The 112,868-nt window shown below is 56.9% G+C and overlaps 34 protein-coding genes and 2 non-coding genes across 36 annotated transcripts; 18 read left to right on the top strand and 18 right to left on the bottom strand.

Moving 5' to 3' along the window:
- Window positions 1-2,745: 2,745 nt before the first annotated feature.
- MYCTH_2054998 (uncharacterized protein) lies at window positions 2,746-4,243 on the top strand (the record flags this gene model as incomplete). Its single annotated transcript, XM_003660356.1, has 3 exons — window positions 2,746-2,821; window positions 3,023-3,685; window positions 3,807-4,243. The coding sequence occupies 3 exons, from the start codon at window positions 2,746-2,748 to the stop codon at window positions 4,241-4,243; spliced, it is 1,176 nt and encodes a 391-aa protein (XP_003660404.1).
- A 627-nt stretch (window positions 4,244-4,870) lies between these two features.
- MYCTH_2298688 (uncharacterized protein) lies at window positions 4,871-6,813 on the top strand. Its single transcript, XM_003660355.1, has 3 exons — window positions 4,871-5,343; window positions 5,469-6,390; window positions 6,577-6,813. Exons 1-2 carry the CDS (start codon window positions 5,055-5,057, stop codon window positions 6,386-6,388), a joined length of 1,209 nt encoding a protein of 402 aa, XP_003660403.1. The 5' UTR covers window positions 4,871-5,054; the 3' UTR covers window positions 6,389-6,390; window positions 6,577-6,813.
- A 1,085-nt stretch (window positions 6,814-7,898) lies between these two features.
- Window positions 7,899-10,841, top strand: MYCTH_2107828 (uncharacterized protein; the record flags this gene model as incomplete). The annotated part of the gene is made up of 5 exons (XM_003660354.1): window positions 7,899-7,958; window positions 8,049-10,266; window positions 10,462-10,576; window positions 10,760-10,774; window positions 10,826-10,841. The coding sequence occupies 5 exons, from the start codon at window positions 7,899-7,901 to the stop codon at window positions 10,839-10,841; spliced, it is 2,424 nt and encodes an 807-aa protein (XP_003660402.1).
- Window positions 10,842-16,575: 5,734 nt separating this feature from the next.
- MYCTH_2124094 (uncharacterized protein) lies at window positions 16,576-17,271 on the top strand (the record flags this gene model as incomplete). The annotated part of the gene is made up of 2 exons (XM_003660353.1): window positions 16,576-16,645; window positions 17,189-17,271. The coding sequence occupies 2 exons, from the start codon at window positions 16,576-16,578 to the stop codon at window positions 17,269-17,271; spliced, it is 153 nt and encodes a 50-aa protein (XP_003660401.1).
- Window positions 17,272-20,954: 3,683 nt separating this feature from the next.
- MYCTH_2298680 (uncharacterized protein) lies at window positions 20,955-23,241 on the bottom strand. The gene is made up of 2 exons (XM_003660352.1): window positions 22,966-23,241; window positions 20,955-22,892 (listed from the first exon to the last, which is right to left on the bottom strand). Exons 1-2 carry the CDS (start codon window positions 23,174-23,176, stop codon window positions 21,160-21,162), a joined length of 1,944 nt encoding a protein of 647 aa, XP_003660400.1. The 5' UTR covers window positions 23,177-23,241; the 3' UTR covers window positions 20,955-21,159.
- Window positions 23,242-23,936: 695 nt separating this feature from the next.
- MYCTH_2055700 (uncharacterized protein) lies at window positions 23,937-25,514 on the bottom strand (the record flags this gene model as incomplete). The annotated part of the gene is made up of 4 exons (XM_003660351.1): window positions 23,937-24,384; window positions 24,450-24,703; window positions 24,755-25,101; window positions 25,154-25,514. 4 exons carry the CDS (start codon window positions 25,512-25,514, stop codon window positions 23,937-23,939), a joined length of 1,410 nt encoding a protein of 469 aa, XP_003660399.1.
- A 3,521-nt stretch (window positions 25,515-29,035) lies between these two features.
- On the top strand, window positions 29,036-31,979 carry MYCTH_2298672 (uncharacterized protein). Its single transcript, XM_003660350.1, has 2 exons — window positions 29,036-29,195; window positions 29,307-31,979. The coding sequence occupies exons 1-2, from the start codon at window positions 29,120-29,122 to the stop codon at window positions 31,970-31,972; spliced, it is 2,742 nt and encodes a 913-aa protein (XP_003660398.1). The 5' UTR covers window positions 29,036-29,119; the 3' UTR covers window positions 31,973-31,979.
- A 615-nt stretch (window positions 31,980-32,594) lies between these two features.
- Window positions 32,595-34,471, bottom strand: MYCTH_2298669 (uncharacterized protein). Its single transcript, XM_003660349.1, has 2 exons — window positions 34,187-34,471; window positions 32,595-33,977 (listed from the first exon to the last, which is right to left on the bottom strand). The coding sequence occupies exons 1-2, from the start codon at window positions 34,338-34,340 to the stop codon at window positions 32,737-32,739; spliced, it is 1,395 nt and encodes a 464-aa protein (XP_003660397.1). The 5' UTR covers window positions 34,341-34,471; the 3' UTR covers window positions 32,595-32,736.
- Window positions 34,472-35,115: 644 nt separating this feature from the next.
- Window positions 35,116-37,623, top strand: MYCTH_2298666 (uncharacterized protein). Its single transcript, XM_003660348.1, has 4 exons — window positions 35,116-35,479; window positions 35,587-36,186; window positions 36,246-36,771; window positions 36,864-37,623. Exons 1-4 carry the CDS (start codon window positions 35,436-35,438, stop codon window positions 37,311-37,313), a joined length of 1,620 nt encoding a protein of 539 aa, XP_003660396.1. The 5' UTR covers window positions 35,116-35,435; the 3' UTR covers window positions 37,314-37,623.
- Window positions 37,624-37,932: 309 nt separating this feature from the next.
- On the top strand, window positions 37,933-38,029 carry MYCTH_t33. Its single transcript has one exon. It is a non-coding gene; the product is annotated as a tRNA-Leu (tRNA).
- Window positions 38,030-38,684: 655 nt separating this feature from the next.
- On the bottom strand, window positions 38,685-41,135 carry MYCTH_74056 (SWI/SNF complex-like protein; the record flags this gene model as incomplete). The annotated part of the gene is made up of 3 exons (XM_003660347.1): window positions 40,833-41,135; window positions 40,223-40,752; window positions 38,685-40,127 (listed from the first exon to the last, which is right to left on the bottom strand). The coding sequence occupies exons 1-3, from the start codon at window positions 40,939-40,941 to the stop codon at window positions 38,685-38,687; spliced, it is 2,082 nt and encodes a 693-aa protein (XP_003660395.1). The 5' UTR covers window positions 40,942-41,135.
- Window positions 41,136-41,422: 287 nt separating this feature from the next.
- Window positions 41,423-42,861, top strand: MYCTH_2298663 (uncharacterized protein). The gene has a single exon (XM_003660346.1). It carries the CDS (start codon window positions 41,661-41,663, stop codon window positions 42,717-42,719), a length of 1,059 nt encoding a protein of 352 aa, XP_003660394.1. The 5' UTR covers window positions 41,423-41,660; the 3' UTR covers window positions 42,720-42,861.
- On the bottom strand, window positions 42,861-44,900 carry MYCTH_2298661 (uncharacterized protein). The gene is made up of 2 exons (XM_003660345.1): window positions 44,422-44,900; window positions 42,861-44,322 (listed from the first exon to the last, which is right to left on the bottom strand). The coding sequence occupies exons 1-2, from the start codon at window positions 44,737-44,739 to the stop codon at window positions 43,003-43,005; spliced, it is 1,638 nt and encodes a 545-aa protein (XP_003660393.1). The 5' UTR covers window positions 44,740-44,900; the 3' UTR covers window positions 42,861-43,002.
- Window positions 44,901-45,657: 757 nt separating this feature from the next.
- MYCTH_2124085 (uncharacterized protein) lies at window positions 45,658-47,760 on the top strand (the record flags this gene model as incomplete). Its single annotated transcript, XM_003660344.1, has 3 exons — window positions 45,658-45,824; window positions 45,923-46,103; window positions 46,213-47,760. 3 exons carry the CDS (start codon window positions 45,658-45,660, stop codon window positions 47,758-47,760), a joined length of 1,896 nt encoding a protein of 631 aa, XP_003660392.1.
- Window positions 47,761-48,091: 331 nt separating this feature from the next.
- MYCTH_2298657 (uncharacterized protein) lies at window positions 48,092-51,904 on the bottom strand. The gene is made up of 3 exons (XM_003660343.1): window positions 51,682-51,904; window positions 51,518-51,614; window positions 48,092-51,438 (listed from the first exon to the last, which is right to left on the bottom strand). The coding sequence occupies exons 1-3, from the start codon at window positions 51,721-51,723 to the stop codon at window positions 48,248-48,250; spliced, it is 3,330 nt and encodes a 1,109-aa protein (XP_003660391.1). The 5' UTR covers window positions 51,724-51,904; the 3' UTR covers window positions 48,092-48,247.
- Window positions 51,905-52,871: 967 nt separating this feature from the next.
- MYCTH_2298656 (uncharacterized protein) lies at window positions 52,872-56,750 on the top strand. Its single transcript, XM_003660342.1, has 2 exons — window positions 52,872-53,811; window positions 53,872-56,750. Exons 1-2 carry the CDS (start codon window positions 53,209-53,211, stop codon window positions 56,713-56,715), a joined length of 3,447 nt encoding a protein of 1,148 aa, XP_003660390.1. The 5' UTR covers window positions 52,872-53,208; the 3' UTR covers window positions 56,716-56,750.
- A 999-nt stretch (window positions 56,751-57,749) lies between these two features.
- MYCTH_2298655 (uncharacterized protein) lies at window positions 57,750-59,731 on the bottom strand. Its single transcript, XM_003660341.1, has 3 exons — window positions 58,730-59,731; window positions 58,237-58,665; window positions 57,750-58,117 (listed from the first exon to the last, which is right to left on the bottom strand). Exons 1-3 carry the CDS (start codon window positions 59,574-59,576, stop codon window positions 57,909-57,911), a joined length of 1,485 nt encoding a protein of 494 aa, XP_003660389.1. The 5' UTR covers window positions 59,577-59,731; the 3' UTR covers window positions 57,750-57,908.
- Window positions 59,732-59,925: 194 nt separating this feature from the next.
- MYCTH_2298652 (uncharacterized protein) lies at window positions 59,926-61,569 on the top strand. The gene is made up of 3 exons (XM_003660340.1): window positions 59,926-60,172; window positions 60,242-60,891; window positions 60,943-61,569. The coding sequence occupies exons 1-3, from the start codon at window positions 60,116-60,118 to the stop codon at window positions 61,478-61,480; spliced, it is 1,245 nt and encodes a 414-aa protein (XP_003660388.1). The 5' UTR covers window positions 59,926-60,115; the 3' UTR covers window positions 61,481-61,569.
- Window positions 61,570-62,267: 698 nt separating this feature from the next.
- MYCTH_2314136 (uncharacterized protein) lies at window positions 62,268-64,588 on the top strand. Its single transcript, XM_003660339.1, has 2 exons — window positions 62,268-63,721; window positions 63,809-64,588. Exons 1-2 carry the CDS (start codon window positions 62,468-62,470, stop codon window positions 63,896-63,898), a joined length of 1,344 nt encoding a protein of 447 aa, XP_003660387.1. The 5' UTR covers window positions 62,268-62,467; the 3' UTR covers window positions 63,899-64,588.
- Window positions 64,589-67,301: 2,713 nt separating this feature from the next.
- Window positions 67,302-69,377, bottom strand: MYCTH_2298645 (uncharacterized protein). The gene is made up of 3 exons (XM_003660338.1): window positions 69,053-69,377; window positions 68,892-68,971; window positions 67,302-68,804 (listed from the first exon to the last, which is right to left on the bottom strand). The coding sequence occupies exons 1-3, from the start codon at window positions 69,101-69,103 to the stop codon at window positions 67,472-67,474; spliced, it is 1,464 nt and encodes a 487-aa protein (XP_003660386.1). The 5' UTR covers window positions 69,104-69,377; the 3' UTR covers window positions 67,302-67,471.
- Window positions 69,378-69,687: 310 nt separating this feature from the next.
- On the top strand, window positions 69,688-72,198 carry MYCTH_2298641 (uncharacterized protein). The gene is made up of 3 exons (XM_003660337.1): window positions 69,688-71,143; window positions 71,231-71,364; window positions 71,461-72,198. Exons 1-3 carry the CDS (start codon window positions 70,083-70,085, stop codon window positions 71,940-71,942), a joined length of 1,677 nt encoding a protein of 558 aa, XP_003660385.1. The 5' UTR covers window positions 69,688-70,082; the 3' UTR covers window positions 71,943-72,198.
- Window positions 72,199-72,536: 338 nt separating this feature from the next.
- Window positions 72,537-73,180, top strand: MYCTH_2054491 (uncharacterized protein; the record flags this gene model as incomplete). The annotated part of the gene is made up of 3 exons (XM_003660336.1): window positions 72,537-72,568; window positions 72,627-72,696; window positions 72,851-73,180. The coding sequence occupies 3 exons, from the start codon at window positions 72,537-72,539 to the stop codon at window positions 73,178-73,180; spliced, it is 432 nt and encodes a 143-aa protein (XP_003660384.1).
- A 1,197-nt stretch (window positions 73,181-74,377) lies between these two features.
- On the bottom strand, window positions 74,378-76,597 carry MYCTH_2107812 (uncharacterized protein; the record flags this gene model as incomplete). Its single annotated transcript, XM_003660335.1, has 2 exons — window positions 74,378-75,747; window positions 75,799-76,597. The coding sequence occupies 2 exons, from the start codon at window positions 76,595-76,597 to the stop codon at window positions 74,378-74,380; spliced, it is 2,169 nt and encodes a 722-aa protein (XP_003660383.1).
- A 558-nt stretch (window positions 76,598-77,155) lies between these two features.
- Window positions 77,156-78,823, bottom strand: MYCTH_2298637 (uncharacterized protein). Its single transcript, XM_003660334.1, has 2 exons — window positions 78,558-78,823; window positions 77,156-78,439 (listed from the first exon to the last, which is right to left on the bottom strand). Exons 1-2 carry the CDS (start codon window positions 78,582-78,584, stop codon window positions 77,525-77,527), a joined length of 942 nt encoding a protein of 313 aa, XP_003660382.1. The 5' UTR covers window positions 78,585-78,823; the 3' UTR covers window positions 77,156-77,524.
- Window positions 78,824-78,892: 69 nt separating this feature from the next.
- On the bottom strand, window positions 78,893-80,282 carry MYCTH_2298636 (SPT3-like protein). The gene is made up of 2 exons (XM_003660333.1): window positions 80,118-80,282; window positions 78,893-80,046 (listed from the first exon to the last, which is right to left on the bottom strand). Exons 1-2 carry the CDS (start codon window positions 80,235-80,237, stop codon window positions 79,225-79,227), a joined length of 942 nt encoding a protein of 313 aa, XP_003660381.1. The 5' UTR covers window positions 80,238-80,282; the 3' UTR covers window positions 78,893-79,224.
- A 1,938-nt stretch (window positions 80,283-82,220) lies between these two features.
- On the bottom strand, window positions 82,221-83,702 carry MYCTH_2298631 (uncharacterized protein). The gene has a single exon (XM_003660332.1). The coding sequence runs from the start codon at window positions 83,523-83,525 to the stop codon at window positions 82,371-82,373; it is 1,155 nt and encodes a 384-aa protein (XP_003660380.1). The 5' UTR covers window positions 83,526-83,702; the 3' UTR covers window positions 82,221-82,370.
- Window positions 83,703-84,325: 623 nt separating this feature from the next.
- On the bottom strand, window positions 84,326-85,832 carry MYCTH_2298626 (uncharacterized protein). Its single transcript, XM_003660331.1, has 3 exons — window positions 85,315-85,832; window positions 84,411-85,216; window positions 84,326-84,355 (listed from the first exon to the last, which is right to left on the bottom strand). The coding sequence occupies exons 1-2, from the start codon at window positions 85,523-85,525 to the stop codon at window positions 84,615-84,617; spliced, it is 813 nt and encodes a 270-aa protein (XP_003660379.1). The 5' UTR covers window positions 85,526-85,832; the 3' UTR covers window positions 84,326-84,355; window positions 84,411-84,614.
- Window positions 85,833-86,351: 519 nt separating this feature from the next.
- Window positions 86,352-87,911, top strand: MYCTH_2314130 (uncharacterized protein). The gene is made up of 2 exons (XM_003660330.1): window positions 86,352-86,631; window positions 86,696-87,911. Exons 1-2 carry the CDS (start codon window positions 86,494-86,496, stop codon window positions 87,620-87,622), a joined length of 1,065 nt encoding a protein of 354 aa, XP_003660378.1. The 5' UTR covers window positions 86,352-86,493; the 3' UTR covers window positions 87,623-87,911.
- Window positions 87,912-88,076: 165 nt separating this feature from the next.
- On the bottom strand, window positions 88,077-91,442 carry MYCTH_2298622 (uncharacterized protein). Its single transcript, XM_003660329.1, has 2 exons — window positions 88,717-91,442; window positions 88,077-88,646 (listed from the first exon to the last, which is right to left on the bottom strand). The coding sequence occupies exons 1-2, from the start codon at window positions 91,215-91,217 to the stop codon at window positions 88,418-88,420; spliced, it is 2,730 nt and encodes a 909-aa protein (XP_003660377.1). The 5' UTR covers window positions 91,218-91,442; the 3' UTR covers window positions 88,077-88,417.
- A 707-nt stretch (window positions 91,443-92,149) lies between these two features.
- On the bottom strand, window positions 92,150-93,360 carry MYCTH_2073656 (uncharacterized protein). The gene is made up of 4 exons (XM_003660328.1): window positions 93,225-93,360; window positions 93,093-93,157; window positions 92,801-93,025; window positions 92,150-92,734 (listed from the first exon to the last, which is right to left on the bottom strand). Exons 1-4 carry the CDS (start codon window positions 93,264-93,266, stop codon window positions 92,611-92,613), a joined length of 456 nt encoding a protein of 151 aa, XP_003660376.1. The 5' UTR covers window positions 93,267-93,360; the 3' UTR covers window positions 92,150-92,610.
- Window positions 93,361-93,878: 518 nt separating this feature from the next.
- Window positions 93,879-95,651, top strand: MYCTH_2298614 (acetyl-CoA C-acetyltransferase). Its single transcript, XM_003660327.1, has 3 exons — window positions 93,879-94,217; window positions 94,277-95,221; window positions 95,281-95,651. Exons 1-3 carry the CDS (start codon window positions 94,074-94,076, stop codon window positions 95,476-95,478), a joined length of 1,287 nt encoding a protein of 428 aa, XP_003660375.1. The 5' UTR covers window positions 93,879-94,073; the 3' UTR covers window positions 95,479-95,651.
- A 30-nt stretch (window positions 95,652-95,681) lies between these two features.
- Window positions 95,682-97,827, top strand: MYCTH_2298612 (uncharacterized protein). The gene is made up of 3 exons (XM_003660326.1): window positions 95,682-96,264; window positions 96,323-96,638; window positions 96,697-97,827. The coding sequence occupies exons 1-3, from the start codon at window positions 95,933-95,935 to the stop codon at window positions 97,735-97,737; spliced, it is 1,689 nt and encodes a 562-aa protein (XP_003660374.1). The 5' UTR covers window positions 95,682-95,932; the 3' UTR covers window positions 97,738-97,827.
- Window positions 97,828-98,706: 879 nt separating this feature from the next.
- MYCTH_37110 (SUN family-like protein) lies at window positions 98,707-100,291 on the bottom strand (the record flags this gene model as incomplete). Its single annotated transcript, XM_003660325.1, has 3 exons — window positions 98,707-99,562; window positions 99,625-99,854; window positions 99,920-100,291. The coding sequence occupies 3 exons, from the start codon at window positions 100,289-100,291 to the stop codon at window positions 98,707-98,709; spliced, it is 1,458 nt and encodes a 485-aa protein (XP_003660373.1).
- A 1,851-nt stretch (window positions 100,292-102,142) lies between these two features.
- Window positions 102,143-102,245, bottom strand: MYCTH_t16. The gene has a single exon. It is a non-coding gene; the product is annotated as a tRNA-Leu (tRNA).
- A 600-nt stretch (window positions 102,246-102,845) lies between these two features.
- MYCTH_2298606 (uncharacterized protein) lies at window positions 102,846-104,901 on the top strand. The gene is made up of 2 exons (XM_003660324.1): window positions 102,846-103,181; window positions 103,234-104,901. The coding sequence occupies exons 1-2, from the start codon at window positions 102,983-102,985 to the stop codon at window positions 104,781-104,783; spliced, it is 1,749 nt and encodes a 582-aa protein (XP_003660372.1). The 5' UTR covers window positions 102,846-102,982; the 3' UTR covers window positions 104,784-104,901.
- Window positions 104,902-107,441: 2,540 nt separating this feature from the next.
- Window positions 107,442-110,066, bottom strand: MYCTH_2086248 (uncharacterized protein). Its single transcript, XM_003660323.1, has 3 exons — window positions 109,454-110,066; window positions 108,759-109,322; window positions 107,442-108,691 (listed from the first exon to the last, which is right to left on the bottom strand). The coding sequence occupies exons 1-3, from the start codon at window positions 109,648-109,650 to the stop codon at window positions 108,451-108,453; spliced, it is 1,002 nt and encodes a 333-aa protein (XP_003660371.1). The 5' UTR covers window positions 109,651-110,066; the 3' UTR covers window positions 107,442-108,450.
- Between the last annotated feature and the right edge of the window lie 2,802 nt (window positions 110,067-112,868).

The following is a 112,868-nucleotide window of genomic DNA, read 5'->3' as shown; positions in this document are numbered from 1 at the left end:
CAATCCCTCTTCTTCGCTTCTCGCGCTCAAGTTTTTCTTGCCTTGTGCCTTTTCCAGCCAGTGGTCGATTGCCCTAACGAAACTCGGATTTTTGTTGGCCGAGCACAATCTAGTATTTATCTGGCTATCAATCTCACCAAGGCGGCGTGGCCTTGCGTTTGAAATATTAATATTCCAAAACTCTTGAAGGAGAGAACTCGCATACCTCCGAAGCTTTGTCCAAATAACCACGTACCTTCACAATGATTATTAGAGCCGGAAATTTCGTAGCAAGCAACATCTAACATCGTATCGACATAAGATGGTACCTTATCTGACAGACTAGACCCAGTATAGTGGCCAACACGTAACGGCATGGAACCGACGCATTGCTCTCACTCCCGCGCCGATGCCAGAGACGGGCTGTAACTCGGGTCCTCAGGTTAGCAGGAAAAACCGACTACGTAACGGTAGCGACGGCAAACAGCAACAGCCTAGTTATTGATTGAGTCGATGCCGTTGGCGCAAGGAAGCCGACCGCCCTGGCGTCAGGGAGTAACTAATCGAGGCGGCGTTCCGACATGGTTGGGTTGCGCTGTGCATTTTCACAATGAGAAGGAAAACAAATCGATCTACAACACGCTAACCGGTTCGAATCTCGGTTCCGCCGAGGAACCACTCCGTTTTCGCCCATGCTCACCGGTCCCTCCGACCATCGCTTCGGGAATGGCCGGTGAAAACACTTGCACGGAAGGCGGCTTGGAGACGCGCATTGCTGGCGAATTTGCAGCACCGCGGCCCCTGGAGAGTCCGAGACGGTTCTTGAACTCCCCAGTGAATTAATACCTGCGACGGCCGACATATAAAACGTAACCAGCTCTGCCGCAGATCGGTCGCGCTCTATAGTACACTAAACAAGAGCATCCGTCCTTGACAACCGAGATGAAGAGCAGAGGCGGCATGCTTTAGTGACCACAGAATACTTCATTCTCCTTCCTACGACGGAATGGTTAGGAGGAACGGACGCAGTATATATGTACTGTATATATCCCTGGACAGACGCCAAGCAGCTGATAATAATAATAAAGTCTCAGGTCATGGCCCACGCCCTCAGCGGCCACGGTGGAAATATGGGGCCCCGTCCAAGTAGGCGCATTCGGCATCCTACCAAGAAGATGATCGGTTTGATCGGCCAAATTCCTAGGGCAGATTACATACATAGTATGTACAAGTGCGAAGTCTTACCGAATACTGTGTATGTACTGTACTGTACCGCAAGCTAAAGAGTTAGTGTCGGAAGCTGTGGAGCTTCCAAGCGTATTAGCCACGCGTTTGCCACAGCTGTATGAGGCTGTTCAACGCATTGGCCAGTCCCTTTGTCTATAAATACCACTCGTTTTTGTCTCCTTTGTAGATAGCTTCAACAAGGCACTGTCTCCTTCGTACAGCCACCTACTGCAGACTGCTTTCAACGCTCCCGGAGCTTCCACTGCGTTCGGCAGTTAGTGTCCTAACCATACTGAATATGTCTATAGAAGGACCTCTTTTGGAATGGCGGATCATCCATTGTAGTGTAAAAACGTGATCCCTGCCACCGATGAGGCCTTCGGGGATGACTCCATGTGCCACGCTAACTACACTACACAGGGAAACACATCCGAATCCTGAGAGGAGGTGAACTCCACCGGGTCAGCGTACGAAATCTAAGTACATACATACATACTCTCCTTGGTACATCGACACACGTCCATACCTACCGTACCTACTACATTTGACCCACTGATAGCACATGTACTAGTATTGTATGTACATACGTATACATACTTGGACGCTGGTACTGCGCGGACGATCTCAGTGTAGAACTGCGCGTCGGGCCCAGCGATGAAACCTTTTGGCGACCCGGCAATGCGAAGGATTAGTTGTGGTGTACTAGTATGTCCAGGACGGAGTAATTAGTCCGCATACCTAGACTAATTAGGTATGTACCTAGTTTCAAGTTCGCTGCTCGAGCACGACAACGGTAGTGCTAGCCGCCCTTCCCCCAGTCATTCTGCAAGACAAAGTAACATGGCTGCGTGGGACGATCCACACGGCAGATGGTGAATTTCGCAAGAATTTTCTGATTCTGTGCTCGCGGCAGCCGTCCGTGCACTACACTACACCAGTGTGTAATTTAGTGCGGACCAGCCCGGCAGTTCCTGGATATGCCGTCTCTGGGCCGTGGGGGGCGGCGAAGGGAAAGGGCTACTGTGTACGGACTAATTATACCAAGTGGGCGCGCTAGAAGGAACCCGGTTCAGACCCGAGCCAGTGGTTGCGATGCTCCATTGTTGGGGACGCTCGGCAGCATACACAGTACGAAGTAGTCCGAAATAATAACGCAGACAATGTTTCATCTGCTGCTCAGAGTCTTACTGTGTACGGACCGTACACAGCAGAGGATTCCTCCCCTTCCGGGGACAGTGGCCAAACATCATTGGAGTGGTGTAGATAGTCCTTTGTCTCTCTCTCTCTCTCTCTCTCTCACTCATTCACTCTCTTTCTCTCTTAAAGCTCCGGATTAATTACCCAGTCCATATATCCAGTTCATTCGTTTTTCCCGAGTTCAACAAGCTTGCTTCCTGCCGCGTTTTTTCTTGTTCAATTTGTTCGATGTCAAGCAGCGCGGCATAACGAACGAACTGTGTAACGGCCGTTCGTCGACAAGACAAACGACGCAGACTCGGTTGGCCCTGGCCTGGATGGACTGACTGCTCGATAGTCACGATGGGCTTGTGGGAGGTCGAGGACTACGGCAAGGTTGCCGACCGGGCGTGCTGGGCGATGTTTGCCGTCTTGACAGGTACGTCAGTTGCGCGGGCGACGGGGACGAAGAAAAAGGATGAGCAGAGGAGAGAAGAAAAAAAGAAGAAACATTGTAGGAGGAAAGAGGGAAGGGAAGAGGAGGAGATAAAAAGGGGAGGAAGGGGTGGAGGGGAGGTCCGGTGCGTTCTAGGAACCCGTGGTTTGCAAGAACTAACTCAAAAAACTGCTATCTGATCAGTGGTCGTCTCGCTCCGCGTCTTCACCCGAGTCTATTACACGAGAGCGAGAGGGGGCGGGCTGGGCATCGACGACTACATCACGCTCGGCTGTCTCGTCGTCTTCCTGGTTACCTGCATCTTCATCACCATCGGGTCGCGCCACGGCCTCGGCAGGCACTACACGACGCTGGCGCCCGAGGACGCGACGGAGGCGCTCAAGTGGAACGTCATCGTCAGCGCCGTGCTGATCTGGTCCTTCTCGCTGCCCAAGTTCGCCATGATCTCGACCCTGCAGCGGATCCTCAGCCCCGGCACCAAGACCAAGGTCGTCTTCTGGGCGCTCGCCCTCTCCTCGCAGGCCTGCATCCTGGCCACGTCGGTCTGGTGGTTCAAGCAGTGCGACCCGGTCGAGTACGGATGGGACCGCACCATCCCGGGCGGCTCCTGCGCCCCCGTCAGTGTCATGGCGAACCTGGGCTACTTCACCTCGGCCTACTCGGCCTTCCTCGACGTCTTCTTCGCCCTCTACCCCATCCCCTTCATCATGCGCCTCAACATGCCGCTCAAGACGCGCATCGCCGTCGCCGTCGCCCTGGGGCTGAGCGTCCTGGCCTGTGTCGTCTCCATCTACAAGCTCGCCATCTTTGGCCAGATCTTTGAGATTCTGGCCAAGGATCCGACCTGTGAGTTCCGACCTTCTTTTCTTCGTTAGCATTTTTATTTTTTCCCCCCCTTTTTATTACTTTTACTTTTAATCGTCCAATCCAAAGATTGACTAATTAATAACCCCGGTTTCCCTCCCAGATTCGGTACCGTACCTGGACATCCTCGGCGTGGCAGAGGGGACCATTCTTATCGTGTGCGCGTCCCTCCCGACGCTGGGACCGCTATACAAGGCGGCCAGGGGGCGGATCAGCAGCGCCACCGGCGGGGGCAGCGGCGGCGGGAGCAGCAGCAAGCAGCTCTCGGGGAGGCAGCTCGGGGGCAGCCAGGCCACGTCGGTCCGGGGCGGTGGCGGTGGCGGCGGCGGCGGCAGCAGGAACCGCGACTGGGACGGCGTCAGGGGCCACAAGCTCGAGTCGGACGCCGAGGAGTCGTCGAGCCTGCACCTCCGCCCCAGCTTCGACGCCATCCCGCTCGTCACCACCGCCCAGGCCAGAGGCATGACGGACGATCCGGAAGGCGGCGGGATCCACAGGACCTTGGAGGTCTCGGTATCGTCGGAAACGAAGAGCTATTGATTAGATACGGAAACAACTCGGGATGGGGCGCACGCCACATTGTTTTTTTTTTTTTTTTTTTGGTTTGTTATCTATAATTTGCAATACTGATATTACAGTAAGGAGTATGGCGTATAATTATAGGGAGGTACACTGCCCAAGGTAGATTTGGACATACGTACATACATATATAATTATATACTATATCATACAGTGCATATCGATCTGTTTGCTGGGCGATAAATATGCGAGCATGCTTCGATTGTGTTTGTTTTCATTCTCGTCGACATAATACACAAAGAATCGGAAGAGCTGGTTAAAAAGGAAAATAAATAAAAAAAGAAAAAGAGCGAGAGAGAGAGACAGTAGAGACAAACGTTCACGGATCAAGGTTGTGCCCTGTTCGACCCCACGGGCCGGCGCGTCCCCCGAACGACGGGAGTCCCCCTTCAAGTCAGTGGGGGCCACGGCGGGGCGCCGTGTTCCGATCCCAGGCTTACTCCACCCGATGAGGAGGCGCAAACGAGAGGACTGGACCCGTGAAGCAGTGGAGAGGAAGAGGGGTGAGAGGGGGTTGGCGCGAACCCAAGTATGCAAATCGCCGGATATCTTACCGAGTATGTAAGGCACTTAAAGTAACGAGGTGAACTAACGGGCATATCACGGCTTCCGTCCCCCCTAATTAAGTAATAAAAACACCCGGGCCTCCCTTAGCTTTGCTTTTTTGTTTTTGTTTTCCCGACTCTTCTTAGCGCCTTTTCCTTATTCCACAGCCACGAAGCGTTACTTCTCGTCAACTTATCACTTATTAATACTCAGCCACTCCTCCGCCATGGCATCAGCCGACCAGCTCATCGCCAGCCTCCAGGGGATCGACGCCAAGTCGTTTTCCAGCGAGGCCGAGCGAATCCGCGCCCGAGATGCCGTGTTCGAGGCGCTCCGGAGGATCCAGTCGCCGTGGGACATCGCCTGGGACCACTGTTGGGTCAGCGGTGCCATCAACGCCGCCGTCAAGACCCTCATCGACGCCGGCGTCTTTAGGAAATGGGCCGAGGCGGGAGGTAAACCCATCACCAGCACTAAGCTGGCCGAGCTCACGGGGGCCGATGTTTTGCTGATTCGTATGTTTTTTTTTTTGTCTTTTTTTTTTTTTTTTTTGTTTAATTACTTTCTTCGTGACCACAGATGAAACCAAAAAAAACCGAACGCTGAAGACTGAGGAAATCAAAACAAATAAAAACCGCAGAACGAATGATGCGTGCCATCTCCGGACAGCACCTCGTAATCGAGGTCGGCCTGGACACGTACGCGCGCACTCCCTGGGCGGCGGCTCTGGCCGAGGATCCCTCGTTTGCGAGCATCTACGGGGGCTTCTACCACGAGCTCAACAACCCGATGTTCCGGACGCTGCCGGCCTTCCTCAAGGAGACCGGGTTCCGGAACCCGACGGACGTCAGCCGGTGCAACCTGCAGTACTGGCTCGGCAGGGACATCACCCTGTTCCAGTACATCGGCACCAACGCCAAGCTGACGTCCGACTTCAACGACGCCATGGAGTGCCACTCCAAGTACAACCTGACCCCCTGGGTCGACATCTACCCGACCGAGACGGTCGTCGAGGCGGCCAAGGAGGGCCGCCCCCTCGTCGTCGACGTCGGCGGCGGCAAGGGCCACGACCTGAAAAAGTTCCTCGCCCGGCACCGCGACCGCGTGCCCCCCGGCAGCCTGGTGCTCGAGGACCTGCCCGAGATCCTCAAGGACGTCGTGGTCGACGACGACCTGTCGTCATCGCCGGGGCCGATCGCGGTCCGGCCGCACGACTTCTTCACGCCGCAGCCCGAGGGCGCCCGGGGCGCGCGCGTCTACTTCATGCACAACGTGCTGCACGACTGGCCCGACGAGGCGGCCCGGCGGATCCTGCGCACGCTGGCCCCGGCCATGGAGAAGGGCTACTCGCGCCTGCTGATCCACGAGAGCCTCGTCAGCGCCGAGCGGCCCCTCGCCCGCGTCACCGTCTCCGACATCACCATGATGGCCTGCCTGGCCGCCGCCGAGCGCTCCGAGGATCAGTGGCGCGACCTCATCGCCAGCGCCGGCCTGCGTATCGTCAAGATCTGGCGCCCCGTCCAGTCGGTCGAGAGCATCATCGAGGTCGAGGTCGCTTGACGGTACGACGTCTTTTTGTTCCCCCTCTTTTCCTTTTTTTCTCTTCTCCGTTCTTTTAGGGTTTGATTGTTTTTCTAGAATTTATTGCTACGATACTAATTAGTCGGCTTTAATAATCAAAAGCGTTTATAAAAAGATACTCTTTGCAAAACTGATTAACAGTAGTTTCGCGATGAGAATAATCATAGATGAAACAAGAAAAAACGATGAGGGAAAGAGAGAAGAAGAGGGACAATCAGGTTGGGTTACTAATACCTTAGCGACGCAGGTAATTAAGGGACAAAACAAGAACTTGTGGCCGCTGCAAGTGTCGTAACGAGTGCCGGCAGGTTTTATGGGCCTTCTGCCCTGGGATGAGATCTTTGAACTCTACCTATCAGATGTGTTTTTGTAATCCTAATTATGTGATGAATTGACTAAACTCGAAGCTGATGTGAAGGTGTGAAGCAGGTAAGTCGGACCACCCCCCAATGGACCACCCCCGCCTATGGACCACTCCAGCTTTAACCCTCAGGGTTATATATAGAAAAATACTCTCCCTCAACAAAACAACAACTAGATATTCAATATATAAAATAATAACAGGAAATTGTTCCTTAAACATTTCTTATTAAGATTTAGTTCAGTTTTTCTTATTATTTCTTATATTATGTTGATATTTAAAATGTAAAAGATGTTAAGAAACCTTAGTATTTTATTAGTAGCTACTAACAATATTTTCAGATCTTATTCCTAATTCTGATAGCTATTCTAAATAAATAAAATAGTAGTTTCTTGGTATATTTTCTATATTACTATCCGCCTCTAAAGATTGAAGTCTATTGTACTATTGTGGGATGTATAATGTAGGATTGAAAAGTATGAGTTTTGTATGAGTTTGTATGGGAATGGGCGGTCCACAGGTAGGGGTGGTCCACTAGGGGGGGGGGTCCGACTTACCACCTGACCTTACCAGTACTATAATTATATTATGACTACGCCTAATAGAATACCAATTCGAGTCTCGGTGTCGATGGACCGAGTGGCCCAGCCTTGAATACCGATCCCTTTTTCCGCACCGGAGGGCCTGTGGGGAATGAAGCAAGGCGTTCACGCTAGCGCTGAGGCTGGTTTTGGAAGAGTTTGGAGAATGCACACACCTGAGAACCGCTTCGCAAGGGCGATAAGGCTACCTGCCGCCTAGCGGTGTCAGCACATCGGTGTCGAGCTAGGCAAGGTACAGTCTAATTAGTCGAGGTTGACATGTGGGCTGATTCTCATTCGCTATTAATGATACCTCTAAACAGATACTCAACCTGAGCACGAGCATAGCCACAACAATGACGATGGTTATAAAAAGGGAGAGCCGCGATCGAGCGATCAGAGATGGGTGGAAAGGAGGAGTAATTAATTACACACACAACTTCGAATCTCGAGCGCAGTCTATCAGGGAGGAAAATCAAGTTTTGAATTCCCGCCATCCACAAACGAAGCGAATGAGTAATTACTTACCTTACCTAGTTACGGAGACATGCCAGAGGTCAAAGTCGGGTTTCCAGTTGCCGAGGAGTTTTCGGTGGCGCGCATCACGGTAAGCAGCCGTTAATCTTCCTAACCCGGGTCCTGTAATTACCTAAATTTATTCGAGCATCGTGCTGACCAAATATCACACTCGTTTTAGGACCACGTATGGCTTCTCCGCAGATTCCGCGCCCTGTTCAACCACGTCGAATCGCCGGGGCGCCACGATTCCAACTATTATCCCGAGCCGCCCCCAGGCAATGAGGTGTCGTCTCGGAACGCCGCGGGCCAGTGGAGGGTCCAGGCGTTCTTGATGAACGCCGAGGTGCGGTATTCGTTCTACCTCCGCCTGTTGCGGGAGTGGGTCGTCAAGGACGACGCCGACAAGCCGGACACCCACGACGACAGCTCCGACGGCGACAACCGGGAGGATGACGGCTGGGCTGCCAGCTGGCCGCTGCCCCCCTGGGACGTGGCCCTCGTGTTCTACATCCACATGCTCTCCCCGGAGCGGTTCCGGAAGGACATGGCGGCCGAGTACCCCCCTCTCTGGCACGCCCGCCTCTCTTTCCCGCTCGCCAGGCTCAGGCAGCACCCACGCGGCCACGAGGCCTCGCAGCGCAAGTGGGAGACCATGTTCCCCGACATCCCATACCGGCTCTTCGAGTTCGAGCCCGACGGCGAGACCCCGCGCCTTTCGACCAGCATCGGGCGCCCCCTCGACGTCCGCGGCTACAAGTGCGGCTCCGACGACTGCACCGCCAACACGCGGAGGAACAGGTGTCGGATCATCATCCCCATGGCCGAGTGGTCCGCCTACCGGCTGGGCAAGCGACGCTCCCCAACGTGCCCCTCGTGCAGGATGGCCTTCTCGTCGCAGCGGGCGGGGTACAACTCGGCCTTTGCGCGCTTCTGCGAGGCCGTCTTTGGCCAGCACGTCTTGGGGCTCTGGGATGCTCCGCTCCGCCAGATGGCGTTTGTAGATCGGATCCTGGCCGAAACCACGACGGCGACGGCGACAACGACCAACACGGCCGCCGGCGGCAGCTCCACCACCATCACGTTCTCCCCGGCCCAGGTGCCCGCCTGGCAGGCCCGCTACCTCAAGTTCCTCGGCCTCATCAAGGCCCACCGGTCCACCACCTTCGTCCCGACCCTCGACATCGACCTCGTCTGGCACACGCACCAGCTCGCCCCGGCCGCCTACGACGCCTACTGCCGCGCCCACGTCGGCCACCCGGTCAACCACGACGACACCATCCCCGCCGCCGGCCGCTCCACCGCCCTCGACGACACCAAGCGCCTGTGGACCCTAGCGTACCGCGAGCTCTACCTCGATCCGGACTCGGGCGACGGCGACGGCGGCGGCGGCGGCGGCGGTGGCCCGGGGGCGCAGGCGGAGGAGGAGAAGAAGAAAGAGGAGAGCGGAGCGGCGGCAACTCGAAACGGGGAGGGGAAGAAGGGCGGGGAATGGACGACAACACAGCGGATGGCGAACGTGCGCGCGTTGCTGCTGCTGGAGAGGGTGGCGGAGTTGGAGACTTGCCTCGCCGACAGAGAGCGGCGGTTGGCCGCGTTCGACGGCGCGGGGACGATCGAGACGCGGCGCGCCGACGCGGAGCGGAACCGGCGGCGGCGGCTGGTCGAGCACAACCGGTGGACTCGGCTGCGGGACGAGCACAGCACGCTGGCCGGCGCGCTGCGGGGGGCGAAGAAGGCGCGGGACGGCGTCCGGCCGCTGCTCCGGGTCGGACGGTGGTGGCGGTGGTACCCGCGCTCGCGGCGCGAGGAGCTGGCGAGGCGGGAAGCCGCCGTGCGCGAGGTCGAGGCCCGGGCGCGGGCTAAGCTCGACGAGGTCGAGCGGCAGCGAGAGGTCGCCGACGAGGCGGCGGAGCAGTCCCGGCTGGCTGACGAGCGCCTGCGCCGGGCGGAGGCCGACCGCGTCCGGCTCGAGGTCGAGCTCGACGGGCGCGTGATCGCGGCCGAGAAGAAACTCGTGCGCGACTGCATCCGCCGCGCCGACCAGCTGAGGGGCGACCCCCTCGGCGAGGGGATGCTGAGCGTCGTGCCCTCCGAGGCCCAGATCAGGCCCGCCCCGCTGGTCGGGAACTGGGACCGCGAGACGACGACCGAGCGGGCGTGGCCGGTGAGGTGTTGGGGAACCCGGCCCGGGGCCGGGACCGCTGCTTCAACGTACCACTCCACCTGGAGGCCGGACCGCGAAGGGGGAGGCTCCTTCGGCGGGTTGGCCTTTGGATCCGACGTTTACGGCAGTTATGAAGGGTGCGGCGGTGACGGATGGGGCGGGTCCGGCGGTGGTGGTGATGGTGGTGGTGGTGGGGGTTCTAGCGGTGGTGGATGCGGCGGTGGCGGCGGTGGTAGCAGTGGCGGGGGAGGCGGAGGAGGAGGAGGAGGCGGTTGCGGAGGAGGAGGAGGGGGAGGGGGCTGTGGAGGGGGCTGTGGCGGGTGGCTGCTGAGGATGATGAGAGTCTCGATTGTTTCCGTTAATAGTTTCCCAAGTTATTTGTCTTATAACCTTTTTTTCCCATTCTGTCATGCAATTAATTAATTAGGCGCTTCTGAGCCGCTCAAATTCCCGAGTTGTTTTGGCCTTCTACTCATGTTCTTCAGCCTCCGACACCACACCCCTGAGAAGAATATTCAGGGTGACCTGAAAGGGCGGTTCATGTCAGTATCTCCCTGCCCTACAAGTCAAACGTCGGAACGCAGTCCATTGCCGTTTCGGGCCATCATCGCGAGTCGGGGGCGGACATAATTACATGATTGGTGCTTTGTAGCGCGCTCTGCGATGTACCGTCAAAGCAAGCTTCTTAAGAGTAACGATAATCAATATATAACTGCCAATCATAGAACGTCACATCCCGGGTAAGCTTGACCTTTAGTTCCGAAGAACTTGTGGTGGTGTGGTGTTGACAGAGCGTTCGGTAATTAGTCTGGGTTGTTTGTAATTTAGTGTCGAAAGCAGCGGCAAGCTCGAATAAGCATTTGAGAGAGCTTTATAGTAGGTAGCTTAAAGGCTAAAAGGTGCCTAATTAAATTATCTATAATGAAGGAGAAAAAAACGAGTGATATTTATAGACAAAGGAAATGGTCAAAGTGTTCGCGAGTATACTATACGCTGTGCTAGCGCGTGGCTAGTACTTCAGAAGCTCTAGCGCTTCTGACATTTAGTTAACTAGACTAGAACCATTTAATAAAACAAGTCTAAAGAGGGAATGGGTACGTTTGTATGGTATATGGGTACGTTATTTATTATCAGTGAATTAGTCCGAAAATGTTAGACCTGCTAGAGCTGTCTTCTCTGTGGTCCTGATTCCCCTTCTGAGACTGACTTGGGAGTTGGTAGTGGAAACGGATGAGTTTGTTTCGTGAGGCAATGGATTCTCAACACGTGTTCCCGGGTCTGAAAATTGCAGTCAAGGTTGCGAGGCCTGGGAAGAAAGGAAACTACCGGTGCCTGCTTAGCGTTTGCAGGTTGTTGTCATGCGTTACGGAATTACTCTAATCGAGCGGCGAGATATTCTAATATTCGTGGCCACGACAATAGTAGCGTCGAGGAGGTGTGCGTGATTGAGTTTACAAAGGAGTGTAACGTCGGTTGGGTTGGCCTCTCGTGGCAAACAGTAGCGGAGGGTGAGAATGTTCTCGTCCGCAGGGATATCATATTTGCTGTACATCCCCGTGGCACTGTGCTCGTGCTCATCGTAAGCCTCCTTGCAGGCGTTCTTAATTCTTTGTATGTACCTTCCTGTTGTGTTGCGTATGATTTCTGCCCCTGACGCGTGCTATTAGTTAATAAATTCACCTTACCCTTTCTTCTTTTACGCTTATCCATTTGGCCTAGCCAGAGAAGGGGGGCTCAGGCTTGACCGGTCTTTAGACCTTGTCACTAGCGTCCAGCGCCAGATAGCTAGTATCGTTCACTTCCGACGACTTGGTAAGCAAAGAGACAGGGATTGGCTGTCCTGCATATCGCATCCATTCCCTCGGGTCACGGCCCACACCCCCTTTCTCCCCTCTCTCTTCCCCTCCTCTCACCCGCTCTCTCCTATACAATCCTATGCTCACCGCTTGACGGCACGGTTCAGAGGTTCAGATCCGGGGCTGCCTTGCGTACGATCAGAGAAAAAGAGGGAGGTATGCGCAGTAACCCGTGCATGCGCATGACCCGTCAGCCACGTGCAAATCAAAGGTGCCTACTCGGTACACACAGACCTCCCTACCCGTCCTGCCTGCGATGTCGGACCGGGGTTCGGCATATTGGATCTCGAGCCTGAGACCGGTTTGTGAATACCGCCGAGTGCCCCCCCAACAAGCCGGCATTTTGATAGGTTCCCCCGAGCAAAACTTGGTGGAAGAGCACCCCCACGTAGAGGACCATACTCGGGGGCTTACGGCAGAGACAACCCGTATGTATTGTACATTCGTATGCCGTCCTGTGCTCTTTCATTTCGTTCTACTCTTCTCTTCCACCCCACCCGGGATTCTTGGAATATTGACTCGCCGGTTCTGGATGACGTGAGCCAGGTCCGAAGCTTCGCTACAGACCGGTAGATCCCCAGACGGTGCGTGTATGCAACCAATGTTGCTTGTCGTCATTGGCGATCCCGGTGTTTCGAATCCGTTCAGATGATTTGAATGAGTACCTACATACCACCGGGATGGCTCCAATGACGTTTCTGCTGCAGGCGCCCGCGGGACTGGTGTGATGACCTGAACTAGGGCACCTCGATGAGAGCGAAAGCTCCTATTCGACGGCGGACAGACAAGCGGGCCGTTGGGCCTTGGGGGCTGTCGTTTTCTGCAGGGTATCAGCAGATCGCGCCCCCCGCCCTCTCTCCTTTCCCCCCTTCTCTCGTACGAGAGCCAAGGGTCATGTCAATTCGAGGGTCTCAGTGTAAGGATCCGTACTCCGTACTGCACTACGATTGGGCTAAGGTGTCGGCATGTTTTCTGGAAACCTTCTCTCCCCCCAGCATGCGCCGATCCCACACGATGGCAAACGCAGGGCAACGCAGGACAACACAGGGCAACAATGCCCCATTCATGTCCAACGCTTGTGTGCCAACCGTAGACTATGCTGTTCCTACTTTGACACGGTACGCGGACTTCCAGGTTGGTGTACGGATTACTTGCACTCGGTAGCCCTCTTGCGATATTAGCCGAGTCCTTTGAGTGGGGGGGCCGCTGGGCATGGTCCAGCTACACCGACAGATTGGGCGGCGGGCTGGGTGCCGAAACGATCACCAACGAATAACGGAGCTCCAGCACGATAGGGGTGACCTGCCTTGCCATGCAGCGCAGTCCTTCAGCATCTGCACATGTCAGGATGCCTTGCGTCGGCATCATATCTGTAGACGATGACTTACATGAGGTACCTATGTATGTGCATATCCCTCGGGAGGTAAACCGCCGGAGTGGTGACTTGGCGCATGTATCGTGCATGCCTAATCGGGAACTTCGCGAGCCCCATTTGGCGTGGCCGCCGTGAACAACGAGACAAAGCCGACATCAGGCCGAGTCGTCGTCGGTTGGTCAAGCACCTCAGGCTCCCATTGTCGTTTGATGGCTTCATCCGCTGTGTCGAAGCGGGCAAACAAGCCAGCTTCGATCGGCGTGCGTACATGCAACCTTGGTTTTTATGCCTCGCGTGGGGGACAAGACGGAAGCTTCATCAAGACCGCTTTCCCCCCCCCCCTCCCCCGCTCGCATCCCATCTTACCGCCCGAGTGAGAAACACTGGATCGGTGCGCCCCGTCGGATGCGCGAGGACCCACGGCACCGTGTCAAACCCTCTTGTCAGCATTGTTCTGCACGAATGTCCGAAATATATATATATATATATATATGCATATATACTGTATCGGGTATGCTTGGTGTATTGTCTCTTATTGAGTCCTTGAAATCCTTGCCTTTGGCTGGGAAATGGGCTGTTTCTCTTTGGCGGGGCTGCTGGAGGAATTGGGCAGCCGACGTCACTCAAGCAGGGGTCTGCGGGGTACACCGGCGCCAACAGGGACGAGCCGCCCGTGGGCAGGCACCGAGGCACTGATGGTAACGGGGCCTGAGCAGTTCGGGTCCAGTGGAGGGTTAGTAGTAGGTTGGTGGTCTGACACGCATCTTCCCGCCTCGTTGCTGACATTGGGCCGAATTACGTTAACCAGGTGCTTCCGAGATCACCCAGCACCTCAGCCTGCCAGCTCCGGGACCTCTTCTCTTCCGTGGCCCTCGGGAGTCTCTCTGTGATCCCCCCCAACCCCCCGGGGCGGGTCTGTCGGCACCTGCTCAATGACCTTGCGACCATCCGACGGCGTGTCGTGATTTGCGGCTGGCTCTCCTGGATTTCTGCCGCACACCGCCCTCGTTGATCAAGGGCCAAGACACCCGACAAAACCGTCGTGCGAGCCCGGGAGCGACTGAAGGGGGGGTTTCACCTTACCCGATGAGATGCGCGAATTCGGTATGTAGGACAAGATGTAGTGCTCAGTAATCCGTACACTACACTACTAGCAGGCGCTCCCTGGGTCGTCAGGTGGGGCGCGGTCGATTTAGATTGCGGGGAGACCCGGCCGGGTGAGGGGTAAACCGCTTACAGTGCACCACACACCTCGAGCCACCTACTGCTGTAAATGGATACTACGAGCATCGCGACCTTGCTAGTGAATGCGCAGTCTAGGTAGGTTCGCTTACCACATCCAGCTTCTCGCGTCGACAGGCAATTACCACGAGTATATTGCACCACCATATTGCTAAGGTGCCTTCCTGATTGCGTTTCCTACCTTGGCGGATACGACAATGCGAAGTGACCTTCCTCTCATCTGCACGACTCTGCGCGAGGTCGAGGTATCATCAGCCTCACTTGCTTGGGGCCTTGCTCTGCACCATCGACTGTGCAGGATTGCCAAGCACTGCGCTTTCCGGTCAGGAGAGAACCTTATGGGTTGGGCGTTGCAGACTCGTCAATCACACCCTTCCTCTGTCCTAAAGTGCGCCGCACGATGGAGACTCGTTGATCAGACACTGATCATCCTAATGCTGGGGTAATACCCTCCACTGTCATCCTTATTCTGGTCTTGGCAGAGCCAACTACAGTTTACTTGTAGTTGCTGTAGGTAGGGCCCTTGCACAGAGGCGGTGCTCTACGTAGGCCTACATACAGAGTAGTACTAGCCTGAGTAGTGTATTGGCGTTGTATGCAATAGTAGGTATGTACCTTGCCTTGGGTACCTGAGGTACGGATGATTATTGCGCTCAAGGTAAGGCCAGGAAGGTACGGATCTGTACGGATGTCGCTACCAAAAGAACTGGCTCACCGCCTTTGTACACGGACCATACAAGGTCGCTAAAGTTTTAGAAGGCAGCTTCACTAACAATCGGCCACAGTGCCTAGGCTTTAGTGGCTATAGTGCTTTGCCCCACTGTACTTTATGTTGCTTTTAGCGGATTCATTCTGCCGGTCAAATTTGGTGGTGAGCCAGTTCTTTTGGTAGCGACATCCGTACTGCATGCTTTCTGCTTAGTGCTTGGCTGACTACCTGATTACCTTTAGTCTCAAACAGAACAAAGCCACCAACAAACGCGCTGCTCGGATGTGACAGGGCGACACTGAAATGGAATCGCGGAGGTCAGGGGCCTCGTCACCGAGCATCGACAAATTGAAGAGCCCGTTTGACGGCCCTCGTGACCCCAACGGTTGGAGAAACCATGCCACACCGCTGCGTTATTATCCACGCACCTCAACCCCGGTTGCCCGGTTGTCCTGCACGAGGGTAACTAGCCCTGTTCGTTGGTGTCTCGGGCTTCGTCTTGGCTCTCCCAGCCGCCGTTCCTCTCCTGGGGTATGGGCTGTATGGCTCTTGGCAGGGTGCTGGTTTTCCCACAATTTATTGGGCGGGGCGCACACATCCCATTGACCGTTAACTAACCGGATACTCCGTAAAATTTCCTCTTTTTTTGTATATTTTATTCTTTTTTTATCCATTTTTTTCCTGCCCACTTCCTGGCGATAGTAGGTGTACCCTACCCTAGCTACCTGGCTAACACGGTGACGCATTTCTCAAGATGCGCCCCGCCGGTCCAAGCCGAGGAACTCCCTACCCACAGACTGTAGACAGGGGACGCGACGACCTGGGAGGTACTTGAGGTATTACTTACCCAAGCAGTTCCGTTCGTTTGAGGCAGCAACGGGGAAGAACATGTGCCCAAGGTATCTCTCAAGTCTCGATCACCAAGCAACACCCCCACCATGCTCTTTCCCTTCCTCCATGTCATCGTCAGTCGACTTCCCTTTCTGGGAGTTGGGCGTCAAAGACCTCCCGGAGGGGCCGCTGCCTGCGCCTGCGCCGCCTTCTTCCTCAACGCCATAGCACGCCTCTACCTTGTATAAAGCCTGCTTCGCTCCCCCTTCTTCGTTCACCCAGGCTTCCGCAAGAAAGCTCGTCTCGCGACACATTGAAGACACGCTCACATCTTCCCCTCCAAAGACGTCTACTTTCTTCACTCGTCTCCCTCTCACAGCGGACTATCAAACACAACTCAAGCCGAGTAAAACCAACACCCCCACCTCTCGCGGAGCGAATCGTGACTTGGGACTCTCAGTTCCCTCATCTTCCCTGTTAACTAGCAACAACGCCAACGCAACAAGGCCAACATCAACACCAATCATCATGGCCGTCAAGGAGTACCAGGAACTCGTCGACCACTGCTGCTCCTTCTGCTGCAAGGCTGTCGACTTTGGTACCCACGACTACTGCCCTGAGAGCTCGCACTGCGCCTCCTGCCCCTATTGAGAGCCGTACCATGATCAAGCATACATTCTGCAGCAAGACGGCCAGTTCCGCCCGACAGTGTGAACGGCAGGCATGCGGGGCCGCGCCGTCACGCAGCCCTTGATGTCCTCACCACTTTCATGACGGAGCACAAAACTCTGTGTCGTTCATCGTGTTCGATCGTTTTTTTTTGTTTCCCTGTCTCGGCTCACTTCGGATTCGGCACCCGGCCAACGGATTCTTGTTAAAACACAAAACGCCTACCGGACGCCTTTGCCTAGTCCTTGACGGCACAGGTCTCAAACACGCCCCACTCATCTTTACATTCCGATTATGGGCTCTGGGGAGGTCAAAGAACATTTCGGTATTCCCTGGATATCGACATACCTTGCGCGATCTATCCTCTCTCCCGGATCGTCGGGGGCTAAAGCTTAGGAGAGCGGACCAGCTCGCTTCGCACCGCTCGCGCTCCCTCATGCCGCCCCATCCCAATGCTACCACAAGCATGCAGAGGCCGTAACCCGCCCGGCCCCTCCGTGGGGAGTGGACATCGACCCGGCGCTGCGAGCTAGTTGGAAGCGAGAGCGGTATTGAACGGGGTGCTTGAGTCGAGCATTTGGGGTTCCGGGAGGTCCTGAAATCTGGACCTCATGTGCTGCAACTGGTCCAAATTGCAACCCTCCCCATTTCCTACTCTCTGTCCCGTTCACCTTGGTGGCTCTTTTTGCTTCCTTCCCATTTGGAGGTCTTTTGTTCTTCTTGCTCACGACTCTCTTTCACCTCGGTCATGGCCATGTCACCTAAGCACACTTGCACGGAGTTTGGAACACGGCATCGGGATCTTGAGGGATAGGCGTTCTCATTGTTTTTTTTTTTTTTTTTTTTTTTTGGTGCGGCATTATCATTTTACGGGCTTCTCTGGCGCTTCTAGCGATCGCATTTCCTGATACCTCTCGTCACATGGGTTTTTTCAGTCGGCTGGCTTACTTCAGGGATCATCGGGCTTGTCCATCGATCAGTGACGGGGGATAGGTATGAAGTACGGAGTAGCGTAGGTGATTACCGGGCAATGGGCGAAGGACAAGCAGGCAAGGCTCTGGATCGACATTTACCAGACCTGTCGTTATTGCTCGCGACGCGCACGAGATAGGAAATTCAGAATATCAAGTCTGACACGACTCACGCCCCCATCTGATGCCAAATTGATATCACCATGCGAGATACGAAGGGCTCGACCGTCTATTCGTCATTTCTCATCCTTCTCGAGACACGTTCAGCAAGCCACCTCTGCGAAGAGCCACCCCCCTCTCAACGTTTTTTTGACACTTTTTGACCCCTGCCTCCCGCCTCTTTCCCCCCCTGCCGGCGCCCGCCGTTTGCGAACCCCGGCAACACGCACCCACGAACACCAACCCCCCTGGCGATGCCATGCAGACGGCAGGATGCGCGCTCGGCTGTCCCTGTACATACATACGCTAACGACGTCCACTGCTGCAGCTGTCCGAAAAAGATGAATATGCTGGGTCCTGGCTTCGGCGCATGAACGGGGTCTCTCACTGGAGTCGGCATTGCTGGCGTTGATAATAACCCCGGGCATCATTTCGATTCATTCTCGTTCTCCAACCCGTGGTTTTGTTGGCAATGGATGGAGGACTCGAAAACGAACCATCCCTATCTTGTGTTCGGTATCTACATGCATGGTTGATTCCCTTGGCCATCAGGGCTGCTGCGCGAAATGCGGCCTCACTCCCAATTGCCCCGCGGCGGCAGGAGAACAGCACGTAGCAGCAGCAGGAGGAGCAGCCAGCAGAGTGAAGCAAGCAATGGAGGACCTTCTCTGAGGGCAGCGGGTCCACAGACCCTCAGATGCCTTCAAAGGGGAAAGAAACACCATGCCCAAACATGGGCAAATTTCCTGACTTTGTGTCACCAGGGCAAATAATACTGTACGTGATCCGCGCATGCCTATACAATCGATATTTACGAATGATGATTCAAGCATGTAGCAACCCCAACAACCCCCCGTCGAACCAACAACAAGTCTGACGTGGCCGGGGAGATATATGGAGTGGACGTACAGTACATATCTACTCTACACTACAACTTACGCCCTATATCTGTAGTGTATAGTGCCCTTGTGTGTGTAACTACTGCGTACGTACATACATATGAGAGAGAAGAAGCTTGTATGGGCGAAAACAAAGAGAACCCTGCCCTACCTTGCTCCCTCACCCCTGTCCCTCCCTCCCTCCCCCCCCTCCGGGGGGTCTGGACGACATGGGGCGCACCAAACCGATCGACCCTCCCCAGCGTCGGGTGTGGGTGTGGAAATAGTTGGCGTATCCGTAGTGTGTTTGTATACTGTACTGCGCACTACCCCCTACACTCCACCACGGAGCGTGGAGGCGCTAAGTAACTACCACTTACTCGAGTGTACGGAGTAGTAACCAAGCTAACGCTACAACTACAGCACGCACGCGCGTTTGCCCAGAGAGAGGAAGAGGAATCCTGAAATTGTGAGTCTTGTGTTTTCCTCTCTTGCCTGAGCCTGGCCTCTACGACTGCGGAGGGACAGAGGAAGAGTGGAAAGAGGGAAAGAAGGTGTCGAGAAGGGGGGGGGTTCTGTTTCCAAGGGCAGGCAGGGAAAAACCAGGGGGGCTGCGACGGCTGGTACGTATAGTATGTGTGTGTATGGACATCCATACATTCACGCGTACGCTACCACGTCCACTATTAGTCCCTCACGTAGTTACGCTTGCCATATAACTACTCACTTACACAGGTGGTTACATACTGTCTGTATGCACACCCCCATTACATGACGTGTGATGGGTGCATGCACATGGTCGTAAACGGCAAGACGATCACGATAGCTACACGACACTTCTCGCCACGATGACTACCCCCCGGCGGGCAACCGTGTCGTTTATGTAGCCCAAGCTATCCACATATATATATATACAAGTATGTATGCACATACATACGTACTGTACATCCACGCAAGGACTCTTGGGCCCTACGCTTACTAGTCTAACTCGGTAGCGATGATACATAGTTTCGTGCGATTCGCTAGTGTACGCATAACTAACTACTGTAAACCTCAGACGAGGGCAGGGGTGTTGGCTCCCCTCGCATTCAAAGGAAGCAGTGAGCATACACAGTAGTGTAGTTAGTGAAAGCTTCTCCGGATCGTCCGGAGACATGAGACACACACACTCTCTCACTCGCTCACACAAACCGGGAAAGAGAAGTCACTGACAGCCACAACGATAGTTAGAAAGGGACAATACGGGGAGGCGGGACAGCCCGGGCCGCTCATGATCTGCGCCAGAAACGGAGCGGACGGAGGCGAGGCCGGGGAAGGGGAGGGATGGAGGGGGAAACGGAAAAGGGGGTACACTAGTGTAGGGGCGACATTGTCGCAAGCAAGCGAACCGACCTGCTGGGAAGGATGCGAGGGGCGGGCAAGGGTCCTGTGTAGTGTATATGTATGTACGGATTATTCCACGGTGTATGTACATACATACATACAGTCAACTAGCGTAGGAGGCCGCGGAACCAGATGCCCCAGAGGAGCGGTCGTCAGCCTGCGATGCGACACCAGTCTCCCGCCGCCGAGAAGAGGAGGGTAGTTAATGACGGGTGCTGCACCCTCAGACAACTTCGTTATGGTGACCTAAGAGCTGCGCTAGCTGACCTGGCGCGTCCCGGCACCCTCGGCAAGACAGAGCCCAGCCCATCATCCCTGACCGCGTGTTGGGGTTGGGTCTGCCTGCTCATCGAGTCGTATTGTGTCCGAATCATACAATGTCTCATGTTGAACCCAAGCTGGCTGATATTCTCCAATATTGTACACAGTGTTAGTGTACATAAATACATTATCGATGCATACGTTCATGTCGTTCATGCAGAACGCGCTGCTGCCCCCCCTTCCCCATTTTGGTATCGAAAGCCGTTCAGCGGCTTATGTGCTTCGTCTGGATGGATTCGTCACTCGCTAGCCGGACTTTGGCCAAGCAAAGCCGTCGATGATCATGCGTGTCAAGCAGAAGAAAAAAAAAAGGAAAGATAGACGGGATATCAGCGAAGCAGAAAGAGGGAAAATAAGACCTAGCAACTCCAACCTGCCACCCATCACGCCTCCAAATATTAACAACTCCACCATCGCCGATTGAACGAAAGAGAGTAGCGTCCCGAGGCCCCCGGCCACTGACTCCACTATCACCGAAAAAGGGTGCGTCCCACTCCTCGGTCCGGGCCTTGATGCCCATCATCTCCCTTCGGCAGTCGCGGGGTCTAGATTTCAGTCCAGGAACCAAACAACTAGTCACGGCGGGACCATCCATCCTTCCCGAATAGCTGACTAAAACACAAGGGTGGTATGATATCGTCACGCATCACCCGTCGCCCGGGGCACCTCCGCGCAACAATAATTAACAACCCCCATGTCGTGATGGCCAAGCCAGCCAGGACGACGACAAATCAGTAGAGGGTCTGGAAGACGGCGGCGAAGGCCGACTTGTCGTACTTGACGTACTTGCCCTTACCTTTGTCGACCTCGTGGTAGCGGTCCCAGAAGCGGTTGTAGAGCGGCTCAATCATGGTCTGCATGTCCTTGGCGAACATCTGGCGGACCTCGCGCTCCATGGTGTAGCCCTTGTGGCGGAGCACCATGTCGTCGAACGACGCGTTGAAGGCGGCAAACTTGTTCTTGATGCTCTCCTTGTCCTTGGACGACAGGCTCTTGAGGATCGACGCTGAGTCCACCATGGCGCCGCCCTGGCCCGACGTCGGCCGCCCACCGCCCCCGCCCCCGCCGCTGCGGCTCGTGTGGATCACGTCGAACAGGTGCATGCTGACGTCTTTACATGTGTCGGCGTAGAGGCTGGCGGCCTTCTTACGCCACGTCTCGAGCACGCCGGCGCGATTCTGGAGCAAACCGGCGAGCTCCGAGGTTTGGATCATGCGCTCAATGATGACTACGCTGTTGGCCAGGAAGACCCCCATAACGGGCTTCTTCTGGAGGAGCAGCCGGGCGCGGGCCTCGAGCCCCATCATGAGCGCCTCGATGGTGTCAGTGCAGTAGTGTGCAAAGATTTCCTTGCCATCGGCGCCAATGTCAAAGGACGCAAGGCTGGGAATGGCGTCGCTGGCTCCGCCCCGTGATGAGACGGCCGACTTCCAGCCCCCGTCTCCCAGTGAAACCATGATGCTCGAGATGGGGCGAAGGAAGTCCACCATGGTCTGCAACCGCTGCATCGTCTCGGACACGATCGGCATCGGCGCGCCATCCAACGGAAGGGACTGTAAACTGTTGATTCTCCTCTTGGTGTCCTCTAGGAGCTCGGCGAGCGAGGACTTGGCTGTATCCCGGACCGGCTTGAGGGATGCCGCCAGCGAGCTCTTGAGTTCGCCCGTCCTCCTCTCGAGATTGTTCGACAGCTGCGAAATGATCTCGACGATCTCGTACGCTAGGTAGCAGTCGGTCGTCAGGTGTGCCTTGATGTGGCTATTGAGCTCCCGCAGTGTCCTCCCAAACTCCACCAGCGACGATTGACACGTCGCCTCCAACACTGGGCCCCAGTCTTCCCTTGTGAAAATGTTGCAGATATTCTCGTACTCGGCGACGAACAAACCTTCCATCGCCTGGGCGTACGTCCCAATCCCATTCGTCCCGGCCCGGTAAATTGCGTCTGGGTTCTTTTTCTTGGCTGTGCTCGTGCTCGCCGTCGCGAGGTTTACCAATGCAGACGAAAGGTACTGTGACCGGATTTCAATGTATATCTTTGCTATTGGCGAGTCCTGGGGCGCTCCGGCGGGATTACTCTGCCGATACACCCCGGCGACAAATGAGTTCATCAGGCCCAGCCTCGCAAGCTTATCCTGCGTCAGTACGGGGAATGGCTTGTTCTTAGTGATGAAGTGCAACGGCTCAAGCGCCCGGGGGGTCTCGTTCCGGAGAAGTTTGTCGAACGAGTTTTCGAGTTGGGTATTTCCTAGCTTAACTAGCCGCTGGAGTTCGGCAACCGTCTGTTGTGTCGACCGGAGATTCGAGGCCTTCATGTCGCTGAGGGCCTTGTTCAGGCGCTTTATGGAGGCCAGGTAGTTAGGGAGGCCAGCCTTGTCGGGGCCCATACGGATAATTTGTTCCTCATCGTTTTTGCTGTCGGCGGGCTGCCGCAAGCGTTCGATGGCTGTTAGCACTGCTTCGATGTCTGTTGGCGTTGGCAGGGTTGGTTAGCGTTGCGCGTGCGCCAGAATCATGTGTCCAGGACGGCGGCCACCCACTGCTTCCAAGGACTTGAAGCTTCTTGGTCTCCCCGCTCAACGGGCCCGCCACATCGCGTACACTCTTCCCTGTCGCCTCGAGCCTGCCGAGACACGCCTGGATCTTTTTGGTCAATTGCGTTGTCTTCTCTAGACGCGAGTTGAGAACGTCCACTTCGGCCCGAGCCTCCTCGTCGGCAGCTTGCCGAACGCTGGTGACCCCGACGGCCATCGCTGTTGGGCCCCAGATACGACCGGTGGTGATGGAGTTGTTGGTGGTTGTAATCTTCAGGTTTTAGCATGGATGGAGGGGAAGTCGCTTGAAGGTGCAAGCAGCCGGCCTCCCCCTTGTGAAACACACCGTTGCACCAATCACGTCACAGCAGCTTAGAGCAGGCCCACCTGTCTTACTTCATGTCACAGGCACTTTAGAGCGCCCCCCCCCCCCCCCTGCTACTTCAGACATGCAGTTCGTATCTGCCTCTCCATTATTACTTCGCATACTCGGGAAAGAAACGAAGACGGAGTACGAAGACCGACGCTGCCTACAGTACGTAGGTAAGTAGGTAGGCAGGTAGCTCCCTATTGTGGGCACTAGTAACGACAGGAGCACTTCCTCGATATGGATTGGGCCGGTTCGGGCCTACAAATGCAACTCACCAAGATGACTGAGTTCAAGGAAACACAAATTGGCCGGTGCTAGCAACATACCTACCTGCAGCCCGGACCACATGGTTGGCTCGTCTGCTTGTAAACCAAGGACCAATCAGGTATGGAATGTATGAAGGTAGGTTTGTGGTGTAAGTGAGGTGAAGTCTGATTTCGGTCACGGTGCTCGCGTGATTGCCTTGAACTTGTGCCTGCCATTACAGAAAGAGATGCCCTTCCCACGCACGCGCTGCTCCCTTCCTCCCTTCCTCCCCCTGCCGCTCGGAGAATGTAGGGGATTTTGGAAAGAGCTCCAGAGTTGGCAGAACCATGGCCGCAACCGGCTACGCGGACCCAAAGAAATCGTCGACGAGGCGCCCAAGGGTGTCCACGATCCACTCAATCTCGTCCTTGTGCACATTGTACGCGGGCGAGACGATAATGTGATCGCCGCGTATACCGTCGGCCGATCCAGTGCCCGGATAGACACTAATGGAATATTCCTTGGTCAGGCCGCGCTCGCAGATTGCCGCGGCGACATGATTCTCGACAGGAAACGGCTCCATCGTGGCCTTATCAGCAACGAACTCGATTCCCCAGAAGAGGCCGCGTCCCCGGATATTGCCCACGTTGGGGTGCGCACCCAACCGCTCCTGCAGCCGCCCGGAGAGGAGCTCGCCCATTTTCCGGACGTTTTCCAAAAGGTTCTCTTCGCGAATGATCCGCTGGACTTCGAGCGCCCCAGCACAACCAGCTGGGTGGCCTTGATACGTGTGGCCGTGAACGAAAACGCTGGGAACGGCCCCTGTGAGCACTGCGCCGACCAGAAACCCCGGCCCTCAGTTTGGGAGACTTACGAGCTACCTCTTTCCAACACGCCCACCACTTCCCGACTCGCCAGCACTCCTGCGACCGGCTGGTAGCCGCCACCGAGAGCTTTACCAAATGTCTGAATGTCTGGCGCCACTCCCTCTTGCTCCCAGGCGTGCAGAGTTCCCGTCCGCCCCATGCCGCACATTACCTCGTCGAGGATGAGGAGCGCTCCGTACTTCCGACAGACCGCTTGCACCGCCTTGAAGTATCCGGGAACTGAGGGGACGCACCCCAGGGCCTGCGAAGTGGTTAGCAAGGCACTATGAGGGCCGGCTCAGGGGATACCTACAGCTCCTACAACAGGCTCGGCAATGAAGGCGCAGACCGTCTCCGGGCCGACGGCTTGGAACTCGTCATCGAGTTCCTTGGCCAGTCGGTCGACATACTCCTGATCTGTCTCACCTGGGTTCTTGCCGCGATATGGATTACATGGCGACACTTTAGACACGTTCTTCATAAGAATCGGCTCGAACTTTGCCCGCCGGTATTGATGGCCCCCAACTGCCAAGGCGCCCAAGGTGATACCATGATACGACTGTCTCCGGGAGATAAACCGGGTTCTGTTGTTCTGCGACGGACTGAGCTCGAGAAAGTACTGCCTGGCCAGTTTGACAGCCGCCTCCATGGCTTCGGATCCTGAGAGCCGGTTAGTCGCGATTGAGAACCGGTGATTAACGGAGCATCTGACCCGAGTTGACGATATATGCGCGTCCCATGTGCCCGTGGGTCGACTCGACCAAGAAGCGACAAAGCTCCTCCTGTGCCCTGGTCGTGTAGAAGACGGTCGAGCAGTACGGGATCGCCATGAGCTGCTTCATGACGGCGCGGGCCACTCTTTCATTGCCCCAGCCGAGACACCCGACAGAAGCTCCTCCTGAGGCATCGAATATCCTACGCCCATCCTCAAGTACAAGGTAGTTGCCCTCGCCTTGTGAGAGAGAAAGGAAGTCATAACTGAGGTCCCTATGCAACACAGCAGAGCTCCGCGCTGCCTGCTTGTGGTCGCCGCCACCTTCCTCGCGCGTGGTGTCCAGCTCTCTCAGAACCATGTTGGACATCGTAAGCTCGCAGGACGGCCAAGGTTGGGAAAAGTGAGACGGGGAATAGACTCGGGAACAGGACGAGCACTTCGGCGATTCTATTTGTAGGAGAGCTATAGACGGCCGCCAGGTACAGAGCTGCTAGACCCCTGTCGCGGAAACAGGCGACTAATGCGGCATGGCATGGAAGACTCACGTATCCGTCCCATACGAAGAACGTCAGCGGTACCCGCAGGGCAGCCCTTCGCCATGCTCGTCATCTTCCACCCGATTAGCCACGCAGAGTACTCTACTTCGGGCTGTCTGTCTGAGCCGAGCAACTGTGGACCTTCGGTTGCTGGCATGATTCGCCGGTTCGCGGGGGGCAACGCTACCTTGCCCACTAGCTTACCAGCGACCCCCGTGACAATGGTTATTGGGTGCCGGATTCGAGCGCACAGGGGCCAGAGGTTCGGGCTGGAAGGAACCAAAACCCCATGATACTATCTGGATAAAGAACAACGATAAAAACCAAAGAAGGTATCTTTGACTCGTGTCGTTAGGGGGGGGCGATGTGGAAACGGCAAGCCTACATGTATGTACCACGTGCAACGAACCGCCTGCGCTTACCCGTTCGCAAACGCCACAAGCTTTCAACGGTGTTGTGCAACCTCCACTTCTTGGAACCTCTCGGCCCCAGCTTGAGTGAGGGGTAAACGGCCAACAGCTTCCATTCGGCATCCCGAGTTCGGTTCTTCTATGGTCGGTTACCCTCTGCGGTACCCTTGCTCACAGGTGGCATAAAGACCCTCTGAGGACAGGGATGTCCCTAAAGAGTCACCGACGCCTCCCGCGACTTACGAGGATTGCCGTGATGTTCCATAAACAAGCCGCTATCGGTAGGCTCGCTTAGAGGTCCCGGGCCGGAGGGTGGCAGATCCCGGCCCGATACTGTCGGTCTCTTCGGCTCTCGATGCCAAGCCAGGTATGTTACCGGACTGCCACCCATATTCCGATCCGGAAGCCTCCCGTGTTCCGTTCTGTTTTCTCGAGGATACGCGTTGAATCACCGCATGGGCGCTGCGTCGAATTGGGTTAAACCCATGTTTTTTTTATCCCTGATCACTTCTTCTCTGGGACGGGGCTGGATGACGGGGCGCTCCGACGCAGGCAAACTTCCGAGGATTAAGCACCCCGTCGATAAGATAGGCCTGCTCCTGTTTCGGCACGGGGTGACATCGGACGTGCCTTGAATCAAGCATACCTATCTGTAGGCGGTATACCCCGAAGTTCCAGACATTCCCCGCACCTAATCCCAGAACAATTTGCCATTGATAGCGTCATTGGCATCACTCTTGGTCCGATTCGCCCCTGCTCTACGGAGTACGGATACTTGATCACACGCACATTGTGCCAATTGCAGCTTTGCCAACTGGTACAGTACCACCACTCGAACGTCCCTCTGTAGGTTGAGGCTTTCTATCCTCGTTAGCCTCGTGTTCACGCGCGTTGCCGTGCCTCTGAAGAGTGCCGGATCGTGGCGTTTGGTGTCGACAACATCTCTACCCGTTTAGCGACTTCCCATTGGCCTTTGCAACTTGCAAGTTCCCGTCCGTTTCTGCAAGTCGGGCGGATCTGCATGGTGGCTCTGCACTCTTTTTTTCCCCGACAGGGAGGCAAAATTCACGAATGCCCAACCTTGCCGGCTGTACGAGGCCATGCAATCGGGGTCATACTGAATATCATCAGGTGGCAGTGGCTCGAGTTGGACCAAGGGCTGACACGACAGGAATGAGGGTCTCGGGATGGTCATGGATTGCTTGTCCCGATTTCCCAGCTTCTGATCAGTGACTAAAAGAAGCATGAGAGCTACAAGCACGGATTCACAAGTACTCTGTAAAGTACATACATACGGAACTCGTACCTAGTGCAGGGCTAGAAGACAGACTCTCACTCGTTGCCCAGCAGTCTGGTAACCAATCGAATTGCCTAGTAAGCAAATGTAGGGGGAGGCCCACACGATCTTTGAGAACAGCACCGGCAAGTCGAATGCAAGACACTTCGCAGCGAGTCAGCTATATGCTCGGTCCTGTTGGTGGCCATCTTGTCGCGGTGAGCAGAGAGCGGCCAGGCTCCTCCTTTTCACTTTCGCTGCCGCCTGTGAACAGACTGTACGTACGACTTGGGAAATCGACTCGAACAAGCGAGCGCAGCGAACTAGGAAAGCAGCCACGCAACATCGGGAGAACTACATTCACACGCACCATTAAAAAAAAAAAAGAAAAAACTGCTACCACCAGTGCGGGGTGTCAAGCGTTGAGGACGGCTCAGTATAATGAATAGAAGAATGTTTAAGGCCTTTGTTTGCTGTTGTTTGACTTTTGATCGCTGCCGGAGAACCCCAGAAATGCCCGCCAACAAGCATAAGGAGACACAAGGCACTGACTTTCAAGGGACGAGCAGCTGTCACCCAGTTTCCATAGTAGCTCGAGTGAGTTGGCGGCGGCGCTAGAATGCTTTCCCGGCTGTCAGCATAACTGACGGCGGTGCCAGACCAGCATGCCAGAGTCTGGTCATCCGCGTTGGAGACTGCAGATCACAGACGAACCACTGCAGAAGAGCGGGTTCACGCACCCTGCAACGCATGTCTTACCGTACAGTAACTGCTTGTGTTGCGCGTGTTGCGCGTGTTGGGCCTGGTTTCCTTCGGCTGACTCCGACTTGTGCCCGTGGCTATCACGTCAACCACCGGCTTGCCTCCTTGGGCAACGGCGAGCCGCCCAAAACGAGTCGACACGTCAGCGAGCAGGGAGAGTGGTCCACTGCAGATATCCAGCAATGCAGACATTTCGCCGAGAGGTTTGGCATCACGAGGAGTCCTCTATAGTACAGCACCCTCGGCATGCGGCCGAGTTCATTCTCGAACCCCTTGGAACACGAAGAAGGTCGGAATGGCCTGACAGTTAATCGGCAGCTCCCTAGATCGGCCAAGAGGACGAAAATGTTGGGGGCACTGGTGACGGGATAGAAAGTAAGGCGTGTCGAGGCTGCTCAGGGTACATTTGCCGTTGGGCGGAAGGTTCCGCCGTCGCACTCATCGCCCCGATGCCGGGGCCGGGGTCCAGAGCGCTTTCTGGAGGTTTCAAGGGTGGCTCCGTTTCTTGAGCTTCCATTGAACACGGGCGAACATGCCCAAAGCGCAAGGTGCAAGTGCGAGCGTTCTGCCACATTTTGGACGGCGGCAGGACGGCATCTGTAAAATTAATGGTTTCTCGATACATTTCTGTGTACGGATTATAAGTGTCCATACGTGCCCCAAATACACCCCTCCCTCAGAAAATACGGAAGGCACCAGCTGCCGGTAACAGGCGTTCAGCTGCCAAGACAGTTGGATACAGGGCGGTGAGCCGGTTGGTACTGATTCTGCCGGCCAACGTAGGAAGCTTGGGCCTGCAATCAATTAAACACATGTCCAGGGGTCGCGCGCTAAAGACGCGCCTTCGCGCGTTGGGGTCGCGTTTTCGCAGCTTCCCCCCCACATTCGTAACAATCTCAGCCAGACAGAGCCCGACGCTCTCCGCCCGATCCAAACCAACACCCTCAACTTCCATACCCCGTCGCTGAAGGACAGCATCATGGACACGTTGATGCTTCAGAGAGACGAGGCCACGCGCGATCGCGTGCGCCAGGCCTTGGAGTTCCTCGATCCCCGTACGACTTCTTTTTTATTTTTGTTGTTGTTGTTTTTCTCCTGCCTTCCCTCCCCCTCCGTCTATCTCTTGAGAATCGAGTAGCCGGTGCTGACCAAGATCCGGGTGGCAGATGATCAACATGCGCGGAGCTACAGGCCAGACATCATTTTGATGCTACAAAAGAACCAACGCAGACTTGTCGTTAACATCGACCATGTCCGCGACCACAATGCCGAAATGGCCGAGGGCCTGCTCTACAACCCCTTCGACTGGACCCTGGCCTTCGATCACGCGCTCAAGGAGATTGTCAAGACAATACCCCAGGCACGACCCGACCAGGTGGACCCCGACGTCCTGTACTACTGCGCCTGGGCCGGCAGCTTTGGCCTCAATGCCTGCAATCCGCGGACGCTGTCTTCGCAGCACCTCAACAGCATGGTCTCGATTGAGGGCATCGTCACGCGCTGCTCGCTGATCCGGCCCAAGATTGTCAAGAGCGTACACTATGCCGAGGCTACCCAGAAGTGGCACTTCAAGGAGTACCGCGACCAGACCATGACCAAGGGCGTGACCACGACCAGCGTGTACCCCACCGAGGACCCAGAAGGCAACCCCCTAATGACCGAGTACGGCTTGTGCACGTACCGGGACCACCAGACCATCTCGATCCAGGAGATGCCCGAGCGGGCGCCTGCCGGCCAGCTGCCCCGAGGTGTCGACGTGATCCTCGACGACGACCTCGTCGACCGGGTCAAGCCCGGCGACCGTGTCCAGCTGGTGGGCATCTACCGGACCCTGGGTAACAGGAATACGAACCACAACAGCGCCGTCTTCAAGACGGTTCTCCTGGCCAACAACGTCGTGCTGCTCTCTACCAAGTCGGGCGGCGGCGTCGCGACGGCCACCATCACCGATACCGACATCAGGAATATCAACAAGATCGCCAAGAAGCCCAAGCTGTTCGACCTGCTGTCCCAGTCCCTTGCCCCCAGCATCTATGGGCACGAGTACATCAAGAAGGCCATCCTCCTGATGCTCCTCGGAGGCATGGAGAAGAACCTGGAGAACGGCACCCATCTGAGGGGCGACATCAATATCCTCATGGTCGGCGACCCCTCGACCGCCAAGTCCCAGCTGCTTCGCTTCGTCCTCAACACCGCCCCGCTGGCCATCGCAACCACCGGTCGCGGCTCTTCGGGCGTCGGTCTCACCGCGGCCGTGACTACCGACAAGGAGACGGGCGAGCGGCGGCTCGAGGCCGGCGCCATGGTCATGGCTGACCGTGGCGTCGTGTGCATCGACGAGTTCGACAAGATGTCGGATATTGACCGGGTGGCCATCCACGAAGTCATGGAGCAGCAGACGGTCACCATCGCCAAGGCCGGCATTCACACCTCTCTGAACGCTCGCTGCAGCGTCATCGCGGCAGCCAACCCCATCTTCGGCCAGTACGACACCCACAAGGACCCGCACAAGAACATCGCCCTCCCCGACTCCCTGCTGTCCCGTTTCGACCTTCTCTTCGTCGTCACGGACGACATCGAGGACACAAGGGACCGGCAGGTCTCGGAACACGTCCTGCGCATGCACAGGTACCGGCAACCAGGCACGGAAGAGGGCGAGCCGGTACGGGAGAACTCGGGCCAGGCGCTGAATGTGGCGCTCAACAACCAAGCCGATTCGCAGCGGCCGACAGAGGTGTACGAGAAGTACGACGCGATGCTGCACGCGGGTGTCAAGGGGACAGGACGGGGTGCCAACAAGAAGCCCGAGGTCCTGAGCATCCCCTTCATGAAGAAGTACATCCAATACGCAAAGACGCGCATCAAGCCGGTCCTGACGCAGGAGGCGGCCGACCGCATCGCCGACATCTACGTCGGCCTCCGCAACGACGACATGGAGAGCAACCAGCGCAAGACCAGCCCGATGACGGTGCGTACGCTCGAGACCCTCATCCGTCTCGCCACCGCGCACGCCAAGTCCCGGCTGTCGAACCGCGTCGAGGAGCAAGACGCCGCCGCGGCCGAGTCCATCCTCCGCTTCGCGCTCTTCAAGGAAGTCGTTGAAGACGAATCCCGCAGGAAACGGCGTAAGACACGCCCTCTCGAAGACGAAGACGACTCCAGCTCCTCCTCCGACGACGGCAATTCCGACTCGGACGGCGACGAACCGAACGGCACCGCCCGTGGCAGCACCGCGCGCTCCACACGTACCTCCCAACGCCCCGACAACAACAACACCAACGGCCGTCGCCGCCCAGCCGGCCGTAGGAGACAGGGCGCCTCGTCCGACGACGCGGACGGCGCCACGCCCGCGGAAAACGACGAGGACGAGACCGAAGACCTGTACAACGCCACCCCGCGCCGCTCGACGCGCACCACCCGCACGTCCGCCGCCGCCGCCGCCTCTTCCTCCTCCCAACCTTCCTTTGCCTCCTCCATCCCGGCCTCTCAGCTCCGCAGCCAGTCCCAGCGCGACGACGGCGCCGACGCCGACGAATCCCTCGCCTCGGGTACCGCCAACCTGACCGTCTCCGACGCCAATGGCGGCGGCGACGAGGACGAGGACGAGGACGAAGAAGACCAGGACGAGCGGATCAGCGAGGCCCGCCTCGAGGTGTTCCGCCGCGCGCTGGGCCAGCTCCTCAACACGAGCCTGTTCGAGGAGGACGACTCGGCGGGCGTCGACGAGCTCATCGAGGCTGTCAACGCAAAGGTCGGCCGGCAGCAGCGGTTTACGCGAGAGGAGGCGGTCAAGGCGCTGAGGGAGATGGATGCCAGGAATCAGATCATGTGAGTTGCCCGCACCCCCTCCCCTTTTTTTTTTCACATAGCGTTTTTCCCTTTTTTTATTATATTTTGCCAGGTGGCGCGTGTGTGTCACTACTGTTTCGGAAGCGAAGCATGCTAACGAGAGGAATCTCAGGTATACCGATGGCGAGCTGGTGTATAAGATCTGATAGGGTGGGTTAATCGGGCCAACTGGCTGTGGGATTGATTGAATGTGGGATTGGGTAAACCAGACCGGGCTGGGACTTGAACTTTTCTAGTCCCTCTTTCTTTCTTGTGTTTGTCATTGTCAAAGATGGTTGGGAGAGGCGTTACTTGATGGCATCGCATGGGCATGATGAATGTAGACGGGTACTTTATGAAATAGTCGCGTATGATCTTCTTGTCTCTTTCGTATTACAGCCACGGTGCCGGTTTTCCGGCGGATTGTTTTGGATGAAAAAAACTTAAAAAGGGGCAAAGGGGAATATGTCTTTCCGCTTGCAGGATTGCGAGTTACGATGGAGATCATCTCTAGGGCTCCATAGGTCGTTTGTTCGCCCTTCACACGCCTCCTGAGGCCCTAATCTGAAATACGCGTGCAAGTCTTCCACCTTGTCGCCCTCAGCACAATTTACTCACCATATTTGGTGGCCAGCTCGGTCATATTTCCATGCTCGGACTATATAGTTCAAAACGCAAAGTCGATATGGGCACTTTGTCTATTTGATTATCATCCAGGCCGCTCTCTCTATACCTGTTGCCTTGAGAACCAAGGTGACCCTCCGCAAGTCAAAGCCGCTCCTGAAACTCCCGCAACCTGTCTTCCACGCGAACGCCGTTCCACGTCTCCCGTCCTTGCTCGTCCACGCCCAGCACCGGGAAGCCGACCTGTTCAATCGCGAAACTGGCCGCTACGTGGCCCCACGCGCAGGCCTCCTCGATCGATTTCCCTCTCGCCAAGGCGACCGACAGGCCGCCGAGGAAGGTATTACCCCCGCCCGTCGGATCGACGACCTTCTCCCTCGCATCTCCCTTCCCGTAGCCGTCGCCGTAGTAAGCGGGGATCCACTTCTCGAGACCCGGGTCGATCTCGATCTCCTCCCGCGCGACCCGGCCCTCTTCGTCCTGCATCAGGCCGGCAAATAGCGCCTCCATGTCCATGTCCGGGGTGAGACCGCCGCGGATGTATTCCTTCTTCTTCTTGGGCTTGGACGCCGCCTGGTCTCCGCCCGCACCACCACCACCGCTGCCGCCGCCGCCGCCGCCGCCGGCGATCACCTTCTTCTTCCTGCCGCCGTTGCGGGCGACGAAGCAGCCCTTGTCGCCGGCGCGGACCACGAGGGTGTAGCTCTGGAGCGGCATGCTGGCGAGCAGCTGCTCGCAGGCGCTCTCGACGGCGGCGGTGCTGACGGCGCCCGTCTCCGGGTCCAGCCCGTCGCCGCCCAGGAAGCCGGCCAGCTCGGCGTGGTTAGGCGAGCAGATGTCCACCATCGGCAGGGTATTGGTGCAGTTGAGCAGCTCGGACGGCACGCAGAGGTCCGGCACGGGCTCCCAGATGATGAGCGGGCGGGTGTACCCTTCGCCGCGGGGGTCGTGAGGAGGCAGGGAGGAGGAGAAGTAGGCGGCCTTGCGCCGGGCGAGGATGTCGGTTACGAGCTCCTGACACCGCCGGGGGCTGCAGATCAGGTGGATCGCCTTGGCCTGGAGCAGGGGAGGGGTGAGGTCCTCGGCCACGAGGCGCTTCTTGGGCGTGGTGTAGCGGAACGCGCGGCGCTCCGAAGCGTCGGTGTAGCCGTTCCAGCCGCGGGTGGTGAGGCGGGACGGATCGTAGCGGAACAGGGCCGAGGTCTGCCAGCTGTCGATCTGGGACTTGATCCAAGGGGGAAAATCAGAGCCTTGGTCGACTATCCAGCCGACCGTCTTGGAGGACGGGGGCGGAGAGAAGAGGCGGGCGCCGAGGGCTGAGTAGGAGCCGGCGCCGCCGAGGACGTCGCGGGCTGGGGGCTTCTGTGGGAGAAACTCAATCTCGTCTGGGCAATGTGTCAGCGACGGTCGACTATCCTAGAGGGGACGAAATCCCATTTATTTGCTAACTCTAAGACCTCATTGGGGTGGAGGCTTGAGCGATAGACACGAATGGTGAAGGGACGAGGCAGTGGCGTGATAAGTGTCGCACACCGCACTGAACCCCCCCCCCCTTTTTTTTTCCGTGGTCGGTAACTCGCTGTGCATGACATACCGATGATAAACATGCCCAATGTGACAAAGTCAATCTCCTGAGTTTCTGGGATGTCCTGGACGACCCCGACCGGCCCCGTCTCATTCGGGTCCCGGTCTCCGGAGCCCCTGTCCGGGTTGACCTCCGGATCCGAGGGCCGGGGTGCAAGAACCATGCTGATCGCAGCACCCGGCTTGGCGCGGTGCCGCAGGAGAGAGAGAATTGGATTGTATTCTGGGTATGAGCAAGTCGGACGCCTCGGAGAGCGAAGAGTGCCGGAAACTTGGGGATTTTTGTTTGTTGATCGAAGGTCTGGATGAGAGCGACTGTTACAAAAGATCTATAAGAGAGGGAAGCACCAAAGAAGAGAAAAAAATTATTAAAATAAATAAATCACATCAGGACGTTGTCCATTCAGGGCTGGCTGAGACACGAAGGTTAGACCGTCAGTGGCTGCGATTCACTTGCGAGAGATAGTAGGGAAAGTACGGATTGAGCGCTTTGCATGACATGTGCAGCTCTCGAGGCTCGCAGCATGAGCATACGGGGTCTGCGGTGCTCAAGCGATTGATGGCCTCGACTGGCAGAACAGGAAAGAGCCGTTCGATGGATTGTGCTGCTTTCCGATGCAATGCGGCTGCACTGCCGATGCCAGAACCCGTCCTAGTTTGTTCAAAAAATTGGTGGGATTGCATTCTACATCTAACTTTTCTTACTTGTAATGCATTCGCTTGCACGTGGGAGATGCCCGGCAGGAGCTCCTTTCACTCCATCTTCTTATCTCTATAATCCGTACATACTGCGTTAAGAAGGGCACAAAACTCGCTTCAGGTCCAGCGAGAGGGGCGCGCAGCATGACGGTGATTGGACGGCCCCGGGCGTTGCGGGGACCCCTTCGACCCCTGTCGTAGCTTCTGGAGCTCTTGCCCGTCAGGGGGTGTGTGTCAACTGTTTGGGAGCCGCGCCAACTCGTGCTCTTTGAATCCCTAATAATCCCGTCACCTACCTGATTCTGCCTGCCATCTCGAGACGGGAGCGCGCAACCATTGCAGGCGGTGCTCTTCTCTTCCTACATCTAGTCTGGTCGCCGGCACACGATAAAGAACCTCGACCCGTCATCCTCCCCGGGGACTGAGCGCCCCGTGTGCCGCTACCCCTCTCCGCGAAGGCGAGGTGTCTACTTCATACTCCGTATCTCGTTCCTGCCTCGATCCAAACCGACTTCGACACTGTCTGTCTGCTCACGCTGCCTTGTCGCACCTCGCCCAACATGGCGACCAATCCCATGCACAACCTGACAACCCTGATTAAGAGGTGCGCAACGCGGCCGCCCTCTCCCCCCCTTTCTCCTGCGGCCGAGGCCGTGCTGTGTCCCTTTGGGGCGCAAACGCCGCTTCATGACGCTGACCGAGAAACACCAGGCTCGAGGCTGCCACGTCTCGCCTCGAGGACATCGCACAGGCATCCTTCGAACAATACAACTCTACACCCACCCCCCCTCAGCACGCAGGCGTCGCTGCCGGCCCTCCTGCCCCTGCATCCCCCGCCCCGCCCCAACCCGCGACAGCGCCTAGTCCGCCCGCCGCCGCCCCCGAGCCCCTCCCCGAGTTTATCGAAGAATTTGACAACCTCGTCGACCAGTCGCTTGCCAAATGGCTCAAGATTAGCAACGATGTGGGCGGCGTAGTTGCCGAGCAGGCCGTCAAGGTTGTCGAGGCGTTCAAGGAAGAGCGCAAGTTCCTGCTCATCACGACCAAGGCGAAGAAGCCCGATCTCCAGGGCGCCGACATGGCTGTTTTCCAGGACCTCGTGAAGCCGATCGGCGCCCTCATGACGGCTGTCGGGAACATCAAGGACCTGAACCGCGGCGACAAGCACTACAATAACCTCTGCACCGTGGCCGAGAGCATCATGGGTTTGGCCTGGGTGACGATCGACGTCAAGCCGTTCAAGCACATCGAGGGAAGCCTTGCCGCCGCCGAGTTCTGGGGCAACAAGATCCTGACGGCCAACAAGAACAAGTGAGCCACTTCCTTCTGGAAACATCTGCGCGGTCCAAACTTCCTAACGCGTGTGATAGGGACGAGCAGCAGATCGAATGGGTCAAGGCATTCTACCAGGTCTTCCGCGACCTCACCGACTATGTTAAGAACTACTTCCCCAACGGCATTCCCTGGAACCCGAAGGGCGTGCCGGCGGCCGAGGCCGCCAAGGCCGTCAACTCGGCATCCCCTGCCCCGGCAGCTCCCTCACCTAGCGGTGCTCCCGCTCCCGCTCCCGGCCCCCCTCCTCCGCCGCCTCCGCCGGGCCCGCCCCCCGTCCTTAAGATCAACGAGCAAAAGTCGGAGCCGAGCCCGGCAAGCGGCTTCAGCGCCGTCTTCTCGGAACTGAACAAGGGTGAGGCGGTCACCAAGGGTTTGAGAAAGGTGGACAAGTCCGAAATGACACACAAGAACCCATCTCTGCGCGCCGGGTCGACCGTTCCCGACCACGGTTCCTCGGTTCGCGGAAAGAGCCCTGCGCCCCCGGGCACCAAGCCCAAGCCCGAGAGCATGCGGGTCAAGAAGCCGCCCAAGAAAGAGCTTGAAGGCAACAAGTGGACAATTGTGCGTCCCATTTCTCTTTCTACTACCTCTTCTGCCTCTCATGAAACCCTCCAAGCATACTGACCTTTTCTGCCTCCTCGCCCGCTCTCCAGGAAAACTTTGACAAGTCACCCGAGCCCATCGAGGTTGAGGTCTCCCTGACGCACTCGATCCTCATCTCCAAGTGCAACAATGCTACTATCATCCTCAAGGGCAAGGCCAACGCGGTGACGGTCGAGAACACCAACCGGATCTCGCTCATTGTCGAGTCGCTCGTCTCGACCGTCGACGTGGTCAAGTCGCAGAACTTCGCCCTACAGGTCCTCGAAACCATCCCGACCATTCTCATGGACCAGGTCGACGGTGCCCAGATCTACCTGAGCAAGGAGAGCTCCTCTACTCGCGTCTACTCGAGCAAGTCGGCGAGCATCAACCTCAACGTCCTCACCGGCGACGGCGACGACGCCGACTACAAGGAGCTCCCGTTGCCCAGCCAGATCTGCTCCTGGTGGGACGAGGGCAAGGGCGAGGTAGTGAACGAGATCGTCTCCCACGCCGGTTGAGCGACCGGATGCGTGTGGCAGCAAAAGCGGGCGGCGGGTGAGAGGAGCAAAGTCGGGTACAAGGGAGGGGAAAGAAAGAGCTTTGGATCCGGATGTGCTATTTTGTAAAAAGATCAGACACTCAACCAAGTGCGGAGTCAGCCGCACCACTTTAGGCACATTTACCCCATGTTATCGGCGGCCGGCCACCCCTTGTTGCCGAGACCACTCCCACGCTACACAACTAACATCTGCCGGTGCTTCGCTTAGCGGGTTACCAAAATGGATACTAACTCTTGATGGCCAGAGCGCGGCCTTCACATGCTTGAGACGTCGCCTTTCGACTGTTGGTGTCGTGACCGTGTGGCAGTCGAGACCCAACCTTGTGACGCCAACCAGATGCTGCGGCCCGCGTCGTGGCACACGTCGCGAGCGTCGCTACTTCTCCTGATTCCACTAACACGTACACTTCATGCGCTTCCACGATCGGGTTCAACGTAGGGATCCATAATGTGTGCATGATTCGTTGCAGTGCATCTATCAAAAGGATGGCGATGGCGCTTTTTCGGATTAGCGGATATCGTGGGCAGTCGAGCAACTGCTTCTGATAGGATCATGGACGGGAATTCCCTAAGATAAGGGCGGAATGGCCGAGTGGTCTAAGGCGGAGGATTTAAGTATTTTCTTAAATCTCCTCTTCTCGAGAGAGAGCGTGGGTTCGAACCCCACTTCCGTCATTGTTGCTTTTTATTTAACTAGTTTGTTGATTCGGCTTTTTTTTGGTCTTCCTCGGGCCTTCTGAAATGAACCTATTTGATATGAACGTTTTGATACCGCTTTCCGAACAAACCAGGAGCACAGGAGGACGGGTCAGAAGATAATCAACCACTTGGTATGCTGCACATGCAAGCAGTCTGCGCCTGTAGGGTGCTAATCCCTCGGCGCGCCTGCAAGTTCGCGCAAAGTTCGCTGAGGCTGGTTTCTTGCGTTCACAAGGCGGCTTACGGAGCACAACCCCGCCCCTAAAACGTTGACGGACAAAGAACACAGGGGGTAGAACTTAAAACGACAAAAAAAAGAAAAAAAAAAAGCAAAAAAGATGAGTTACTGGGGACTAGTATAACAGACTTCTCGCCCTTCAGTTCAGCAATTTAGGCCTGTTGACCAAGTCATGTTCTAGCCCCGATTCCACTTCACTCACGATCTTGGTTTAATACATCCCAAAGAGGAAAAACAAAAGGATGACTTCTTGTCTGTTCATACAGCATCTGACCAAGAGTTACCCCCATCCATCCCTCCCAACCCCTGACGCCGAAAAAAAGAAATATGAAGCCAAACGAACCCGACGAAGAGAATGGGCATCATCACCACCTTCAAGAAAAAAAACGGAGCTTAGGCCTCATAGCTCTTGGTTGGCCCCTCGGCACTCAACGGCTGCACGGCCCCCGGGGCAGGCGGGGCGTGGAAGCTCATGCGCGGAATGTCGGTGGAGATCTCCTGGGCCATGCGCGCGCCCTGCTCACCGCCGGCCGCGACGGCCTGCTTGAGGGCCTCCTGGACCTCGCGCACGCGGCGCTTGAAGGCGAGACGGTCGAGGAACAGCTGCTGGCGGGCGCGCTCCAGCTCGCGGCGCTCCGCCTGCAGGATCGCCTCCATCTCGTTAAAGTACTTGAGCTTGAGCTCCATCTTCTCCAGCGTGACGTTGACCGCCGCCGACACCAGCCGCGTCATCTCGCGCTCCTCGTGGGACGCGAGGCCGCCGGCCCGGGCGCCCACGGCGGCGAGCGGGATGTTCGCCAACGAGGACGTGGTGGACGTGGTGGTTGTGGTTGTGGTTGTGGTTGTAGCCGTGGTCGTCGTGGTCGTCGTTGTCGTCTCTTGCCTGGCGTCGACATCCATCGAGTCGCTGCCGTCCTTTTCCTTGCCCTTGCCGTTAGCCTGGCCATCGCCTTGCGAGCCGCCCTCGAGCTTGTTCCGGAGGTTCTGTTTCAGGATCTCGGCCGACTTGTTAGCGGCGGCCGCCGTGCTAGCAGGATCCGCCAGGCTGGCGAGGAAGCCGACCACCGACATGACCGGGTTGTCCGTCTGGCTGAACGGAAGCTGACCGCCATGGCTGCCCAGCATCTGGAGCCCGATCGGGGCATCCAGCCTCTCGGACTCAAGGTACTTGTCCTCAATGTCGAGCTGCAGGAACTGGAGCACGCACTCCTCGCGTGTTCGGGTGCCCACGTAATCGGCGATCTCGCCCCAGTCCTCATCGTAGCGCTCGAGCGCCTCGAGAAGTCGGAGAATCTCGGCGTCGCTCCACGGTGCGTCCCTATCGAGAATGGACGAGTACGTGGGGTTCTCCATGCGGGTGTAGTGGGCGCTCGTCTGGTTGCCCGGCAGACGTCCTTCGAGGTAGCAGCTCGGGCACAGGTCGTATTTTGCCTTGTTATTCGGGTCGGATTGCGAACTGTGATAGTAGATGCGGGTGCAGTCGGTGCCGCAGTTGAAGCAGTTGACCTTTGCGATTGGAGCCTTGGGGAGCTCGTCGGTGCCCGACACACCATTAGTCGTCGGCGTTTCCCCGTTGGTCTTGCCGTCGCTCTTGTTGAGCTTGTTATGCTTGGCATTCGCCTCGTAGATGTTGCGGCCGACTTCCAGATTGAGCTCAGTCTTGGGTGCCGGGGTGGCAGAAGCCTTGGCATCGGTATCTTTGTTCGGCTTGCCCTCGGTGACGACGGGGTCGGCGGCTGGTTGCCAGGGCTGGAGGCCGCGAGGGGTGTCGCAGATGATCTTGAAGTGACCGGTAAAGGGCGGGCCAATGTGGGATGGCCGCTGATCAGCATCGACCTGAACGGCCGTTTAGCATTGAACACCAGAAAAGAAAGGGGAGAGAATAAAGGGGAAAAAAAAAAAAAAAAACTGGGGTTACTCATCCAACTTACTTGGTAGTTGATAAGGCCCCACTGCTCCAGGAAAGCATGTACGCGCATGATGGCGCACACATCACCGGCGAGGTTGCGCCGGCAGGCGGTGACGGTCAGGTATTCGACCGGATTCAGGCGGTAGGCATTAATCATGAAGTCGCGGTAGTCCTTGTACACTGCAGGAGTCTTGCTCCGGTTCCGGTTGTTGAAGAACTCGGGCAATGCTTTCCGCTCGATGTTGTGGATGGTGTTCATGTCGAACCAGGTGCTGTAGCTCGGAAGCACAATGGCATGTGTCTGAGAGATCAAGTGCTGCCTCGCAGCGTTCTCGACGTGCTCCTTCGTCTTGGTCTCGCCAGAAGAACCGTCCTGACCGGAGGCTTCAGCCTGCACGGGCTCGTTCTTTGGCGCGTCACCCATCTCCTCGTCCTGTCCAGTCGTTTCGGCAGGTGGGCCTTCGGGGGCGTCGAGGGGGTTGTCTGATGAGGCGCCGGGCGCGGGAGTCGTGCTGTCTTGCTTGATCGCAGGGTCCTCGCCCATTTGCACGTCTGAATGAATGCAATGCCCGGGTTAGCAGTGTTGCAGGAACGAACTTGCCAAGGCCTATGATAGTATGGGTGCGGCATACCTTCGTTCTGCTCATTGGCATCAGGAAGAGGCGGTTGCGCTAGGATCGGGTTGGCGCTCGGCGACGCGCCGTTCGTTGGCGTGCCGTAGCTAGCCGTACTTTCATCCATCGCGACGACGGGGAAGTGATGAAGCTGTCGACGTCGGGAGTCGGGAAGTGCTGGAACCGGCCAAAAGCAGATTTGTGAGCTGCCAATCAGGGCCGATGGCAAGGGGCGCGCGTATCGACTTGGAAGGTGCAAGTGCGAGGGACGTGCGGACAGTATGCGGATGGAGCCCCGATGTTTGTCGGCACAGATGGCTGTTTTGGCGATGGCTGCGAGGGGTCGGTTCGTGATGGGTCGCGTTGGAGAATTGTTCGCGACAAGCCAAGGCGAGAAGTCCCCGTGCACGGGCCATTCATTCTTTCTGAAGCACTGGAATCACGTGACTAAACACAGCCAGCCACATCCTTTGGCTGCTGCGCCACAGAGGTTCCCACGGGGGGCTGGTGAGATTGCGCACCGCCACGAACGTGCGCCTGCGCCCGGTTTCGGACGGCTTTTTTTGACGCAAGGCCAGTTCCGGGGTAAGTGGCTCTCTGGTGGGCCTGGCCGAAGCTAACCTCGGGCCGCTTCAATCCGCACTCGAATTGAAGTCCGTCAGATCTGGGGGTCTGGGAAAGCGCGGATTAAACCGTTCACTCGGTCCCGTTCCTGTTGTGTCTCTTTTCCCTGCAGTGATCTCTGACGATCACACACACGCACGATCAGCCTGCCGGCCAGCTACTTCCATCCAATCCCTAAAATAGTTAATCAACCACCACTAACCTTACCTTACACCGGGAACCATGATTTCGGCCGGCCGCCGGGTGTTCTCGGCCCTCGCCCGCCCGACACTCCGGAATGCGACGACGACTCCCGCCTTCGCCGCCGGGTCCCCCGCCGCCCTGCGCCGCCTACTCTCGGCTCTCGCCATTCTCGAGCAGCGTGACGGCAAGCTCAACACGGGCTCGCTGAGCGCCATCAGCGCGGCGCAGAAGCTGGGCGGGTCGGTCCACGGCTTCGTCGCGGGCAGCAACATCAAGCCGGTGGCGGAGGAGGCGGCCAAGGTGGAGGGCGTCGAGAAGATCATCGCGGTGGACAACGGGGCGTACGACAAGGGCCTGCCGGAGAACTACGCGCCGCTGCTGGTCGAGAACATCAAGAAGGGCGGCTACACGCACGTGGTCGCGGGCAACACGGCCTTTGGCAAGAATGTCATGCCCCGCTTGGCGGCGCTGCTCGACTCGCAGCAGATCTCGGACATCACGGCGATCGAGAACGACAAGACGTTTGTGCGCCCCATCTATGCCGGCAACGCGATCGCCACGGTCGAGTCGTCGGACGCGGTCAAGGTGATCACGGTCCGCGGCACCGCATTCCCCGCCGCCAAGGTCGGGAGCGGGTCGGCCGCGGTCGAGGAGGGCGTGGATCCCAAGGCGGAGAGCGCGACCGAGTGGGTGTCGGAGGATCTGGCCAAGTCGGACCGGCCGGACCTGGCGACGGCGAGCAAGGTGGTGTCGGGCGGGCGCGGGCTCAAGTCCAAGGAGGACTTTGACAGGATCATGATGCCGCTGGCCGACTCGCTGGGGGCTGCGGTCGGCGCCTCCCGCGCCGCGGTGGACAGCGGGTATGCGGACAACAGCCTGCAGGTCGGGCAGACGGGCAAGGTGGTGGCGCCGGAGCTGTACATGGCCGTGGGCATCTCGGGGGCGATCCAGCATCTGGCGGGCATGAAGGACAGCAAGGTGATTGCGGCGATCAACAAGGACCCGGATGCGCCGATTTTCCAGGTGGCGGATGTCGGGTTGGTGGGGGATCTGTTCGAGAAGGTGCCCGAGCTGACGGAGAAGCTGAAGAAGGCATAGAGTTGAAGATTTGGTTCCCGGTTCCCGTTTGTTGTTATTTTCTTTTTTTACAGTACAATGTACAAATTTTTCAACCAATGCTGGTGAGACGCCCACTCACACTGGTACATGCATATCCAAGCGCACAGCTGTACAATTGCGCGTGCGCACACTCTCGTACGCTCGCTACTCTCTCGCCTTCTTTCTCCCTCTCTCTCTCTCCCTGTTGCCCGTTTTTTTTATCTCCCTCTCCCACACACTTTCTCTCTCAATCGGGGAATATACAGTACGCAGTGCGCCCCAATCATGCCAGCACGGCGAGCATGTCCCGCGTCCTCGTAAACTTCTCCCTCTCCTTGCCCACCTTCTTGCCCCTCTCCCGTTCGGCGGCGTCGATCTTCCTCCACCCGTCCCAGTGGACGACCCTGGCGACAGTGTCGGGTGGCACCTCGGCCTTGACGGCGTCCCAGCCGCCGAGGTCGACGGCGCCGCCGGGCCGGTCGTCGTTGAGGAAGGGCACGCGGCCGCCGGGGGCCAGCCAGTCCTCGGCGAGGGCGTCGGCGGTCGAGAAGGCGTCCTCCATGGTGGACGCGATGACGCCGGTGGGGCCCCGCTTGACCCAGCCGGCGCAGTAGAGGCCCGGGAAGGTGCCCATCTCCATGGCGGCGTCCCGGCCGCGCTCCTCGTGCCGGACGCGGCCGCGGCCGTCGTTGCTGATGACGCCCCAGCGGTCGTTGAAGGGGATTCCGAGCGGGGCGAACTCGGGCAGCGGGGTGGAGCGGTAGCCGATGGAGCGGAAGGCGATCGCGGAGGGGAGCGTGGCCGGCGGCGATGGCGGGTAGGACGGGAGGGCGTAGGCGTTGGGGTCAAAGGCGGACGGGGAGAGGGTGGTGCGGGTGAATTTCGTGGCAGCGAGACGGGCTGGGTCGGTGGGCGAGGGGAGGAAGGCGGCAGGGGAGAGAAGGAAATCGAGGGACCAGGACTTCTGGTTCGAGGCGGTGGTGCTGGAGGGTGGGGTGGGGGAGCCCTTGAGGAGGACCTCCATGAGCCGGCGGGGGGCGCGCGGCAGGGACTTGAGGTCCGGGGGTACGAGGGAGGTGTCGATAGGGTGGAAGGCGACCGAGGGGAGACGCATCAGCTCGCGGATCTCCTTGATGGTGAAGGCGGCCTGCATGGGGCCCCGGCGGCCGACGATGTGCACGCGCCGGATCTTGCTCCTGGACAGCGTCTCGATGGCGTGCTCTGCGATGTCGGACTTGCGGAGGACGTCGACGTCCTCGAGGAGCATGCGGGCCACGTCCAAGGCCACGTTTCCCTGCCCGATAATGACAGCCTCGTCACCCCGGGTGAGGTCTGGGCCGAGGTCGGCGTGCTCCGGGAGGCCGTTGTACCAGCCAACGAACTCGCGGGCCGAGTAGACGCCCTTGAGGTCCTCTCCGGGCACCCCGAGCGTCCTGTCCTTGGCAGCGCCGTACGAGAAGACGACGGCATTGTAGTGACGGAGGATGCTTGCCAGCGGAACGGTGGCGCCGTCTGGGTGGTCGCTCTTGGTGCCGACTGAGACGTTTCCGATGAAGGTAAAGTCGGGAGAGGAAGCCACCTCCTCGAACTTCTCCTGACAATTCTGCAGCGGGCGACGGGTACGAAGGGGAAAAAAAAAAAAATTCGTGAATCAGCCGCCATGGCCTATTCGGAAGGGAAGCGCGTGGTAGGGAAAACGTACCTTCACTTCGGGGTGGTCCGGGGCAACGCCGAACCTGACCAAGCCAAAGGGAACGGGCAGCGCCTCGTACATGTCGACCTTGGTGCCTTGGATTCTGGACATGGCCCTGTAAGCGGTGTAGAACCCGGCCGGCCCGGAGCCGATGATAGCAAGCCGGAAGGGCCGTCCATCGCGGGTGCACGGAGTAGTAGACGGAGCCGTCGACAGGCTCCGTGAGGTGAGTGCGCCGCCGCCGAGCAAGGGCCTAAACGACGAAGCGCTGAGCGCTCGTCTCGAGGGCGCACATGGTCGAGCCCTGACGAATCGAACGAGCACCATGATGACAGGTGTCAGGTGTCGATTTGGGACCCGTATCGTGTGCACGCTGAGAGATTGGAGACGTTGATGTCCTGCGCTCACTGCATGATGAATGCTTGATGAAGTTCACTGATTTGAGTCAAAGTTGGACACCGGGATCCGCTCCGTCACAGAGGCTGACGGTAGCGGGTTTAGTGGGGGGGAGAACCCGGTCGCAGCGCTCGGGAAGCGCACCATCGCCGGCGGACCTCCGAGTGCGGGTGCTCCACTTCGCAGTATAAACTGCCCGGAATCCGCACACCTTACTGCGTAATCCGTACACACACTACAGATAAGGAACCTCAGGTACTTACTGTGTATGTGCTGAGTTCAAATACGGATGGTTATTACTTTGTACTCCCCACAGTAGACCAGAGTCATTTAGTCCGTCCAGGAAATCAGAACAACCTGATCTAGGTCGCGCTCGATTGCTGGTGTCAATTAGCAGATTTGAGGTACGGACTGCGAGTACCATAAATAGGGATTTTGAGCGCATTTAACTTCAATCATTTCACTTTTAATGTCGCAAGGGGTCATGTAATCCGCCCGAATTACATGCATACCTTATGTCAACCCGGAAGTACGGAATTACATGGGTGCTTTGGCGCTGCGGTCCTGCTTTGCGGTGTGTGCGCCACCTCAACACCCGCCCGGGCGGCAGGCGGCTCAGCGCTTACACGCAGCGGTTGCCCTGCCAACACCACGTTGAACAGATTCCAGGCTCCCGCAATACGACTTGCTTCCTCACCGCGCTCTCGCGCTCTTACGTCAACCGGTCGTCATATTCCAAGAAAGACGAACAATGAAATAAGAGGGAAAAAAAAAAAGAGAAAGGAGGGGAAAGAAGAAAAAGAAAGACAAAAAGGGGAGAATATTCTACTGTGTAGTCGATCGACCACGATGGGGTCTTCTCGGCCGCCTTTCATGTACCAGCCCGTCAACAGGGACGACGAGCGATTTCCACCCACGAAATTCGACCCCAAGGCAGTGACTCGGGCGAGCTATGAGTCCAAGAAGCCCAAGCCAAAACCCAATGGCCCGCTTGTCTCGTTCAATCGTCATCCCGAGTAAGGAGTTTCCTCGATCCCCCATTCCATTTCAATACCAATTTCAACCGGTCTCAACCCAAGTTTCAGCGGAGACACGGGCTAACAACAACGAGCAGTGCCCACATGGTGCCCAGCGGCCGGTCTCAGTTCCACCCCCTGAGCCGCAGAACCACGGGCTGGATCAAGGCCATGCGCGTTGTGCAGGTGTGTCTCAGGGTCGTCCAGATCACTGCCGCCATCGGCCTCATCGCCGCCGTGGCCGTAGCGGGCCTGATGGGATGGATCATGGCCGTGACGGTAAGCTCTTTCCGGTTCCCGAGAGAACCACATACATCCACGGGGCAACTCAGTTCGGCCCTGGCTGCGCATAACCAAAAGACAGACTGGTTGACGGGAATCTCTTCAGCTCGGCCTCGTCATTCTCCATGCTGGCTACAGCGTCTTCCACCATTTCCAGCCAGCGGGCGCCCGCACGCCGGGCTCCTCGGCGGCGTACCAGGCCTTCTCCAGCATCTCCGACTTCTGCGTTCTTCCTCTGTACGCCTATGGCGCCGTCATGACCAGGAACAAGAATGAAGAATGGAAGACGGCCGCGCCTGAAGATCGCCCCGCGGACCCGGATGTCACGAAGTACATGGTGCCCTCCATCTTCTACGGCCTGGTTGGCGCCGGTGGCCTGCACCTCCTCTCGTTGGCCATCTCCCTGTGGTTGGCTCTCATGTTCCTGCGCATCGCCAAGATGCCCCCAGACATGAACCCCCTGGAGGCCAACCTCACCTCGCGCGCCCACAAGCGGAACAAGTCGTCGGTCGCCACCACCTCGACTGATTCGACCTACTCGGACGAGAAGCCCGGCACGATCCTGTACGACGACGACAGCTCCCGTCCGCCCCCGATCCCCTTCATGCACACTCGCCAGGGCTCCGACGCGTCCTCGGCTTCCCACAACTCCCGCCTGAACCTCCCCAGCCGCCAGTACCAGATCCCCGCCGGCAATCGAAGCTCAGCCACCACCTCGCGGGACTTCAAGCGCATGTCCGCCCCCCCCTCCTCGCACCGCGCCTCCTACACCGAGATCCCCCTCGGCGAGACGGGCTCCTCCTCCGTCACCTCCTGCCCCACCTCCACGCACGCGTCCCGCCCAAGCACCGGCTCCGTCCCTTCCTACCGCGCCGAGGCCGTCTCCCCGGCCCAGACGGCCCAGACGGCCCAGACGAACCAGCCACGCCCCGCCAAGTTCACCGAGACCTGGTACGCCTCGGAATCGCTCATCAACCGCACCCAGCAGCGCAACCGCGCCGTCTACGCCTCCCTCGACGTCTCCGACGACGACTCTTCGGACTCGGAGAACGAGGCAAACTACACCGCGTCTCCTCGGCCGACGACGAAGACGACGACGACGACGACCGACGAAAACCGTCACCCCAACCCCCTCCGTTCCAACCCGATCATCACCACCAGCACTCCGCCCGCCTCCAAGCCGGCGTCCAAGAAAGAAGGCGCCGCCGCCACCCCGCGCCGGCCCCGGACCCCCTTCTCCCGCCTGCGCGCCTCCGTCCTCTCCACCATCTCCCTCAACGACCGCCGCGTCTCGGGCAGCCAGGACATCACCGACCAACAGCAACAACAACAAAAAGAAGAACGACAACGACGACGACGACGGGAATGGGAGCCGCGCAACCGCGACAGCTCCATCCAGCCCGACGCCGACTTCTTTTACGCAAAGCCCTACGGCGAGCTCATTGCCGCTACCCCGCCCATCTTTGTTGGCGGCGGCGGCGGCGGCGGTGGGAAGGAGAAAGATGCAGATGCCCGGTGTAACCGGGTGGTGTCGTCGGGGAACGATTACGACTTGGGCAGCGGCGGGGCCATCGGGAGCCGGAACGTGAGCGGCAAGGTTGCCGAGGAAGGCATGGCGGGGGCCAGGTGGTCGAGGTACGCGGCTCTGAATTGACGGCGAGGGCAACAAGGAATTTTTTTTTTTTTGGGGGGGGGGGGGGGGGGTAGAACGGTGAGCTCAGGTGGAGGGATCTCATTTTGTCTGGTGGATGGGGGGGGAAATCTTGGAAGGAACGCATGTTGGTCGGTTCAATATTTTTCTCCGTCTTCCCGTGCTCGGAGTTTTAGGGGTTTGGTTTTCTAGATTTTTTTCTTCTTCCCCTGGGCTGAGAAACTGGGAACGATAATGGGATGAATGTACGGTTATCCCATGTCAGCCTAAGTGTTATGTCCGTTAGATCTGGAGAATCTGAAATGTAGTAGTGGGTGTTGTCCAAAAAAAAAAAAAAAAAAAAAAAAAAAAAAAAAAAAGACTTTGTCATGTTCAGCCACTCCCCTGAGATTGCAGGGTTACCCAAGTACATCTTTCTAAGGGAGAACCGAGCAAGGCAACATATGCATGCTAGCAGATCCCGGGGTGCGGGGTGCGAGGTGCCCTACTACTACTCATCCTGCTCCTCTCTCTTCTCCCTCACCCACCCGGCCCAGTCTGTTCGCCGCTCCTCTTCTTCGACCCACCCCTTCCCGTCCCATGCTCCGAGCCCACAGAGATGCCTCATGGTCGGCCGCCCGTGCGGGCAGTTCCACGGCTTCTCCATCTCCCCCATGTGCCGCACCACCGTCTCCATCTGCCGCCGTGACAGCGCCTTGCCGATCATGATACTGCTCCGGCACGCCCGCATGGCAAACATCTTGCGCACCTTGCTCGGCCGCGGCACCGTGCTCGCGCTCGACGTCGGGTTGTCCGCCAACAGGAAGAGGAGTTCCTCCAAGTCCGCCAGCGAGAAGGTGGTCTCCCGGCTGAGCGGCAGGCTCAGCAGCTGCACCCGCGACCCGACAGGCTTGGCGCCCGACGTGTCGACCTGCGCCAGGAACCCGTTGCGCTCGAGGTCGGGGAGGTGCTCGAGGACGATCTCTTCTTCGAGCGCCGTCAGGTCCAGGGTCTTGGGCTGGACCAGGCGCTGGGACTGCACCGTTGTGGTTGCCTGGAGCCGCTCAAAGTTGTACTTCTCGTCCGAGGCGTGCTGGTCAATGATGAAAAGCTCGTCGTCTGCGCCTTCGGACCGATCCTCCTCCAAAGATGCGGCTTCGCGCACAGCAAGGATGAAGCCGAGGTTGAACTGCCCGACGATGCGCATCCTCCCAAAATCGGATTTGCATATCTTTAGCGACAGCTTTTCCTCCGCATCCTCCGCTTCTAGACCGTCGGCGCTTTCGGCTGGGGAGGCCCTCGGCCGAGGCGGGGGCAAGTGGCGTGTGAGCGCTGCGATCCTTTTTTGGATAGCATCCGCGCTCGTTTTCACCTGCTGCACCAGGTTGAGAGTCGCGTCCTTTCGTTTCGACCGCCCCTTGACAAACAGCTGAGATCGCATCTCGCCCTCTCCTGTGCTCTCGGAAGCAGCCGCGGCCGCTTCCATCAACCGCTGGCGTTTCCCATCCAGAACTTTCTGTTCCTCTTCACCTGAATGACCATGGTCGTCCGTCGAGTCATCGTCGCGGCGAGCTACTAAATCCTCGACAGACTCCATGGGAACATCGGCGTTGCTGGGAAAAGCCGTGTCCTCGGCTTGTCCAGGGCATGGGAGATCGACCTCTTCATCCTCCACCTTCTCCATCTCGCTTTGCGCAACCTCTGACTGGGGCACAAAGAGGGAATCTCCTTCCTCTTCTTCACCGTCTCCGTCCTCCTCTCTCTCGACCTCCCCTCCAGATTCTTGCATGTCCTCATCTGAATCTTGAGCCACGATTTCAACTCCTTCCACGGGTCCATCGCCGGGCCGAGCCGAAGCAGAAAACAACTGCGACAACCGTCCACCAAAAGTGGGCAAAGCCGCCGCGCTCCGCTTTCCCGTTTTCCCAGTCGCCGTTACCTTGGGGAGTTTGGGCGCTTCGGCCACCTTGGTCCGTTTTGTGGGGTTTCCAATCAGGCTCGTCACCGTGTGGTCTCCGATCGTGATGGTGGCCACCTCTTGGCTAGAACGCTTAAATGGCCGGGCTGTACTCACAGCGACTGCTCTCGGTGCAGGTGATTGAGACGGAGGGACGATGGCGGCCACTGGCCGCTCGGGTTCCCCGCTTGGCCCTCGAGATTGTGTCTCCTCCCCCGGACTCATCACGTCAGTCGACGTCGGAGAACGGCGAGCGGCGCGTTGAGACTGGACCTGGTGCCGCCTGCGAGATTCATCTATCTCGGCCGCTTCGGGCGTTCGTTCTTCGGCCGCAGAGCCCCTCGGGGAATGATCAGCCGATAAAATGGTAGATTTGGGATCCGTATGGTTGTTTGAAACAGCATCTGCTTGTCCTTGAGCTCTGGTGACCTGGTCAACAGGCTCCCGATCATCATCGGCTCCTTTTGCAAGCCAGCGAGACAACAGCGTCACAGTTTTCTTCGAACCCGCCGACTTCGGGGACGCTTGCTTCCCAGCCCGCGACTCGTCGTCCACTTCTGGCTGGGTTGTACTTTGGGCATCGTCCTGAGCGTCATTGAGCTCTTTTTCTTCATCTTCTCCCCTTTCCGCTAGTTGACCAGAGTGTATCGGGGAGGTCGGCTCGGCCGATCGTTGCGGTTCCACAGCAGCGTCCCTCTTGCCGACCCGAGCCGAGGCGGGCGTCCATGGCCGGCCGCTTGCTGTTTTGAAAGATGTTTGCTTCAATCCCTGTGACTGGGACACGGGAATAGTGACGTCTTGTGTCTCGAATAGCTCGATCAGGGACTCCCGGAGGTTGTCAAGCATCTGGCCTTGATCATGCAGCAGGATGGTCCTCTTGTCCGGGCTGACGTTCACATCGTAAAGATGGGTGTCCAATTGAATATCTGCAAAAATGAAGGGCGACTGGGATGCGTTGTATAATCGGTAGACCTCGTTGAACACCTTGGCAAACTGAGGCAATCCGCAAGGTCGCCCGTTAACATAAAACATCTGCCTGTCCGGTGTCTGGCGGCCCTCGCCGTGGTTAGGCCGCGACACGTGCCCTAACACACGAACCTCGGTGGAACCGCCGTCGCCGCCCCGCGTCTTGCCCTTGATGAGAGGCCCGGCAGTTGGGATCAGTTCAAGCTTGAGGTCCATCGGTATCAACGCATTCATGGTCTTTACACCGAAGACGTTGATAATGTTCTCGCGTGTTGTGGAATTCCCCTTGGTCGAGAACAAGATCATGCGCTTGCCCTTGGTGGGCTGCTGCGAAACGGTGAACTTGACGCCAGTCTGCACGCAGGCATATTGGTTGAGGAGGCTGATCACCTTGCCCCATTCCCTCTTGATATTACGTTCCAGTTCGCGGCGACGGACAGGCAAGCTGCGGAAGAGGTCCTCGACAATCACGGTGGTGCCTCTCTGGCCGGAGACGACGCTGGTGCTCTTGAGCTTGCCAGAGGTTTCAAACTCTAGCCTGGTCGCACGCGGCACGTCTTGCTGCGTGCATGTCACCACTGCGAACCGGGACAGGGCGCAGAGCGAGGACAACGCCTCCCCTCTGAAGCCGAAGGTCTGCAACTCGGACAGGTCATCGTAGCTTGAGAGCTTGGACGTGTAGTGCTTCAGGGCGACGGATTCATAGTTGTGCGGCGCAATACCGGAGCCATTGTCCTGAACTTCGATCGAGTCCAGCCCCTGGTTTTTGAAGCGGACCTCTGCAACAAGCTGCTGTCAACGGAGCCTGCGCCAGATGTGGCATGAGTGCGTGCGCGCATTCTTCACTTGGTCACCTACCGATGGCGGTCGCTCCAGCATCGATACTATTTTCAACTAGCTCTTTTGCCACAGAGCAGAGGTCGACAATAACTTGGCCGGATTGTATTTGATGGACCTGTCCGAGAAGTTAGTACAGGGAGACTGGGCGGCTCGCCGAGTCGAAATGGGGAAAACAAACTCACTGTACTGGACTCGATGGCCTTGATTGTAGCACTTGATGCCATTCTCTGGCATTCCGCAGCGGCCCCGCAAGGGCTAGTCGACTGCCGCTATCCGTCGCTGACCATGGATGTCACCTCGGAAATTGCTCTATCGTTGAATGAATGGCCGTCGTGGTGGTGGTGGGAGCTCCGGCGGTGGTTGGCGTCAGCGTTGGTCGATGCGACAACATGCACTGTGCGCGTACGGGCGCGTCTCGCAGCAAGTTGCATGCTAAGACTACGGAGTACTGTGTACACTAGAGTACAGATTACTGCGGACGAATCAGAGCAGGCTACTCCTGTGACCCGCCAAGCCAGAGGCCGCACCACCCCCCAAATTTGACGTCCAGAGAGAGCCAGCAAGAAGCTCAGCACACATTCAACACCTAATATTAGCCTACCCCCTACATATACATACAGTACACAACGTACTGTAGCACGGTTAGGGGGTCGTTCCTTGGGCGGACTGCTATACTGCACGCTGAGAGAGGGCCATGACAGTACTGTGTAAGGCAACCCAAACAGGGGCTAGAGTAGGTTGTACGGAGTAACCTCGGCCATGCCCGCGGTTTCCGTCCACTCAAGACGATACAGAACACTCCGTACACTCTGCATATAACGTTATTACCCACTCTACTTTCAAAGTTTCGTGTCTACTAGTACTCATCAGCCTGGAAGTCTCGCTTCCGTTTTATGTTGCACGGTAGTAGTGTACAATACCATGTGAGTTGCGGGTCTGGTCCACTTCTGAATTTGACGCTGTCAGCGCACGACGCTCATTCACAGGAATACCTGCACCGATACTCGATACTCACCCGGCAGATTCGTGTTTGTTGGGCCAAAAGCTGGGAAGTATTCAGCGCCGAATCTGCTTGCAGTTCGGACGATCGCCATATCTTTCGGGCGGCACGCATCCTAGCCTGCTGCGACCTTGCTCTGTAGGCCACCCCACAAGCGAGCCCACTCTGCTGCTTGCATCGAATCAACGGCAAGCTTCGAGGCTCATCTGGACTCGCGCTTCCAAGGCCGAGCCGGGCCCCAATGATGGTGAATGTGGACTGCAGCACCCTGTACGGATTACACTAACTAGTGCGCTATCATGTAACTATGCACGGATTACTACGGAGTACACTAGTGTAACTCGCCTAGGGTCGACTTTTTGGTGTGGACTTCCTGCATCCGCCAATCTGCCGCCGCGCAATCATCGCGAGCTCCTCCCGTCCTTGTTTCCGGAACATCAGCCTCTCTCGTTTTCTTTCCTTTTTCGCCTCTGCGCCTCGGAAGGCTCGGGGACAGCTCAGCCTCGCGTTTCAGCGACGGAACATCGCTGGATGCTCAGACCCACCCAACCGGCAACAGCGGAAGTACAGTCAAACCGGCCCATGAGCACCGCTTCACCGTCGCATCCTCGGCCTTGTTCCTTCGCTTGCTTGGCCTGCCCGGCACCGTATTCACGAGCGCACCGTGCTATCTCCCGGGCAGGAATCCTCCTCTTCGACTCCTGCTGGGATGAGGAGGCACTCGTCGGGATCGTCAGAAGACGATGACGCCTCCCCGGTCGACAATCCGCATGCCAATTCCTCTCGTTTCAGCACCAACGACCTGAGACCGGCCGCGCGTCCCGCAAGCAAGCTCGACCGTCGCCGCAGCGCCGACCGCCGACCCTCCCTCTCGATAAGCCGACGATCTAGTAGCATCAATTGGCGGCTGCCCGAGCCGCGCGTTGGGAATGGGACGATAGAGAAACGGTCGCCGCCCGATCGCGCATTGCCCTCTTCTCCTCTGGGCTTGATCATGACGGCGAATGGCCGATTGCGGCCAAAGGAGGCGGAGAAGGCGCCGGAAACCGAGGCCGTCGGGCGGCGCCCGCCATGGAGGAGCCCTTGGGCCATCAACCTCCTCGCGCTTATCACGTCGCTTGTCGGCATCGGGTTCCTGATCGCAGTCCTCCATTCTTCCGTGACCCGACAGGTCGACCCGAAGGGCTGCCGTATGTCTTATATGCGCCCGTCCTATGCCAAGCTCAACGACTTTGACACGGAGCACACGCGTCTGGCGAGCAAATACTCGTTGTACCTGTACCGCGAACAGGGCATCGAGCACGACACAAAGGTTCGGAGCAGCCGGGGAATCCCAGGCGTCCCCCACCACTAACGGGCTAACGGTTCCCAGGTCCGAGGAGTTCCTGTCCTCTTCATCCCCGGCAATGCCGGGAGCTACAAGCAGGTCCGGCCCATCGCGGCGGAAGCCGCCAATTACTTCCACGATGTCCTGCAGCACGACGAGTCCGCAATCAAGGCCGGCGCCCGGAGCCTAGACTTCTTCACGGTAGACTTCAACGAGGATATCAGCGCTTTCCACGGTCAGACGCTCCTCGACCAGGCCGAGTATCTCAACGAGGCGATTCGATTCATTCTTTCTCTCTACCTCGACCCGCGGATCTCCGAGCGTGACCCCGACCTTCCCGACCCGACATCGGTCATAGTGCTGGGACATTCCATGGGAGGCATCGTCGCGCGTACGATGCTGACCATGCCCAATTATCAGTCAAATTCGATCAACACCATCATCACCATGTCGGCTCCGCATGTCCGCCCGCCGGTGTCTTTCGACAGACAGAGCGTCCAGACGTACAAGGCCATCAACGACTACTGGAGACGCGCCTACTCACAACAATGGGCCAACGACAACCCTCTCTGGCATGTCACTCTGGTTTCCATCGCCGGGGGCGGGCTGGACACCGTTGTTCCCTCAGACTATGCGAGCGTCGAGTCCCTGGTTCCGGACACGCACGGGTTCACCGTATTTACCTCGACAGTCCCGAACGTGTGGACGAGCATGGACCATCAGGCGATCCTCTGGTGCGACCAGTTTCGGAAGGTTGTCGTGCAGGCGCTCTTCGACGTGATTGATGTTCATCGGGCCACTCAGACGAGGCCGAGGGCAGAGCGGATGAGGGTGTTCAAGAAGTGGTTCCTCACGGGCATGGAGGCGGTGGCGGAGAAAACGGCGCCGCACTCGGACCCCTCAACCTTGCTCACCGTCGACGATAACTCAGACTCCATCATCGCCGAGGGGGAGCGCCTGGTTCTACAAAGCCTGGGCTCGGCCGGCACCGTGCGCGCTCATCTTATGCCCATCCCCCCTTCCGGTTCGCCCGGCGCGAAGCGCTTCACCCTCTTGACCGATGCCAGGCTTGACAAGCCGGGAGAGCACGGGAGACTCGAGGTCCTGTTTTGCAGCGTTATTCCGTCGCAACCCAGCCAATCCTGGACCGGATTTCCAAGTCACATCGATCTGTCCAGAGGAGACACCGGGTCCACGCGGTTGGCTTGCAGAAACGCTGCGCCAGATGTCGTGCCCCTTCCGGCGTCGACTCGCTCGACACGCTTCCCGTTCTACACCGACGGGGAGCGGGAAGTTACTGCCTTTTCTTATCTCGAGTACGGGGTGGACGACATTGCGGAGCATCAGTTTGTGGCGGTTGTGGAGAAAGCGACCAGTCTTACCCCCGGTTTCGTAATTGCAGAGTTCAGCGACTCTGCTCAGTCACATAGGACGCGCCACATCAGCCTCTGGGCTCTGTTCACTTCCGGCTTGAAGTTTCGGCTGCCCGCCGACAGGCCGATGGTCTCGGAGGTCAAAGTGCCCAAGCTGCGGTCGAGCCTGCTCGCTTACAACCTCCGAATCAGTCACCAGAACTGCGATGGGAAGAATGAGCTCTTTGCTCCCTTGATGCGGCAATACCTAGCGGAACCGTACGAGTCGAAATATTTCGTCAACGCTCGCGAAGCCGCCGTCAGCCTCCACGGCGTTGCCCCCTATGTTCCTCCGCCTCTTACGGGCAAGTCAGAGGAGGACGGACTGAGTTTCCAGTTTTGGACGGACCCGACCTGCAACTCGAGCATCCGTGTCGAGCTAACCGTCGATTTCCTTGGCAGCCTCGGAAAGCTCTACATGCGGTATCGAACCGTGTTTGCCGCGTTCCCCCTGTTCATCGTGGCCCTCGTCCTGAGGAAACAGTTTCGCGTCTACGACAACACGGGGGTGTTCATCACCTTCCTCGAAGGTCTCGATCTGTGCCTAAGACGGTCCATTCCGCTGATGCTGACGTCGCTCACCTTCCTGACGCTCTCCACTCGGAACACAACCTCGGCTAGCAATGCGAAGTTTTGGCACTGGAGGAACGGCACAGCCGCGATCATGGACTTGGACCAGAACGACCTTCTTATCGGGACCGATGACCCCCTGTTCCTCTTCCTGATTCCCCTGATCGCGGTTATCTGCGTCGGTGTCTGCGCCGTACTTCACTACATGGCGCTCATACTGACGCACTTGCTAAGTGCGGTTGTGAGCATTGTCATCACCTTCCGATCTGGATGGACTCGGAATGAGGACAAGAGCAAGGCCGTTTCCGCTTCCTTGTTCTCTCCGTCGCCGCGGCGGCGCATGGTCACGGCCGCAGTTCTACTGTTGCTGGTCACCACGGTCGTCCCATATCAGTTTGCCTACCTGGTGGCTTGTCTGGTCCAGCTGATGACGACGATCCGAGCCCAACGCCTTGCCTTTGAACTACGATCGGCCTCGAACTCGAATTTCTACAATTATGTCCATTCGGTCCTCATCCTCATGCTCTGGATTCTCCCGATCAATCTGCCGACGATCGTGGTCTGGGTGCACAACTTGGCGGTGCACTGGCTCACTCCGTTCACCTCGCATCACAATGTCCTATCGGTCATGCCCTTCATCATCCTGGTCGAGACGCTTACTACCGGCAAAATGATACCACGCATGGGCAACCGGCTTAAGCATGTTACCAGCATCCTGCTCTTTGGCATTGCTGTTTACGCGGCCGTGTATGGTGTCACGTACGCTTACACGCTGCATCATCTGGCAAACCTCCTCGCGTTCTGGTTATTGGTGGTTCACTCGACATCCGATTCCTGGTCCTTGACGGGGCTCAGCCAACTCTACTCAGGGAGTCTTGAGACCCGAAAGAGGGGGAAGGAACCATGAGACTCGCGCCCATGGGCAACGAGCCAAAGATGTTGGTTCGTGGGCCCTCGATAGGATATATGGCCCTTCATCATGATGTCGACTCCGAACTTAACCGCACCGTCGTATATATATATATATATATACCGAGCCGAGACCTTTTCCGTCCCGAGTTTCTTGGGTCCGAGCTCTCATTCACCATGGAGCCCGGCTTTCTTCCTCCTATTTCATTTTCAGCACAGGCGGCGTCTGGGAGGCTTATTTTTTGTTCTTTCTTTTTGGTTGCAGCGACTCCAATTGCATTTGCATCGGCCGGCTCACAGCGTGGTTTTTGAAGCATGCGTGAAGCGAGCCACCTTTTTTTTTTTCGGACCCTGGCGATCTCGGATCTCTACCGGTCCAGAAGTGGCTGACTTTCTTTTGGATAACCGAACAATCCAACCAACCGCGAGTCCGCCAAGGGTTCTTTGCGCCTACTTTCTTTTTCGGGGCTATTTAGGGCAGGACGGCATGGCGGGGGGGATATTATATTGGGGCCTAAGACCTGGGTCGATGGAAGGATGGGTTGGGATGAGCTATGCCTGACCGCCGGTAATGTCTATGTTATTGTTCATGCCATTCGTTTTTTGCTCAGATTTGGCTCGGAGGGGACCCGTCTCCACTCATGGGATAGACGAGACAGGTGCAGCGAACGGCCACGGCCGTCATATACGCCAGGGTTCGGATGACGAGAAGGGATCATTATTGTGATTGCCAGCGAGGCGTCGGGGACTGGAGTGTACGATGCTTCATAAACCGCAGATAGACGGGCTGTACAGATGTGGTATGAACTCGGATTCTCAGAGAGGGGCGCACATCAAAGATGCGAACGGAGGTAATCCATATATGCCATTCCATGACCAGCTTCCAATCGCTTCATCAAGCCCCAGGTAGTGATGCTGTCGCCGAATTAACGAATTAATAGATCAGAAGGAGTGTAGCCCAGCACTGTTCCAACGTATAGTTTCTATGCGGAAGTTCCCAACCCCATGACCTCAATTGACTACCGTGCCAAAGATTTCAAGCGCGGGTTATACAAGACGCCAGTGACCCATGCAACCTCTACAATGTTAACGACTTAAACAAAAACAAAAACCAATATCTTCCCCTTCGAACAACAGCCCACTCCCTGGACCACGCCCGGCGCCAGGTAGATGGAGAAAGACATTTTCAAGTCAACCCTCCGCCGCCTCGTTCAACGCTTTGAGGACCCTGGCATAGAATTTGCCCGCCTGTGTCTGTGGGAACGAGATCTCGTCGACGAGGTACCCCGGTAAAACGGCGATCAACGCCCTATCTCGATTAGGATCCAGCTGTGGCGTGTAGTGGCAGTGTGCCTCGCCTTGCCCGGATTGAACGTCGATTGCGAGCTTGAAGTGGAGTGCTAGATCACGATGGGGGGTCAGTGTCCATCCTCAGTTCATGACAGAGGGGATAGAGAAATCGGGGTTAAAGGCGGGGAGGGGGGCGAAAAAGGGGAAGGGGAAGAAGTGGCCAACATACTCCCGTTTTTCCCGGTCTGGATACAGTCAAACACGTCCTCGCCGCCATCTCGCTTCACGCTGCGCACAATCAAGCCCGTCAGGTCACTGTAGAGGTCCTCTTTCTTCTGTGCCGTGAGCGTGGCCTCGGTGGCGTTGGCGGCCGCGAGGCGCGAGGTGGCGGTTGAGCCCTTCATCGCGCTCCCGGGCACCTTGGCGGCTGCGGACGCAGCTGCTTCTGCGCTGCGCGCCGCGGACAGTTTGAGGTTGAGGGATTTGATCTCCGATTTGGAGTCGTTCAGGGAGGCGGTCAGCTCGGTGATTTTGGTTTGGAGGGAGTCGGCTTTTGATTCGCTCGCTTCGAGCTGCTTCTTGAGGCGTGCGCTCTCTTTGGAGGCTTCTTTCTGGGCGGCAAGCTCAGCTTTGAGGCCTGCGATGAGTTGGTCGGCGGCTGGAGGAAGGTTAGCGAGGGGCCGTCGAGGGGAGTTGATAGACTCTCGAATATGTATATCTACCTTTTGATTTCTCCTCGGACTGTTTCCTGAGCCTATCAAAGTTGCGTTCTGCTTCTCGTACCGCAATCTCCTTCAAGTCTTTGTATTTACGCTCGAGGGCTTCGTATTTCTGTGTCATCTCTCCGAGCCGCCGACGCAATGCGGGATCGCCCTTTTCCGGGGACAGGGAGTTTACAGCCTTCTTCAACGCGCTGCCGGGGGGAGGGGCGCCGCCACCACCCGGCCTTGGCCGTTCTGGGGTCTGCGAGCCGGGCGTCTCCGCCGAATCGTCGCGCCCAGCGTCGCTGTCACTCTGCGGCGCGGTCGGTTGCTGTGTCTCGGGGATCTCTGATACTTCCTCTGCTGTCGTGTCTCGCTCGGCCGTCTTTGCTGTTGGCTTTCTTCCCCGCCGCGCCCCGGTGGGCTGTGGTTCGGCTTCCAAAGCCGCCTTCTTGGGGCGGCCACGGGCACCCTTCGGCTTCGCTGGTGGAGGCGACTCGGTTGTTTCGGGCGCATCTGTCATGGTCGTGTCATCTTGGTCTCCATGTTCTGGCCCAGCGGTGGCCGCCGCGGCTTTGCGCCCTCGGCGACCTGGCCCCTTCCCAGTCGCTCCCTCTGCGGCTTCGTCGGCCGCAGCGGCAATTCGGTCACTCCTGACTCGACTTCCCGAGGCCGTTTTCTTCGACGCGGGCTTGGTTACTTTGTTTGCAGCCTTGCGGCCGACACTCCCTTTCTTTGGTGGCATTACGCTTTTTTTCTCTGTTGTTACGGGACGATGGGCGACCTTGAGCGAACTCTCTCCCTTGGCGTCTTCCGAGTCGGAATCCACCAACTGCAGCAAATGTGACGGGCCTTTGGCCTTCGGCATCGATCAGCTACAGGCCCGTATGACGCTTTCAGAATGTAGAAAAGAGGTAGGTAACGACGCGTCCTCTGCTGAAAAAAGACGCGTCGAATTGGGATGGGAGCCCTTGGCGCGTGATCGAATTGCTATGGCGAGAGACAATTGAGGCGCGGTTGCCCTGGCGCTAAAATCCATACTGTGTAGTATGTAAACAGATTGTGACATCCGCAGCAGGTGTCCGATGTACTGTGTAAGTTACGCGTAATTACGATACAGCCGATCGTTCCCTTCATCAGCCGCTAACCTTATCGGTGGTGGCGCTTGCGACAAGCACGCTAGCACGTGGGTTTCAATTGCCAGCACATGCTCCCGTCCTCGGCGCCCTCGGCGCGAGGCCAGCACTTCGCACATCGCCCGAGACCGCCTAGTGTACGGAATTTACATACCTTTAAACTACGAAAACTGTGGCCTCGCTACGCCCGACGCTTAGGAGAGCATCAGTTTAATTGTGACTCAGCATCTTCGCCTGTGCGGACCGTCGCGCCGCACCCTTCAAACACACCATGAGCGACCAAAAACGGTTGAGGGAACTGGTCTCGGGCCTCATCTTCGCTGCCGGCGTAAGTCCATGCACCGCGTTACAAATTGATGCATGCACGTGTATTCTTGCAAGTTAACATGGGCTTCAGACCATATCCGCCTATTTTCTGATTCGGGAAGTCGTCACGCCATATCTCGCCAAGCTCGTCGACCCCGACCGAGAGAAACACGAACAAGCCAGGTTGAAAGCACAGGCGAACCTCCAGAGGATACGACGGAAGAGGCTCGAGGCAGAGGGCAACGAGGACGACGGCGACGATGAGTCTCGAGGGGCGAACAGGTTGGATAACCTGGTTCTCAACGAATACGAGAACCAGGTAGCGCTCGAGGTCGTGGCTCCCGAAGACATCCCGGTCGGCTTTGACGCAATCGGCGGCCTCGAAGACATCATTGAAGAGCTTAAGGAGTCTATCATCTATCCTTTGACCATGCCGCACCTGTATCGGCATGGCGGTGCGCTGCTGGCGGCGCCCTCGGGTGTCTTGCTCTACGGGCCGCCAGGGTGTGGCAAGACCATGCTGGCCAAGGCGGTAGCCCACGAGAGCGGCGCCTCATTCATCAACCTCCACATTTCGACCCTCACCGAGAAATGGTATGGCGACTCCAACAAGCTCGTCCGCGCTGTATTTTCTCTGGCGAAGAAGCTCCAGCCAGCAATCATCTTCATCGACGAGATAGACGCAGTATTGGGGACAAGGCGGAGCGGGGAGCACGAGGCTAGCGGCATGGTCAAGGCGGAGTAAGTCGACCGGCAAACGGGGAGGCAAAAACCGGACGTTAACAAGCATAGGTTCATGACCCTCTGGGATGGGCTCACATCGACGAATGCCGCCGGAGTTCCTAACAGGATCGTGGTGTTGGGTGCCACGAACAGAATCAACGATATCGACGAAGCGATCCTCAGGAGGATGCCCAAGAAATTCCCCGTGCCGCTTCCCGGACTGGAGCAACGGCGGCGCATCTTGCAGTTGGTGCTCGGCGACACAAAGCGCGATCCAGAGCACTTTGACCTCGACTACATCGCCCGGGTCACCGCCGGTATGTCTGGCAGCGATATCAAAGAGGCATGCCGAGATGCGGCCATGGTTCCCATGAGAGAATACATCCGCCAACAGCGAGCCTCCGGGGCTAACATGTCCCGCGTGAACCCCGACCACGTCCGTGGAATCAGAACGGATGATTTCTTTGGCCGCCGAGACGGGCGAGTCCTCGCAGCAGAAACGCACTCCCGCCAAACAAGCACCGCCAACACGCAGTCCAAGGCTTCGAGTGATGAATACGAGGATGTCGAAGAGGATGAAGACGACAAGGTCACGACATCGGCATAGGTGGCTTGCTCAACCCTTGTACATCAAATTACACCGGCAGCCCGGCTACTTTGGTTTCCTGTATGGTCCAGTTGTTTAAGACTTATGATGTATGACGCAGCAAAGATACCGGCAGGCAGGACGAGGAAACATCGTTATAAAGTAATACCCAGGATAAATGGAACCATCCTGTTACTCTCACCATTTCCTCGAGTCGTCATTTAGTCGTGTCATCAGGGCGGCTCGACTTCGGACCGCAGAGAGGGCACACGGTCCAAATACACACACTCCCTGATTATCTGCTGCGCACACGCACATCCAAAACATGGCGTGTCTTGTAGAAAATCCCCCAAGATGCAAGTCCGATCCAATTATCGGCTGGTCGCTTGTATAGGGGCGTCTCCCGGTCGAGGTTGCAAGAGAAGCTGGCTTCCCAAGCTGTTTCTTTTTTTTTTCTTGCAATTCCCACGACGCGCTCGGGGGACCTCGATAGCCTGGAATCACGGGGAAATAAGCTTGCTCCCCCAGCAAGCACGTCATCCCGTGAGCCCCACAGCGGGGCGACTCCATCAGATATCGGATACTTTGGGCGCAGTGTCCCCGACACCTGCGCCACAGGTACCGTGTAACTATCATTCTGCCCTGCCGCTCCGAGTGTCGGACGGAAAAAGCGGTCGAGAGCACCGGCCTATCACTGCAGAGTGCCTTCTGGTCCCTTCAGAAGGCACTCTCGCCTTTCGCCGACACAAGTAAAACCAGTCCGCGGTTCATCCTCGCACGTCGAACCCGCCCGGACCTTTATTTTTTTCCTCTTCAGATCTACTAGTAACTGTGCCCGGGAAGCTTGTTCACTCGCGCCTTCTCAATCTCATCCAAGGCGAAAGCGAGCGGCAATCGCGATTTCCGAGACGCCCCTCTTTTCGGGGCCACTTCGCATCCCACTTCCAACTCTTCCCTCATTCAATTCCCCATCGGTTGAGTCACCATCACTCGACTCCAGTCGTCTCAATGGCTGCTCCAAACACGAACCGGCTGAGCCCTGCATCGCAGGCTGCCAACAAAGTATTCACTAGAGTCGATCTGGATGGCCATGCGCTTCCTCCATCTCCTGCTCCGTCAAGCCCGCTCTCCGGAAGGAAGCGGTATGCCCTCGCCACGGAATTGGTTTACACAGATTCTAAGGACCAGTATGGTGCCTCGAGCATTCCCATTTACCAGTCGGCCACCTTCAAGCAGACCTCGTCCAACGGCGGCGGCGAGTATGACTACACCCGATCGGGCAACCCAACCCGCACACACCTCGAGCGCCACCTAGCCAAGATTATGAACGCAAACCGCGCCCTTGCCGTTTCGTCCGGAATGGGCGCCCTGGATGTCATCACGCGTCTCCTGAAGCCGGGCGACGAAGTCATTACTGGCGATGATCTGTACGGCGGAACGCATCGCCTCCTCACATACCTCAAGAACAACCAAGGGGTTGTGGTACACCACGTCGACACCACCAATGTCGACAACGTCAAGGCGGTCATCTCGGACAAGACGACCATGGTGCTGCTCGAGACGCCGACAAACCCACTGCTCAAGGTTGTAGACATTCCGTCGATTGCCAGAGCCACCCACGAAGCCAACAGCAAAGCGCTCGTCGTGGTTGATAATACGATGCTCTCGCCTATGCTGCTAAACCCCCTGGACATCGGCGCGGACATCGTCTACGAATCCGGCACAAAGTACCTCTCCGGCCACCACGACATCATGGCTGGTGTGATTGCCTGCAATGACCCCGAGCTCGGCGACAAGATGTACTTCACCATCAACGCCACAGGTTGCGGGTTGTCGCCAAATGACTCTTTCTTGCTCATGAGGGGCGTCAAGACGCTCGCCATCCGCATGGAGAAGCAGCAGGCAAATGCTCAGCGAATCGCCGAGTTCCTCGAGTCACACGGCTTCCGCGTCCGGTACCCCGGCCTGAAGTCCCACCCGCAGTACGACCTCCACTGGTCCATGGCACGGGGCGCTGGCGCTGTCCTGTCATTCGAGACCGGGGACGTTGCGCTCTCTGAACGCATCGTCGAGGCTGCCAGACTGTGGGGCATCAGTGTCAGCTTCGGCTGTGTCAACAGTCTCATTAGCATGCCCTGCCGCATGAGCCATGCAAGCATTGACGCCAAAACTAGACAAGAGAGAGAGATGCCTGAAGACTTAATTCGGTTGTGTGTTGGCATTGAGGATGTGGATGACCTGATCGACGATCTATCCCGTGCTGTAAGTTGAAAACACTCAACTCCCGGCCCTTGCCTTCTTTTTTTTTTTTTTCCTGCCGACTGCTGCTCACACTTAGCGCCTCTACAGCTTGTCCAAGCGGGAGCCGTGACCGTGTCGTTAGATGGCTTCCAAGCGAATGCTGTTGATGACGAAGGAACAACCGCTTCTTCGGCTTAGGCCGCCCCGTAGAAGTTCGGGGTCTACACAGCAAGGTTCGCAGATCTGCTGGTCGGGTCACAGGCATCGGCAACAACTTCTCAACAAACGGATGAAAATTCTGCTTAGAATTAAAGGCCTTAAAGAGCAGCCAAATCGGGTCACCGGGACGCGGAAAGCGTATGATTCTGAGAAGCACCCTCACATATCTCGTGCCGCTCCAACTATCACGCGGCGTCAGCGCTCTGACGACCCCTGCAGCCTTGGAGTCCAGCATCACTGTTCGTCGTTAACTCAATGGATCCGGTGCATCAGCAGGGAGTCAGCGCTCACCCAACCAGTCCGCTGGCGAATAGAGCTTCGTTGATGGTGAGATTTCTGGGATCAAATTCGTCGCTCCACGCTCTTAGCATCGGCGACTGCTGCTGGGTGACATTCCCAGTCGAAGACGACAAGCATCGGCTGGGTGTATCGTCACTGCGAGCGTCAGAAAACATCCTTTGCGTTTGTCCGACAAGTTGGCAAATGCAACCAACCCTCGATGGATGTCCTGGGCTTCTCCTGTCTGGTCTTTGACGCTGTGGGGCATGGTTGGTTGGGGCATGAAGAGTTCGGATGTCTTGGTCATCAGCAAGGGACTTGGTGGCCACACCGAAGGGGCTTTTTGATGTCCTACGGCAGGGGAAGGTATACCTGGTCTATATACCATTCACGTTCTCAGAGCGCGGTTGACCTGCGTGCGGGTCAACCGCATTGCCATGTCTCCGAAACATGTCAAAAGGGGGGGGGATGCTGCTTGCCCTGGCTGCTCCATGCTGCTGTACAGTATACCTACCATCGATAGCGTCATTACTGCCTGAAACGGGGCTTCAACGTTGACTATCCGATTCTTGCCGCCCCTTGTCGGCCACCGTGGCACCCACGAAGCCGGTCAGCTGTCGGCGATCTCATGATGAAGGTGCCGTCTATCGCCTCCTTTTTTTCGACAGCTCGTCCTCGCTGCTGCAGTTGTTTGTTGCCCCGGTAGCCTCCCCCAGCGGTACGCCGTCGCTGGCAGGGACCAGAGGCAACGTTTCCAGCAGGCTCTAACTAGAGCACCACAGCCAGCGTTTCGTCCCCCATGCCGCACAAATGGTCTCGCCTCACGTCCTGACGCCATTCGCCAGGTTCCCGGGCCCGATGACTCCTCTCCATCAAGCCAGTCCCACCGGCAGCTGTATGTACAACCACACTCTGCCTCTCGGTTTTGGCCCTCAGATATCCCCCCCCTCCCCCTGATCTAGCTCCGGCCGAAGCCCCCACGACCATGTTTGCTCCGCAAAGACAGGCGTGAAGAAGCTGCGGATTGATTGACTGCACCACATGCGTCATCTACCTGCGGCGAAGGGTTGTCCTCTTGACCGGTCATATCGCGGCCGTCGCGTCGTGGTCCCAAGGCGGTCCGTTTGCTTATGCAGATAGCGGTCGGAGGTCCTCCTTCCCCTCGATGACACACCCCTGTCGGATGGCAGCACAGGTTCTGTGGTCTGATTCTCCGACCTCACGATACCCGCTGTCAACCTTCCTGGGACATCGCCCTGCAAGATGGGGATAGGGGTTGTCAAGTGATGGTACATACCTACCGCGCTCGAGGCTATTAATAGCTCACTATCCTCTTCAGTCATCATGAGTATGCCATGGCACACCGATCTTGTCGGTTTCTGTCCATCTTCTTTTTCTTTCCCTGTTGCCTCGCCGTATGCCAAAGGTCGTCCAATCGCACTTTTTGGCCTGAAGGTTTAAGATGGGGCACCCAAAGATGCATCGCCCTGAACCCGGTCAGAGACAGAAAGGTTGGTGAATGCGCTGGCTGTCACGGCTCTATTCTACATGCACCTAGCCGTCGACTCGTTGGCAACTAGAGCCCTCTGTTTGTGTTTGCCACGCGCTTCTCAGCATCGTGCGACCGGTCGTCGAGGGGAGCCATCACCCCACGAAAAGCCAATTTCCCTCCGCAAGGACTGGCCTCAGCCTTCATACCACCACTCGGCCCTGATCCCGGTCTCCTGTGCCACCGTGGACGTCGTACCAGGTACAACAGGGCCCGTTCCGGCCGTCACAACCATCCCCCTTCTTTGACAGGAAAGCAAAGCCCCCCGCGTCGGTGACATAGGGATTATTACCTTCCCTCGGCTCCAAATGTTGCTGTTGGCCTCCCTCTCGAGCCTCGGCCGTCAAACAGGGTGACACAGCAGCTGATATATACACCACGCTCGTTGTTGGGGAGAGAACGGTGTCACAGTCTCATGACCCTACCCTTGCGCGGTGTGTTGATAGAGAGGGCAAGTCGGTGTTTCGGGGCGTGAAGCCGGGGCAATGATAGTTCCTCGGGCCGGAACTACCACCCGCTCGGAAGAGTTGCCATATCGTCGCATTGATCGCATGCTCTGACGTTTTGCGCGCCCCCCTTCTCCTGACCGCTACTCTTGACACCTGTCAGCCTTGAGCACCCTGTGTCGAGTCACACAGCACCTGTAGACATATAGATGTAACGTTCTATGCTGAATAGCTCGCTGGGTCACCAAGAGTTGTAAGAGGATACAGCGGATAAACCAGTGCCCGGAGAGCCAGGAGACTTTCAGGAGAGGCAGGACGACGGGCATGTGTCGGTAGGGAGTTTGGAGGGGATCGGAGGGGTAACCACACGGCGGAGGAGTTACGGCACCGGCAAGGGGCCTGCTGAATCTACGGGCCTCGAACTGTGGATATGCCCGAGATGATAGCCGTACAGAACCGACAGCGGAGCTCGCGACAAGATGCTCGGCTCAACGAACCCTCGCTATCCCTGCTGCCCTCCAAGACCAAGCCGGGCGCCGGGCGCGCCTGTCTGTGTATGTCTTGTGGACGAAGCACACTTACATCGGTTCTCGTCGAGATAGCAACGAGAATAGGAAGGTCCCCTCCGTTGTGGTACTCAAAGCAACGCCGTCACATTCCCATCCATCTATCGGTCAGAAAAGCGCACGACAGGAGAGCTTCAAGCGGCCATACCGGGTCGACTCGGAAACGTGCCGAGATCAACCAAGAGTGGAACAAGTGACATGCAGGTCAAGAGGGGGGGGGGGGGGGGGAGGGGTGTACGAGGCATGTATGTATATATGACACGGCATGCCGCATGTCCAAACACCATCATGCTCATACATATATTGATGATTCAAGAATATCCGACAGAGATTCTGGGCCAAGTCAAACTTGTTGGTATCTCTCTTTGGTAACAGGTCAAAGAATAGATTGCTCCATGACATTTTCAGCTGATGAACAGGAGGAAGACAAAAAGACAAAACAGCCGTGCCATGACCAAATATGCAATGCAAGGGCATGTCCTTGTGAAACACAGGGGGATATGCAACGTCACGACCAGATACACAACAACGTTCGATACACAAACACAACACAGGGCTTGACGGAGACCGATGAACAAAGAAAAAAAGAAAAAACAACCACGGAATGCAAAGCGCCAGCCCGGCCCCGTTATAAAGCATGGCCCATAAAACCAACACCCAACCGCCCAAATCGTCCGAACAACAGCCGCCAGAGCAAATCAATCCCGACCCGCTACTCAAAGTCAAACCGGTCTGGCATCAAGACGGGCGCGATCAGCGTCCAGACATACATGGCGTAGCACACCCAGGAGCTGACGATCTTGACCCAGCTGGCCCAGAGGGTGCGGCCGACTGTGGCAAAGTCGGCGTCCCGCCGGCTGTCGTCCCAGTCCATGGTGAGCAGCGTGGCCACCCAGGCGGTAGCCAGGAAGAAGATGACGTGGAACACGGCGTAGTTGTACTGCGTGCTGGAGCGCTCGTCGTCGTGGGCGCCGGAGCTGTCCTCGTCGTCGGCGTCGTCGTCGTCTTCGGACAGCAGAGCGTTGGCGGGGAGGCTGCCCTCCTCGACGGCACGGCGGAGCGCTTCGGCGCGCATCTGTTTGCGGGCCGAGGGTTGCTGGGTCACCAGGTCGTGCTCGTAGTCTGCTTCGCCGTCCGGGAGGCGGATGTGGCCGCGGCCGCTGGAGCCGAGCCCGAGGCTCTGGGTGGCGGCGCGGGTGGTGGTGTAGGCGACGGTGATCATGGTGGCGATGGCGCCGACGACGATGGTGGTGGTGCGCGTGCCCTGGCCGCGGATGAGCGGGTTGCAGCGGTGGTCCTCGGTGTCGTCCGGCTCCATGGACACGGCCGACATGGTCAGGTAGGTGCAGTAGACGGCAACCATGGCGGCCTGGGCGAGGCCGGCCTTCGGGTTGTGTTCCTGGACGGTCGGGTGGACGGAGATGGCCGAAGCTATGATCCACAGGAGGAGGTTGATGGTGATGGCGGCCTGGTTCATGGAGCAACCGGTCGAGGCGAAGAAGACGTACTGCACAACGGTCATGGCGATGGAGGCAATGTACATGCCGAGTGTCGAGCCGATCAGGATGACGCGCCAGGTCTTGGAGTCGCTGTCCTCAATCTGCCTCAGACAGTATTCGGCCCAGTTGTGAGCCAGGTCGACGAGCAGGATCAGGCCGAGAATCAGAAACAGCATGGCGCAGACCATGGCCACGTAGTTGCCCCAGAACTGGAAGAAGGTGTCCGGGATGAAGAAGGTGAGCACGATCAGGGCCAGCCAGGCGATGATCTTGGGACCCCAGAAGCCGTTCTGGATGGCGGCACGCGGGTCCTTGGAGGAGCGGACGCCCAGCATGAGACCGGCAAGCACGAGGTGGAAGACGCCGAGGGCAAAGTTGATGCGGTGAACGGCCAGCCAGCCGTAACAGTCGCCGTCGCCGCATTTGATCTTGACGTAGTCGAGCATCAGGTGTTGGAGCTTCTCGATGGCCCACTTGGTGAGCATGATCCACGATAAGATCGAGTTGATCAGAAGTATGAGGGCGTATCCGATGCGAGTCGCGACGCTGGACGGGCGGGCCATGTTAGCGATTGCCTCTCGAATAGAGATGTCGAACTTGGTCGGCGAGGAGGGGCACCAACGGGGCACCAACCTGTTCCCGCATTTTCCACATGCACTGCACACCATGGAGCAGGTCGCGGCGCCGCAGCAGCTGGCCCCAAAGGATAGGAGCTGCGCAGATTGTCAGCTAAGCAACAAGAATGTCTGCGAGATGAGAGCTATTTGAAGGGATGGGAAAAGATTTTAACATACGGTGCTCAAGCTGGGAACCGCCATCAGCGGTATCGAGAGGAGAGCGCCCATGGCGACGGCTGTGGATGGCGCCGGGGTCGCCTCCGAGTAAATTACGGATTAATCTAGGGTTCTTTAGCTGCGAACGCGGAATACGGTCGTCGGTCGTGTGTCTAGAATTTAAGCAGAATCCGGTGACGCTGTCGCTGTCGAGGTCGGAGGCCGCGATGGTACGGAGGTCGGAAGGTTTCGTCAGTGTAGTGTACGAAGGACGGAGTATTGTCGGATGAAGTCGAACAACGGGGTTGGATGACGCAGGGCGGTTGCGCCAACGCCAGCAGTGCCGATGCAACCTACTCTGTACATACACTAACTGCCCAGAGAGGGGTGCCTTGAATGGGCGGCCTGCGCCACAACACGGGGTCCCCCTTCTAACAACACGTGACTCTATGCGGGGAAGGCCAGTTCAGGATAGGAAGGCCCTTCCGGGTACGCGATAACTATTCGTAGCGAAGGGGCGTTTTCAGATTCGAGCTTCCTCCAGCTGATTGCATAATTAAACCCGTCCAATTGATTTACATACATACGGAGCCGTACGGAGTAGTACATACATACATACACTAATTTTACATACCGGATTACTATGTACTTGGCACATGGCTAACCTACGCCAAAGCTCCTGAAACCCACAGGGTATCGGTATCCATCGCGTTAATCGCCTTTCAGTCCCTCCCTCCTCCGAGTCCCCCGGGTCTATCCCACATCTCACTCTATCCTCAACCGCCATGAAGCTGCTGTCGCACGGCTGCACGTAACGCACGCTCTTATCTCCGCACCGTCTTGACACACGGTGCAGCGACTCCGGTCGCATTTCGTTCACCTCCCCGCCGGGATGCCTCGATACGGCTGAAGTCTGCTCTTTCGTCATAGTTTCAGCATCTCTTTCTGTCATCGCTCCCCTGTGATATTTCATCATCACATCCGTCAGTCGGCCTTCTCCGTCTTGATCGCTCCCACCCCGCTCCCATTCCCCAAGTCAGACTCCTTCACGATGGGGAACGCAAAGCTACACCGCGCCCGACTGCTGTCGAGCGTGGCCGCCGTCATGATTTCTTTGGCGTGCGGCACCAATTACGTCTACTCGGCCTGGGCGCCCCAGTTCGCCGATAAGCTGCACCTCACCACTACCCAGATCAACCTGATCGGCCTTTCCGGCAACATGGGCATGTACTCCATGGGCGTCCCCGTCGGCCTCTTCGTCGACCACCGCGGCCCCCGCCCGGCCGTTCTGGCCGGCGCCCTGTGTCTCGGTATCGGCTACGTCCCCTTCCGGACCGCCTTCGAGACCGCATCCGGCTCCGTGCCCGCCCTGTGCTTCTTCGCCTTCCTCACCGGCCTGGGAGGCTGCATGGCCTTTGCCGCCGCCGTCAAGACGTCCGCCCTGAACTGGCCACATCACCGGGGCACCGCAACCGCCTTCCCTCTGGCCGCCTTCGGCCTGAGCGCCTTCTTCTTCTCCCTCTGCGGCGCCGTCTTCTTCCCTGGTGACACGGGCGCCTTCCTTACCCTGCTCGCTGCCGGCACCTTCGCCCTGATCTTCACCGGCTTTTTCTTCCTCAAGGTTTATCCACACACGTCCTACCAGAGCCTCCCGACCACTTCGGGCCTGTCCGGCTCGCAGCACCTGCACCGCACGCTCTCCGAGGAGGCCAAAACCACAAGACTGCACCGCCACGGGCGACACTCCTTGGATGCAGAACCTGGTACGTCGCCCAATACCACCACCACCACCTACACGACTCCCGCCGCGACGGCCGGTCCCTCCCGGGAGCCCCTCCTCAACCCCGCCCACGATTCGGCTGATGTCGAGGCCGCTCTCCCTCCCTCCCCTGACGGTCGATCCCACGACGCGGACGCCGACGAGGCCTCGTCCCTCATGTCCAAGTCGACGGCGTCCTCGGTGGCCGGCGAAGTCTATGTCCAGAACAGTGTTGATATGGATCGTTCCCATCGTGTAGATATCCGTGGTTGGCGTCTGTTGCGCAATCTCGACTTCTGGCAACTCTTTTCCATCATGGGTATCCTTGCCGGCATCGGATTGATGACCATCAAGTGAGCCTCCTCATTACACCTGCCCCGATTTTTTCTTTTCTTTTCTTTTTTTTTCCCCTTGTCCCCGGCTAAAAGGCATTGGCATAGCAACATCGGCCACGACGTACAAGCGCTCTGGAAGCTCTACGATGACTCGGTCGATGAGGCCTTTCTCGTTCACCGGCAGCAGATGCATGTCTCTATCTTGTCGGTCGGCAGTTTCTGTGGTAGACTCTTGAGTGGTAAGCCCTGCCGCTCCTCTTATTTTTTTCTTCCTTTTTTTTAAAAAAAAATATCATTATTTTCTTGCAACATTCCCACGCTGACGACATTCCCAGGTGTCGGGTCCGACTTTCTCGTCAAAAGACTGCACGCCAACCGCGCCTGGTGCTTGGTCCTCGCCTGCTTTGTCTTTTGCATCGCCCAGCTCTGTGCCCTCAACGTTACGAACCCCCATTTCCTTGGCTTCGTCTCCGGCCTGTCGGGACTCGGCTACGGCTTCCTCTTTGGCGTGTTCCCCTCCATCGTGGCCGAGTCGTTTGGCATCCACGGCCTAAGCCAGAACTGGGGCTTCATGACCCTCAGTCCCGTCATCTCCGGCAATATTTTCAACCTGTTCTACGGCGTCGTTTTCGACAGCCACAGCGTTGTGGGACCAGACGGCGAGCGGTACTGCCCAGATGGCCTGGACTGCTATAAGAATGCGTATTATGTCACCTTAACCGCCTGCGGCGTCGGCATCGTCATCACGCTCTTGACGATTCGCCGCCAGTACCGCGAACGGTTGAGGGAGGAGGGAAAGGGAGCGGCTGAGGATTAATAAGAGGCACGCGATGTCTCAAAAGAAAGAGACTGCGAATCTTTGGCGGGGATGAGAACGCTTTTCCCGAGTTCTTTTAGACAGGTAAATAAGGACGCTTGACTATTTTGTTGTTAATAATAGCATCGGCCTATAGGGGAATAAGGGGAATAGACGGAGGGCTAGCAGGGCCGCGGCGTTTGGGGCAAGGGTAGGCTCACTTAAGCAATGCTGCGAGAGACGAGCGGCCGAACTCGGAGAGTTTGCGTTGCGGCAAGATTTCCTCTGGTCACAAGGCTTCAATCAATCATTCTCAGGCTGTTTCTCTTCGGCGTAGTTAACTCTGTTTCAGTTCACTCTGGCAATGATCTGTTTTAGCTGGTCGCGGCCGAAGCTCGCTATGTAGGTATGTACCTTGATGGCTCCCCCGTCATCAAGGGGTTCACAGCAATTCGATAATAACCCTAACCCTTTTAATACGCGTGCCAGCTCCCCTGGCCAATCCCACCTCCATCATCCCGTACTCTGCAGGCACCGGAGATCGCGGCTTCAGCAAACCCCCCTCTTGCGCAGCGCGGCAACAGGACGACACGCGGGCATCCCCGCGCCGCAGCCATGTTGTCATTCATCCTCATCCAGAACCGGCAGTATGTAGCTCGCCATCCAATTCCCCTTTCTGTTATTTTTCTGTTGACATCTTTCCAGGGGCAAGACCCGCCTTGCCAAGTGGTACGTCCCTTACAGCGACGAGGAAAAGATCAAGCTCAAGGGCGAGGTATGTTTTTTTTTTTTTTTTTTTTTTAACCCCGCCGCGCTCCTCCTCTCCTTTCCTCCCCTCTCCCGGTCCAAAGATGGACAACATTTACTTTACACATGTATGTTTGAACCCGCGGCCGGAAACTAAACAATGAAACACAAAACCAATACAGATCCACCGGCTCGTCGCGCCCCGCGATCAGAAGTACCAGTCCAACTTTGTCGAGTTCCGCAACCACAAGGTCGTCTACCGCCGGTACGCCGGCCTCTTCTTCTGCGCCTGCGTCGACACCAACGACAACGAGCTCGCCTACCTCGAGGCCATCCACTTCTTCGTCGAGGTGCTCGACGCCTTCTTCGGCAACGTCTGCGAGCTCGACCTCGTCTTCAACTTCTACAAGGTCTACGCCATCCTCGACGAGGTCTTCCTCGCCGGCGAGATCGAGGAGACCAGCAAGCAGGTCGTCTTGACCCGTCTCGAGCACCTGGACAAACTGGAGTGAGCCCCGGCGGCAAAGAACCCCTACCTTTCCTTTATTTCTTATAATTTTCCGGTTGGCCGCATGCCCTTGCCCGGGGGCCCCCAACTGGATGGGGTGGGCTTAGCGGTAAGGGGCTGGGCAATGCCGGAGAGGAATACTGGTGACGGACAAGTACTCTTCATCAATCATCAACTGCAGGAGGGGACTGCCTTCCTTGTAGAGCGTACCGGACCCTTTGCTTGCATAGCTAAGCAAGGGACTATGGGGGGACTGGCATGAGGAGACGTTCTTGGTCTGTTCCCGGCGTGAAAAAGGCAGGCACCACTGGGAGACGCGTTGAAGGTAGCTACCTCCCTCATTCCCCGCCTGGTGGTGTTTTGGGGACCATAAAGCTCCTAGGGCACGAGAAGAACAGAAAGCAGAATTGCGAGGCGGGATACGCGCCGACGACGATGGGTGGCACTTTAACAGAGGAACTAGTGCGCAAGGTGCCGCATGCACGCTTCGCATTGGGAAGGGAAGGATACTTTCGGGTCTGGTTATAATTAGACAGTTCTAGTATTGTAATCCCATGTAGACAAGTTCGACCGCAGCAGTCTGCAGCCACTTGGGGTTAGCGAGAAGTCAAATGCACGACACTGTATTGTGCAGCGACCCTGCATTTTGAGGCAACCGGATGGCTGCTCAGGGTAATTAAATTTCGGTATGTACATACAGTACATACATTTCCACAGCACATTGAACAGCGATGGTTAGTGTCGGCGGCTGATGATCCTCACTATACCCCCGAGCAAATCGTGCAATCGCCACTCCATATGGACTATAACCATAGTCAAGCTGGAACGCTACTTTCTCCTCATCAGCTTCCCAAGTAACATTCGAGGACATATGTGAGGGAGAAAGAAGAAGAAGGAAGAGGAGCAACAGGCTCCTGGAATCGGCACGAGCGTGCCTGGTCAAGCCACGATGAATTAAGCTCTGCTCGTCCGAAAAAGCAGTCTGCTGACCAAAAATGGGAGTGGCCGGCAATGGCAGCTCCCTCAAATGTTAAAAAAAAAAAAAAAAAGATGTATGGGAGGCCAGTAGGACATTGACTATTGGTGTAATGCCTCTCGATATCATGACACCGCATAATCCCTGGCCCCCCGGACGACATCATATAGGTTGACTGCACCTAGATTAGTGTTGACAGAAGATCATGTGGCCAGGTTAGGCGAGTTATTGCGCATGGCAGGCGAGCCCCCCGTCCGCAGTTGACGGCAACTCGATTGCTGGTTCGAGAATAGGAGGATATGGAGGCGAAGGTTTGGCTCCCTCATCATCAATATCCATAATTCTGCTTGAACTACCACTCGTGGTGGCCTGTCCTGCCCCAGATGTAGCTTTTTCGGTAGAGCAGACTCCATCAGCGGTACTTGTTCGCGACGCCTCTGACTCAACGCTCTCCTTTTCCTCCTCGTTGCACAGGAGCCTTTCGGCCCGGAGACTCATCGCGGCAACCATCGGCGAGTTGGCTGCATTAAGGAAAGCCACCATGCTTGCTGCAGGTTCGGCGTCATGCACTACAACGACCCCTTCCTCTGCGGAAGGTAGGCGTGTTTGCTCCAGTTCAATCACGTCCGGGTTTGTTACTTGTTCTGAGGATATGCCCGTCTCCTTCGAACCTTTGGCGGCCTCTTCGGCTTTTGTCTCGTAACTGGCTCTCTCAGCTCGCTGCTTTGGCTCGTCCATCGTGCCGTAAAACTCCGCTGAGGAAGGCCGAGCTCTGTTCACAGTTGGGTTGACCCATATGCTCTCCTTATTTAGGAACAACGCCCCTCTGAAGTGATGCACAAACGGAGGGCACTCGATGCCGTTCGTATGGAGAAGGTCTGTCTTGAGACTCTCGTCCCGGATCATTTGGAGAACGGCGTATTCCCATTGTCGCTTACTTTCAGCATGATCTTCGTCCTGGCCTCTCTCTTTAAGTGATATGTTTGGGGCCTCGGCATCCCTCTCCTCGTTTACCAGCAATCTCAGAGTTGGCTTGATAGAGGGGGGTTGCGCAATTTGTCCGACGTCTTCGTCCTCGTACGAAAGTTGCCCTTCTTCGGGGTCTTTCCAGCGGCCTATCGGCTCACCACCTGATATCTTTCTAACTGTGTTCGCCGCAACTTCCTTAGCCGCTAAACGACTCTTCTTTCGCGAGGCGATCCGGCATGGCGAAGGTGAACGTGAGATCTGACGTTTGCGCGAATGATGAGTCGACAACAGCCCAAGCCGGGGAAAATTCTCCAGAGACCGTAACGCGTCATTGCCCCGGTGCCTCCTGGCTTTGCGGCCAGGCGACGGAGAGCGATTCCTTGACGGAAGCCAACGATCGCCACGGTAGCAGACTTGGTGGTCAGCCCGGCGGGTTCCTCCAAGTGTGCCCGGTTTTGTCGCGTGTTTAAGCCTCTGTTGCGTAATGGAGGCCGGGTCCAGATTCAGGGGACAGACGGAGACGTGGTGCTGGCCTTTCCTTTTGCACAGGTGACACACATATGTCTTTGGCGGTTTCCAGTCAAAGGCGGGATCCAGAGCGGTTGGGCAATTCTTAAAGTAGTGCCCTTGCGAGGAGTTAGGCTGGATTCCATTCGCAGTCCGATTATCAAGCTCACCTTTTCGCCCGCAACGGTTGCACATATAACCCGCCGGTGGTTTACCGGAAACGCCGGCTCCTTTGTCCTTGGGGTGCGAGACGGTGTCTTCCGTCACTGTCTTTGGTTCGCCATCGAGCTTCCCAATTGCAGGCTCCCTCTTGTTACGAGATAGCCTGGCCTTTTCATTCATGGGCAGCATATTCGATCCTGTTAGGAAAGATAAGTCGGGGTGCCCGTCTCTATCCTCAGCCCTAGGCGGCGTAGATTTCTTTCCAACTGTATCGGAGGAAAGAACAGCCACGTCGCTACGGTCATCCTCGCCATGATCATCCGGCTCAATAATGATACTTTCTTCTTGGGACAGCTTCGGACTGTCAAGCTGCATCTGGCTCAGGTAATTCTCGGACTTTGCAGAGTCTGTGACGAGACCGGAGAGCTTGGAAGCAGCCGGTGTTATCAATCTGCGCAGCTCAGCCTCAGCCATGCTAAGTCGCCTGGAACTCGCTGGGTCCTCGACGGCATGGCTGCGCTTCCAGCCGTGGAAGGCTTGGAGAATCTGGTGATCGGCAAGCGGTGTCTCCTTCATCAACCGATACCAAGCCGCGATTTCACGACTGAAATCGTTATCTGCGGAAAGATCGGCGGTCATGAGACGACGATAGAGCCAAATTATATAGTAGTCCAGGATCCTGTCATTACTCTTGTCGGACGGTAGGACCTCCCTCAAAGCTTCCGAAAACTTGGTTAGAGACAGGCTGTCGAGACTCTCGAACCCCAGGGTCTCGAAGTTCTGTTCCATCCTGCCGACGCGGTTCATCTTGGCCACAAGAGGAAGGCACGAGACTCATCGATGGAAGGAAACCAAATCGTTTCCTCTTCAGAACCTTATGTCGGTTTCCTTAGTGCGCTCGGCCCTGCAGACCGTCAACCTCAGTGCCACTCCGGGTCAGATTAAGCCGATTGAAGCAAAGAAAGAAAGAATAAAATGTAAACACGAAGATAGTGACTGAAAACAATACTTCCTTCCTCGTCTCGAAAGTGCCGTCGACATAACACTCGCGCCACAGATGGAGGATGGAGGGCGGAAATCGTGGTCGGGATCGCTACAGAAGAGGAAGAAAAAAAAAGAAGCAGAGAAGAGGCTGGTGGCAGACCAACCGTTTACTATGGGCTCAACGCGAGTGCTAGAGACGAGGGCGCGCAATCATGCTCTTGGAAAAGGAGATGATTTAACTGGCGGGTGTATGGTTGAGGAAGGTGCGTTGGTCTAAAGTTAAATAACACGGTTCGCATGGCAGCACGCAACCAAGAGCTTCAACGGCCTCATTGTTGTTATTGGTGACCACCATCCTGGGCAATCGCCAGCGTGCATCGTTTTGGGCTTGTCCACAGTGCATTTGTATTAACCCTTGCTTTGGTCCAATCTACCGTCAGAAGTCTTCAAATGATCTGTGAGCTGCACTCGCAATCTTCTTGTTCAACAACATCCTTTTCTTCCGCCGCGTGGTAGTCAACCCTGATCGCTTACCGTTAAGATAGAACATACATGGGCATGAAAGCAATCCGTGTGCTGTCATAAATAAACCCTTTCCGGTGCAATAAGAGACAAGGAACAACAAACACCAGACTCCATACCATTAAAACCATTAAAAAAAAAAAAAAAAAAAAAGAGGGAAACAGAACCAACGCCGACGCGCCCTGCTCAGAGCTGCCACAACATCTCATCGAAGAGTCAGAGTCAGATTTACCTCTTCAGCGCAGCGAACCGCTTAGCCAATTCGTCCACGTCCGGGATCCCGTCTGAAATACTCTGCTTCTTTTCCGCGGGCTTCCTGCCCGCCGCGGCGGCGGCCGGCTTCTTGGTCGGCGTCAGCTCCACCTTATTGAGCGTCACCTTGGGGTGGACATTGTCCGTCGACATGCTCGGCGGGTTGACATGGAGCGGGCTCGCGGGCCCGAAACTCTTTGGCGGCGTGGCCTTGCTCAGCTCCTCCCTCGCTCCGGCCTCCTCGTCGTCCTCGGCGGCGGCGGCGGCGGCGGCAACCAGCGGCGGCTTCTCCGACTGCTCCGCCGCTTGGCCGCCGCCGTCCGCGTCCCCCTCGTCGTCCACAAAGTCGGGCGGTTCCCCCAGGTCTTCCTTCCCGTTCCGGCCCGGCGGCCAGTCGACCCCGTACGCCTTTGCGATCTCCTCCAGGTACCCCTGCACCAGCTCCTCCCTGGGCGGGGCGACACTCAGCTTCTTGATGACGCGCTCGCTCACGCGGCCGTCCCGGTTCTCCATGGCCTGGAGAACGAACTCCTTGCCGAACTTGTCGGCCAGCAGGGCGCGGACGGCGACGAGCTCCTTGATCTCGGTCTTGGGCGCCGCGTAGATGATGCTCTTGACCGCCTCCTCGAGCCCCGGGTCGCAGGTGGGGGAGCTCTCGAGCAGGCCGGCGCGCGCCAGCAGCAGCTCGCAGTAGAGCTCGAGGATCTCGTGCAGCTCCGTCGTGATGTCGGACCGGATGATGTTCTCGACCCGGATGCGCGCCGACTCGACCTTGCCCTGCTCGAGCAGCGTGGCCATGGCCCGCCGCTGCGTGCGCGAGAGCGCCTCGTCGCGCTTCTGCACCATACGCAGGCGCGCGATGGCCAGCTTGAGCTGGACTTTGATCTTGGGCTGCAGTTTTTTTTTATTTTTTATTTTGATGACCGAGGTCAGTCTAGAACAAACGCAGAAAGAGAGTTGGGGGGAGGGGAGGGGTTTTGGTTCCCCCCCAAGTGCGAGAGAGTCGTACCACGAGTGTAGAGGAAGGAGGCGGCATTTTGGCGGCGGCGGCCGGAGAATGGCGGTGCTGGGGGATGAATCCGAGGATGTGGGCGACGGGAATTCGGGGAGCTGATATTCAAGATTATTCAAGTCGGCGGGATGCTCCAGGCTCCCATGTTCGGCAGAGGTGAGGTTGCGTATACACACGGGCGGTAAGGCAGTGGTTAGACCCAACGCGAACGGAGGGAGAGAGGTTGAGGCTCGGCGGTTTAAAGTAATGTGGGGTACTTCCGCTGCAGCGCCGGGGCTTGTTGTGCAGGGATGAGCTGCTTGCAAGTGGCGGACTTATCGATAGCACCAGAGTAGGTATGTAATCCGTACATACAAGTACCTGATCAAGCAACACGCGCAAGACAACTCAGTCAGGTACACAAATTACAAATTATAGGTTTGAGATCGAGAGAAGGTTGGCATCGTCAACCTTCGAAATACATGTGACATTACGTAACCATGATACCAATCCTGTAGTACAAAGTACGAGTACGCAAGAAGTAACGAGACACGGTATTCCCGCTCTTATAACCAACAAAAAACGCCAGACCCGAACGCGTCAACGCCATGCCCAGGACACCGGTGGACGAAATGCAATTATTCCGACGACTCCCATTACCCGCAACAACCAACAACCACCCGCCTCATATCAATTTGAGCGACGTGCGTTGTTGCAGCCTGGTGCCGTTGAGCATGGCCCTCGACTTCTTTGGCCGCTGCTGGAGCCTCCGGAAGGCCTCCTGGATATGACGCGGCTCGACGGGGGTGCGGCCCTCGCTGGGAGGGTCGAACAGGCCGCCGCCCCCGGGTAGCTTGCGCTTCTTGCCCGCGTTCTCGCCCGTGCGCTCGCGGTACTGGTCCTCGTTCTCCTTGATCTTGAGCGCCTCCTCGGTCAGGGTCTGGACCATCTCAAAGGTCAAGAAGCCGAGGATGTCGACGATATCGTCCGACGGCTTGCTGTCCGTCACGATGCCGAAGCCGGCCCACTCGCGGAACCGCTTGCCCTTGCGGTAGGTGAAGGACGCCTGACGGTACTCGGACCAGGTGACGTACTCCTCCTTGGTCATGGCCTTGGTCCGCTCGTCGGCCTTGCGCAGCCGCTGGAGCGTGATGTAGTTCATCTCCTCCTCCTCCTCGTCTTCCTCGTCCTCGCGCTCCGGAACCTCGACGGAGAAGTACGACGCCGGCTCCCAGGGCAGTCCGACCTTGGCCTTCTTGTTCTTCTTCGCCGTGTCGTCCACCGGCCCACCGGCAACCACGCCGCCCACGGGGTCCTCTGCGGCGCCCAGATCCGCGTCACCGCCCTTGTCGTCCGAGTCCTTGACGTTCTTGCGCACATCCTTCCACGACAAGAAAGTGCGAAGCCGCGATACCTTGGGGGCGTCGTCGCGAATCTGAAAGATGAGGTCGTTGATGGTGATGGAGCGCGACCCGCGCCGCGCGGCTAGTTCGGTACAGTTTTTGAGCTGAATTAACCAGTTCAGCAAGAGAAAAAAAAGGGAACAGTCGCTTTCCTACGGCCGGGACATAGACTCACAATTTCAATGACTTGCTGCCGGACAATGTCCTCGATAATGCCTGTTGTCTCGACAGACGGCTCTCCCGTTTCGCCAGACACGTACATCATCTTGAAGTTGAGGGAGAGATAGTTAGCCATCACTTCGCGAGGGTACGGCTCAAACGTATCCCGTCTATCCTCGCCAGCAGCCACTCGGCTGATGGGGGGGAGAGCGATACCATGGGCGACTTTGAAAGCCCAGCGCAAATGGTTGAGTGGAATGCCCCGGACACCCAACTTGGGCTCCAGCAGGCGCCAAAACCTTTCCACGTCCCCGTCGCTGTCCACTTCAGCCGTCTTGCCCGGCGCTTTCTGGGACGTTACGGCCCTATCTGGACATGAGATCCTGCGATGCATTTGCGACGGCCGGATAGGGAGAGAAGGGGAGGGGAGGAGGGGCTTAGATAAATCGCCCTGTTTGCAGATTTCTCCGAAGGAGCGGCAGTCGAAGCAATATCGGAATCTGACGGAGTAAAGTCTCCGTCGGCAAAGAATACAAGGCCTTTCTCGGGTGCGATTGCGAGGATGCGCAAGTAATGATCTGAGAAAAGAAAAGGGGAAAAAATAGATATCGATTTGACGAAGTAGCGCAGTGATGGGGGCAGTAGGCAGTGAGAGAGAGATCGAACATCAACGGGGACTCGCGGAGGATGCCGGCATCCATGTTGACGGCGAGCGGACAAGCACGGATTGGCTTTTGTCTGAAGTCACCCTGTGAAGCCGGTATTGTTCCACCCGAGCCAGATGAACCCATGCGTAAACGAGATGCCTTCATTGCCCTCGCCGACCCCCCTCTGTCGAATGTCTTTTTGCGGACATCGTGAGATCCACCATCTGCCAACAACACTAGCAAAGGAGTGAAAATAACGAGTAAGCAAATCCGACATCAAGCCCCTGTACAACAATGCACAGGTAGCCGGGTCCTGCTCGCGCTTTTAGGAACTCCTAGAAGCGCTACTTCCCCCTTTTACATCCAGTGATACCTTTCAACGAATTAGAGGGTGTGTTTGAACTGATGGCCCGAGAGGAAAGGCAGGTCCACAGAAGCCGGGCAGCACTAGCAACCCATGTAGCTTTCCGGGCAAGAATCTCGATGTCGCCGTACCGGTCCGGTGAGCGAGCAAAAGCGGCCCAAAGGTTGAGTCGGAGGGCTAACCAGAACGTATTTGGAGACACTACTCGGCCAGTTGCAGAGTCAAGGGAGTTTTCCCTTAGCAGTTTGGCGCCTGCACTTGCATTTACACTCGTCGGTGCAAGTTACGCATAAGGCAAAGGGAAAAGATACATGTAGAAACTTCACGCGAATGTAAGGCACGGGGTTCCAAAGCTGAGAAAGACGACATACCTGCTGTATCTCCTGGCGATACTTGTACTGCTTGTCCTTCTCCGCCATCTTGTCCGTCGGTGCTAGACTTCCAGATACTAGCTAATAAATGACAATCTAAGGATAATTGATTGATTGATAGAAAGCAGAAGGTTACAGCAAATGCTCGCAGTCCGGGTGTTTGGCGCTGAGGAGATGTCGACGACGGCGATTGGTGATGTGCAAACGACAAGTGGAAGTGAGCGATGGCGTGTACGGATTAGTGAGCGCGCCCAGGGGCGTCGTCAGATCTCGCGCGAAGAATACCAAATCGGCGGCCAGACCATGCACAAAATATGCCTAGCTCCCGATGTGCGACAAAGGCCTTGATGCGGTAATGCGTAATGATGCAGCAGTGCACGGTTGAGTCGGGGTTGTTGGTGAAGTGAGTGTGCCTCACGGTTGCCAAGCATGTCGCAGCAGGTCAACATCCTGCTTACATAAGGCAAATCGTACAGTACCTCCTGTCGCTGAAGAACTTTGGAATCTTCCTTGTGTTATGTCCACCATTCTTTGGTTCATATCTATCAATAGTATTGTCGTTATTATTTGTCCTCATTCATTGCATTTCCCTGCCCATTTATTTTTTTTTTCCATTGCCGTTACATCTACCACCTGACACACCATAATGAGTCTCACCCTTCTGAACTGACCTGGTACTGTACTTACTGGGTCACCTTCTGCTATAACTTACTCTCATCATCCATGCTATTGAATAGTGAGGAAAAAAAAAAATAAACCGAGCCACTCGATCTGGCCGATGATAACTAAGTGACAACCACCCCCCACACAGTGACTTTTCCTTTCCTTCCTCCCCCCCTCACCCCTCCCCCCTTCTCTTCGGCCTCTTCACTTCAAAAACCATATCGTCACCCCCCTGGACCGCCGCCCTCCCCGCCGACGTCCAGATCCCCCGTGCCGCCGGCCCTCCTCCACCCCCATGCGACGATGTAGTGGCCCGCCAGCAGGCGCCACTCCTCGACCTCGTCCAGGCCGCCCTCGAGCGCGTCGACCCGCTCCTTCTCGCGCTCGCCGATCCAGTCTTCCCAGACGCCGTCGACGGTCCGCGACCGCGCGCGCTCGAAGCCGGCCTCGCGCAGCCGCCGCTCCTGGTCCGCCGCCGTCGGGTACGCGTCCAGCGTCGGCATGGCGATCCCCCGCGCCGCGAGGTTCGACACCATCGTCCGGCCGAACGCGTCGTGCGGGAGGATGGGCTCGTAGAGGACCAGCCCCAGGAAGCCGCTGGGGAGGTGGGTGGTGAAGTGGCCGAGGAGGGAGACGGTCTGCGGGGCGGGGAGATAGCAGAGGCAGCATTCGGACAGGAGGAGGGTCGGGGCGGTGGTGAGGAGGTTAGGGAGCCTAGGCGAGGACGGGGTGAGTGTGCGGAGGTCCAAGCCGTGGAGGGTTAGCGTGTTGGTGTTGTTGTTGTTGTTGTTGCTGCTGCTGTTTTCGGGCGGGCTTAGGGCGCGGGAATGCCAGGTTGTCGCGGAGAGTGGCTCTGGCGTGGAGAGGACGGTCCGTAGCATCGGGTTGGAGCTGATGATGGCTTGCTTGCGGGCCGTGATAGTGGGGAAGTCGATTTCATGGTAGACAATGTTGCGGTGGTTCTGAGGCGAGGTGAAGAGTCGTAGGCAGCGGGTGTCGGTGCCCGCTCCGAGGGACACGATCTGCCTTGGCTCATCAGGGCTAGTGGTGGCCAGGAAACGCTCGACCAGCTTGTCGATGGCGGTGGTCCGCGTGTATGTCCCCCTGTTGATGATGGGGAGGCGGCGGGTGGCCGGTCCCTGCACGAAGAGACGGGCGAATGGGTCCGACAAGTAACCCAGATCGACGGCACTCAGGCGCGAGACGGCGGCATCGGTGTCGGTGCCCTGGATGGTGGCGTCGTCCGTCTGGCCCGGCGCGGGTCCGGGGCCGCCACTCCGGCTTGGGCCACCCCGGTCACGGCCCCGACCGCGGCCCCGACCCCGTCCAGTCGTCCCGCCCCGCAGGGACAGCAGGTTGGGGATCGACGGGGCTGACATGGAACGTGGTCGTCAAATGACCGGGAATGTGGCTATGGGGTGTACTAATAAATAACGGTAGTCCTTGCCTTCAATCCGGTTATTTTTCGGGGCAGTACAGCCTCTCAATACGACATGGTGTGATTGCCCACCTTTGGGCTTTGGGACTCGTGGGTCGTGGGAGGTGAAAGAGAATGGAAGGTTGGAGCTTGACACAACACGGGGCGAAATCCCCACTGTGAGAGAGTATGGGCTACCTCGGCTACAGGCACAGTGCGCGCGATCATAGCCGCACCAAGTATGTTATACGGAGTACTCCGTACGGAGTCCCCCACATCGATATTCAACTCTCCGCCAAATGCCCGTTTCGCGCTTCTTATTAAGACCCAACATCAGTGTTTTTTTTTCCAAACTAGACAGCCGTCATGCGACGATATGAAAAGGAAAAAAAATAACTTTTATAGGCCGTGGTATTCACCACGTGTCTCTTTCCGTCAACCTGGAGTTTTCTTTCCGTTTCCTTGGATTGCTACACCAAATCGATATGGTCGAAGCTGCAACCGCTGGCCACATCATTCTTTTCGGTGATACCTTCCACGACCGCGTCTCGAGTACCGTGGTCAGTGTAGACAAACTTAACCCACCTTTAGAGAGCGCCGAATGTCTTTGCAACCATGTATTCATGGATATTTTCTGGCGTCAAGTCCCTCGCCATCTGTCCGAGCAAGGCGTCGTAGCCGGCAGTGTAGTATGGCTGCAGGAACCTGTCAGTTAGGGCGTCGCGAACCGTAGCTGCGACAGCTTCGGCGGGCTGAGCGGCGCCCTCCACGGCGGCATGCGTAAGTTTGTACCTGTTTTCACAATCAGCTGACTTGCGGTTCCCTTCGATCGACGAGCTGAACATACCACTTGTCGATCATGGGTCGATAAACCCTCTCTTCAGCCTCCTGGACCGGCCCATCCGCTCTGACGACTCGACCAAAACTGTCAACACCAACGGCTCCCTTGGACAGATCGTCCCAGTATTGGTCCCAAGCAGTTCCGATCTTTGGGCCGACCCCGCCCGTCCGAGTCCAGCCCGGTCGAACGGTCGTCATCCCTGCTCCTTCGTCAGTTGTTCTTCTCACACCCCAAAGTCACTCCCTCCCTTCCCTGGGACCCAGGGAGGCGGGAAAAGAAGGAAATGGACGTACCGACACCAAAGGGCAGCAACTCCAACCTCCACGCCCTCGTCATCCCCTCAACGGCGGCCTTGAGCGCGCAGTACGGCGCCCACAGCGGCGGGTTGAAGTAGCCGCCATAGCTGCCGACGTTGATGAACCTACCCTTGTTCCTCTTGACGGCCGGCAGGAACGCGCGGATGACCGAGATGTAGGCCCAGAAGTCGAGCTCGAAGATGCGGCGCACGTCCGACTCGGGCGTCAGCTCCATCGGCGAGATCATGCAGTACCCGGCGTTGTTGACCACGCCCACCAGCGGCCTGTCCGGGTCGCCGCCCAGGACGTCCTCGATGTGCCCGACGCAGTGAGCGATTGAGTCCGGGGAGAGGACGTCCATGATAGCCGGGTGGATGGTTCCGCCCTTGGATCTGTTTCTGTCGGCATGCTCTGCCGCGGCTTGCCTGATCTTGGAGAGCTCCGCGTCGCTGGGAGCCGTGGCGAAGACGGTGTAGCCTTTATTGGCGAGGTGGACGGCTGTTGCGAAGCCGATACCTTCAGGGGAGGCTCAGTAAGGGCGGGGCCAGCACCATAAGAAAAGAGAAAGAAAAGAGAAGAAAAAGAGAAGGGGAGGGAAGAGGAACAGTTCTCACCCTCGCTTGCACCGGTGACGACAACAGCGGGCGAGTAGCAACGGCCGTTCCGGGTTTTATATGGTCGGGTGTGAGTCTGCGGCTTCAGCCCCTTGAATAGAAAGTACAGAATGTAGCCGCTGGCATAATGTAACGCGCGATCAAGGTAAGCAAGCACGCGGTTGAGAACAACAGCAATCAGGGAGAACACGTTCAGGAATGGGTTCGGCATTTTCGTCGAGATCACTTGGGTACGGTTGAAACTGAACTTGAGATCCTGAGGTCAAACGCAGGAGATCAAGGAAGGTGACGGATGATGTGGAATGGATACTGCAGGCTGCAACTGCGAAGTCGTCTCCATATGCCATCAATTGGCCAACGGCTACATAAGGTACAGTACATAGCTACCTAATCTTCGACTCACTCACCAGGTCCTGACTTCACAATGACGCTTTCTCGTCGGGTTGGTCAAGAGCAATAGGGTTAGGGTTCATCGTCCCCTTACCAGTCTACCGAGTAGTTGCCGTGCAGTTGATGCAACCAGGAAGATCAACTTAATAAGTTACACTTCAAAGTACTTCCCGATAGGCGAAAGGCTGGCGAGTTGAGAAACGGGATGGGTTTTGAAACAGGAACCGCAATGGTCGTGTCTGACGCTCTGAATCCCGTCGTGCCATCAGTGCATGAGATGTGACGAGAATCCAAGTGGGGTGTTTGTGTTTTTATGGGTGTGAATCCAGCAATACCACCCACAACCTTCGTCAAAAGTCCTCGGATAGTGATAAAAGCTCATTCCGTTAATGTACTATAGTTGGACCATCGATAGGTGCGAAGGACGGAATTACTAGTAGTTTGAAGTTAGACGCCGCCCAAGTGGGGCAGAGGGGCGCAGCAAACGCCCTTGCTTGCTGTATGGGCCTTGTGCTAGGCAGCCGGCCGCATTTCCAGGCTGAGGGGCCACTAAATCCACGCCGTGGAACTGAGACGGTCCTGGTTTATAAGGGAATCGTCAGCCAGGCGCCTACCTCTTGCCATGTTCGCCTCGCAACCTGTCGTCGGCTTTACAAATTGACTTCCAAGACCACCACCATTGCCATCGTTGTCATTCTTTTCATTAACCTTTCCTTCTTTCTCTTTTTTTTTCCCAAGATTTCGAGAATTTCAAAGCTTGCAACGTCGTTTTCTTAAGCAACCTCGACAATGCTTCAGACCCTCGCCTTCGGCGGCACGCTGGCCAAGCGCCTCGTCGAGGACGCTCCTCAGACAAGCCAGCCACCTGTAGCCCTCTATTTCCTCGGCGTTGCCAACCTTGTCGTCTTCCTTCCCGTCCTTCTCGTCGTAAGTCGAACACTGGGTTGACCTCCGGTTATCTTGGCAGTACCAAGCTGACAGGCTCCCGCAGCTCTTTTACACTTTCCAATATGTCTACCCGACGCTTGCCGCAGTGGAGGATCCTCTCCCCGCGTACGAGGCGCTGGCCATGAACGATGACGACGGCCAGACCAAGAACGGCAGCAATACCCCGATGCGCACTGCGCAGCCGGGCATGCCCATCACGGCCTCTATCCGCGCGACCAACCGTCTTATCCGCTCCCTCAACGGCTGGCTCTCCAACTTCCGCGGCCTCGGCTACTCCGTCCTCATCGGCATCCTCACCGGCCTCACTACCTTGTTCTTCGGCATGTTCGGGTTCATCCCTCGTCCCGTTGCCCACCTCTTGGCGCTCGTCATCGTCGCCCCGCTCTCGACCACCTGGACGCACCTCGTCGTCACGCGCCCCTCGGCCAAATCGTTCGCCCGGCGCATCCCCGCCCTCAAGAAGGTCTACCGCGCCACCTGGCTCCCGACCTTCCTCCTCTGGGCCGCCACCAACGCCTGCGTCTACTTCCCTATCCTCCTGGCCGGCCTCATCGGCCTCGAGCTTAGCGACCCGGAGCGCCCGGACCAGATCCGCAGCCAGCTGCCGACCGGCTCGGACGCCGGCAAGGCGCTCGCCGTGCTGGGCCTCTTGCTCGGCCTGCAGGTCCTGCTCTACATCCCCGCCGAGACGGCGCTCACCCGCGTGCAGGCCTCCCTGCTGCCGCCCGACGAGGACACCGTCGTCCCCTTCGACCGCTCCTTTGCCGGCCGCGTCGAGCCCGAGCTCGTCACCGGCAAGGGCTTCGCCACCTTCGGCGCCGCCATCAAGTCCGTCACCCGTGCCAGCTGGGTCCGCATCTACCTGCAGCGCCTCAAGCTCTGCGCCGTGTCCATGGCCATCTACTTTGCCGTCATTGCTGTCGTGATGGTTGAGGCCCTTATCGTCACGGCGATTCAAGGAAGTCAGTGAAGGTGTTGTTGTCCCGGCGGCGGTGGGACCCTGGCATGAGATTCGAAGTATGGGTTCTTGGTTCCTGTTTCCTATAGCTTTGACTGTTGGGAATCTCTTCGCAGTGGTGGTCATTATACAATCAAGTTGGATTAAACTTTCCCAGTCATGAGCCTATACTATTTCTCATTGCTTTTTACGCTCCACGCGTCTCTCTATGTTTCACCATAATCTTTGGTTCTAAAGTTAGTAATATGTGAAAACTGGCTTAATAAGGCACGATGATACCCTGCCACCGGTTTCTCCCGCGCCAACACCATCCATGACTCGGTGACCGACGGCCGGGTGCGTGGATAACGAACCCTCCTCTCTCCTTCTCCCCCGGCCAACTAGATTCTTGCTCCAATTGCCATCTATGCCGAGATGAATCTCATCAACACATTATCATGCCTTCCACTTCTTGACCACCAATGCCGCGGCCGACAAAGAACGCGCTGCTAGTCTAGTCTACAAAGGAGACGACGAGACGGCGCCACCAACGCATCAAAAATCCTCGTAATTTCCCGTCCTGATCATCCCTATCCAAGCACCCCTCGCTCAGCTCAGCCTTATCCCCTTAAAACACCTGACAACCCGGGAAATAGGGTATCTCACGACCCAAGCATATCATTTCTGATCTCTGTAGTGTATCCCTTCACATCCCTCGTGCCTTCACATGCCTCGTGACAATCCCAACCCCCGATCCAACAGCCAAAGTGACACTGGCACGCTTCACCCATCGTTCTCTCCCCCGCGGCCTCTTCTACCTCATCCTCATCACGACTTCTGGAAGAACCAGCTCGATCTCTTATTCTCGGGGGGGCTCTGAAGGTTCGCAATGGTGGGGTGGGACGAAGCAGTCGAGTCGCCGCCGCCGCGAAGCGGCTTAGCAATGCGGCTGCCGATGCTGAAACCGCCGAAACTGGTCGGCGATCCGAGTCCGCGCGTGCTGCCAGCTTTCGCCGCCTCCAGGCGCTCTTTGACCGCAGCGAGCTGGACTTCAAATCTGTTGGTGGTGATGCTGGTTAGTATTCCGTAGCATAGCACAGAACAAAAAGTCTCGGGATATGACGTACTTGTGGTTCGCCTGCGCCATCTTCTCCTGGCTCTCCTGAAGCAGGCTCTCGAGGCTCTGGATCCGCTCGTTGCGGGCAATCAGCTTGCGCTCGGCGATGGCAACCTCCTTTTTGAGCGCCGAGTTCTGCTCGACGAGCTGGCGCTGCACCTGGGTGAGCTGCTCGAGGTTGCGCTCGAGGAAGGCCATCTTCTTCTGCTGAGCGCGGTTGTTGCTGCTGCGCAGCACGTTGTTGTACTGCTCGCGCGTCTCGTCGAGCGAGATCTCGAGCTCGACCACGCGCTCGCACCGGTTCTGCAGATCGCGCATTAAGCTCTTCTTCATGGCATCGAACTCGGCCAGCTGCTGCTGCACCGTCTTGCCGTTGGCCATCGGCACCGCCCCGTTGGCCTTGACGCGCCGTTGTAGGTCATCTACCAACGCCTTGAGCCGTTCATTCTCCGATACCCGGAGCGAGAGGTCTGCCTTGAGACTCTCGATCAGATCAGCCTGCGCATTCGACTTATCGGATAACGTCTTGGAAAGCATAGCCTTGACTTCCTCCTTGTCCGCGTCAGCCAGATTGCGTGAGAGGACCTCCTCGTGTTCGAGCTGCAGAGCCTCCAACCGGGCCTCGAGATCGGCGCGTTTGCGGGCTTCCGCCTCGCTGGTTGTTGCGCTGAACGCGGACAGCTCGGCCTGCCGCACGAAGCCCTGCGTCTCGACCAGCTTCTCCCGGAGCGCCTTGAGGTCATCAGGCGGGATCGGATCGCCAGTGGAACTGATCTCGAACAGGGCATCTACTCGCGCAATTGCGTCGGCCACTGCCCTCTCGTTGTCGCTGAACACGTCCCCGCTGAGATCGAACCCTGCCATCATCTTGGCCATCTTCTCCGCCTTCTTTCTCTCCTTCTCGTCTAGCACTGCACTGGTCTCCTTCGCGCTCATCTTCATATCGAGCATCTGCTGTTTGACCTCGTCCAACTCCGCCGTGAGCTCGGCGTTGGCTTCTTTCAGTCCGTCCATGGTGATCTGGGCTTCCTTGTTCTCAAACGCCAGCCTTTCCAGTTGCATCTTGAACTCGTTGGCCTCGCTGATCAGCCTCTCGTTGTCCTTTCCGATCTTGGCGTCGTGCTCCTTCAATAGTGCCATCTCTTCCTTCGTCTCCCGGAGCTGCCTTTCCAACGCCGCGGCTTGCGTCTCCTTTTCGGCGAGCTGGTCCTGGAGCTCGTTCTCGCGGCGTAAGAACTCTTCCCGCTCGTCTTTGTCAAGCGGTAAGCTCGGAGTGCCCGCTCTCTCCGAGATACCCGGCGTCTCGGCCCCTGACCTGTCTTGCAATAGCCGAGACGGTGTCGATGGTCGTGTCGGCTTGCCTTCGGCCTTTGCTCCTGCCGCACCATCGGCAGAGAGAGGCGGCACCCACCGCTCTCTCGGCACCGTCTCTCCGGCACGCCATAATTGCACTTCGCCCTCTAGGCTGGCGATGTAGCTCTCAAAGTTGGTGATTTGCGTCTTGGCCTTTGCGAGCATCATCTTGAGCTCAGCCGGGCTGAGCTCAGCATTGACCTTGGCCTTATTCTTGATCGACTTGGCTCGCATACCAAAACGGAGCGTACTGAGAGTTTCGGCATCGTTGTAGCTGCTGGGAGAACAGTTGATGATGAGCGTCGTCCGGCTGTTGCCACCCAGAGACTCCTGTAGAATACGGGTGAGCTTTGAGTCACGGTAAGGAATGTGCGATGATTTTCCGTCCGTCAGCGCGTTGATGACCATTCCCAGAGCGCTCAAGCTCTTGTTGATCTTCTTGGCCTCCTCGAGAGTTTGCCCGCTGGCACCCGTCTTGCCGACCTTCTCACTACCAGCCAGATCAACCAAGAACAATTGGCCGCTCTTGGCCGAGCCCGTCTCGACGTTCTTTTGTGTGATGGTGATGACAAATATCGAGTGTGAGCGCGACGACTCCTGGTTCATGTTCGTCGCGGCGACCGCCCTTGCGTTTCCGCCCCTCCGCATAACCTCAAACACTTCCTGTACGCTTGAGACATAGATCTCTAGAAGCCCCTTGACGTACACGCCGCGGTTCTTCTCCTCGTGCACCGGAAGGTTGTCGTTTTGCGGAGCCAAAAGATCGCGAATCCTCTCCATGTAGATCTCCATGTAGCTGACTCGAACCGTGTACTCGATGTTTGCCGGACTGGACAAGATGTTTGTGAAGATCTGCTCGACGATTCTCGGGATGACGCCCTTGCCTTCCTCGTCGTCGATGCTCGTGCCCATCATGGTGTAGGACTTGCCCGCACCGGTCTGGCCGTAAGCGAAAACAGTACCATTGTAACCGTTGAGGATGTCGTCTACGGTCGGCTTGATTGAGTAGTTGAAGATGTCGGCCTGCTTGCACGACATGTCAAAGACGCGGTCGAAGGTAAAGGTGCCTTGCGCCTCGCGGGACTGTATCGAAAGATTAGCAACCGGCCCGCCAGGGCAGAAGACAACCACGAGCCAGAGCTGCCCGGCTACCCACATCGATGGTACATGTATCCGGTCCATTGAAGGTGACAATGGGCTGACCGCCCGACTCGATTTCGACCCGGTTCTGCGGGCGAAATCGAGCCACGACCTTGATGCTATTTGCGTTCGACATGATGGCTTCCCGCTTCCCGCGCTCCTGGGAAGCGCAAACTCATGAAGGAGAAAGGCCACAGGTCGGAGATGGCGCGAGGCGGGGACGCCGGCAAGGGATCGTCAAGCCGTGAGCAGCTTCTTCGACGGGAAGTCGAACGCGGCTTGGGGTGTTCTTTTTGTTCGAAATCAGCGGATGATCGGAACCCCGCGCTGCGTATCGACAAAATGATACGGTCCGGCGTGGAAAGGCGGAGGCTTTGTCGGGAGGGGATTCTGAAACGGGGTATCAAAATGTCGACGGCAAAGTAGGCCGAGTTCTAGAAGAAGTTAGGGGACGTAGTGGGGTCCCCGAGGCGGTGTCAGGGGTAAGGTAGCAGCGACTGCGGATGGTTGCGAACAGCAGTTAACAGTCAACCAAGTGTGGACGTTTTTTGCAGCGATCGGGTTTGTCATTAGGCGGAATGACGCGCTCTGTTTCTTGTCACGCTGCAGTCGGTCGTCTGTGGCTTGTTTCAATGGGACACCTGCACGCCGGGCAGAGCCCCGCTCATGGCCAGGCACAACGCTTTGCCGGCCGGTTGCCAGCGGGCGGCATTGCTCTGATACGACCAGGGCGTCAAAAAGAGATTACCATAGTCATGCGAGTGGGGACTCAACACCTCCCTCGCCTCCACTTTGTTTTGCTGCATCCGACTTACGGAGTACCCAGCAGGTTCCTATCATCGGCGACGGATGCTCGAGAAGGGACAGAACCTGTAGCATCAAGGACAGATGGAGTTGCCCTGTATTACCTCAGTTGCGTATCCAGACGGATTCATGAGACATGGCAAGGTACTTGGAAGCATGTTATTTTATTAGGTCAATACAAAACCACCGCCAAATGCTTTGAACTACCGGTGTGAAAGAATGTAGGCGCCTAACTTGAAGGGTTGCTTCTTGCAAAGAATGATGTGGGCCGGAACTCCAATCACGCCCCCGCCTTCCCCTCCCGTATCGATATTCCAACTGCCTCGAGAGATGCCCAACCAGAGACGTGAGCCGCACTGACAACGCCCGAGACCAATGTAATGACACGCCTTCGAAATGCTGACGGAAACTGGCCAAACTCCAGAACTCCAACCTAACCAAAGGAAGAGAGAAGGTGGGGGGTGGGGGACGGTTCTGGGCCTGGACGATCTGTGGTACGTGCGTGCCCCAAGAGCGACCCTACCGCCGTGGTCGTGTGGTCGCCATCGCCATCCCCGGATATTAAGACTGCCCAAATCATGTCTTCTCGAGGAACAGGCGCCGCAGTCTAGTCTTCCCAGCTCTTCTCCACTGTCTCCCTCACCCTCTTCATATACTCTTTGCGGTTATCTTTGTAGAGGTTGGACGCTTCGACATTTGCGGGGGATCCAGTATTGGGGTCGTTAAGCAAGCTAGCGGGCAGTGTCAGCGACGGACATCCCATGGCAGACCAAAGGGCCCGTGGCCGATCCACTCACCTCTGGATGCTGGTGAGCACGGCGGCAACGTCGTAGGTTGGACTCCAGCGGTTCTGGAGAATGTCGAGGCAAAGCTCGCCTGTGGCATAAACGTTCGGATGGAACATCTGGCTGATGAATTTGACCGACGGGGGCTTGTTTGGATACTGTTCCTCGAAGTGCATCACGAGCCTGAAAGTTCCATCTTCGAAAGGGGTGTCTGCAGGACCGATGATGACAGCGTTCCTGATCGCGATTGAGGTCAGCCACCGCGAAAGCAGGGCGATATCGGCAATGGGAGGTAGTTGCTCACCAAGTCATGACATTGTCGGGGACGGGAGATGCGGAGACGCCAGCAGGCGGATCGGTCTGCATGCGCTACAGGCATAGGATTAGCATCGCGAAAGTTCCAAGATGAACTGTTTAGCGGCGGGAATCGTCACACCTTGAAGTCTCGCATCAGACGGCGGCGCGCAGCGGTCGACATCTTGCCCAGCAGAGATGAGAGAGCTTGAGCTCCTTGGAGAGAAAATCAAGAAGTCTGCTCTGCGACGATATTTTGTGATGCAGCACAAAGTAACAGGACTGGGAGGATTCGGGTCAGTGAGTGACGTGGAAAAGAAAACGCGGTGCTGCGGCAAGTTATAACTAGCGAGAAGACGATGATGGAATCCGGGCCGGACCAAAGCTGAGGTGATTATTCAATTAGCGGGGTGGTAGTGGCCAATGAAGAAGCATGTGGAAATCATTGGGCGAACTGTCTCTGCGGGGCCGCGACTGGCAGACCTGCCGCCGAATCGCCGGTCGATCGCGGGTCCCAGTGTTTTTGCATAGTGTAGCAATTTGGCCTCCATATTCAACCGTTACTTATCGGGGGCCAGCATATCCACGGTCTGGGCAAAAGAGACCTGTGGTGGCTATCCGTTGTCACTGCACTTCGCGTTCCTTGCCTTATCGCCAACCGGCCTGCTCCACATTAGCTTACCTAACCAAGCTTTTCTGGGGTGCGTGCCGATGAAGTGGCGGGGCGCGCGCTCTGGCCCGGCTCTCGTTGCTCCACCTCCACACTTGCCCACTCGCCCCCCGTGGTCCGTCACAAGCCGAGCAAGTTCCGCCGGGATGGCACCTTAAAACCGCTGACCCTCGGCAGGGCGAGGAGATTCGGACAGAGACGCTCCATCTCATCTACCTCGCCCTTTTCGTTTCTTTTATTTTGTCCTTTATATACCTAGCCTTGCGTCCTCCTGCATTTGATACGCAGGATTAGTTGACTACCTGCATATTCTTGCTAGCTATGGCGGGGCAATTTAGGTATGCGCTGCGGGTATCGCCGCAGCTCAGAACCGGCTCAATTCGGCTCTTCTCGTCGCAAGCCTGCCTTCGTCAAGAGATTCGGGATGCCTACATCCTGAGCGCTTCCCGCACGCCAACGGCAAAAGTATGTGCCAAAACACTGCTTCCGCACATCTCTTCTGCAATGGTTCTAATAGTCCATAGTTCAATGGATCCTATCTGAGCGTTAGCGGGCCCGAACTCGGCGCTGTTGCCATCAAGTCCGCGCTCGAGAAGTCGAGAGTTCCCGTTTCCAAAGTCACCGATGTCTACATGGGAAATGTGCTCCAGGCCTCCGTTGGACAGGCTCCGGCGCGCCAAGCCTCCGTTTTCGCCGGCCTTCCTCCCACAGTCGAAGCGATTACCATCAATAAGGTTTGCGCCTCTGGGTTGAAGGCCGTTGCATTTGCGGCCCAGAATATTCAGCTCGGCCTCTCCGAGGCGCAGATCGCCGGCGGGTTTGAGAACATGTCGAGGGTGCCATATTACGTGCCGCGTGCTAGCGGGCTACCTAGCTTTGGTCATGTCAAGATGGAGGATGGGCTCATCAAGGACGGTCTTACCGATGTCTACGACCAGATCCACATGGGCAACTGCGCCGAAAACACGGCCAAGAAATACAACATCTCCCGAGAGGAGCAAGATGAGTACGCCATTCAGTCATACCAGCGGGCGCAGGCCGCCTGGAAGAACAACGCGTTTGCCGACGAGATTGCTCCGGTCACAGTTAAGGGGAAGAAGGGCGATACGGTCATTACCACAGATGAAGGATACCTGGACATCAAACTGGAAAAGGTGCCCACCCTCAAGCCGGCGTTCGTCCGTGACGGGACCGGCACCGTGACGGCGGCCAACTCGTCAACCCTCAACGACGGCGCCAGCGCGCTCGTCCTAGGCAGCAAGGCGATTGCGCAGGAGTACGGCGCTGGTTCGCGTGTCCTGGCTCGCATCTGCAGTTCGGCCGACGCGGCCGTGGATCCGATTGACTTCCCGATTGCGCCAGCCAAGGCGGTCCCCATTGCTTTGGAGCGGGCGGGGATCACCAAAGACCAGGTTGCCGTCTGGGAGTTCAACGAGGCCTTCGCCGCGGTTATCAAGGCCAACGAGAAGGTGAGGAGACCCGGATACTTCTTCCCCAGGTGAGAACCCACACTGACTGTGAACTCCAGATTCTTGGCTTGGAGGGTGCAAGGGTGAACCCGCTTGGCGGAGCCATCTCCCTGGGCCATGCCTTGGGCAGCTCAGGTTCACGGATTCTGGTGACGCTGTTGCACCAGCTCAAACCTGGCGAGTATGGTGTTGCGGCGATCTGCAACGGTGGTGGTGCGGCAACGGCGATGGTTGTGCAAAGGATCGAATCTGTGTAAAATGTATATCACGCCTCTCGAAATACCTTGTTTGGAGCACCGTGCGGCTTGGCTGCTGCAACCTTGCAGGGAGTCATATTACCCGTAGTTATTGTTCAGGTAAGGGGAATGCACTAAGGTTCCTTAGGGTTAGGGTCTAGCAGCCGTTGAATCTGCTCGTTGTGTGATTCTTGCAACCATGTTCCTTCCTGAGTCGGCCATTTCACTTCTAGTTCCCCAATTCGATTTTCACCTTGAGATGCTGTCCTCTGGGCACTCCAACTCCAAATTTCTTCAAATTTCTTGTAGCAATCACAGATCCTTGTATACTTGTTTTCTTCCTAGTCGCTTCCCATACCAAATGGGACAATAACCCTCAGATCAGTCGCATGCCCGAAACCGCGTTTGTTATCCTTGTGATTCGGCAAGCACCTCTTATCCCGCATGCAGGTTGAGCATCAATCCCACCACCGCAATGAGCCTTGTGGTCCAGTTCCTGTCAAGTATCAGGGGATTCGTCCTCGAGTTGAATGGCGATGAGCTTCGTAATTGGCTACTCGTCGAGAACGATGTCGCCAGCATATATTTTGACATGAGCAATGAGCTGAAACGCGGCTTCCCCGGAAACTCGCCAGCACTCGAGAATTTGATCGATAAAAGTCTACCCCAAGAAGACGATGTGCCGGAGGGAAAGGGTTCCCCATGGCCGGGGTTCAATTCATTCATCAAAGAATATCTAGAGTACTGGCGGGATGTGGATTTCGCAGATGTTGTTCGGCTGCATTCCCGGCTCAGTGACCTGCTCAAGTATGGTTGCCGCTCCGTTTTTATCCTGATACGCATGTCTTTGCTGACGCCGGTGTAGCTCCTGCGCAAATGCTCTCGCGAATCCCACCTACGGTACCGTGTTGATACAGACCAGCATGTCGCTTTCGGAGTCCCTCTCCAAGTTGGTTATGAGCCTAACCCGGCAGCCCCATCTGCTCGCACAGATTCAGGGAGACATGACTGGCGAGGAGTCCGGGGAGAGGAAGTCCATCGTGGAGCTCGCAGCCGACATTATCCAAAAGATCTTTACTTCCTGTCTGACAGACCGGTCCAGCACGAGGTGGTCAGAGCCAAAAGGGAAAAAGGTGGCTGTCTATCAGTTTGCCAATCTCACCCTGAAGTTGCTCTTTGCTGTAGGTCTCCATCCATTATTTCTCTCCCTTGTTTTCGGATCTGCTAACCGTTAGCTAGTGCAACAAAAGCCGGCTTGCTGTACAGATGTTCACCAACATTTCCACGAGCGCACCGGCATTGTCACTTTACCCTGCATCTCAACGTGTTACCTTTCTATACTACCTGGGCAGGTTCTACTTCGATCATGGACATTACCGGCGGGCCGAAATGTGTCTGGCGGAGGCCTACAGCCAGTGCCTGCCGCAATTCCAAAAACATCGTCGTCAGATCCTCACCTACTGGATCCCCGCCAACCTCCTCCTCGGCCGCTTCCCGTCGTGGGATCTTCTCCGCCGCCCCGAGGCTGCCGGATTTGCCGACATCTTCGTACCCGTCTGCGCCGCCATCCGAACGGGGAACTTTGTCCTCTTCCACCAGGCTCTCAACCTCAACCGTGACTGGCTGTGGGGCAGGGGCTTCTATCTAACCTTCCTCTACCGTCTGAAGCCTCTTGTTTGGCGTTCTTTTACCCGCAAGATCTTCATGTTGACGTGGGAAGGAAGCGCGGACAACACAGACAACCGCGCGCCCCTGCTGTCGTTCGAGGATGTCGTCACCGCAGCAGTGTACGTGCAGAAGCTCCTGGAGGGCTACGTCCCCGCGAAGCCGCCGGCGGGAGCGCGGCCCCGCCTGACGGCAAACGCCAACTCGCTCCTCGTCAAGGCCGTGACCAACAGCGCCGGGGCGGAGCCGGACACGGCAGATTCCCTACTAGTCCCGCCGCCGGGAGGGCCCCGCCGGCTGATGCCGTCCGAGGGCCTGATCTTCGGCAACAAGCGGCCAGACCTCGAGAGTATCGAGTCGATAATCGCGGGGCTCGTGTACTCGGGCCTGCTCAACGGGTTCATCGCGCGCCAGCAGAAGCGGTTCGCGGTGGAGGGCGCCAAGAAGAAGGGCGGCAACGCGGTCGCGGCTGGGTGGCCCATCCCCTACGAGAGTATACTGGAACGGTTCCAGGAGGCATGGCAAGAGGCTCTGGATGCGTGCGACGCTGGGGAGCCCGTCGACCCGCCTGGCGCGCTGGATGACGTCCCTGGTTGGGTGCGGGCTCCGTCATAAGGCTCTTGTGGATTGATAGATAGAGGTGGAACAGGGAAGATCGAGACGATGGGACCTAGTAATATTTTACGGATCGATCAGCACATCGTCGTGTCCGATAGAGAAGCGCGCATGTCGTGAAGCTGATGGATGCTTAGTCTTGGCTGCCATCCGTGAAATCCCTGGAACGCAACTCGAGGAATGGATAGGACGGTCAACACCATCACCGTTCACACAACGACGTCCCCAAAACGTGGAATTCGTCAATCATTGTTCATCCTCATTGACTCAGCTCCTCCTTGTCTGGGCTATGCCAACACCTCATCAACAAGACTGGTTGAGCTCCCATTCGCAACGATTTCCTTTTTTGTTCGAAACCTCGAGCCGTTCCAAAACCCAGCCATCCATTCCGCTTCGTCTTCATTCCAGCCATAGATCTCTTCGCCCGTAAAACCAACGTATTCAACCAAAAGGTGCAAAAGACAAAAAAGCAATCTAAAGGAGGTAAATGAGGCAACGCGGCCCCAAGATGAAGGATATAAAGTGAAGAAGGGGTATATCGCGAAGCTGCAGGATCAGATTGAGCCAGGTTGCGAGCCTGGAAGAATAGAGGGGATAAGAAGAATAAGCCGCCGCGTGGCGAAAGGAAAAGGGCAAAATAATGACTAATGATGGCCCCTGAGCGAAGTCGAAGGCCAACTCATGAATCGAAGGGGAAGCCGGGTGTTCACGGCAGAGCCGAAACGACCCCAAATAACAATAGACACTAAACGCAGGCGCAAACTGCGAAATAAGGCGCGACTCTCTATACACAGCAAGAAACGCCGAGGTTTTTGTTTCGCGTCCAAAGGGTCGTTCGAGTGAGGATAGGAGGGTCAGCTCGAAAAGAAGACGAAACGGTTCAGAGGAGGAGTGCCCGCGGAAACAAAAAAGAGGCGGGCAAATAAGGAAGAAGCAACAGGTTTGGTTTGCCTTCCTCCTTTCTCCTCTCTAGAGAAGGGCCGCGGCGGCAACAAGCGCGACCACGAGCCCGGCAATCGCCGAGCCGCCCTCGGCAGCAGCGCCCTCGTTCTTCGATGTGGTCGACACGGGCTCCTTCGCTGCCTCAGACGCCGAGGCCTTGACGGGCTCGGGCGCCGTGGCCGGGGCCGTCTCGTTCGACAAGGTGCTGCCCCGCACGTCCTGCTCGTGGAACATGGCGCCGTAGAAGGCCTCCGAAGAGGTGGAGGAGGAGGAGGACGAGTCGGAGGGAGTGGACGTGGACGCGGCGCGCGACGAGGACGGCGCCGCCGTGGTAGTCGGGACGTCGGAGTCGCTAGTGATCTTGGGCGGTTCGGGCGCCTTTGAAGAGGAGGAGGGCTTGGGCTCGGGCGTGGGCGAGGGCGAGGGCGAGGGCGAGGGCTTGTCGCCGCCGTCGTCCTTGTCGTCATCATCGCTGTCGTTATCATCGCCGCCGCCGCCGCCTGAAGAACCGTCCGTGTTAAAAACCACAATGTTGGCGGTCTTGCCCTTGGGCACAGTGACGACGCAGAAGTTGGCGTCACCGACGCCGCTGGTGCTGACGGGGCTATCAACGCTGTTAATGCCGCCCTTGGAGGGGTCGATCACGCAGGGCAGGCCGTTGCAGCCGCCGTCGGGGCACTCAATCTTGAGACCGTAGGTCGGGATGCTCTTGGCCAGGGGCGTCTTCAGGTACTCGGGGTTCCACGCGATCTTCACAAAGGTCTCGCCATTGGCCATGGTGTTTGCGCCGGCGACATAAGGGGTCCAGTTGCCGAGTGCCTTAGTGATGACTCCCCAAACGCAGCCAACGGAGGAGGGGATCCCGGGCGGATTGATGTAGTAGCTGGCAATTACCAAGGTTAGTGCCGTTTGCTCTGGAGCGTGCACGAGGCTGGAACGACTCACTGCGCAGCGGTTCCGTCCCAATAATCCGGCCCCGGTACGGCAATTGTTGCCGTGTCTGTGACATCGGTCGGGATGATCATGGCCTCGTTGCCCGGCAGTACCGTCTGGCAAAACGACACGATGCTGCCCGCCTTGTTCACGGCCTTCACCGCGCCGGTGCCATCCACACAATATGGCCGGTCCTCGAACGGCTTCTCTGCCTTCCCGCCGTTGCAGTAGAGTCCGCCGTACTAAGCGTAGACCTCTCAGCCTGCTGACTCTTGTCTCGAGTTGTGAGAGAAGCGCGGAGACCTACAATGGACTCGGGATACGTATACGTCGTGCCTGGTTTCCACTGCGCCATGACCTTGCCAGACACACAGGCAATCGGGCAATAGTCTCCATCGTTGCAAGACTGATCGGGGCTCAGGGCGAACCCATTGTTATCTTGGCCCGGGACGTAGACCAGATCGGGATGGTCTGGCAGCGTGCAGGTAGCCTTCCTCGCGACGATCTCGGTGGCGTTGGCCGCCTCCTCCGCCTGGCGGGCATCATGATTGTGTCCATGGGCATGCCTCCTCGCATATTCAACATGTGCGTGTCGGTGACCGATGCTGGCGGAAGCCGACTGGGCGGTGAACAGAACCGAGGCCGAGCCGATGGCGGCCTGGAACGTCGAGATCCTCATTGTGCGAGGAGGGGGGCAAGGGGTTCGAGTCGAATTCGGCCGTGCGTGAGTGGAATTTGCGAAGTGGACTGAAATTCTTTCAGGCCCTTCGAGTCTCTTTGGTCGCGCGTTTTTCCGACGCGAAGGAGAGCGAGCGTCCTGCGTAATATCGCGCGTCCGGCGGTCGCGACAACACTGCAAACGGCGCAGGAGCGTCGCCAAGTACGGAGGTTGCGAAGCGAACGGCGAAGGAACGAGGGGACGTCCTGAACCGAGAACGACGGGGAGAAGGGTAACGAAAGGAGGAACGAGGGACGAGAGACGAACGAGATGGTCAGAACGGGAGCGGCGCGATGCCGACCCTTGACGACCAGGGGCCCTTCAACTCCACGGGCGTTGCTCCATGCCTGGGCTTTCTGGGGCCGCTCACTCACAGCGTTGGGGGAGGCTCAGCACTCGGGGAAGGGAACAAGGTGCGCGGCCCACGCAAAGCAAAGCGAGGATCTGGCGTGATGCAACGCCATATCCACCCATCTCGACAGCCTCACTCAGGGGTCCTGCCCAATCAGGGAATCGAGGGTTGACGGTTCCTGAAGTCTCATCTCGGCAGTGGAAACGCATTACAGGGGTTCGCTCAGGCACACTCGCTGCTCCGCCAATAGCGGCGGCGCTTGGAGATTGCGGTGTTAACGCCTGGCGGAAGGAGCCCTCAGGCTCTGTTTTGGCCGAGCCCAGGCTCCAGGCTGGTGGATTGCTCTTCTGGACCCTTGACTCGATCCGAAAAAGACTATCTTGCTTGCCCACTTTGTGGGTAATTCCGTACAGTACGTCCGTAGTTATTGGCTTACCGAACTTGCTTCTTTCTTAGTTTGTCGGCTGACTAACAACCAAGTAGTGTACTGCAGGCACGGAAAAGTGACATCTCGTCGCGTCCTAATCCGCACACTAGTGTCTGTAGTACGCGAACGTGGAAATTGGACCGCCAACCACAATTGACTACACTACTCCGTAGTAGTACTTGGTAAGATTGGCTTGCCAGGCACGGTTCGGGCGCGGCCACAACGCGCTACTTCGGTCTGTGGTGATCTTCGGGCAACCTTGGCAACGACTCAGCCCTGTGGAAAATCCTTCGGCAAGGGCGTGTTTCTAATCATGTCCACAGCGCTGCTCTAAGTCGTGTGCATACTCCGTACTGCGTTCTTCCGCTGCCCACTGTGGCAGTTTGGAGTCGGCCACATCGAGGAGCGCCGTGTTTCAAGAACAGTGAATTCGATTCTCCCTCCCGCTTCTCGGCAGCATTCGGTCTGTTTCTCGAATTTTTTGAGGATACTGATTGGTTGCGATGTCTTGTGCGAGAATGCTCCTCACCATCTCCGTCGGAAGCTGTGACAAATGGATCGGCGGAAGTGAAAACATTTTCCAAATGGAGATAAAAGAAAGAAAAGGCAAGACACGAAAATGCTGTGGTCATAGGTCGCTGAATCATGTACGGGGGGGCTACAAGCGATCCGTTCAAGTGCGCTGTGTCTTGGCGCGCGGCTCGGGTTATTGCTGGGTCAATATCTGCCATAACTGTATATGTCCATATAAACTCCTAGATGAGTTGAGTTGACTAGTGGTCAAGACTGTGTCGATGTCCCGAAAATAAGCTTTCTAGAACGCACAAATGAAAAAGAGCGATGGCAACATGTAATAAGGCTCCCGGGCCGTGGGCAAAAGAATGGTGGTTACAAAAAAAGACACACCATGGCGTGTCAATAGGAAGATACCCACGTGAAGATAGGAGGGAAAATTCCCAGGCTCATATCCGTACAGCACGCGACACCACAGGTATTCAAAAAGATTACGAGGAATATCCAGAGAAAAAGAGGCTGACAAGGGTGAGATTCGAACTCACGCCCCTTTCGAGACCACGGATGATGATTAAGGGTTGAACACCTTAACGTGGCGCCTTGGACCGCTCGGCCACCTTGCCTGGATGATTGTTGGTGTTTTGTTCGCTGCAGAGTTTTTTCTCTGTGGAAACTGCAGCGGAGTTTACACCAAGCCAAGAGTGGAGATGAGCAAACGTTCATAGTTGGCTGGGCGGTCGGGCCATTGGACTGCCGAGCCAGCTTTAAGTACGGACTACGGATTTCTGTAGGAGAGCTCGGACAATAACCGAGTATTCGAACATGACGCCAAGAGAGCAACTGGCAGCAGAGTGGCAGACTTTGTGTTGACCTACGCCATGTCACTGGGCTGGCTTGACCATGCAAATAACGGATTGCGTGTAAAAAGCGATTTCAATTCGATCGGGCCAAGCTTTGAAATGGAAGCTTGATCCGTGGAGCACGTCCATGCTCCGTGAAAGGCTCCTTCCTCCTCTTCCCTTTTAAGCTGGATTTAAGCCGAGCCTTCGCTCCCAAAGGGAGATGTATCGTGCCTCATAATCAAGCCTTGACGTAGTCACTTTTTTTTTTTTGACTACCCCTAAATCTAACACGACGAAAACCGACAAACCCCAACAAATTTTCTAGATAGTTATGTGCACTACGAAGCACACAAAAGCCGTGCGCAAAGTACTCCGTGTGGATTCCAACATTGAGAGAAGACCCAGGAAAGCACGTGGGAAACACGTGTAGATCTCGTGACTTGGAGCGCAGCACACTCGGTCACGGGATCGCGTGATAAACTCGACGACATTCCCGGTCCTTCCCAGTCGAAGTCGACATGGCAAACGCAGGAGCACAAAATGACGCCGGTACGGATTATTGGCCCATCCACATCACCCGCAGCGATGGCCAAGGGTACCCCAATCTCGACCACAGCGCCCTGAGCCCCAACGAGGACCAAGACGTGACGCAACAGGAGCGCTGGGAGGTCATCGTCGCCGGCCATCTGCAGAACCAGGTCGGGCCCAAGGATGACAGTAGGTCTCTTGTCGTGTCAGGGCTTCCAAGTGTCGGTGCTGATGGGTACAGAAAAGCAGTACAAACTCGCCGGATTTCCCAAGGGCTATGAGCTGCGGTGTGCGGTGAGAAAAGATGGAGGCCGTGATTACTACCTTTACGGCCATCCCCTGGGTCCCAAGGCCAACTATCGCACTCCCGGCGAGTTTGCCCTGCACGCCCTCTGGTTGGTGAGCGACTCGACAGACAACAGCCAGTGTCCCTGTGACCTATGTCCCAAGTATGTCGAGAGAGCCAAGGCGGACAGGGACAGGAGTTTACCACCCGCGTTGCCGCCGCCTTCGTCCTCTGCCGCCGTTCCCGCCTCGAGGCCGGCGACGACGACACCGCCAACGGCGGCCCCGGGGAACCCGCCGCCAGCCCAGCAGCAGCTTGCCCAGCAGCAACAGCAACAGCTACAGCTTCCGCCTCCAGGAACTACCGGCTGGACCAATGTCTTCCGCGTGGGCGAGCTCGTCTGGTACAAGCACACGGCCTGGCGGCTAGGCGTTATCCTCGCCATCACCCCTAAGCCCGGCATACCTCTCCACCCAGGCGCACCCGACTCCAGCTACCACTTCACCCTCGCTCCACTCGGTCACGCTCTGCTGGAACAGCCTAGCCTGGTCAAGGATTGCCAATCCATGCGCCCCTTCCTCACCTTCAGCGTGCCCCATACTTCCATGGATGAGCTGAGAGATCAGACATTCGATACGGTCAACTGGGAAGCCCTCGCTGCCCGCATCTCCCAGGATCCCGACCCCAACAAGCGCGAGATCGGCCGCCAGATGCTTGGCCTCGAGGCTTCCAAGATGGGGGCCCGCGCCATTAACGACACCTTCTCCACCTTTGACCTGCGCGCCCAAGGCACCACGGCCGACGGCGCCCTGCACGTGCAACACTATGGCGGCGTCTATCTCGGCGCCGAGATGGTCCGCGTCGGTGACCCCGTCCGCGTCGTTGCAACCCCGAGCGGGTCTCCATCCCAGCAACAACAACAACATCAACAACAACAAGCATCCCAGCAAGCCGCCCTCCCGCCCGACGCCAACCTCGTCATGCTCGTCACCGAGATCCAGGTCCTCACTCCGTCCTCCCTGACCGGCGACGCCCGCGGCGCCGCCACTCTCCAGTTCAAAGGCGACCTCTACCGCGCCGCTCGCCTTTCGACTGCCCACCCGCCACCACCAGGCACTATCCCTTCGGGGGAGACCCTTGGCCCGGCCTTCGCCGAGGAGCTCGCCACGCGCAACGCGATCGACAAGGAGAGCAACCCGGACGGCGGCAACGCCGACAAGGCCGTGTTCTGGAGCTGGGTGCAGGTAGGTGCGCAGGTGCTGCGGGGGGAGCAGGACGTGCAGGGCCGGTTCTACGTGACCGAGAAGCTGATGAGCGTCATCGACCCGGCCAAGTGGCAGGAGTGGGTGCGGCGTGGCCGGCTGGAGGAGGCGCCGGCGTACCTGAACAACCGGGGTCACAGCGGCGGGGGCCAGTACCTCGGGCGGAGAATGGGGAGGAAGGCGGCGCTGGGGAACGCGGTGGGCGTGGAATTTCGTGTGCCCCCGGGAATGGTGGAGAACTAAGCCTTTGTTTTCCTCTTTTTTCTTTTCTTTTTTTTCCAGGAGGACCGGGGGATGGAAATGAACAGTTCAGAGGTGGTTCGTGTGTTCAGTCTACGGACTACATGTATGGTCATTAGTTCATCACCAAGGGTGGCATAAAACGATGGAATCGCGGGTTACAGAAGTCGAACCAGTCACAGATCACAACTGGACGCGATTCTCTTGATTGGCCATTGGAAGGCTTCCAGATAAAGTCATGGATGGTGGTCATCAAGCAGGTGACGAAGAGCCCAGAACCGAGATTGGTTTTACGTCCCTATTCGGGGTGCACACACCATGCTTACACGTCTTTTCTTTGGCGGGCGGCCACCAGCTGGGTTGTCGCTTAATCTACGGAATCCAAGATGACATGAAAATCCAACCTCTGCAACATCAATAATTTCTATGGAAGACAATGCAAAGGTTTTTTTATCCCTTTCCCTCTCTCTCTATCTTCTTTCCTTTTCCCTTGCTATTTTGCTTCCTTTCTATCTTTCTCTCATCCCTTTTTTATTGGCTTGTTTGATTGATTGTTTGTTTCATTCGTGACGCTTCTCGCGAGCGGTTGTTGAAAGAGAATGAACGGATCAACACATCGGTTCGCATGTTACGGCTCCGTTATCGACCTCCGTTTCAATCAGGTACGAGTACCTTAGCTATGCATTTACGTATTATTAGTAAGTCCATTATACACATAGGCATCTTCCGACCTTGATTCTGCGAGACAACATCAAACATGCTGCTACAGCGATCATCCCTTCTGCTCCAAGGACAAGGCAGTGGAGAGTCTCCACCGGCTCCCAGAGAGCCGGGTCGGCGGTGGGAAGAGGCGGTGAGTTAGGTGGCATGTTGTGTTTTCAGATACGTGACATGTAAAAACGTTACGATACTGCAATACATTGTGAAATTTCACAACTTCACTTTCGAAGGAGGGTTACACAGAACCGAAACTGTCATCTTTGTGTGTCCCGAAAACACAGTTTTCTGGGAAAACGAGCTAGCATTCTGATGGCCGGAGATTATGAATTGCACTCGTGGAGAAATTTCTGACCGATCTGCATGGCCAGACCGAGCATTTCGGTTCCGGCTGGCTGGCCGTAGTTAGGTATCTACCATCTACCTCGGTAACTAACGTGCTCCGGACCTCGTCACTGGACCAGTCTGCTTGTCTGGATTGGCGCGTGGGGGAATGCGCCATGGCCTTTCAGCTTTCGCTAAAATGGAAGGAGGCTCTCCGGTCCAACAAAACAGACTTCGATAACTGCGCACTCGATACACGAAAACCACATGCCTTTCTCGGCTTCCTATCTGGGAAGCAGAGCTTTACACTAGCGTCTTCTGGTATATATAACACCTTTCGTAAAACAACCAATGTGTCGATCTAGACAGAGTACACAAAGTCATCGCAATGAGCTGAAGGAACCAAAACTTCCATTTTACAAACAAATTGCTTGAAAATTGTACTTGTGACGGATGCACAAGCAGCCACGTTTACCAGGGCGTGTTCGGGCCGACCCTTGCTTCGATTAAGCCAGTCCGAGCGAGATCCTGCACACCACCAGCACACGATTACAGTGCAGTTGTGTTGTAGTGTAAGCACGCTGCCGACCCGAGCGTCTGGATTCCCGTCTGCGCCACCTCAATTCAATTGAGCCGAGCTGGCAGAGCCTGCATTGGCTGACCGAAAAGGAAGGCCCGAGCTCGGGTCATCGAAGAACACAACGTGCTTCCCGAGTAAGGTGGCAAGTCAGCAGACAAGATTGTTCCAAGTACAGATTACGCGGATAAACGAAGACGACAAATGAAGGAAACTCTTGCAATTCAGCCGAGCACCTGGCTCTTTTTTTTTTTTTTTTCTTTTTTTTCTTTTTTTTGGGGGGGGGTTGGTCAGTGCATTTATCAGCCGGTCGGTAACCCAGGCTTTGGCATCGCCAGGAAGTAGTTGTAAGCTGTGGAACACTTTGTCGCCATCCGAGACGTTGGTTTTTAGGCATTTGCATCATCCTAGTTCTCCCACAACCCGAAATGAGGCATCATCCTGAATCGACTTCAAGGTGTCTCGCATGCAGTAAGCATTGGTTAATCGGCCGTTTCTCTGATGGTGATGCGTGCCATTGTGCACAATGAACATGGCAGGGTAGCTCTTACGCAGTGTATAGAGAATACGGTAATTCGTAATCCGTACACTGACTACTTGCTATTTCCAGCGAAAATACGCCTAGCGCGATTCGGTGCGACTACGTGGATCATGTAGCCAAAATAGGTATCATTGGCATCATGTATAGTATGCACCATGTTAGAATCGCTTTCCTTGGAACAGGGTGCAATCCCTTATTTGGTACAAGTACGTCCTGCGGAATCTCACTGGAGGACGGAGGTGTGTAGAATTCCACTCTGAAACCCGGGTGCGACTCAGCAAAGATGCAAGGCGAACAAGGCAGATAGATATCAAAGCGGAACAAGGGAAGGCCTGCCCTCCTCCCCCCCCCCCCCCCCCGGTCTTTTGAATCTCCCCTACGCCCAACCCGCATGTCGTTTTAATGACCGTGACGATGTGATGGCAATGGAACACCTTGGAATTAGGTCACTGAACTGGCAAGTAAATGACACAGCACTTTCCCGTGGCGGCACGTCGACTGCGCAATAGCATAATTCTCTTTAACATCGCCATTTGGAGACTGATGAACACGGCATCAGCGCGGCATAGGGAAATGTCATGATTGCATGGAGGAATCCAAAAAAAAGAAGAAAAAAAGCCTCGGCTGTAACCTAGTAGGAGGACGAGAACAGAAAAGTAACATAATATCTCCCAAGAAAAAGTCCCTACTCTTGTGCTTCCTCTCCCCGGTTTGGTCTTTTGTCAACCACCGGGCGTGTCCCGTGGCTGCCAGATCCCTCCAAAAACCTGTCCGCAAAAGCTGCACTGCGCCGTCGAGTTGAACTGTGTGGCTGCTAGCAGTAGCACCTCTGGTCCTCCATCCTTAATCCATATCCCTTCCCATCTCCGTGTCTCAGTGCGCATGTGATCTACCCCAACGTACTATCTTAATCGCCTTCGTCCGAACTAGGCATCAACCTCATCGTGACTTTTTTCCACCAGGAGATCGAACGGGGAAACGAAGAAAACAGAGGGGGAAGTTGGGTTGGTGTTGAGGGCGGGGCCTTTTTTTTTTTTTTTTGTGGGGGGTGGGAACCAAAAGCACGGTTGTGTCGATGCAATCGAGTCGTGATCGGGTCGTGTTCGCATGTTTTCGTGTATATATATGTACGGGAGTATGGGCATTAGAACCCCGCGAAACCAGGAAAGCAACGCTCTGTCGTCTGGATCAATTTATTCGGGGTGACAGGACGTTGGTAGCCCAAATCCCAAATCCGTAGAGGCAAGGCCGGTTCAGAAACAGAGACAAGAAAGAAGTCCACACGAGCCGCTTCATGCTGGGGGAAAATGTTCTGACGTATAGAAGGGAAGATACCAGAAAATGTGTTTCATCGCTAATAGGCTCATGCTTGCTGGGGAATGTTGACTGAACGTATCGAGGGAGGGGAAATGCCAATAGAAAATATCAACCCGCTTGCTTCGACCGCAAACCCATCATCAACTCACTTCCTCTCTTCGCCGCAAACTGCTCCTTAAAAGACAGGGGGCCCGTCACTTGAGTTTCAAGGCCTCGATTTTCGCCTCTATGCTCTTGAGCACCTCGGGGTCGGGTTCCGGCTCGACCTTCCTCGGAGCTAGCCGGTGGCATTTGGTATGGGAGCATTTGGCGCAAGCCGGTTCGTCGGTGGGTGGCGACGAGAAGATGTGTTTGCAATCATCGCATTGATAATGGGCAATCCTCTTGCTCGGAGCGTCTCCGGGATAGCCGTACGGATACTTGTCCTTCTTGGGGCTGCGCTGGGCGTTAGTGAACAAGGTCGGAAGAGAAGAAGAACAGGCAGGAGAAGGGAGGAACGTACGGGTCTCGAGGGCAATCAGTGCAACGGACGTGTTGGCAGCCCTCGCAGATCTTGGTACCAGCGAAGAGCCTCTCGCATTCGCAGCAAGTTCTCCGAATGCGCTGCCGGGGCTTCCTATAGTAGAGATCCTGGCCACCGGACTTTGCTGGCCGCTTGATGACGATCTTCTTGGGCGTCGGGTCCCAGTCAGGGATGATGGGTGCCTTCTCGGCACGTTCCTTGATGATGGCAGCCCGCTTCTTGCGGCTCTCCTCCCTCTCGGCCTCGGTGCGCTTCGGCGGCACACGGGGGCACTGCTTGCAGCGCAGATGCTTGCACTGGGGGCATTCCTTGTGCACCCCAAACGAGGTGCCGCACAGATGGCACTTCCTGTGCACACGCATCCTGATGGGCTTCTCGACACGGAGGGCGTCACCTTCCGTCTTGTGCCACTCGTTGAGCGAAAGCTCCAAGCCGTATAGCTCGCCCAGCTTCTTCGCCCGCTCCGCGAAGATTTGAGATCTGGGTACCTTGGTAGCTTCCACGGCTGCGGGAACTGCTGCCGCCGGCGCGGGCGCGGGCTGGCTGTGGGCAGCAAGTCAGATACGGCTATTCCAGGGACGGACAACTGGATGGATGAAACGTGTCTCGTTGCCTCTCTAAAACAAGACACCCGGCCCAAGAGAAGAAGGCATCATGAAAGTGGTCAAACATACCTCGTAGTAGCCGCGGGAGCAGCACTAGTCGTGGCGGCCTTTGCGGCGGCGGCGGAGGTCCGGCGAGACGAGTCGGTAGCCTTCTTCAGAACGGTCTTCACCCTCAGCAAAACCTTCCCCAATCCCTTCTTCTCCTTCTCCTTCTCCTTCTCCCTCTCCTGCGGGACAGAAGTCCCTCCTTGCGCTGGCGAACTCATGGTTGATGGGGGTACTAATGCAGTTGCAGACGCTGCTGTGGATGATCGAATTCAACTGTGGGAACCGCTGGATAGCGTGTTCAGCCCGTTCTTATTGACGCAGGAACGATCGATATTGTGAACCCCCCGAAGCTCAATGCTTGCTTATGCGATCCGCATCAGGGTTGATAGTTGAATGTCGAAACACGCTGTGGCGAACCAGCAAGATGCAAGTCAGGTCCAAGGGCGGCCGTGCACGGGCAGTGGCTTGCAAGTCGTGTGTGTGCGCTCGAGATCAAGCTGCACTGTGAGCCCAGGTCATCCAACGAGCGCGTTCTTGTGGTGCAGATATGGCCCTGGGCACGAGTCGCTCGTCGTTGTTTGTCGTGTAGAGGTCACCACTGCTCTTGAGAATGAGGGGGAGAGAGACGGCTCGAAAAGGGACCAACGTCGCGGGTGGGAATTGGGGGGAGAAGAGAGCGGAGAAAGGCCAGCGGATCCGGTGTGGTGTGGTGCGGTGCGGTCGACTTGCCTGAGGCTAGCAGGGATAACTGGGATTTTCTTGCGCTCCAGCGAGCCACGGGCGGAAACGAGGGCAGGATGCAGCACGCTAGCGGTGGTCCGGCAGGATCTGGTATGGTCCGAGACGCCAAAGTTACAGCCAACAGCTCAGGCCCCAGTCGAGCAGAAATGTGTCACGCCAGCAATCACCGATGCTCGCGTCGGCAATAGCGTTCACCTGATACGACAACGTAGCGCTTCCTCCTCCGAGGTAGATTGCGTAAAGTGAATGCGCGAGGCGCTGCCCTGGGCGAGATTGAAGCGATGGTTAACTTGAACCGCGTCACGGGCAAAACCCCGGGCGCTGGGCCATTCCGAGACCTCGAAACGACTTTGCCACTGCTGGTCCCGAGGAGGCGGGAAGGGACGGGAACACTGGGGCACCTAAACGGAGAAGGCTTGTTACACCACGGTGTTGTATGTAATTACAGGTCTGTACGCGTCTTGTACTCCCGCTCTTCTGGTACGTGGGATGCAGTGCATTTCAAGGCACAAATGTTGAAACAGCCAGCATTGGCAAGTTTGCAGGCCGTGATCCAGTAGGCAACAAATCAAAGTTCAAAGTCCTGTTTTTGGTCCTGGCAAGTTTCCGGAAGGCACAGAGGATTACTTGTCGTAAACCGCACTCTGGAGTAGTTTATTTACACCAGGCAAACAGGAAAAAAGGTACCTACATACCGTGCAAACGTGTGCGTGCCCCATGGTGTTGTCCGTACTTTTTCGGAGGACTGCATCTGAGGTTCAACACTTATGCAAACGTAACAGGCGCCCAGGATACACTAGTGTAGTACTGTACAACACAAGTGTGGTGCGCAACTCCACTGGCTCGAGCCAGTCACATCGCTTGCCTCTCCTTTGGAAGCATCCTTGTCAATCCAACCATCAGAAATGGGAAACTCGCCCGATTTCCTAGTGTACACTAGAAATTTCAGAGTAATAAGGTGGGCCTCTCCACAGGACGGCGGCGCCAGTCGCGGTGGCTGGAGTTGATCCCGACAGCAAGGGTCCAGCGGGGTTCACCCCACCGTTTTCCAGAATTACATTGTACACAGTAACCTCCCTCCGTTCTTCGTACTAGTCCACTAACTAGTGTACAAGTGCCCTGGCGATTGCAACCTATGCTTTCCAGAGCACGGCAGGCCAGCTTCCATGCTCCTGCCAGTGGGCTGCTGCTGCTGTGTCGTTGATGAAAAGCCAGTTGCCAGCACTGGGCAGGCGGAGGATGGGGACTTGGGGCTGTGTTTCGCAGCACCTGCAGATCAATCGATTGCGGTCGTGTATTGTACCAGAGTAGGGATCAAAACGCTCACACACGCCTACTCCGGAGAAAGCTCCGAGCTGACGACACCGCAGGCTGCCGGGCCGTCACCATCCTTGACCGCGGTGGCGAGTTATGGCAGCCTGCCGACAAGGTCGTAAACGACTTGCCATTTATTACCTACCGGGGGCCACGAAACGGGCAGTTTCTGCTGCTAACCAACACACCACCGACACCGCACCGAACCATGCAGCTGCCGTACACTAAAGCATGTCCGGTCCAATGCAATAGTAACGTTAACGCCAGCGAATGCACCAGCCCAAATCCAGCATCGCCCTGATGAGACACCAACATGGCTCGACCACCCACATCCAAGGCCCGTCTCGTCGTCAGCAGGTTTCGGTGCTCTGGAGAGATGAGGGTTACTATACACAGTAGATACGGACAGCACAAACCGCGACGCTGAACATGTCGGTCCCAGTCACGTCAGCCGGTCGATTGGCTGTATTGCAACCTCGCCCGAATCGCCGGGCAAGGCTCGAGCCAATCCGGGGCACCACTTCCTCCGCCATGCCGCTGCGCGATTTAGAGGGCGGAGAGGATGCGCAAGTCAGCTGGAGAGGTTAACCGCATGCAGCAGCAGTCAACAGCACACACGCCAGACCAGGTGTTGCCGTCGCATCCCAGTCTCCCCGGCTTAATTAATCTACACTATCAGCGAGAGCGAGCGACGACCCCAGGCCCATCCTCCGACCTTTCCCCGTTGAGGTTGCAGTTTTTTGGTGCGAACCAGGCGATGCGTCGTGTCAGGAAAGACGGCAAGTGGCTCATCAGGCACTTTTGCGTAACCCACTGCACCGCTGCCCCTCTCTCTCCCCGGCCTCCCCGCGCGATCTTGCGGTTCGCCAAGGGGCTGCCGGTCGAGATCCGATTGCTCACGCAGACGAGCCCGGGTTGTCGAGCAACAAAGGGCAAAGACGCCCCGCAAATGTTTCTTGACGAGACCGACACAAGGTACTATTGTACAGCGTCGCATGATATGACAATGCCAGACACCTGGGGGTTGGGTTCAACTCGTTGCAAGACACAATAATGGACGGGAGCATCCGCTGCCTACAGAGTATGTACGGTATGTGTGTACATACATACATCGCAGCCGCTGCGCTGGCCCTAACTACGCAAGGGAGAAGCCCGTCGGCCTGGCTCGGCCGCCAGAGTCTCTTGAGAAGCTCTACGGAGTAGGGTTTCCGGAAAAAACCATTCGCACCTCCGCGTTACCTCTCCTAGGGTCTCGCTTACGAAAATCTCTTGCGTTCTGTGCCGCACTCGTGCCGGGTCTTCTGCAGGACCACAATGGCTGGCTGGCCAGTTGCCCTTGGTCCCAAACTGTCGGGTCCGCATTCACTTCAGCCGGAGTTTT

This window comes from Thermothelomyces thermophilus, chromosome 1 (assembly GCF_000226095.1).
Source record: "Thermothelomyces thermophilus ATCC 42464 chromosome 1, complete sequence".
Lineage (NCBI taxonomy): Eukaryota > Fungi > Ascomycota > Sordariomycetes > Sordariales > Chaetomiaceae > Thermothelomyces > Thermothelomyces thermophilus.
Note: the sequence above shows the minus strand (reverse complement) of the source record. Positions and strands in the feature narration are given on the sequence as shown.

Bases quoted from the DNA above. Each gene is read 5' to 3' on its own strand.
- MYCTH_2298688 (XM_003660355.1), top strand. From the start codon at position 5,055: ATGGCATCAGCCGACCAGCTCATCGCCAGCCTCCAGGGGATCGACGCC. The intron at 5,344-5,468 runs GTATGTTTTTTT...TAAAAACCGCAG, and splicing joins GGCCGATGTTTTGCTGATTC to AACGAATGATGCGTGCCATC.
- MYCTH_2298680 (XM_003660352.1), bottom strand. From the start codon at position 23,176: ATGGCCGTCGGGGTCACCAGCGTTCGGCAAGCTGCCGACGAGGAGGCT. The intron at 22,893-22,965 runs GTGGGTGGCCGC...CAACGCCAACAG, and splicing joins GCTTCAAGTCCTTGGAAGCA to ACATCGAAGCAGTGCTAACA.
- MYCTH_2298672 (XM_003660350.1), top strand. From the start codon at position 29,120: ATGGACACGTTGATGCTTCAGAGAGACGAGGCCACGCGCGATCGCGTG. The intron at 29,196-29,306 runs GTACGACTTCTT...TCCGGGTGGCAG, and splicing joins CTTGGAGTTCCTCGATCCCC to ATGATCAACATGCGCGGAGC.
- MYCTH_2298669 (XM_003660349.1), bottom strand. From the start codon at position 34,340: ATGGTTCTTGCACCCCGGCCCTCGGATCCGGAGGTCAACCCGGACAGG. The intron at 33,978-34,186 runs GTATGTCATGCA...CACATTGCCCAG, and splicing joins ATTGGGCATGTTTATCATCG to ACGAGATTGAGTTTCTCCCA.
- MYCTH_2298666 (XM_003660348.1), top strand. From the start codon at position 35,436: ATGGCGACCAATCCCATGCACAACCTGACAACCCTGATTAAGAG. The intron at 36,187-36,245 runs GTGAGCCACTTC...CGCGTGTGATAG, and splicing joins CTGACGGCCAACAAGAACAA to GGACGAGCAGCAGATCGAAT. The intron at 36,772-36,863 runs GTGCGTCCCATT...CCCGCTCTCCAG, and splicing joins AAGGCAACAAGTGGACAATT to GAAAACTTTGACAAGTCACC.
- MYCTH_2298663 (XM_003660346.1), top strand. From the start codon at position 41,661: ATGATTTCGGCCGGCCGCCGGGTGTTCTCGGCCCTCGCCCGCCCGACA.
- MYCTH_2298661 (XM_003660345.1), bottom strand. From the start codon at position 44,739: ATGGTGCTCGTTCGATTCGTCAGGGCTCGACCATGTGCGCCCTCGAGA. The intron at 44,323-44,421 runs GTACGTTTTCCC...CGCCCGCTGCAG, and splicing joins CGGACCACCCCGAAGTGAAG to AATTGTCAGGAGAAGTTCGA.
- MYCTH_2298657 (XM_003660343.1), bottom strand. From the start codon at position 51,723: ATGGCATCAAGTGCTACAATCAAGGCCATCGAGTCCAGTACA. The intron at 51,615-51,681 runs GTGAGTTTGTTT...CTTCTCGGACAG, and splicing joins AGGCCATCGAGTCCAGTACA to GTCCATCAAATACAATCCGG. The intron at 51,439-51,517 runs GTAGGTGACCAA...AGCTTGTTGCAG, and splicing joins TGCTGGAGCGACCGCCATCG to AGGTCCGCTTCAAAAACCAG.
- MYCTH_2298656 (XM_003660342.1), top strand. From the start codon at position 53,209: ATGAGGAGGCACTCGTCGGGATCGTCAGAAGACGATGACGCCTCCCCG. The intron at 53,812-53,871 runs GTTCGGAGCAGC...AACGGTTCCCAG, and splicing joins GCATCGAGCACGACACAAAG to GTCCGAGGAGTTCCTGTCCT.
- MYCTH_2298655 (XM_003660341.1), bottom strand. From the start codon at position 59,576: ATGCCGAAGGCCAAAGGCCCGTCACATTTGCTGCAGTTGGTGGATTCC. The intron at 58,666-58,729 runs GTAGATATACAT...ACCTTCCTCCAG, and splicing joins GTCCGAGGAGAAATCAAAAG to CCGCCGACCAACTCATCGCA. The intron at 58,118-58,236 runs GTATGTTGGCCA...ATCGTGATCTAG, and splicing joins CCAGACCGGGAAAAACGGGA to CACTCCACTTCAAGCTCGCA.
- MYCTH_2298652 (XM_003660340.1), top strand. From the start codon at position 60,116: ATGAGCGACCAAAAACGGTTGAGGGAACTGGTCTCGGGCCTCATCTTC. The intron at 60,173-60,241 runs GTAAGTCCATGC...CATGGGCTTCAG, and splicing joins GCCTCATCTTCGCTGCCGGC to ACCATATCCGCCTATTTTCT. The intron at 60,892-60,942 runs GTAAGTCGACCG...TAACAAGCATAG, and splicing joins AGCGGCATGGTCAAGGCGGA to GTTCATGACCCTCTGGGATG.
- MYCTH_2314136 (XM_003660339.1), top strand. From the start codon at position 62,468: ATGGCTGCTCCAAACACGAACCGGCTGAGCCCTGCATCGCAGGCTGCC. The intron at 63,722-63,808 runs GTAAGTTGAAAA...GCGCCTCTACAG, and splicing joins TCGACGATCTATCCCGTGCT to CTTGTCCAAGCGGGAGCCGT.
- MYCTH_2298645 (XM_003660338.1), bottom strand. From the start codon at position 69,103: ATGGGCGCTCTCCTCTCGATACCGCTGATGGCGGTTCCCAGCTTGAGC. The intron at 68,972-69,052 runs GTATGTTAAAAT...CAATCTGCGCAG, and splicing joins CGGTTCCCAGCTTGAGCACC to CTCCTATCCTTTGGGGCCAG. The intron at 68,805-68,891 runs GTTGGTGCCCCG...CCGCCCGTCCAG, and splicing joins TGTGGAAAATGCGGGAACAG to CGTCGCGACTCGCATCGGAT.
- MYCTH_2298641 (XM_003660337.1), top strand. From the start codon at position 70,083: ATGGGGAACGCAAAGCTACACCGCGCCCGACTGCTGTCGAGCGTGGCC. The intron at 71,144-71,230 runs GTGAGCCTCCTC...GCATTGGCATAG, and splicing joins ATCGGATTGATGACCATCAA to CAACATCGGCCACGACGTAC. The intron at 71,365-71,460 runs GTAAGCCCTGCC...CGACATTCCCAG, and splicing joins CTGTGGTAGACTCTTGAGTG to GTGTCGGGTCCGACTTTCTC.
- MYCTH_2298637 (XM_003660334.1), bottom strand. From the start codon at position 78,584: ATGCCGCCTCCTTCCTCTACACTCGTG. The intron at 78,440-78,557 runs GTACGACTCTCT...AAAAAACTGCAG, and splicing joins CTCCTTCCTCTACACTCGTG to CCCAAGATCAAAGTCCAGCT.
- MYCTH_2298636 (XM_003660333.1), bottom strand. From the start codon at position 80,237: ATGGCTAACTATCTCTCCCTCAACTTCAAGATGATGTACGTGTCTGGC. The intron at 80,047-80,117 runs GTGAGTCTATGT...TGGTTAATTCAG, and splicing joins GGCAGCAAGTCATTGAAATT to CTCAAAAACTGTACCGAACT.
- MYCTH_2298631 (XM_003660332.1), bottom strand. From the start codon at position 83,525: ATGTCAGCCCCGTCGATCCCCAACCTGCTGTCCCTGCGGGGCGGGACG.
- MYCTH_2298626 (XM_003660331.1), bottom strand. From the start codon at position 85,525: ATGCCGAACCCATTCCTGAACGTGTTCTCCCTGATTGCTGTTGTTCTC. The intron at 85,217-85,314 runs GTGAGAACTGTT...CCTCCCCTGAAG, and splicing joins CGTCACCGGTGCAAGCGAGG to GTATCGGCTTCGCAACAGCC.
- MYCTH_2314130 (XM_003660330.1), top strand. From the start codon at position 86,494: ATGCTTCAGACCCTCGCCTTCGGCGGCACGCTGGCCAAGCGCCTCGTC. The intron at 86,632-86,695 runs GTAAGTCGAACA...AGGCTCCCGCAG, and splicing joins TCCTTCCCGTCCTTCTCGTC to CTCTTTTACACTTTCCAATA.
- MYCTH_2298622 (XM_003660329.1), bottom strand. From the start codon at position 91,217: ATGTGGGTAGCCGGGCAGCTCTGGCTCGTGGTTGTCTTCTGCCCTGGC. The intron at 88,647-88,716 runs GTACGTCATATC...CACCACCAACAG, and splicing joins ATGGCGCAGGCGAACCACAA to ATTTGAAGTCCAGCTCGCTG.
- MYCTH_2073656 (XM_003660328.1), bottom strand. From the start codon at position 93,266: ATGTCGACCGCTGCGCGCCGCCGTCTGATGCGAGACTTCAAG. The intron at 93,158-93,224 runs GTGTGACGATTC...CTATGCCTGTAG, and splicing joins GTCTGATGCGAGACTTCAAG to CGCATGCAGACCGATCCGCC. The intron at 92,735-92,800 runs GTGAGTGGATCG...ACTGCCCGCTAG, and splicing joins GTGCTCACCAGCATCCAGAG to CTTGCTTAACGACCCCAATA.
- MYCTH_2298614 (XM_003660327.1), top strand. From the start codon at position 94,074: ATGGCGGGGCAATTTAGGTATGCGCTGCGGGTATCGCCGCAGCTCAGA. The intron at 94,218-94,276 runs GTATGTGCCAAA...AATAGTCCATAG, and splicing joins CCCGCACGCCAACGGCAAAA to TTCAATGGATCCTATCTGAG. The intron at 95,222-95,280 runs GTGAGGAGACCC...TGTGAACTCCAG, and splicing joins TTATCAAGGCCAACGAGAAG to ATTCTTGGCTTGGAGGGTGC.
- MYCTH_2298612 (XM_003660326.1), top strand. From the start codon at position 95,933: ATGAGCCTTGTGGTCCAGTTCCTGTCAAGTATCAGGGGATTCGTCCTC. The intron at 96,265-96,322 runs GTATGGTTGCCG...ACGCCGGTGTAG, and splicing joins CGGCTCAGTGACCTGCTCAA to CTCCTGCGCAAATGCTCTCG. The intron at 96,639-96,696 runs GTAGGTCTCCAT...ACCGTTAGCTAG, and splicing joins CCCTGAAGTTGCTCTTTGCT to TGCAACAAAAGCCGGCTTGC.
- MYCTH_2298606 (XM_003660324.1), top strand. From the start codon at position 102,983: ATGGCAAACGCAGGAGCACAAAATGACGCCGGTACGGATTATTGGCCC. The intron at 103,182-103,233 runs GTAGGTCTCTTG...TGATGGGTACAG, and splicing joins GGTCGGGCCCAAGGATGACA to AAAAGCAGTACAAACTCGCC.
- MYCTH_2086248 (XM_003660323.1), bottom strand. From the start codon at position 109,650: ATGAGTTCGCCAGCGCAAGGAGGGACTTCTGTCCCGCAGGAGAGGGAG. The intron at 109,323-109,453 runs GTATGTTTGACC...TGCTGCCCACAG, and splicing joins GCTCCCGCGGCTACTACGAG to CCAGCCCGCGCCCGCGCCGG. The intron at 108,692-108,758 runs GTACGTTCCTCC...CGCCCAGCGCAG, and splicing joins ACTGATTGCCCTCGAGACCC to CCCCAAGAAGGACAAGTATC.